Source organism: Nicotiana tabacum, chromosome 14, assembly GCF_000715075.1.
Source record: "Nicotiana tabacum cultivar K326 chromosome 14, ASM71507v2, whole genome shotgun sequence".
Classification (NCBI taxonomy): Eukaryota; Viridiplantae; Streptophyta; class Magnoliopsida; order Solanales; family Solanaceae; genus Nicotiana; species Nicotiana tabacum.
Window position 1 is genome coordinate 105,920,546 of NC_134093.1, and position 144,179 is coordinate 106,064,724.

At 37.7% G+C, this 144,179-nt stretch overlaps 2 protein-coding genes across 2 annotated transcripts; both read right to left on the bottom strand.

Moving 5' to 3' along the window:
- Positions 1-68,664: 68,664 nt before the first annotated feature.
- LOC107832379 (G-type lectin S-receptor-like serine/threonine-protein kinase RKS1) lies at positions 68,665-73,445 on the bottom strand. Its single transcript, XM_016660220.2, has 7 exons — positions 71,955-73,445; positions 71,748-71,876; positions 70,842-71,041; positions 70,521-70,731; positions 70,187-70,424; positions 69,938-70,085; positions 68,665-69,073 (listed from the first exon to the last, which is right to left on the bottom strand). The coding sequence occupies exons 1-7, from the start codon at positions 73,243-73,245 to the stop codon at positions 68,765-68,767; spliced, it is 2,526 nt and encodes an 841-aa protein (XP_016515706.2). The 5' UTR covers positions 73,246-73,445; the 3' UTR covers positions 68,665-68,764.
- An 18,726-nt stretch (positions 73,446-92,171) lies between these two features.
- Positions 92,172-101,813, bottom strand: LOC107832380 (receptor-like serine/threonine-protein kinase SD1-8). Its single transcript, XM_075229819.1, has 8 exons — positions 100,905-101,813; positions 100,028-100,562; positions 94,308-94,481; positions 94,016-94,206; positions 93,652-93,862; positions 93,282-93,519; positions 93,049-93,199; positions 92,172-92,852 (listed from the first exon to the last, which is right to left on the bottom strand). Exons 1-8 carry the CDS (start codon positions 101,688-101,690, stop codon positions 92,544-92,546), a joined length of 2,595 nt encoding a protein of 864 aa, XP_075085920.1. The 5' UTR covers positions 101,691-101,813; the 3' UTR covers positions 92,172-92,543.
- Positions 101,814-144,179: the final 42,366 nt, after the last annotated feature.

A 144,179-nucleotide genomic window follows, 5' to 3' on the forward strand; every position in this document is an offset into this window, starting at 1 on the left:
AAGCAATTTTCTTAAACAATTATTTTATGTAAAAACTAAAAAAAAAACTGAAATTATTTTTACTAAAAACTAAAAAAAAAACGAAAATATTTTTTTTCCAATTTTTACAAAAAAACTGCTTTAAAACAAACTGAAAAATATTTTCTAAAATAATATTTTTATAAAAACTGAAAAATAAACTGAAAAATAATTTTTTAAAACAATTAAAAACTGAATGTTTTTTTACTAAAAACTGAAAAAATCGAAAATATTTTTTTTTAGTTTTTAGAAAAATATTGCTTTAAAAAAACTAAAAAATAATTTCTAAAGCAATTTTTGTTGTAAAAACTAAAATAAAACTGAAAAGTAATTTTCTAAAGCAATATTTTTGTAAAAGCTGAAAAAACAAATATTTTCTTTTTTTTCAGTTTTTTTCCAGTTTTTAATTGCTTTAGAAAATTATTTTTCAGTTTTTGTTTCAGTTTTTACAAAAACATTATTTTAGAAAATATTTTTCAGTTTTTTTTAATGCAGTTTTTTTTAAAAAAACTGAGAAAACTATATTTTCATTTTTTTTAGTTTTTAGTAAAAATTTTTTTAGTTTTTTCCAATTTTTGCAAAAAAATATTGCTTTAGAAAATTGCTTTTCGGGTACCAAATAATGAGTCTTTTTAATTAATTATGAGATATTTAGATTTGGCCAACAGGACAATGACATGTGTCCCTCCGTTTAAATAAGGGGTATATTTGAACCCAAAGTATGAGTGTAGGGGTATAATTAACCCAATAATATAACGAGGGGTATTGTTAGACCATTTTCGAAAATTCATGAGTATATTTGGACCTTTGCAGTTTATACTTGGAGTTGCTCAGAAATAATCTCAAAGTTTTTCACAACTTCACATATGGAAATTCACGTGCTATTTTCTTTTTATTTTTTATTTGAAGAAATCAAGCTAGCTGTTTCTCTTTAAGCACACTAAAGAGTGACATCCACTCACAATTCAGTTCTGTAGTTTGCCAAATTTATATGGACTGGACCACCAATATACAATTGATCACTTATCAAGTTCGTTCAATATTGGATTCTGACTGTGCAATGACCTAACTATAAAGACTGTGGCAGTACGTAGCTTTTATTTTCTCCTCAATTTCTTCACTTAAGTCCTTAGTATTTTCCCTTTTTTTGGAGGTGGTGGGGAAAGGTGGTTGTATGCACAAGTCTATGGAAGAAGAGAGTTCTCGTCCATCTATTTATCCAAAAAACGGATAAAGTTGAATTTGTATGTAGTTCTAAGGATATGTGATATAGCTTAATACAAATCGTAAGGATAAATAGAAATATCAAATATGAATTGCAAAGAATGCAAAATAAACAAGGTTGGAAAGAAGATGATTTTTAGGACTAAGCAAGATGGATCAATTTATGAAACTTAAAAGAATAACTCTTGAATATAGGAAAATATAGTGCTTGAATTACAAAGTAAGCAAAGAACTGTCTTTTACAGAAATGTAGTCATCCTCTTTATAGTGGAAGATCCTACTTTTAGATATAATTAAAAATACATAGTGGGAGACCCATGATAAATCAGCTTTTCCATAATTCCTGTCAGGATTCTCTCCTCTTGTGGGATTGCAACGACTCTTGTTTATGAGCTCGATATCGACTCGAGTTTTCGGTCTTGATTCGAGCTCTCGATCTTGACTCGAGCTCAATTCTGACTCGGATCCTTGTATTGATTCGGGGTCAGTGTTGGTGTCTCTGAATCATAAGCTCGATAACTTTACTTTGCATCATAGTTTGACTTGGATTCGAGCTTGATAATAACATCGAGCTCGACAATGACCGGTCCTTCGGGCTCGAAGCTTGGTGACCCAATTTCGGACCTCAACCTGATACTATGAAGACGCTTCTCTGATCTAATATATTACCATTTAAACCAGTTCGTTCGAAGGACTAACCGTTTTTTACCGTATACAGATAGTCCCCTCGTTTCTCGGGAAGGATGTAGCGAGAAACGACATGATTTCACAACGGCTCGATCAGATATAAGCTGACGTTTGCATCGAGCCCGACCATGACGTACATGATAGCTGTTCGCCGGTTTAGCTTCCCAAGGCATTTAATACGTGTCAGAAGGAGGTCGAGCACCGCTGATATTGAACCGTGATTGCTTCAATCTATAAATAGCCCTTCCTTTCACTATTTATCACTTTTACGTCTCCAATCTTCCAAATTTTCTAAGTTCCTTTTCGTCTCTTTTGAGTTCATTCTTCTGCAAAATTCTTCTTAAAAACTACCAAATCTTTATCACCTTCTATAAATCCAAAAATGGTGAAGACATCAAAAACAGTCCCCCAAAAAGAAAAAGCTTCTTCTTCCTAATCCGCCGCCGATAAAACACCGGTGGATCCACAACCTGAGGAGTACATTCCGGCGGCGTGTGTTCTTACCTCTGATTTCAAATTCGATAAAGGTTCACCGGTTTTCGGCCGATGTGAGCCCGTATCGAGATATATTTGTTCGATAACCGGGGGAGGTATATCGAGCAGATAAAAAAAGATTGTAACTGGGGGAACAAAGAAGTGGTAGTACCGTCTCCCGAAAAGGATATTACTACTCACGTGAAAGGGTTTTTAAGTGTATACGCTTACCCTTTCACGTTAGGTCCCCTCGACCCTGTTATCATAGATTTTTGTCGTAAATACCTAATAACCCTAGGCCAGATTCATCCTTCTTTTTGGCGGATCGTTATTTTGATCTGATACTTCGTGAACAAAATCGAGGGGATGCCTTTCACCCTCGATCATCTCATCTGATTGTACCGTCCTCGCCTTTTTTGAGGAGGGTTAATAAAACTTCAGCGTCGAGCTACCAAGGCTCTGTTCTCGAGCATAGACGAGGACAGAGATCGAGGCTGGATGGGCAGGTTCATCCGAGAAAGGACTTCGGACCTGATTCCGACTGAAAATATGCTTTTTCCCGAGGAGTGAAACATGAAGCGTAAGTGTAATTCTGCTGTTATCTCCTACTATTTTGCCTTTTCATTTCTTTTCTCACCGATATTCCCTTTTTTGAAATGCATTGGTTCTGTGGATGCCCGGCGCAGTTCCCGATCTCAAAAAATGGGTACAGGATCTGGCTTCAACCTTCACATATGCCGAGCACTCATGGCGTAACTTGTCAAAGGGCCGATAGGAGGCCAAAAATCACGTTAAGCCCCTCTCTCGTATTTTTTGGTAGTTCGAACGAAATGCTTTCCATATATTTTTAATAAATTTTCCTGTATGTAGGTGTGGGCAAAGATGCGGTTTTGAGGCTCTCGTCCTTCGAGGAAGAGGAAGAGGCCTCTGTTCCAAAGCCGGTGAAGGAAAATAAGAGGAAAAGGGCCTCCGTTCTCGAAGATCCAAAATCGAAGAAGAGTACGGATCGTAAGCCGAAGAAGAATACCATTTCTTTGACTGTAGAATCAGTTTTGCGTCTAAGGGATGAAGATGACGACGAAGAAGAAAACGACGGGTCTGCACTGACGGCCCGAAAGAAGAAAAGCATTGATGCCCCAAAGGCAGCTGAATCGATGGTGATTTATAAGGCTCCGCCTCGGACCGAGGAGATATCGAAGAAAGGTTTAGGCAAGGTCCCAGAGTCATTAGAGATCGAGGATGCTTCTTACCGAAGTCAACAAATGGTTGTTACATCGGAAGGGGCCGGTTCTGAAGCTCCCCGAATTGAGGAGAACGCCCCAAGCGAGTCACCTGGGGCAATAGTAATCAGAGATTCGCCCACTCTCCCTGCCTTTTCAGAAGGGGATATTCGGGAAGCCCAAGCTTTGGGGGCCCTCGAGATAATCTGGTCTCACGAAGAGGGGGAACCCTTTCTGTGATCTGTTTACGGGGGTCGAGGACGCTGCTGGTCCTAGTAATGTGTCGGGCTTTCTCTATGACGTGCAGCTAGCTCTGAATCGGGTAAGCTCTTAACTCTCTTTATTTTTTATGTTTTGCTATTCTTTCCTAACTTCTTTTCTTCTTTCTTTGCAGGCTGTGGTGGTTCATCGAGAAGCATGCTCTCGGTCTCGAGCTGAGCTTTATCGGTTCGAGATCGATCTTCAACGGGTCACGGAGGAGAGGAACTCCCTTAAACTCCTCTTAAGGCAAAGGGGAGAGGAAATCAAAGATCTCCAAGCTGAGTTGGCCAAGGCTCACCAAGATCAGACCGATCTGTCTGAGAAGGTAATGATACTTTTAAAAGCCTATGGGCTTGATACCGAAATGATGGCTAATTTTTTGGTCTCACAACTGCAGCAGAAAATTGAGATGATCGGAAAATTTTGTGAGGAGGTCGATGTGATACAAGCGGAGTCCTTGAAGTGAAAGGATGGTATGGACCGCTTTGCTGTAGAGAAAGAGGCTGCTCGAACCCAATTATCATCGGTTGAAAACCAGCTTCAAACTATGAAGGAGAAAAGCTCGGTTCAAGTAAGAAGAATAGAGGAGCTCGAGGCTCAGTTGGCCTCTGAACTTGCTAAGGCCGAATCTGATGCTGAAAAGGCAAAGGTCGATGCTGATGCATTCGTGGACGTTTATCGGGCCAATGCTGAAGCTGCTCAGATACAAGCAAAAGAGGCAGCCAAGATTGACAACACTCGAGCGCATTGGGTTGCTGAGCTTACTAAGTGCCGATCTCGGAGGGAGACTCTCGAGGAGATCCATGCTCGATGTTTCGATCTCATTGAAGAGATAAAAAGGGATAAAAAGCTCAAAGCCGATACTGAAGCGTTGGTTTCCGATGATGACGATGATGATGATGACGATGATGGGAGCAAGAGTGGGTCCGAGAGCGGGGAGGAGCCCGATGGAGAAGAGACTGCCCCCGAGGATAACCAAGAAACTTAGTCCCTTAGTTTCTATTTCGGATATTGCAAACAATCATGTAAATAATCTTGTAAATATATACAAATATATTTTCTTTTCTCGTCTTGCCTCTGTTTTATTTTTTGTCTTGTGAAGATTTCATTTTACTCATGCCTTATGAATGTTTTCACAAGGCTTTAGGCAATTTGATCGAATTCGAACTTTGTAGCCTTTATATCCGAGTGAGCGTTTTCGAACTCAAAGTAATGTAGCCCGTAGGCTTAGTAATTTCGAACTTGAAGTAATGTAGCCTGTAGGCTTAATAGTCAAGTGAGTGATTTCGAACTCGAAGTAATGTAGCCCGTAGGCTTATCAGTCGAGTGAGTAATTTCGAACTCGAAGTAATGTAGCCAGTAGGCTTAGTAGTCGAGTGAGTGATTTCGAACTCGAAGTAATGTAGCCCATAGGCTTAATGATTGAGTGAGTGATTTCTCGAACTCAAGATAAGAGTAGCACGTAGGCTTAGTACTCGAGTGAGTGCCTTGCTCGAACTCGAAGTAATGTAGCCCGTAGGCTTAATGATTGAGTGAGTGATTTCTCGAACTCAAGATAAGGGTAGCCTGTAGGCTTAGTATTCGAGTGAGTGCCTTTCTTGACATCGAAGTAATGTAGCCCATAGGCTTAATGATTGAGTGAGTGATTTCTCGAACTCAAGATAAGAGTAGCCCGTAGGCTTAGTATTCGAGTGAGTGCCTCGCTCGAACTCTAAGTAATGTAGCCCGTAGGCTTAATGATTGAGTGAGTGATTTCTCGAACTCAAGATAAGATTAGCCCGTAGGCTTAGTATTCGAGTGAGTGCTTTGCTCGAACTCGAAGTAATGTAGCCCGTAGGCTTAATGATTTAGGGAGTGATTTCTCGGACTCAAGATAAGAGTAGCCCGTAGGCTTAGTATTCGAGTGAGTGCCTTGCTCGAACTCGAAGTAATGTAGCCCGTAGGCTTAATGATTGAGTGAGTGATTTCACGAACTCAAGATAAGAGTAGCCCGTAGGCTTAGTATTCGAGTGAGTGCCTCGCTCGAACTCGAAGTAACGTAGCCCGTAGGCTTAATGATTGAGTGGGTGATTTCTCGAACTCAAGATAAGAGTAGCTCGTAGGCTTAGTATTCGAGTGAGTGCCTTGCTGGAACTCGAAGTAATGTAGCTCGTAGGCTTAGTGGTCGAGTGAGTGATTTCTAACCTGAAGTAATGTAGCCCGTAGGCTTAATAGTCGGCAGTCCCTGATTTATGGGGTAATGGTCGGTCCTTGAACCTGTTTGCATAGTAGATCATGAAATAGAGGATGGGTTGTAAGACACGAGATATGGGAAAAGAAGTTTCTTTTCATGTTGTTATACATGTGATTATGTTTTGTACCAGGGATCGAGCAACCTAGACGAGCATGGTTCGTTTTGACCATTTGACTCTTACAATATTTCCTATCGGAACCCTGTTGTTATGAAGTAATTTTCTTGTATGAACACTTGAAATATATCCGGGTAATGCCCCGCTAGTATTCGAGGTTGATTATAAAGAGGCCTTGGATACTGTTGGATTGCTCTAAATTAGCACGATCAATTGTTGCATCATTAAAAACCTTGCCGAAAAACCCATTTGGGATAAAACCGGTCTAAGGGAAAAAGAGTGCAACGCGTGCTTTCAGACCTAGGGCTTTGTATTGAAAGATCCATCCTAGCTCCTGATCAGACTCCTGCAGGGGTTAGTTTCGAAATATAAACGAATATGGGAGGGTCGTACCTTAGCATTAGTATCATTTTAGGTACGACACATTCCAATTGCTTGATAGTTGTTTTGTCGTTTATAATACCGAGCTTGTATGATCCTTTTCCGACGTTTTCGAGAACCTGATACGGTCCTTCCCAGTTCGGTCCTAGTTTTCCTTCGTTTGGATTTCGGGTATTGAGGGTGACTTTCCTTAGCACTAAGTCCCCGAGTTTAAAATGGCGAAGCTTGGTTCTTCGATTGTAGTATCTTTCGATTCGCTGCTTTTGGGCGGCCAATTGGACGAGAGCAGCTTCTCGTTTTTCATCCGATAATTAGGCTAGTGTTCATAGCCTCATTATTTGACTCTTCTGTTGTATATCGAAACCTGGCACTGGGTTCCCCGACTTTGACTAGAATCAAGGCTTCAGAGCCATATACTAAGGAGAACGAGGTTGCCCCCGTACTAGATTTTGATGTTGTTCAATATGCCCAAAGAACTTCGGGTAGGATTTCTCTCCATTTTCCCTTAGCGTCGTTCAGCCTTTTCGTTAGGTTTTGAATGATAGTTTTGTTCGTTGATTCGGCCAGTCCGTTCCCACTGGGGTGATACGGTGTTGATAATATCCTTTTTATTTTATGGTCTTCGAGGAATTTCGTCACTTTGCTGCTGACAAACTGTTTCCCATTGTCACACACTATTTCGGCAGGTATCCCGAATAGATATACGATATGATCCCGGATAAAGTCTATAACCTCTTTTTCTCTTACTTTCACGAACGCCTGTGCTTCAACCCATTTAGAGAAATAGTCAGTCATAAATAAAATGAACTTATCTTTACCTGGGGCCGATGGCAGAGGACTGACGATATCCATTCCCCATTTCATGAATAGCAATGGGGATAGGACTGAGTGAAGCTGCTCTCCGGGCTGATGGATCATTGGTGCAAACCTTTGACATTTGTCACATTTTCGAACAAACTCCTTCGCATCTTTGTCCATATCGATCCAATAATACCCTGCCCTGATTATTTTTCGGACTAATAAATCGGCACCGGAGTGATTTCCACAAGTACCCTTGTGCACCTTACGTAGGACATAGTCGGTGTCTCCTAGACCTAAGCATACTGCCAATGGTCCATTGAATGTCCTTTGGTATAATGATCCATCTGCAGTCAATGTGAATCGAGCAGCTTTGGTTCATATGGCCCTCGAATTTTTAGGGTCCGATGGGAGCTTTCCATTCTTTAAATATTTAATATACTTATTCCTCCAATCCCAAGTTAAGCTTGTAGAATTTATCTCAGCATGACCTTCTTCGATCACGAATCTCGAGAGTTGAACGACAGTCCCCGAGCTTATCTCGCCTTCCTCGACCGATGACCCCAAATTTGCAAGTGCATCAGCCTCATTATTTTGTTCTCGTGGAATATGCTGTAAAGTCCATTCTCTGAAATGGCGCAAAGTGACTTGCAGTTTGTCCAAATATTTTTGCATTCTATCTTCTCGAACTTCGAAGGTTTTGTTTACTTGATTTACCACCAGTAAAGAGTCACATTTGGCTTCAATAACTTCCGCTCCCAAGCTTTTAGCTAGCTCGAGACCTGCAATCATGGCTTCATACTCGGCCTCGTTGTTAGTCAACCTAGTAGTTTTGATAGATTGCCTAATGGTGTTACCCGTGGGCGGCTTTAAAACGATGCCTAGCCCGGACCCTTTTACGTTCGAAGCTCATTCCGTAAAAAGGGTCCATACCCCGATGATGTACCAGATTTCAATAAGAGTTCTTTTTCAACTTCGGGTACAAGGGTCGGTGTGAAATCGGCCACGAAGTCTGCTAAAATTTTAGACTTGATGGTCATACGGGGTTTATATTCGATATCGTACCCACTGAGTTTGACGACCCATTTGGCCAATCAGCCTGATAGTTCGGCTTGTGTAAAATATTACGAAGTGGATAAGTGGTCAGTACGCATATAGGGTGACATTGAAAGTATGGTCTTAACTTTCTAGAGGCGCTTATCAGTGCAAGTGCTAATTTTTCTAAGTATGGATATCTAGTCTCTGCTTTTCCTAAGGTTCGACTTACATAATAAATAGAAAATTGCGTACCTTGCTCTTCTCGAACTAGGATACCACTTACCGCGATTTCTGATACTGCCAAGTAAAGCAAAGTTTTTCTTCTATTTTTGGAGTATGAAGCAGTGGTGGGCTCGATAGATATTGCTTTAACTCCTCTAATGCCTGTTGGCATTCCGGGGTCCAAGCGAAATCGTTCTTCTTTTTTAGTAGAGAGAAAAATTTGTAACTCCGATCTAACGACCTTGAAATGAATCGGCCTAAGGCAGTAATCTGTCCCGTTAGCCTCTGCACGGATTTTACACTGTCCACGATGGAGATGTCTTCTATGGCCTTGATTTTATCGGGGTTAATCTCGATCCCCCAATTTGATACCATAAAGCCGAGGAACTTGCCCGAACCGACCCCGAAAGCACATTTCTCGGGGTTAAGCTTCATGTTTTATTTCCTTAAAATCTCGAATATTTCCTGCAAATTAGCCAAATGGTCCTCTGTGCGCAGGGACTTAACTAGCATGTCATCAATATAAACTTTCATTGATTTACTTATTTGTTCCTCGAATATTTTATTTACTAGGCATTGGTAAGTAGCTCCTGCATATTTTAGCCCGAAGCGCATCACATTATAACAATATGTTCCATACTTGGTGACAAATGAAGTCTTTTCCTGGTCTTCCGGGTTCATTTGGATTTGATTATACCCGGAATAGGCATCGAGAAAAGTAAGGACCTTGTGGCCGGCCGTGGCATCGATCATGCGATCGATGTTAGGCAGTGGAAAAGAATCTTTGGGGCATGTCTTGTTTAAATCATTATAATCTACACACATTCTAAGTTTGTTCCCATTTTAGGGACTACAACTACATTGGCTAGCCATTCGGGATATTTTACCTCCCGAATGGACCCTATTTTGAGAAGTTTAGTTACCTCGTCCTTTATGAGTGTGTGTTTTACCTTGGACTGGGGTCTTCTCTTTTTGCTTCACCGGTTTGAACTTAGGGTCCAGGCTTAGCCGATGTGTCGTTATATCCGGCGGGATCCCTGTTATATCTAAATGGGACCAAGTAAAATAGTCTATGTTATCGATAAGAAATTGAATAAGCCTTTTCCTGAGTTCGGGGGTTAATCCCGTTCCTAGGTATACCTTTCGTTCAGGCAAATGCTCGATTAGCACGACTTGCTCCAATTCTTCAATCGTTGATTGGGTAGCGTCGGAATCATCGGGAACCACGAAGGATCAAGGGATCCTTTGATCATCATCTACCTCGATCTTCTGATTTTCTGGTTGGGTTGAAGCTGACGTCTGTGATTGCTATTTGGAATCTTGTTCCCCTTTTGAGTCCGATCCTTTTGTTGACGAGGGTGAGGATATCGGAATTGCTTCTTCGACGGCAAACATTTATCTCGCGGCCGGTTGTTCTCCGTACACTGTTTTGACTCTCTCCGATATTGGGAATTTAAGAACCTTGTGTAGGGTCGAAGGCACAACTCTCATGTTGTGGATCCATGGCCTTCCAAAAAGGGCGTTGTACCTCATGTCGCCTTCGATTATGTGGAACTTCATTTCCTAGATGGCCCCGGCCACGTTTATCGACAGAATTATCTCGCCTTTGGTGGTTTCACATGCCATATTGAATCCGTTTAGAATCAGGGTTGCGGGTACGACCTGGTCCTGTAGACCGAGCTGTTCTACAACCTTCGATCTAATGATGTTAGCCGAGCTACCTGGATCAATTAACACACGTTTAACTTTAGTTTTATTCATAAGTACGGATATTACCAGTGTATCGTTATGAGGTTGTATGACTCCTTCTGCATCATCATCATTGAAGGACAAAGTTCCTATAGGTGCATAATCCTGAGTTCGAGATCGCATTTCTCTCATAATCGATGTCTTAGTGCGTTTAAGCACCGACCCTTGAGGGGTATCGACACCGCCGATGATCATGTGAATGATGTGCTGTGGTTCTTTTTGTTCGTTTTTCTTGCCGAAATCCCTATTTTTGAAATGGTTCTTCGCCCTGTCGCTTAAACATTTTCAAAGGTGCCCTTAATTGAATAACCGGGCTACCTTATCTCTTAGTTGCCTATAATCTTCCGTTCGGTGGCTATGGGTGCCATGATATTTGCATATTTGATTGGGATTCCTCTAGGCAGGATCGGTCTGCATGGGTCGAGGCCATTTAGTGTCTTTGATGTGTCCGATAGCCGACACGATGGCGGATGCATCAATGCTGAAGTTATACTCCGATAGCCCAGGCGCTTCCTTAGATCCGGTAGGCCTGTCGAACCCACTTTTGTTCATCAGCCCCCGAGGCCCTTGACCTCGATCACTTTTTTTGTTGCTTTGTCCGGGGTTACGTCTGGATTCATTAATTTTGTGGTTTCCGTTATACGGTCGGTATCGATCCTTGATCGGACCTTGTTCTCGATTGATATCCGTTCGAGCAGCGGATTCAAACCCCAACTGATCATCTTCGAATCTAATTTTTGATTGGTACCGATTGTGCACGTCAGCCCAAGTGATAGCTGGGTACACGATCAGGTTATGCTTCAACCGCCATGAAGCCGTTGAACATCGTTCGTTCAGACCTTGAGTGAAAGCCTGAACAGCCCAATCGTCTGTGACTGGGGTAGATCCATTCGTTCCATTTGAAAACGAGACACGAACTCCCTTAGTATCTCGTTATCCTTTTATCTTGCCTTGAACACGTCCGACTTCCTGGTCTCGACTTTTATGGCCCCGACGTGTGCTTTTACGAAGGAATCCACAAGCATAGCAAAAGAATCGATAGAATTAGATGGCAAGTTATGGTACTATATCATTGCTCCCTTTGACAGTGTTTAATCGAATTTCTTCAATAATACGGATTCGATCTCATCATCCTCTAGATCGTTCCCTTTGATGACACATGTGTATGAGGTGACATGTTCGTTGGGGTTGGCAGTTTCGTTATATTTAGGAATCTCAGGCATGCGGAATTTCTTTGGGATCGGTTTAGGAGCCGCGCTTGGGGGGAAAGGCTTTTTTATGAATTTTTTGGAATCTAAGCCCTTCAATATTGGTGGTGCCCCCGGGATCTGATCAACCCTGGAGTTGTATGTCTCCACCTTTTTGTCGTTTGCTCCGACCCTCCTTTCTTCCGATTCTATTCGTTTGGTCAGTTCTTCGAACATCTTAGCAATTTCAGGATTAGTCCCCGACTCCTGCTCATTTAATTTCACTATAGTTGGTTCCGTTGTATGGGCGATTTCTCGGGGTTGACTGGGCTCCGGTCTACTTGGTATCTGGGTTTGACTCTGCAATTGAGCTATTGCTGCCTGTTGAGCTTGCAACATTTTAAAAATCATACGCAAGCTGACGCCGTTTTCCTCGACGTTATGGGTATCTCGAGCTGCAGACCGAGTGCCACCATGAATGCTATTTTTAGATTCAGAATGAAGGTTCGCCTCAATGGCCACATGCGAATTGATGTCTATCGGTACTTCGATTCGAGCTCTAACTGCGTTGACAAGTGGTCTTTCGGTACTGGGTGTCAAGTTGTTGTTCTCATCTTGAAGACCGGCTATGTTGTTGATAGGTAAGGCCATTTGATTGATAGTTAGTCGCTGCTAATCCGAAATCCAAGATACTTAAGCGCAAAACGGTGTGTTTTTGCAGATTTGTATCAAATAACCACTGTCATCGTTAACCTCACGGTGGGCGCTAAACTGTTTATCCGAAAAATGGATAGAGTTGAATTTATACGTAGTTATAAGGATATGTGATATAGCTTAATATAAATCGTAAGGATAAATAGAAATATCAAATATGGATTGCAAAGAATGCAAAATAAACAAGGTTGGAAAGAAGATGATTTTTAGAACTAAGCAAGATGAATCAATTTATGAAGCTTAAAAGAATAACTCTTGAATATAGGAGAATATGGTGCTTGAATTACAATGTAAGCAAAGAACTGTCTTTTACAGAAATGTAGTCATCCTCTTTATAGTGGAGGATCCTACTTTTAGTTATAATTAAAAATACATAGTGGGAGACCCATGATAAATCAGCTTTTCCATAATTCCTGCCAGGATTCTCTCCTCTGGTGGGATTGCAACGGTTCTTGTTTATGAGCTCGATATCGACTCGAGCTCTCGATCTTGACTCGACCTCTCGATCTTGACTCGAGCTCGATTTTGACTCGGATCCTTGTATTGATTCGGGGTCAGTGTTGGTCGGTCTCTGAATCATAAGCTCGATAACTTTACTTTGCATCATAGTTTGACTTGGATTTGAGCTTGATAATAACATCGAGCTCGACAATGATCGGTCCTTCGGGCTCGAAGCTTAGTAACCCGATTTCGGACCTCAACCTGATACTATGAAGACGCATCTCCGATCCAATGTATTACCATTTAAACCAGTTCGTACGAAGGACTAATCGGTTTTTACCGTATACACCATCCAATTCTTGTTTCACCCGATATTGGGCCCTAATCTTATATTTATCACACTCCCTATATTATCCAGTCCTCGGCGTACAAAGGGTGTTAGAGCTCCCACATTGGATAAGTTGGAGGCAATTTGTCATCTTATATAGTCTTGGCCAATCTTGATTACATGAGCTAGCTTTTGCAATTAAAAATAGCACGGGCTAACCATTTTTCGGACTGATAATTAAAAAAAAGTCAGCGTTTGCAAAGTCATTGAAAAATAGCCACTATTTTACTGCAACACGGACCGGTCCAGCATAATATACTAGAGATTGGTGCATATGTGTATGAACTTCCAGTATATTATGCTGAAAAATATGCTGGAACTCCAACACGCGGAAAGTTCCAGCATAATATACTTGAGATTGGAGCACCTGTGTATGAACTTCCAGCATATTATGCTGGACCGGTTTATTATACTGGAACTCCAGTATATTATGCTGGAGTTCCAGTATATTATGCTGGAATATTTTTCGGATTTTGAACAGTGTTTTCGTTCAGATTTATCTTTACATAAAAAGTGGCTAAATTTTGATTACTTTTAAAATTGTGGCTATTTTTTAATTAGCACTTGTAAATATGACTATTATTGAATTTCTCCCCTTTTGCTATTGTTAGGCCCAACGTAACACTTATATAGTTCGGAACCAATGCAGCAATTTGAAACTGAAGCAAAGAGTGATGTTCTTAAAGAGAATTTAAAACAAAGAAATTACACTAATACTGAAAAGTGCAGCAGGAGAGAATCAATTAGGCAGAGCCTTTGAGTTTCTTTGTGATGGTGGCAATGTATTTCCCCTGGTGAAATGATTGTTCCAATTCAAGCTCTTTACACAAATAGCCGGCCGGATTTATTATTTACTTTTTTAGCTAGTATACATAGATTATATACTAATTATACGCGGTTACACACATATTATATATATATATATATATATATATATATATATATATATATATATATATCCGAATGGCTATTTTTAGTTTAAACGGTTGGGTGGACGGCTATTTAAGTTAATTCTTCAGGCCCTTATCATTTTGTCTTTCATGAGAGGTGTGCAAGAACCTTAAAAGACATATATATGTAAAAAGAACGACCATGGAGACTCCCATGGAGACTCGGGGATCTAGAGCAGGTCTATCTTGTATATCCCTCATGTCGAAAGCAACTTCCTCGAATATCAACGCAGTGAGCCGCAAGTTCTAGGTATAATATTAATTAATCATGATTAAGTGATAGAAGGTTATGCAAGAAAAAACTTCATATATTTGTCGAGTTTGATGTAAATAGCAGCTGCAGGTAAATTTTTTTTTTCATTCATGAAGTGATAGAGAGAAAACATGGGACTAACGCGGTAGTTTCCTGGCCACCTCCTTGAGAGCCAGTACTGAGGAAAATGCCCAAGGGTGGATGCAAGGTGGCAGATACGGATTCAATTGAACCCATAACTTTTGACGCGGAATAGAAATTTATGCGTAAATCTCATTAAAATTGCAAAACTAATGAATGTGAACCCATAACTTTAAAAATATAATGAGTTCAATGTTAAAAATCTTAAAAGTTGAACTTATAGAGTTTAAATCCTGGATCCGCCTCTAAAAATGCCTACTGGTTTGCCTGCAAGCTGTTGAGTTCTCCACAAACCTCCAGTTGGATCAAGAAACGCCTTAAATTGAGCAGGCATCATTCCGAATCGAGTCGGGAATCCGAAAACGAAGTCATCGCCTTCACATCTTCTCAAAGAATTTCTGGTACCTGTTTCATTGACAAATCAATGTTCATATAAAATTGACCAAATAAACAAAGCATTTGCCTATCAAATTTTCAGCTTCAACAAACATTTCTAATGGCCATTATTTAGACATCTCTAAAAGATTCAATGCATAATTGAGTTGTCTAAGATTAATGAGAGCATCGAACCCAAAACATTTACGGCAATGGAAGCATTGTCTCAAGACATCATAAACCTATTTGGAAAACGTTATACAACTAATGAGGGGTAAGTATATTTTTTCGAAATACTCTGCTCTATCCTGATTTTTTGGATTTACATCTTCTTTATTTATCAATATTACTTTTTATCTCAATAGGAGTGGGCCTGAAGTACATGAAGACAAATTAGGTTCAATAGGCTAACGAGTGGGGCACTAAAGCTATGTCGATGGCTCGATGGGGGGGATTTGCAAAAAAGAGGACAGGAAATAGTTGTGCAAAGTGGATTAACAAAGCTTGACTCTGATACCGATGTAAAAGAATTTGAACATCTAATTCAAAACCTTAAGACAATATGAATCTAACATGACGTTGATTAAAAAAAGTTTGCGTCTACATCTTAAGAAAACTACCCGATTACTATACTATTCTAAACAGGCCGACCTAATGGCCAAGCAAGTAAAGTCGTTGCTTAGGGCCCCTTATTTGTAGGGCCACCAAAATTTTTTATTTTTAAAAATAATGTTAAATATTTGAAAAGAAAAAAAATACAAGTTTCAAGGAAAGGGGGCCGTTGGAGAACAATTGGAAAATGAATATATTTTTGGGATTCATGCCTTTACGCGTGAATATTCCACTATCTTGCCTCATTTATGTACCATTATTATTATAAATGGGGACAAGAGTGGGTTGCTCTAGTGATGAGCACTCTCCACTTCCAACCAAGAGGTTGTGAGTTCGAGTCACTCCAAAAGCAAGATGGGAAGTTCTTAGAGGGAGGGAGACCGATGATCTATCATAAACAGCCTCTCTACCCCAAGGTAAGGGTAAGGTCTGCGTACACACTAACCTCCCCAGACCCCACTAGTGGGATTATACTGGGTTGTTGTTGTTGTTGTTGTATTATTATAAATGGGCCCACATTCTTTTTATCTCTTTTTATCTTTCTCTGCAAAAGTCTATTACTTTTACTCTTTACTCTTCTATTGTTCCTTTGGCCTTCTCTACATTCCAATCTCATTGAGTCACTATTCTAAAATAAAAGAGTAGAACACAAGTACCATCTATTTTATTTGTTCTCAAGTATTTTGGCGTTACATCAAGAATTTTGAAGTAGTAAAAGCTTATCAAATTATCTATTTGTTGAATCAGGTTTGATTGTTCTATATTTTATTATTTGCATCTACTTTTTAATTTTTTTGGATATATTTTCTTTATAAGTATATATTGTCTTTTTAGTTATTTATTAGAGTTTTAATATGCCAACTAGAAAATATGAATTTGGATGTTCAAAACGTCAAAAAAGGAAAAGGATTGAAACTCTAATACAATCCCAAAAAGGAACACTTGATAAATTTGTAGCGAATAGTAAAAATTCTAAATCAGAAAATATGGAAGATTTTATGATAGCTAAACAAATCACTGATATAATTGAGATAGACAATAATAAAATTCAAGAAGAAGAGGAAGGAGGAGAAGTTGTCGAGAAACCTAACATATATCGTCAAAAAAAAAAAGTTCTAAATAAGTTGGATAATTATACTCCTAGGAACATATATGATCCTAGTCAATGGACTAGTATAGATACAAAGTTGAAAGATCTACTAGTAGAAAATGGGCCAATTAAAATTACTAACATAGATTTTTCAAAGGATAAATTCTTTAGACATTTTTCTATCACAAATTATATCCAAAATTGGCTAATGGAGAAAGACATGAAAGAAGATGGTTAGTTTACTCTAATTTGGATAAAGTATTTTATTTTTATTGTAAGTTGTTTAATACGACTTCTAGATTTTGTAGCAGTAAATTAGCTAGTGATGGTAGTAATGATTGGAGAAATATAAGTTCTAAGCTCAAAGCTCATGAAACATCAGAAGAGCATATTATTAATATGGGTGCATGTATTGATTTAGAAATGAGATTGCACAAAAGTAAAATAATTGATAAAGATGTTCAAGAACTAATCAATAGAGATAAAGAGCACCGAAAAAATGAATTATACAGAATTATTGTTGTGATAAAAACTCTTGAAAAAAATAATTTGGCATTTAAGGGAAAAATGAAAAGATCTATCAAAAAAGTAACAGAAATTTTTTGAGTCTAATTGAAATGATTACAGAATTTGATCAAATCATGCAGGAACATATTCGCCGAATTAAGCATGATGAAATCCATAATCATTACTTTGGACATAATATACAAAATGAATTGATAAATTTATTAGCTAGTGAAATTAAGAATAAAATTATTGACAAAATTATAGAAACAAAGTACTTCTCAATCATACTTGATTGCACTCTAGATGCAAGTCATCAAGAACAAATGTCTTTTATATTACGGAGTGTCGACATCACTGTAGCTCCAGTACGAATTACTGAATATTTTTAGAGTTTTTAAAAGTTGATGATACAAGTGAAAAAGATCCTTTTGAAGTTATTGTAGATGAGATAAAAAATATTGGACTTGATATTGATAATTTAAGAGGACAAGGATATGATAATGGATCCAATATGAAGGGAAAATATCAAGGAGTGCAAAAAAGACTACTCGACATAAATCTTAGATCATTTTATACACCATGTGATTGTCATAATTTAAATTCGGTACTTTGTGATATGGCTAATTCTTGTACCAAAGTTATATCATTTTTTGGAGTAGTACAACGCATATATTCACTATTTTCTTCTTCTACTAAGCGATGGAAATTTTAAAAGATAATGTACCCAACCTAACTCTTAAATCATTATCACAAAAGCGTTGGAAAAGTCATATTGAAAGTATTAAAGCAATACGATTTCAAACTCCACAAATAAGAAATGCTTTATTGAAATTTGTAGAAGTTAGTGAGGATCCAAAAACTAAAAGTGAAGCTAGTTGTTTAGCAACTTATGAGCTTGAAATTTTTGAGTTTTTACTGGTATGACTATTTGGTATGATATACTATTTGAAGTTAATTCATTTAGCAAACATTTACAATCAAAAGATATGCATATTGATGTTGCCATTGATCAACTTAGGGATTTGATTTCTTTTTTCAAAAAATATAGAGAAGAAGGATTTGCAACTGCTGTGATTTCTGCTAAGAAAATTGCATATGAGTTGAATATAGAACCTGAATTTCTTAATAAACGTGTAATACATAGAAAGGAACAATTTGACGAGAATGTTGATAATGAAATTATAAATTCTCTTGAAGAATCTTTTAGAGTTGATTACTTCTTATACATAGTAGACCAAGCTATTTTTTCACTTCAAAGTAGATTTGAACAATTTGAAGCGTATGAAAATATTTTGGGTTTCCTATGTAGTGGCAAAAAGTTGAGATCTCTAGATGATTAGAACTTAAAGAAAAATTGTCTTAACCTTGAATGTTCTTTGAAACATAATAGTCACTCTGATATTGATGAATTAGACTTATTTTCTGAATTAAAAGTTTTAAGGGAAATAATATATGTAGAAGATGATACTCTAATCGATATACTTAATCATATAAAAAGACTTGATTTTTTTCCAAATGTTTATATTGCTTATAGAATAATGTTAACAATTTCTGTAATAGTTGCCTTAGCGGAATTTTTTTTTTTCAAAATTAAAATTAATAAAATCTTACTTAAGATCAACAATGTCTCAAGATAGATTAAATGGATTAACTATATTATCAATTGAAAAAGAATTATTAGAAGAAATCGATTAGAAATAATTTATTAATAATTTCGCATCTCAAAAAGTTAGAAAAATAAATTTCAAATAAAATTATGAGTTTTCTTCTACAACAAAAATTTTAAGGCTCCTTATTGAAATTTAGATTTAGACCACAAATATCATTGAGCCACCCTGATTCTAAATTGAAACCTATTTGGAAATTTTTAAGCAACGAATAAGGGACAAGTATTATCCTTTAGCATACGGAACTGAGAAAATATCGACATGTGGCCAAAATTTATTTATAAAATGCATTTATAATATCAATGTGAAAGTGGCACGGAATTCAATTCACAACTTATTTATAAAATGCTTATTACTAAATCCTTTTTTCTCTTCTTATATCACACTGGGTTGCTCTTATGGTAAACACCCTTTACTTCCAATCAAGAGATTGTGAGTTCGAGTCACCCCAAGAGTAAGGTGGGGAGTTCTTGGAGGGAAGGATGCCGAGGGTCTATTGGAAACAACCTCTCTACCCCAGGGTAGGGATAAGATCTGCGTACACACTACCCTTCCCAGATCTCACTAATGAAATTATACTGTTGTTGTTGTTGTTGTTGTTGTTGTTGTTGTTGTTGTTGTTGTTGTTGTTGTTATATCACAGTGGGCACGTTTTTTTGCCATGATCCCTCATCTTATACGCTCAACTCCAATTTTATTGACCGCCCAAATCATAACCTTTAGGTGCTTGTTTATCACCCAATCTTAAATGGCATATTTTAGTTGATAACTTGATATTGCAAGATTTCAATTAATTTATCTCAAGAAAGTCCAATTTACCATCTTTTGCAGCACAAAGCCAGGATCATTTGAACACCAAATTAAAAAAAACGAATAGAAAGGGAAAAAAGAAGAAGATTCAAACTCACAATCCACTTTATCCTGAAACTCTTAACAACTACTCAATATTCAAGAAATGATTTTCCAAAACCAACCAACACAAATAACAAAACCCCTCTAAATACATATGCATTTGATCTATGTTACATGCAGTGACGAAAGAAGGATTTTCGCCTAGAGAATTCAAAAAAAAAAAAGTAAACACACTAAAAAGATCGGGAAATTCAACATCTAATATGTCTACATAAAAAATATTGAGCTTATACCCCTTCCGCCCACATAACTTCGCCCTTGATTACATGGATTCAGTTACAGGCAGGAAACCATTATCCTAATTGTTATTTACAATTCAATTTCAATATACGTGTACGTCTAGGCAAATAAAATTCGATAGTAATACTATAGCATTGGATTAAAATGTATAAGAGATAGAAGGAAATACATACACAATAATGTAGACTTTGGTTGCCATTGGAGGATGCTGTGCTGTTTCTTGGGGGGAAATGGTAGGTGAATTAATGAATCAGAATATAAAGAGATTATGGAGAGGAAAAGAGTGGGAAAGCCACTCTGTTTAAACCTACTAAACGATATAACGCTTTTATATTAAGAGTGTTTCCATTTTTTAGATTTGAGTTCAAGATTTTTGATTAAAGGTATAATGATTCTAATTATCCCGTCACATCACATGGTAATACTAGTATTTAGGGGTGGATATAGTTTGGGCAAATCCAATATCCAAATCGAATTCCGAATTTTTTGGATTTTTGATTTGGATTTTCAGATCACGGATTGGATTTTGGATTTAGTTTTTAAACTTTTTGGATTTTGGATTGGATATTGGATCTGGTACTTTAGATTTGTGGATATCTGAAAACTCGAAATTTTTATACTTTATAGTTTTGGTCCATTATCCATGTACCAATAGTAATAAGTCCAACCCCTGCCCATTAGACATTATCTCATATATTCAATACTAATTACTAAGTTACTGTTATAATACTTTTTATTTGGACATAGTTTTAGTATTGCTACTTCGTATTAACCTTATTAATGTCTTTATTATATTTTCTTGATAATGATTTCATTATTATTTTGAAAGAAGAAGAAACATCTAAATTTATTGGCTCAAAACCGAAAATCCAAAATATCCAAATTGATTAATTCAAAACCGAACTTAAAAAATCTGATCCAATCTGAGCTTATTTGGATTGTCATTTATTTAATTCGAAAATCGAATATCCAAATCGAAATTTTCATATTCAATCTGAACTGCCCAACTCTACCTTCATAAAGTAGGGGTAAGGTTTGCGTACACACTAACCTTCACAAACTCAACGATATGAGATAATACTGGGTATGTTGTTGTTGTTGTTGTTGGAATGTTGTAATCTGAACTGCCCGACCGCACCCCTACTAGTATTAATTTTCGGTTTCTTAAGGACAGTTAGATGTGGCTTGATTAATTAGGGTTAATTGTGTCATTTGTAGCATCATTCTTTTAATTAATTAGTTTTCTATTAGTGTTTATGTCACGCTCATCATCATTATCATAATAATTATACTTCATTTTTTCCCTTTTTGTTCTTTGCTTTCCTGGAACTCCTTATTCATTTGTTTACCTCGTCAATTGAACTGTCTTGCTTTTGAGATGGAAAAATAAAAGAAGAGTTAAAGGTAATAACTTCAAAAAATATGCATAAGGCTGTTGCTAATGCATTATTTTTAGATATTTTATGAGGAAAAATGACTAATTAAATCGCATACACCAAGGAGGTAAGTAATTATAAATGCTATCAATTATTGGATTACTTTCCATTTTAGTGATGGTATAATCCTATTTAATATTTAGAAAATTCCAATAGGAAACGGAAAATGCTTAAAGGGCAGAGTATAGGATTTATGATATACTCTATCTGGTCCGTTTAACATGACAATGTTTGCAGAAAAAAAGGAAAAATATTAATTTGACTTGTATAATATTAGAAAAAATAAAGTAATGGTTCAAAAGGGAGTAATTAAGTCTGAAAGAGAAAACATATATCAGTTAAAATATTTCTTTTATTTGAGAATGTCCTATAATGTAAATAGTGCCATATTAAATTGGAACAAAGGGTTTGTATAAAATTAAATGCTAGCATATATTTATCAATTTTGAGGGCATTTAGGAAATTTTCAATTGTGACATTATATAGTATATTTGGTATGGTGTAAAATATTCTTTCAGAAAATACTTTCTTAATGAAACTATTTTGGATTTTATCGCCACTTTTTCTTGATGAAAATGTGTTTCATAGAAAAATTTAAATTAGGGTGGTTAAAAGTCATTTTCTTCAATCAACAAGTAAAAGTTATTGTCAATTTTAATGCACAAATTTATCACAAAACACCATCTCCATTCCCTATCCCTTGTTTGATTTGCATCAATTCCCTCCTTCACTCCTACTAGGCTACAACGACTTTGTAGTGGTAAAAATTCACTCACACTCATATTTATAACAAACAAATAAATGTAAGATATATAATTTTCATGCAAATATTTTTTAAGTTAATTATGGTTACGTAATACGATATCACTTTAATTTTTAACTGTTAAAGTTGAATTGTTTAGTTTAATTTAAACATTGGATGCGAATAAGTATTTATTTTCCTAATAGCAATAGGGTGAGGGAATATAATACCAACAACAATAATAGAAGTCAAAAAAAGATAATTTTCATTTAATTTTTGAAGTCATAAAAGAATATGTAGCTTTCTTTAATAATTCAAACTTGAACGTGATTAGAGGAGTACATTGACTGAGTACACAGGCTAGGTAGCAACGAAAGAATTAAAAAAAAAGAAAAAATAATTTGTTTTAAAAATAATTGTCCAAAATATAAGGAAAAAATTGGCCACGGGACCAACAGTCGAATAAACAAAGAAATGATTAATAAGCATCGACTGGCATGCCTAAAAGTGGTTTCTAAAGAAAATTGAAGAAGTTGTAAAAGACTTCTAATTTTGTAAGAAATGTAAGTTGACGTTCAAACAACAAACATAATAAAAAATTAAAATAAATAAAATAAAACAGCTAGGTGATAATTGCATATCGGCCTCCACATCCATTTTTCTTCGTTATTTGGGATAAATGAATAAATAAAAACTATTGACTAAATCTTATAATAGCATAATAACAACTAGAAATAAAAACTACGTGCTCATTATTGGTAGTTTCTCATTTTCTTTATAAATGGTCATTTTTCGTTTTTGGGTTTTCTTCAATTTTAAGGTCGATTCTACAAAACTACGGAAAACATATAAATTTTTCATATTAATTTTGTTAAATCGAATATGAAAAAGGTTTTACCAATATAATTAAATATTAACTTTCAATTAAGCTTTTAAAATAACAAGCAAGATTTATATTTCGTTTGTTTCACTTTACATGAATTTATTATTATTTGAAGAGTCAAATAACTTTTTCTTGGACCGACAACTGTTGAATCTTTTAAATATTTGTAATCATTAAAACTTGTAGTTTTTAATACTTAAAATGTAATTTTTAATTCTTAAAATCTTGGTATATACTTGTAGGCTACACCAGGGGCGGCCCGACGAGTTCTGTGGCCTAAAGCCAAACTTTACGAGAGGCCTTAACTTTAAAAAAAAAAAATTATTTATTTATTTGAAGTGTATATTTCTAGCGTTTCTTAGATACAAAATTATTAATAATTTTCTTATAATCAATAACTCCTAATAAGTCTTTTTTAATTGACAATATAGCTAATCCATTTAACCTTTCTTGAGACATTATTGATCTTAGGTAAAATTTTATCAATTTTAATTTTGAAAATTTCTTTCCGTTGAAGCGACGGTAACAAGAGTTATTAACATTATTTCATAAGTAATATAGGCATTGGAAAAAGAATCAAATCTTTTTAGTTGATAGAGTGTATCAATTAAACGGTTATCTCTAATTGTATTATTTTTTTTAATATTTTTAATTCCGGAAATAAATCTAAACCATCAATATCGAATTGATTATTATTCTTTAAGGAACATTCAAGATTAAGGCAATATTTTTTTTTAATTTCCATCATCTAGTCATCTTAGTTTTTACCGCTAAACAGAAAATCAAAAATATTTTCATATGCTTCGAATTGTTCAAATCTATTTTGAAGTGAAATAAATAGCCTTGTCTATTATGTATAAAGTAATCACCTCCAAAGGACTCTTCGAAAGATCTTGAGATTTTATTATCAACATTCTCATCAAATTGTTACTTCCTATATATCATACGTTTCTTACGAAATTGGGGTTCGATATTCATTTCAAGTGCAATTTTCGTGGCAGAAATTATAGCAGTTGCAAATCCTTCTTCTCTATATTTGTTAAAGAAAGAAATCAAACTTGTTCACTTCACAGAACCTATTTTTAAACTTATACATAACACATTAGGTGTAATAAAAAATGGGGTTCCCACAAATGTGGGGCCTAAAGCAGTTGCTTTACTTGCTTTATGGAAGGGCCGCCCCAGACTACACCACATAAAACTATTGTTAGGTTTACAATATACATTATTTAACTTCACTTGTAGTTCCAGAAGGAACCAACCTAGTAAAGGCTTCAGAATTCCTACCATTAGTGTGGCTGCAGAATGTTAGTAAAACAAGGCAAAAGGGCCAAATATACTCATCTACTTTGATATATCATTCATATTTACCCTCTGTTATACTATCGGGTCAAATCTACCTCACTGTTAGTAAAGTTTTCAAATTTACCCTCTAACCTAACGGAAAGTCCCAAATCCCTTATATTTACTGCAATTCTTCCTCACAAATCAGTCATCTCCTTCGTGTGATCCACCAGAGAAGAAAAAAAGTACATATTATAGAAATAAGAGTGTGAAGTTATAGCATAATTATTTCCCTTGTCTTTGGTTATGCTCAAACCATAAATAAAATGCAGAATTCATAATTTATGGGTATGTCTTCAACGGAATGAGGATGAATAAAATACCGTAGATAATTTGGAAGAGATTTATTTGATTCTTCAGGTGGTCGAAATGCATTTGCTTATGAAGTTGTTACTAATATTTACTATTTTTATGGACTACAAGCATAACAAGGCCGTAGGTATCCATATAAATACATTTCCTTTCGGATTTGGATTTAGCATGTCATTTGTTGCAAATTTTGCTTGAGCAAGCACTTCTGCATGAAATTTGTGACATATGATTCTTTAGTATTGTTTGAGAAATTCTAAATTAAATAATTTATTTAAATTTATGTCCAGCTTCAGAACATTCTTTCAAAGGAATATTTACTAGTGTTCTCATGCCTGGAGGTGGCGAGTTTGTTAAGTCTTCCTGCTCTAAATAATCAAGTGGAATAAGAAATTAACTTGTCGAGGATATTTTTTTATATGGTAGAGCATACGTAGGGATAAGTAATTTGTGAGAAAGAATTATAGTAAATAGAAGAAATTTGGGATTTGAGGGCTTTCCGTTAGATTAGAGGGCAAATTTGAAAACTTTGTTAACGGTGAGGGTAGATTTGACCCGATTGTATAATGGAGAGTAAATGTGAATAATATATCAAAATAGAGGGGTATATTTGGCCCCTTTCCCTAAAAATAAATATTCATTGAATTTGTTTATTTATATAATGAAAGTCTAAAGCAAACAAAATATGGCTTGAACTAAACTAAAATAAAATAAAATAATTTGTCTAAAATAATAATATGTTATGAACTGGGAAAGAGTGGTGAAATGGGAAAGTGATCGGAGGTAGGTAAGAGTAAAAGATTAATAAAACGACACGTTAGAGTGGACCGGGCATTGTAGAGGGAAAGGAGAAATGGGCCAAAGCGGAAGGCCCAATATTATCAACTACTTATATATATTCAGTCCAATCTTAATGTGCATAAATACTAGGAGTTAGGTAGTGAAATGCAGGTAATTTTCTGTTAATTTTGTTACGTCCCTAACCACTTCTCTATCTCCTCTTTTTCTTCTAGAATATTCTTTCCCAGTTCTTCTAGTTCTCATTTTTTTTATCTCCGTTACTACATGTAATAATAGTGTATACCTTCCATTGATACTGAATAAGAGCCAAGTTTCCATTTCTAATTCTTCTAATTGTTTAGTTAGTTGAATAATTGATCCAAGCCATAACAATTTTGTATCAGAGCATCCTCATGGAACCATGACGATTACAGAAACTCGAGCTAAAACCACTGAAGAAAATGTCGAAAAATTGGAAAATCAGTTACAGAACTACATGACTGAAACAAACAAAAAATTAGAGTCCAATGACCCGTATTCCTTAAGTTATGCTGTGGAGAAGGCTAGACACAAAGAGAACTTGATTGATACCATGACTAAGAAGAGTAGATTCAATAGAGTTAGAAGTAAATGGCAGTACCAGGGGTCTAATCTATTAGCAGGGAACAGATTCTTGGAAAACTTACAAAAAGAAGGTGCTTCTAATATAGCTATGTGAGGGACTAAACTGTTTGAAACTAGTAAGGAATGAGTGAATATTACAAGTTTGGAAAAAAAATACTTCCCAAGTCATGCGTGCAAGAATAGACAGTTAAACACATTATCCGGAAGTATTGAACAGGAGGAAGAAATAATAGAGTTGAATGTAAAAGGAGAGGCTATGCCTAGTGGAAGTGTAGTGGAGATACTGGATGAGGCCATTAGTCTCAATGCACTGGCTGGCACCATAACTTCTACTACTATAAAGCTTAGAGGGATGTATGGGAAGAAGATGTTGACTATCTTAGCAGACAGTGGGAGTACTAACAGTTTCATAGCTAGTGAGACTATCAAACACTTAGGGTGCATAGTTAAAGATGATGCTCCTATGAGAGTAGCTATGGTTAATGGAGGCTATCTAATGAGTTACCAGTCTTGTCCTCAATTCAGTTGGAAAACTCAAGGGATAGAATTTGAGCATAAACTAAGATTACTGGATATTGGGGGTGTGTGATATGGTCTTAGGAGTGTATTAGATGAGGAAGCATAATCCCATTCTATTTGATTTCATTGAATATAGGATGCAGGTGAGTGTGAAAAGGAAAAGTGTGGACCTTAAGTCTGAGGAAGATAAGCTCCATAGCATGATAACTAGTGGAGTGAAACAGCTTCTCAGAAAGGATAAGGTGCTGTGGGCTCACTTATTTATAATTACTGATAGGACTACTGAAGTACAAGTGACCATACCTGATGAAATCAGTGAGGTACTTGAAGGGTTCCCAGAGGTGTTTGAAGAGCCAAAGTCCTTGCCACTACAGAGGAGCCATGATCATTCTATTCCCCTCAAACCTGATGCAACAACAGTGAGTATCAGACCTTACAAGTACAATCATTATGAAATAGAGAAACAAGTCAATGAAATGTTAAGTAGTGGAATTATTCAACCCAGTCATTCTCTTTTTTCCTCACCTGTGTTGTTAGTAAAAAAGAAGGACGGGAGTTGGAGGTTTTGCATTGATTATAGGGAACTAAATAAGATGACCATCAAGGATAAATTCCTATTCCTTTGATAGATGATTTGATGGATGAACTTAATGGATCTTACATATATTCCAAGATTGATATAAGGGCTGGGTATCACCAAATTAGAATAGAGAGGTCTGACATTTAAAAAACTTCATTTACGACCCATTTGGGCCATTATGAGTTTAGAGTCATGCCCTTTGACTTGACCAATGCTCCTGCAACCATTCAGATCCTAATGAACCATATTTTCAGACCTTTCCTAAGAAAATTTGTACTAGTATTCTTTGATGATATACTAGTCTATAGTCCAACAGTGGACAGTCATGTAGATCAACTCAGACAAGTCTTACAGGTCTTATAGAAGGAGAAACTGTATGCTTAATCGTCCAAGTGTGCCTTTGGACAAGACAAAATAGAGTATTTTGGCCATATTACTTCTGGTCAAGGGGTAGCAACTGATCCTACCAAGATAGACTCTATGGTAAATTGGCCTGCCCCCAAGTCAATCAAGTCACTCATGGGATTTCTAGGCCTTACATGCTACTATAGAAGATTTGTGAAGTCTTATGGCCTCATTAGTAGACCACTGACCAACCTACTTAAAAGGAATTCCTTCTAATGGAGTGGGAATGCAGAAGAGGCCTTTCAGAAGCTGAAGGAAGCCATGTCCACATCACCTCTATTAGCCTTGCCAGACTTTACCAAACCCTTTATTGTAGAGACTGATGCATGCTCTACAGGAATGTGAGTTGTTTTAATGCAGGAGGGCATACCCATAGCTTACTTAAGTAAAGCCTTTACCATCAAGAATAGAGGGATATCCACCTATGAAAGGAGTATATAGTAGTCCTAACTGCAGTGGATAAATGGAGACACTACTTACAATGTGATCATTTCATTGTGAGAATAGATTACTAAAGCCTAAAATACCTATTAGAGCAGAATGTCACCACATTACTACAACAGAAGGGTCTCACTAAGATCTTGGGGCTTGACAATGAAATTCAGTAGAAAAAGGGTTCTGAAATAGAGCAGTTGATGCTCTATCCAGGAGACAAGAATAAACTGCTAATTCTACCTTATTGGGTATCTCCACTACACAGCCTGCTTGGCTAGAAGAAGTTAGCCAATTCTATGAAGATGATCTTGTGGCTACTCAGCTATTAGCTGAATTAATAATAACACCTCATGGTAATTCTAACTACACACTACATCAGGGGATAATCAAATACAAACAGAAGATTTATATAGGAAAAGAACATTGAGAAGAAATGTGTGGGAAACATTGCATCAATAACCACTGGGAGGTCACTCAGGGCAACATGATACTTACAAGAGGTTACAGATGGTCTTTTACTGGCCAAAAATGAAGTAAGACAGTTGTAAATGGGCCAGTGAGTGTGACATATGTCAAAGGGTGAAATCAGAGAATGTTCACTACCCTAGGTTGCTACAACCTCTTCCTATTCCTGAACAAGCCTGTCAGAATATTTTCATGTATTTTGTAGAAGGATTACCTAGTTCAAATCGGAAGAATGCAGTTTTAGTGGTGGTTGACAGGTTCACAAAGTATGGTCATTTCTTGCCTCTTAAATATCCCTTTACAGTACAAGATGTAGCAAAATTATTTCTTAAGGTAATATATAGACTGCATGGTATTCCTAGGTCCATAGTGTCTGACAGGGATCCAGTCTTCACTAGCCACTTTTGGCAACATCTTTTTAGATCCATAGGAACCAAGCTCAATTTGAGCTCAACTTATCACCCTTAGAGTGATGGAGAAACGTAGAGACTCAACAGTTGTATGGAAACTTATCTCAGGGCTATGGGTTTTGATAATTCTAAGCATTGAGTTAATTGGCTTCACATGGCAAAGTGGTGGTACAACATCAACTACCACAATGCTTTAAAGGTCACACCTTTTGAAGCCTTATATGGGTATGCCCCACCCCAGTTACCAATGGGTTCATTACCATGTTCTGGACAGGCTATGGCAGGTGTAAGTTTAGCCCAATGACAATACATGGTGCAGACACTTAAGTACAACCTAACTCAAGCACAATCACACATGAAATTCTTTATGGACAGATCTAGTTCGGAAAGAACCCTAGAGGTCGGGGATCAGGTCTATCTTAAGCTATAGCCGTATAGATAATCATCTATCAAGGTTCGCAAAAGTGTTAAGTTGTGTGCTCATTATTATGGCCCTTACAAGATCTTGAAGAAGGTGGGAACAATAGCTTACCTCTTAGAGCTTCCTGAAGGCAAGGTGCTGATTCAACTAGTGGCCATGTTATAGCAAAAAATGGTGAAGATTGATAATGGCATGGGAGTTAAAGTGCTGGTTCAGTGGGCAAATCTTAGGGAGAAGGATGCTACATGGGAAGATTGGGGGGTATATCAAGCATCACATCCCCGATTTTGTGGCTCAACATCGACCTTGAGGACAACGTCATTATTGAAGGGATGGGGAATATTATGAATTGGGAAAGTGTGGTGAAATGGGAGAGTGATCGGAGGTGGGTGTCGTGCCCCGTTTTCTCGCGAGAGCGGGTTTCGACGTGTGATAACTCTTTTAAAGGGTATTAAGAGATAAGAGTCGCCATCTAATAATTTTTAAGGTGCGTTAGGGCACCTATTTACAAATAACTCTGTTTGACCAGTCAACGCCACCAAATATCGGGTAAGGGCTTAAATTACCTCAAAGAGAAGGTGTTAGGCACTCTTCGAGTTCCACAACTGTGGGTCCCGGCCGAACTTTAGACTATGTGGATTATATAATTAAGCTAGGTGATCAAATAAATAGAAAAGAAATTCAGAAATTGTAGAGTCTTATTAAAACATATGACAATCAGTACAAGTCTTAATAACTACAAAGGTACAAACTGTATTGATCTATGTTAAATAACTAAGTGTGAATAACACGCACATAATAGGAGGGGAGTCCTAAGTTTTTTAGCCTAAAGGATCATCCCGTTCAATATAAATAATACTTCGCAACTCTCTTAAGGTAGAGGTTGCTCGTATTATTCAGCGGGCACAGACTATCATATTCTGCTACCCGATTACTATGTTGAAGTTGTTTACTTAAAGGCGTTCTAATTCAATTCTAAGTCGTACCCTATATGTGCACTACCCATCCTATACCTATGGTTCAGGAGGCTTTGGACCTACTATCGGGTGATTCTAGACTTTACTTAGGTTGCTCAAAAATGATAAAACTATGCGACATTCAAAACAGATAGGACGACATACAATATCAATAAAAGGCTCAAGTTAACCTCCACACATAAGTATGAAAGCACACAAACAGATTTCTGGTTAGGCAGTAGACAAAATTAAGATGTATTAGAATCATTAAGTCCTACATGTATGATTTCTATATAATTAGAACCACTCGGCAATTAGTGGGAATTCTTTTAGGCAGGATTTCTAGGTGACCAGTTTTGTCGAAGAAGCTATTTAATATATAGTTCTTATTAAAGAATCCTATAGTTTTATGTGTGTAGTAGCATCCTATAGACATGATCTCTAAATGATTCGCATCTGGGCAGTGAAGTAGTTGAGAATGCAGAATTATTCAATTGCCTCTATAGGCATATGTTCTAGACGGGTTGTATGACAAAAAAAGGATAGCAGCGATGACAACTTGGGTAATCTATATTGGAATTATATGGACATAGTGTCTAGATGAATCACATATTTGAAAGAAATACCAAAGCATACAGTTTCAGTTGTTTGTATTGATCTCCTATAGGCATAATATCTAGGTGCAAGAAGTCATTTAGATCCTATAGGTATGCTATCTAACCATTCAAGTCATCATATAGACCCTAAGTCATGTTTTCTAACGGGATAACATTGTGTGCATATAATTCTAGAGAATGAGGCACAATGAGCAAACAAAAAATTAAGATCCTATAGGCATGATATCTACCCATTCATATAAAAGATAAAGTATCTAGTTCTCCCTTTTCACTAATTTTTCCATCATTCAGTTTTACAAGATATTACAGACCATACTTAACAAGCATAGACCCAATTAAAAATATAGAATAACCTAGTAACACCTCTGGGCCTTCCAATATGCTTAGAACTTTGCATGGACAGGAGGTCCAAACTCCAGACGCAAATATTGCATTTCAAACCTCCAATATCGAAGCAGACCCAACATACATGCCCAATATACCAGGCCCAAATGAATAACTTGCTTACCCAAAAGGATGCCAAATTCAACCTTACAGGTGACAAAATACTCATGGGATTGATTAGCAACTTTACCACTTAACTCCTAAGGCTATAAATAATCAACAATTCTAGCCGAAACACATGGACAAAAATACACGAAATACTTATAATTTCAGAAGGCAGACTCATGATTTCATTTTCGGAAATAACGTTAAAGTAACAGAATTGCCCATCATAAGATAGTGAACTATTTCAAAAGAGTTTCAAAAGTAAAATGAGTTAGAATTATCCTAAAAGAACCTTAGACACTAGATTTAAACATGAAAATCTAACAGAGTCATAGACAAGAACAAGTAGAGCATAACCTTGACATGAAAATTTTAACATGAAAGCTTAGTGAAGACAACATAATATTACAGATTCATGATCGAGCAATCACTTAGTTGAGAATGAGAAAACTTTAACATGCTAAGTATCAATTACAATACTAGAAAAAAAACTTATAATAGGCAAAAACATTTCAACTTCACATCAATCGAACATGCAAACATCAAACCCGATACTAGTTGGTCACATATAGGAGAAAATGTTGGTTATGATATTTACTCTAAAGTTTTCAATTGATACTGAGGAACACAAGATTGAGCAAGTCAGGAACACAATAGAGTTACAAATAGCATGGAAAAAGATCATAACTGACAGTAGAATTCCATAAAGACAACAGGTTATGCATAAATGTTTCAACATGAATTAGAACACATTTTGGGTATAAATTGGTTATTCATAATAGTACAGGACAAGGCAAGAAAACAAATTCAGAATAAGCAACAGTAATAAGCATTCGAGTACATAAATTAGCAGGCAGGCTTAAGAAGGCATAATCAAGATAACAAATAGGCAAGTTGAACCACTTGTAAGGACCCGTAAAACTTTAAAGCAAAAACTCGGGGTTTCGTGGTGCCATGATAGATTCCTGCGTTATTATAGTAGAAATTCTTCGCGACGAGCTTGCAGAAGAAAATGTTTGGATTAAACAGTACCCTACGGACTGAGAGGAAAATGTTTCGTGGAAGAACGCATTTCTGCGGCCCATTATGCGGCCGCATAATCACTATGCGGACCGCATAATGGCCGCAGAGTGAAGCAGTAAGTTGGCCAATTTGAGGTCAGCTTTGCGGTCGATTATGCGATCGCATAACCACTATGCGGACCGCATATCGGTCGCATAATCCCTCTTGGATTTTTGCGGAGGGAGTTCTGCGGTGCATTATGCGACCGTAGAACAAGTATGCGGATCGCATACTGGTCGCATACCTGGACCAAAAGTTCAGGCCCCTGAGGGCCATTTCTACGGTCACTTTTCGGACCGCATAACCATTATGCGGTCGCATATGCGACCGCAGACCTGTGTCAGGACACCCATTTTTTAAATTTAAAATCCGACCCCCATTCCATTAAAATACCCCTTTAGTCTATTTTGAAGCTAATTTATGATATTTCTAGTGTGAGAGAGAGATGGTTCTAGAGGGAGGGCCTAATTCCCATCAATTAATCTTCAACCATCACTCAAAACTTGAAAATATTCAAGTAGAGCACCAAAGTCCTCATCCAAAAAGGTAAGACTTCATCACCCCAGCTCTTAATTTCAAACATAGCTATAATAGGGTATTAGTGTGATACTTCATGGGTATGAGGGTGGTTCATCTTGCATGCATATAATAAAGAGTGTGGGAAAACTAAAAAGTGAACTAGAACCATGAACGTTTTCCTAATTTTGGGTTTAATTTGTATATTGCTAAAATAGATTGAGGTTGCTAAGGGTTCCAGATAATTGTAGAGTCTAAAGAAGCGCAATTGAGGTATGTATGGCTAACTCTTTTCTTCCTAGAATCGAACTCCTGGTGTCCGAATAATTGGTCTAAGTTCCGACTTGATCTTACTAGAATTGTTTGCCTTAGTGTGTTGGGTTGAAAGATTCATGTTCCCTAATTATTTCATCATGCTATTTGAGAACGTAACTATAATTTTCCAAGCTCCTTCCCTTATGTGTGCAATGCCTTATGTTATGGTACTTATCGACATTAATGATGACGTTATTTGAACGAATAGAAAGGGAAAGACTTGAATTGTAAAATGTGCCCAAGTGCCAAGAACTACTTAATAAATGAGGCTGTTTGTGCCATGTAACGAAATATGGGAAAGAGATGTGAATTAAGTGAGCAATTGAAAGAGGTTATGTCTCAAGTGAGATGGCTTAGCCGATCGGGCCGAGATCGGACGTCATGCTGTACACATGGTGGCATTTATGTTGGAATTATTGATTTACATTGTGGATATGGATATGTCTCACTTGAGATGGCTTAGCCGGTCGGTCCGAGACCGGACTCCGTGTAAAAATATGGTGGCATTGTGAGTTATGGCTTTGGCACTAAAGATTATTAACCTAAAAAGATGGAAAGATTGAATTGGAAATTATGTGATCCTTACTCAGTGTTTCTTTGTATTTCTGTGACGTACTTATTGATTATTATGACTGCCTTCTCTTTATTTTCACTGTTCATTCTACTAAGATTGGTGTTTGCCTTACATACTAGTACTATTCGACAGTACTAACGTCCCTTTTGCCGGGGGCGGTACATCTTTGAATGGATGTAGGTGGTTCCATCGCAGATAGTGCCGATCGTAGATAGTGGTGCTCTCTTTGTCTCCTCAAAGCAGTCTTGGTGAGCCCCATTTCTCCCAGGGGTCATGTAGTCCTTCTTTTGTATAGGTTTTTATTTTTGAGGTATAGCTGGGCCCTTGTTGCCGGCATTGTCATGTTGCTCTTTTGTACCCTTAGAGGCTCCGTAGACGTTTATGTGGGTCATGTATGTATGTTGGGGTTCTTCGTTGGATCGAGTTGTATTTTGAAAACTCAACTATGGCATAATGTACGTATATAAGAAAAAATGAACTAGCAATGTTTATATATTTATATGACTGATCTCTCCCCTATTTTACAAATGGTTTTACGTTCCCTTTTTGGATTATGAATGAGTCGGGTAGGAAAGGTTCAATAGGCTTGCTCGACCGGGTTCACTCGGTTGCGCACCGGTTGCGCTCCTCGAGGTTGGGGCGTGACAAACTTGGTATCAGAGCCTAAGGTTTTAAAGTGTCTTAGGATGTCTCGGAGCCGTGTCTAGTAGAGCCCTTCTTATCGGTGTGTTGTCGACCACATCTATAATTAAGGGGCTACTTGGACATTTAAGAATGATACCCTTCATTGTTGTTCTATATCATGCAATAGAGCGGAATGTGAGGTTGTTTTCCCCTAACTCGTGCATTGTTCTAACTTTCAGTAAATGGCACCTAAGAAGAGAGCGAGAATTGGCCTAGAAGCCAATACCACCCCAGGAGTGGTTGTTGATCCCTTACTTGATAATGCGGGTGAGGATAATCCCCCTACTATCACACTGCCTGATTCGTCTACTCTAGAACATACTACCTCAGCACCCGCGGAGGATGCCACAATCCCTCCCGCCGATATACCTATTCCACCTCCAGCCCCAGCTCCCGGTATTTCTGATGGAGATCTTAGAGGAGCTATTCGGATGCTGACTCAGTTAGTAGCTTCCCAGGCTCAGAGGTCAAATATTGCACCCACCTCATTTATCTTGCAAGGAGATTCTTCCGGTTCCAGGGTAAACAGGTTCCTTCAGTTAGACCCTCCAGTGTTCACAGGTACTGATCCCGGGGCAGACCCTCAGGATTACATTGATGAGATGCATAAGACTCTCTGAGTTATGCGTGCTACAGATACAGAGGGAGTAGAGTTGGCCTCCTATCGTCTGAAAGGGGTGGCATATTCCTGGTTTGAGATGTGGGAGGATTCCCGTGAGGAGGGGAGCCCTCCGGCAAGATGGAATGAGTTCGCGGATGACTTCATATACCATTTCCTGCCTGCTGAGACTAAGGCAGCCCGTGCTGTGGAGTTTGAGATGCTTAAACATGGTAGTAAGAGTGTGTGGGAATATCACATGGAGTTCGTGCGCCTGTCAAAGTATGCTGCTCGTATGATGCCAACTATAGAGACTAGGGTGCGTCGATGGAATTCCTCCAAAATGGGAGATTGATTTTGGGATTGATGTGATGCCGGGCACGCAGCCTATATCCATTCCACCCTATAGAATGGCGCCGGCAGAATTAAAAGAGCTAAAGGAACAACTAGGGGATTTTCTAGAGAAAGGTTTCATCCGACCGAGTGTGTCACCTTGGGGCGCACCAGTTCTCTTTGTCAGAAAGAAAGATGGATCACTGCAGATGTGTATTGATTACCGACAACTCAACAAAGTCACAATAAAAAACAAATACCCATTGCCTAGAATAGATGATTTGTTTGATCAATTACAAAGTGCTAAGTTCTTCTCCAAAATTGGTTTGCGGTCCGGGTACCATCAATTGAAGGTAAGGGAGTAGTATATTCCGAAAACATCTTTCAGAACCCGGTATGGGCACTTTGAATTTTTGGTAATGTCTTTCGGGCTAACAAATGCCCCAGCAGCTTTCATGGATCTTATGAATCGAGTCTTCCAGCCCTTTCTTAACTCCTTTGTGATAGTATTCATTGACGACATCCTTGTGTATTCACGAAGTCGAGAGGATCACGCCGACCACCTCAGGGCAGTTCTATAAACTCTTCATCAACACCAATTGTATGCAAAGTTCTCGAAATGTGACTTTTGTCTTGAATCTGTTACATTCCTGGGTCATGTCGTCTCCTGAGAAGGAATTAAGGTTGATCCTTAAAAGATTGCAGCGGTGAAGGATTAACCTAGACCTACTACTCCAATAGAGATTCGCAGTTTCTTGGATTTGGCCGGGTATTATAGGAGGTTCGTGGAGGGGTTCTCCACTCTTGCCTCTCTATTGACTAAATTGACGCAGAATGCGGTTAAGTTCTAGTGGTCCGATACTTGTGAAAGGAGCTTCCAGGAATTGAAATCAAGATTGACTTCGGCGCCGGTATTACCCTGCCAGAGGGTACCGAGGGGTTTGTGGTGTATTGCGATGCTTCAAGGATCGGTATTGGGTGTGTATTAATGCAACATGGTAAGGTTATAGCATATGCTTCATGGCAACTTAAGAATCATGAAAAAAACTATCCAACTCATGACTTAGAGCTTGCGACTGTGGTTTTTGCATTAATAATCTAGCGTCATTATTTGTATGGAGTCTATGTAGATGTATTCATGGACCACAATAGTCTTCAGTACATTTTTAAGCAAATAAATTGAACTTAAGGCAGAGAAGGTGGCTTGAATTGCTCAAAGATTATGACATCGACATTTTGTATCATCGGGGGAAAGCTAATGTGGTGGTGGATGCTCTTAGTCGGAAATCTATGGGTAGTTTGGCTCACTTGGAGGCATGTCAAAGGCCCTTGGCCCGGGAGGTTCACCAGTTGGCTAGTTTGGGAGTTCGTCTTGCGGACTCTAATGAAGGGGGAGTGATTGTGTGGGATAGGGCGGAATCATCGCTTGTGACGGAGTTCAAGGAGAAGCAATACAATGATCCAATGTTGGTGCAGTTGAAGGAAGGGATTCATAAACATAAGACTATGGCTTTTTCTCTTGGCATGGATGACGGTACATTACGGTACCAAGGACGACTATGTGTTCCAAACGTAGATGGTCTTCAGGAAAGAATCATGGCAGAAGCTCATACTTCTAGATATTCCGTGCACCCAGGTTCTATGAAAATGTATCATGACCTCAAGGAAGTTTACTGGTGGAATGACATGAAGAGGGGTATGGTGGACTTTGTGGCAAACTGTTTAAACTGTCAACAGGTGAAGGCCGAGCATCAAAGTCTCGATGGGTTAGCACAGAGTATAGAAATTCCAATGTAGAAATGGGAAATGATCAATATGGACTTTGTGGTAGAGTTACCGCGTACTTCGCGGAAGTTTGACTCAATTTGGGTGATCGTGGATCGACTCACGAAATCAGCTCATTTCCTGCCGGTTAAATCCACCGACACTGCGGAATAGTATGATCAATTGTATATCAAGGAAATAGTCAGGCTTCATGGCACTCCAGTTTCCATCATTTCCGATCGAGGGGCCCAGTTCCCAGCTAATTTCTGGAAGAGATTTCAGCAAGGTTTGGGTACGCAGGTAAATCTTAGCACGACCTTCCATCCACAAACTGACAGGCAAGCAGAGCGGACTATTCAGACGCTTGAGGACATGTTGCCTGCTTATGTGCTTGACTTGAAGGGTAGCTGGGATGATCATTTTCCGCTCATAGAATTTGCTTATAACAACAGCTTCCATGCCAGTATTCAGATGGTGCCGTTTGAGGCCTTGTATGGTAGAAGATGTAGATCGCCGATTGAGTGGTTCGAGGTTGGAGAAGACTGCTCAAATTTGTCAAAAATCCTACTCGGATGTTCGTCGCAGAGACTTAGAATTCAAGGAAGATGATTGGGTATTCTTGAAGGTATCTCCCATGAAGGGGATCATGCGGTTTGGAAAGAAAGGGAAATTAAGTCCGAGGTATGTCGGGCCGTATAGAATCACTCAAAAGATAGGTCAGGTGGCGTACAAGCTTGATCTACCACCTGAGATATCATTAGTGCACCCGTTGTTCCATGTGTCTATGTTGAAGAAGGTAATTGGAAATCCGTCCGTTATCGTGCCGGTTGAGACCATCGAGATTAGCGAAGAACTGTCATATGAAGAGATTCCGGTTGCTATTCTTGATAGACAGGTTCGAAAGTTTAGAAACAAAGAAATTGCATCCGTAAAGGTATTATAGCGAAACCAGCAAGTCGAAGAAGCTACTTGGGAAGACGAGAATAAAATGAAAAAGAAGTACCCTCATTTTTTTGAATAACTATGTAATAGCTCTATAAAGTTCCCCCCCCCCCAAATTTTGTATCACCTGTTCGGCTAATATAAAGACACTCCTTTCTAGTTATATGTCCCCTATGAGGCTTCGGTTGGTATTATTTTGTATTATGTTGTGTCATTTAATTATATATATGTTGCTAAGGTGTGTTTCGGGGGCTCTCTGATAGGTGGATAGGCCTAAATACAAAAGAAACTCTGGCAAAATTTTCAGAAAGTTAGGAAGTTAGGCAAATTTAGGGGCTGATGGTATGTGGCATAACTGAAACTGTGTTAAGTGAACCTTGATCCTCATTCGAGGACGAATGATCTTAAGTGGGGGAGGATGTAAGGACCCGTAAAAATTTTAACCAAAAACTCGGGGTTTCGTGGTGCCAAGTTAGATTCCTGCGTTATTTTAGTATAAATTCTTCACGGTGAGCTTGCAGAAGAAAATGTTTGGATTAAACAGTACCCTACGGACTGAGAGAAAAATGTTTCGCAGAAGAACGCATTTCTGTGGCCCATTGTGCGGCCGCATAATCACTCTGCGGACCGCATAATGGCCGCAGAGTGAAGCAGTAAGTTGGCCAATTTGAGGTTAGCTTTGTGGTCGATTATGCGACCGCATAACCACTATGCGGACCGCATAATCCCTCTTGGGTTTTTGCAGAGGGAGTTCTGCGATGCATTATGCGACCGCAGAACAAGTATGCGGACCGCATACTGGTCGCATACATGGGCCGAAAGTTCATGCCCATGAGGGCCATTTCTGCGGTCACTTTGCGGACCGCATAACCATTATGCGGTCGCATATGCGACCGCAGACCTGTATTGGGGAACCTATTTTCTTAATTTAAAACCCAACCCCCATTCCGTTAAAATACCCCTTTAGTCTATTTTGAAGCTCATTTCTGATATTTCTAGTGTGAGAGAGAGAGGGTTCTAGAGGGAGGGCCTAATTCCCATCAATTAATCTTCAACCATCACTCAAAACTTGAAAATATTCAAGTAGAGCACCAAATTCCCTATCCAAAAAGGTAAGACTTCATCACCCCAACTCTTAATTTCAAACATAGCTATAATAGGGTATTAGTGTGATACTTCATGGGTATGAGGGTGGTTCATCTTGCATGCATCTAATAAAGAGTGTGGGAAAAATAAAAATTGAACTAGAACCATGAACGTTTTCCTAATTTTGGGTTTAATTTGTATATTGCTAAAATAGATTGAGGTTGCTAAGGGTTCCAGATAATTGTAGAGTCTAAAGAAGCGCAATTGAGGTATGTATGGCTAACTCTTTTCTTCCTAGAATTGAACTCCTGGTGTCCGAATAATTGGTGTAGGTTCCGACTTGATCTTACTAGAATTGTTTGCCTTAGTGTGTTGGGTTGAAAGATTCATGTTCCCTAATTGTTTTAGATATTTACCATGTCATCATGCTATTTGAGAATGTAACTATGATTTTCCAAGCTCCTTCCCTTATGTGTGCAATACCTTATGTGATGGTACTTATCGACATGAATGATGGCGTTATTTGAACGAATAGAAAGGGAAAGACTTGAATTGTAAAATGTGCCCAAGTGCCAAGAACTACTTAATAAATGAGGCTGTTTGTGCCATGTAACGAAAGATGGGAAAGAGATGTGAATTGAGTGAGCAATTGAAAGAGGTTATGTCTCAAGTGAGATGGCTTAGCCGATCGGGCCGAGATCGGATGCCATGCTGTACACATGGTGGCATTTATGTTGGAATTATTGATTTACATTGTGGATATGGATATGTCTCACTTGAGATGGCTTAGCCGATCGGTCCGAAACCGGACTCCGTGTAAAAACACGGTGGCATTGTGAGTTATGGCTTTGGCACTAAAGATTATTAACCTAAAAAGATAGAAAGATTGAATTGGAAATTATGTGATCCTTACTCGGTGTTTCTTTGTATTTCTGTGACGTACTTATTGATTATTATGACTACCTTCTCTTTGTTTTCACTGTTCATTCTACTAAGATTGGTGTTTGCCTTACATACTAGTACTATTCGACAGTACTAACGTCCCTTTTGCCGGGGGCGGTATATCTTTGAATGGATGTAGGTGGTTCCATCGTAGATAGTGCCGATCGCAGATAGTGGTGCTCTCTTTCTCTCCTCAGAGCAGTCTTAGTGAGACCCATTTCTCCCAGGGGTCATGTAGTCCTTCTTTTGTATAAGTTTTCATATTTTGAGGTATAGCCGGGGCCTTGTTGTCGGCATTGTCATGTTGCTCTTTTGTACCCTTAGAGGCTCCATAGACGTTTATGTGGGTCATGTATGTATGTTGGGGTGGTCGTTGGATCGATTTGTATTTTGGAAACTCAACTATGGCATAATGTACGTATATAAGGAAAAATGAACTAGCAACGTTTATATATTTATATGACTGATCTCTCCCCTATTTTACAAATGGTTTTGCATTCTCTTTTTGAATTATGAATGAGTTGGGTAGGAAAGGTTCAATAGGCTTGCTCGACCGGGTTCAATCGGTTGAGCGCCGGTCGCGCTCCCCGAGGTTGGGGCGTGACACAACTAGAAGGCATAGAGCCTTAAGAAGATCTTCAAAACATATAATGGCATGTGATTCATACAAATTCTTAGAGGCATAGATATGCAGAACAGGAATACAAATAGAAAGAAAATGAAATTGCACGAGTCATAGATACATTACCAGTAACAGAAGAACAAGTAAACAAGAGGAGTAATTTCAGCAACACTTCAGTGTTAATAGCAAACGAACAGTAGAACCCAGGAATCTTAGTGTGTCAAAGTTCCCAAGGGTTTCGACTGAACCCCGGACAATGCTCACACTGAGAAACGTTCGACAATTGAATTCCGGTGGCCTTGGCTTTCAGCTGGCCAAAAACCAAAGTTCAAAATAATAAAATGAGAGCATAAGAGAGTAATAGTAGTTAATTTCAGTGAATCAGCCCTCCTCAAAGGGAATTAGGGGAGGGGTTTATATAGTGGTAGAATCAGGCAAATGAACAAGGAAAGAAATCAAGTAAACACGAACAAGAAGAGTAAAATCTCGCATGCAAGTTAGTAAAGTAACCGGAAAGGAAAAAAATCAAACTCCAAACCCTAGTTAGGGTTTAATACTTTCAAATCGACCAACTGGTATGGAGAATCAGGCTTTTCTTCGTGTATATGGACGAGATATTGTCCAAATCTCCAAGATTGAGGTTGATTCCCGTCTGATATAGAGGTGGTATTTGCCAAAATTAGGCAAATATACGATAACTGTGTGACTAGTAGAAAAGAAACCCAGATATGGTAAGCAAATAATGGTAAAATCCCATTATCAACAGGATTAGGAGAGGGAGTTAAGGGGAGGCGACTAGGGTTCTTCAAAAGAGATAAAGGGAGGGTTGAGACCGTTTAGGGGCAGCGACTTAGGGAAAATGGGTTAGGATTTCAGAGTTGGTTAATTAAAAAGGGTGGAGTGATTGTAGACCGTTTATCTTGAAAGATCAACGGTCAGGATTAAGGAATAGGCGGGGCGTCCAACGGGTTGCGACCGAGTCATTTTAAAGAGGGTCATTTGGTTTGGGCTTCTAAGTCTTAATGGAGATGGGCCAACTTGTTTGGGCCTTGATTTGGTCCGAAATTAGCTTAAAATTTGGGCTACAAATTAAATACATGAAATTCATCAAAAATAAGTTATAAAAATGATTAGTAGGCAATAAAAAGTATTATTTATGCAGTAAAATACTTAAATATAATAGCTTAATATTATAAAAATATAAGAAATACTTTTTAGCATGAATAATATAATAAATACAATCATGTATAGAATATAGGTTGTTATTGCAAAATTATGTAAAATATCTTTAAAAAACTAAATATAATTATATAAAAATAAGTAAAATATTATGAAGCATATATATGGATGCAAATAATAAATTTGTATGATTGAATCATCACAAAATAATTTAAAGAGGTAATTAATAAATATTCAAGTGACTTAAATGCAAGAAAATCAATTTTAAAGCTTTAAAAATTATGAAACATTATAGAAAATACTTGTGTAACTCTTGTAAATTAAGTAATGATGCAAAATGATATTTTGAAAGTATATATACTATTTGAAAATATATGAGGGCAAAATTGGGTATCAACAACTGCCCCTCTTTACCCGGGAATGATGAAAGAGTTGTCGGGTAAAGAAAATTATGACCAATTTTGGCCGAAGTGAGTGAGTACTGATGTACTTTGAAATAAAATGGGGGCCGAACCCTGGTTCTTCAGTTGCCTACATATTCCTGGTATTACGGGAATCAGGCCGTGTGTAGTTTTGGATCCAGCGACTAACGAAACCAATAGAGTTGTTATAAGAGTGGTCATATGTTTCGAAAAAGATCGTTTGGGTATGATAGTGTCATAGGTAACGGATAATTTTAGGTGGAGCTATGAATGTAAATTTGAACGTTGCAAATATTTGAGGTAAATGTTTGGGCGGTTACGAGACAAAGAGTAAACAATTGCTAATTGTCGGCTACGTTTGAGATAGTCAAAGGATGTGAACATTGTGGACGGAAACCGGAGCGAGAATTGCTCCTGTTTGTAGAACGGTTACCTCCCGAGTTACCTGCAAAACTTAAAACACGATGCATGTCGTGTACTTTAAACATGATACAAATTCCCTTTGGACCATAAGGGTTTGAAATTCGCATGTTATTAAATAATAGTATCTGTGAAATTGTACAAAAACTAGCTTCTCTTCTTCTTTTATTTGTCTTTTAATTTTTTATCACGATAATTTATTAGAGCATGACCACCTAGAAATGCCAGCTAAATAGCAAGCTGATGATTAGTAATATTCTTATCTAATAAAATCTCGAATCTTAATGTTGTTTAGTGGCCTGCTATCATGATTGATCATATTAAATGGATATTAAGAAGTTTCTTCCGCTTCTTATTTGGCCAACCAGAAAACTTACACGAGAAAATGACACAGTATAGCCGCTCTCAAATTAATAACTAGGAAACTTACCGGAGAAAATGACCTTTGAGAGCGGCTATACATATATGTTTATGTATATTTTATATAAAGAATATACAAATTATATACACTTTTACAGCTTTCGATCGCGAACTAAAAGTTTGCCCAATTTACACTTTACAGTAACGAAGTCAATAGGTTAATATTTAAAGAAATGTATTGTTTGAGACATATAACTTTGATAATTGAAAGCAAGCCCAAAGAAAGTCTTCTATTTTGGATAATTAACATGTCTAAAGCAAGTCATCGGAGTAAATGAATTTTGAGCGCACTCTATATAATTTAACTTTGCTCTACTTCTGAGCTTTCACTTCCTATGCACTAATCCTGTAAGCTAATTTGGTTTTAGTTTCCACCAGTAAAAAGTACTCCCTTTATCCTAATTTATGTAGATGTGTTTGGATTTCGAGAGTCAAATGAGTTGTTCTTTGGCCGTAATTTTTTTTATATGCCTTTAAAATATTTTGAATTATTAATTATTGTGACTTATAGTACTTTTTAACTTAAACATTCTATGTTCCTTTTCCTTTTGAGGTTCAGTGACGGTGTGATTCTTTGTAACACTATCCTTTCCTTTTGTATTTGACTGTACCTCAGCTATTGCAATAGCGTTTTTGACATTAGCATTCTTCAATATGTCGGGACACCTTCATACTCAAACCTTTGTTCATGTCCCTTCAGCCCTAACCCCAAACCTTCTTGACCAACAAAAACTTGTGAATTTGCCTAAGGTAATCCCAATTAAATATTTGTTCTGGTAATAAGACCCATACCCGCAGTAACGAGGTCTCCTCATTCGGGTTGAAGTCGACCATTTGAAAACTCGCATTAAGGAATCCTTGATACTTAAGAATCTTCTGAAATAGACTTCATTGAAGTCCGATTCAACAGTGAATTTAATGAATACATGTCTGTAATCGTAAGCTCCGATTCTTACCTTTCCTTTAAGCGGGATTAGTTCCAAAACTTTGGCCCGAATTATTTCAATTTTCGGTCTTCCATATGTGAATTTCTCAACCAGTGTAAGCTTGCACTCATCGGCCATTATTCCATAGTAGTCTTCAGCTTTGAAAATCACTGTCGGTATCCCATTGTGGGTGGTGTGTCTGGCAATTACCTTGGAGCTAGGTTTGACAATTTCTGGAATTGGGGGGTCCTTTCACAGCTTCTATATACTTCGATTTGGTTGGTTCTGGAGCATTGGAGGTCGATGGGATATCTGGTGGTTTCTTTTATAGTTCAATACGCGCCGAAGGCATTTTTGCCGGCGTCATAGTGTTAGAGCGTGAGTTTTAGAGAAGAGATGTTGAACGGTTATATTGTTAGAGCGGCCAAACGCAATAGTTAAAAAGCTAAGCATTGTCCTAGAAGCAATCCCCTCTCTAAAGTTATCAGCTCCAAAGACTCCAATGCATGAAAGAATCTTCTAGTCATCAGAGACAAAATGGATAATATCATTAGTTGAAGGATCAATAATGGTAACTCACTTTTTTGGTGGGATGATTGGACTGGCCATGGGTCGCTAAATTCTCTTATTTCTCCTGCCATTGAACCTATGAATGAGAAAGTCAAGGATTACATTAATGATCATGTTTGGGACCTTGACAAAGTGAGAAATATTATCCCTGATAACTTCACTAATATTATTAATGAGGTAAACATTGGGAATGGACTTCTCAAACACCAAGCTACTTGGAAAATTACCCCCAATGGAATCTTCTCTTGTGCCTCGGCATATGAAGAACTAAGATTGAAGAACAACAAAATTCCAATCTTCTCTAGAGTCTGGATCAAAGAACTTCCCTTTAAAATTTCTTTTTTCATGTGAGGACTAGTGAAGGGAAGACTTTCATTGGATGATAATATAAGTAAGTTTGGTATCAATTTATCAGCAAGTTGCTCATATTGTAGGGTTCCAAAAGATGAAACTGCAAATCATGTTTTTGCCAACAGTGTCATAGCAAAGAAGGTCTGGAATCAGATAGCTGCCCCTTGGGAATTCACATCAATGGAACCAGCCTTACAAATTATCTTTGGCATTGCTGGAACTCTATACCAAAATACAAAGCTCACCATATTTTTTTTTTCAAATCACTCCTAGTATATTATGTTGGGAGATATAGAAGGCTAGGTATACTAAGAAGTATGATCAAAAAATCGCTTCAGTTTCTAGAATTTGCCACCAAATACTTTTTCAGGGTAAAGTGGCAATGGGCAAGAAATTCAGTATAATGGAGGATAGCTGAAATTGGAGTCGAGTTTGCTATATTACAGAAAATTACAAGCTTAATGTATATTAGTTGAGACCACATGTTAACAACTGAAAACTCAATACAGATGGCAGCTTCATGACCAATCAAAGAAAAGCTGGAGTAGGTAGAATTGTTAGAAATAAAAGTGACAACATGATTATGGCCTCTGCCTAACCTACTCAGTTCTACACTAACAAATTTAGTGAAGCTCAGGCTGCGCTTATTGGTATCACTTGGTGTTGCGATCAACATTTTGATAGTTTGCAACTTGAAATGAACTCAATGATTGTTCAAATGATTCAGGGATCCATTAAACATCCCTGGTCACTGCACAACTTGATTGAGAATATTCAAAAAAAAATAAACCAAAGAAGTATTCAGGTGAACCACTGCTTCAGAGAAAGCAATGAGGTAGCGGATACTCTTGCCAGATATGCAATAACCATCTCAGATGAAAGAATTTTCTACATGGAGAATGATCTCCCGGGTGAAGCTAGAGGTCCCTTGAGAATGAACAAGCTTCACCTCCCCAACTTCAGAAGGAAAACAAAGAAGCACTCCACATGGTTCTATGACCCTCAATGAACTGTATATCATACTTCATAGAGGAAGTGCAACATTATCCTTTTTCCTATATTCAAAGAACTACCCACAGTAACATCTCCAAAGGCCAAGTCCATCAAATTTAATAGGAAGTATTTTCCTAATTTCCTAATATTTTGTATAAGGTTCCAGGGAAAAGCCTCACCTTTTCTTCCCTTACTATCCCTTGTAACTTTTGAGGTGAGGTTATATGTCCCCCTCGTTGTAATCTTTTCTTTCAAATAATTTAAAAGGTAGGGGTCCAGGCCAAACCCCCCGTCACCACGGGAGGTAAAAGCCTCGGTGGATAGACTATATTAAAAAATACTATGTTTAAACACGGTGAATATCAAGAAGTTTGAATCTCGAAAAGAGAGAAAATGTCACATAAATTAAGACAGAGGTTTCCCGCACATTTGAAGAGCAATGAATTAGAATGAGAGTGTTGACCTAAGCGATTTTGATTTTGATGATTGACAAACTCGGACGATAAAGATGATGTCCTTAGACCATGACGTCCTGGGCCATGAAGTATATGATAAGGGATTATCAGGCCATGTAATGGTGTCCTCGGGTCATCAGGATGGTGCCTTCGGACTATGACGCCTTTGAATAACGATATGCAATTTTTATAGATCCTCAGGCCATGGCATGGTGTGATCAGGCTATGAGGATGGTGCCTTTGGACTATGGCGCTTTCAGACATTATAGTGATGTTTCAGCCCATGAAATGCAAGTATGCGGTAATATCGATCATTTGATAGAAAGGACAAGCGATGCTTAGTCATATACAAGAACGAGACAAGACAAGGCTTAGTCTTGTATGAGATGAGGGCAGTGCTTAGCACGATGGAAAGAGTGGAGGTAATGCTTAGTCATATGCAAGGAAAGGCAGTGGAGGCAATGCTTAGTCTCATGCGAAGAATGAAGACAGTGTTTAGTCTCATGAAATGAAAAGGAGTGCTTGGCCTTATACAGTGTGGAGGCAGTGCTTAGCCTCACGCAAAGAATGGAGACAATGCTTGGTCTCATGCAAGGAAGGTAGTGCTTTAGCCTTATGCAGTGTGGAGGCAGTGCTTAGCCTCACGCAGAGAATGGAGACAGTGCTTAGTCTCATGCAAGGAAGGCAGTGCTTAGCCTTATGCAATGTGGAGGCAGTACTTAGCCTCATACAAAGAATGGGGACAGTGCTTAGTCTCATGCAAGGAAAGGCAATGCTTGGCCTTATGCAGTGTGAAGGCAGTGCTTAGCCTCACGCAAAGAATAAAGACATTGCTTAGTCTCATGCAAGGAAGGCATTGCTTATCCTTATGCAATGTGGAGGCAGTGCTTAGCCTTAGGCAAAGAATGGAGACAGTACTTAGTCTCATGCAAAGAAAGGCAATGCTTGGCCTGATGCAGTGTGGAGACAGTGCTTAGCCTCATGCAACGAATAGAGACAATGCTTAGTCTTATACAAGGAAGGTAATGCTTAGCCTTATGCAATGTGAAGGCAGTGCTTAGCCTCATGCAAAGAATGGAGACAGTGCTTAGCCTCACGCAAAGAATGGAGACAGTGCTTAGTCTCATTCAAGGAAGGCAGTGCTTAGCCTTATGCAATGTGGAGGCAGTGCTTAGCCTCATACAAAGAATGGGGACAGTGTTTAGTCTCATGCAAGGAAAGGCAATGCTTGGCCTTATGCAGTGTGAAGGTAGTACTTAGCCTCACGCAAAGAATAAAGACATTGCTTAGTCTCATGCAAGGAAGGCATTGCTTATCCTTATGCAATGTGGAGGCAGTGCTTAGCCTTAGGCAAAGAATGGAGACAGTACTTAGTCTCATGCAAAGGAAGGCAATGCTTAGCCTGATGCAGTGTGGAGACAGTGCTTAGCCTCATGCAACGAATGGAGACAGTGCTTAATCTCATACAAGGAAGGCAATGCTTAGCCTTATGCAATGTGAAGGCAGTGCTTAGCCTCATGCAAAGAATGGAGACAGTGCTTAGCCTCACGCAAAGAATGGAGACAGTGCTTAGTCTCATGCAAGGAAGGCATTGCTTAGCCTTATGCAATGTGAAGGCAGTGCTTAGCCTCATACAAAGAATGGGGACAGTGCTTAGTCTCATGCAAGGAAAGGCAATGCTTGGCCTTATGCAGTGTGAAGGTAGTGCTTAGCCTCATGCAAAGAATGGATACATTGCTTAGTCTCATGCAAGGAAGGCATTGCTTATCCTTATGCAATGTGGAGGCAGTGCTTAGCCTTATGTAAATAATGGAGACAGTACTTAGTCTCATGCAAAGAAAGGCAATGCTTGGCCTTATGCAGTGTGGAGACAGTGCTTAGCCTCATGCAACGAATGGAGACAATGCTTAGTCTCATACAAGGAAGGCAATGCTTAGCCTTATGCAATGTGAAGGCAGTGCTTAGCCTCATGCAAATAATGGAGACAGTGCTTAGTCTCATATAAGGAAAGGCAGTGCTTGGCCTTATGTAGTATGGAGGCAGTGCTTAGCCTTATGCAACGAATGGAGATGGTTCTTAGTCTCATGAAAGGAAGGCAGTGCTTAGCCTTGTGCAGTGTGGAGGCAGTGCTTAGCCTCATGCAACGCGAGGACAGTGTTTAGCCTTATGCAAGGAGTAGAGACAATGTTTAGTCTCATGCAAAGGAAGGCAATGCTTAAACTTATGTAATGTGGAGGTAGTGCTTAGCCTCATGCAAGGTGAGGGAAGTGTTTAGACCTATGCAATGATAAGGGCAGTGTTTATCACCATCCAAGAAAAGCAATGACTAAGTGCGAGAGGATAAAGCATTTCTTAGCTTAACGTGTTTGCGTTTGGTGACTTTTGTCGTCATAAAGATAGTGATCTTGCTGTGTGTATGTATTTGTGGCCGTTCCTGTTATGTTCATTGTGCCTGCGTCCAAAGGAAAATCATGAGTTTTGTGGGGAAAGGTTGGTTCGTGCTCTCGATTCCTTGCTTTGCTTTTGCTCTTGTCTGGAGGTCCTGCTTGAGTCACCCCGGGTAAAGTCTGGCTACTATATATAAAGATAAAGTTTTCGAAAACATGAATTTGCGATAAACTTCTTGTATAAAAATGTAGTTGTTTTCAAATATGTGATAATGCATGAGAGTAGATAGTTTGTTGAATTGATGACTATGACATGCTTTTGAAACATTGTGACTTCCTTAACTCGGAATTTTGAGGATCCTCCTCAAAATTCTGCCCCGGTTTAAATGCGTACTTCTGGCGATACATTCCTTGGCGGTTCCAAACATGATGAGATATGGCAAACTCGAGTTCTTGCCCCAATTTCTGACCATAGGGGAAATGGAGATTTTATTATGATGTGACCGAACCCACAGGGCTGCCTACGTATCCCCTCTTAAATGGGAATCAGGTCAAGCGTAGTTCCGTTAAATACAAAGTGCAAACATAATCTTAAACATAGTAACTCTTGACTGTGTCCAAATTGATGGGCTTTGGTCAGATCTCTCCGTCCATTTCTGCGAGTATAAGTGCTCCTCCTGTTAATACTTGGCGAACCATGTAAGGGCCTTGCTAGTTGGGTGAGAATTTCCTCTTTGCTTCATCCTGATGTGGGAAGATCCGTTTCAGTACCAATTTCCCCGGTGTGAATTGCCTTGACCTAACCTTTTTGTTGAAAGTTCTTGCCTTTCTATTCTAGTAGAGTTGACCGTGACATAATGCGTTCATTCTTTTTCCATCAATGAGAGCTAGTTGTTCGTGCCGGCTCCGTACCCATTCTGCATCGCTGAGCTCGTCATCTTGTATGATTCTTAAGGAAGGGATTTCCACTTCGACGGGAATAACGGCTTCAGTACCGTAGACTAGTAGGTAGGGAGTTTCCCCAGTTGAGGTACTAACTATGGTGCGATACCCGAGCAAAGCAAACGGTAGTTTCTCATGCCATTATTTGTAATTATCTACCAATTTCCTCAATATCTTCTTGATGTTCTTCTTGGCAGCTTCTACAGATCTGTTCATTTGTGGCCTGTATGTTGTAGAGTTTCGATGCTTGATCTTGAATGCTTCGCACATGGCTTTCATCAAGTCGTTGTTGAGATTGGAGGCATTGTCAGTAATGATTGACTCAGATACTCCAAATCAACAAACGATGCGATCCCGAGAAAAATCTACTACTACCCTATTAGTTACAGCCTTATAGGATGCGGCTTCAACCCATTTCATGAAGTAGTCTATAGCCACCAGAATGAACCTATGTCCGTTTGAAGAAGCAGGTTCAATTGGTCCAATGATATCCATACCCCAAGCAGAGAAGGGCCAGGGCGAACTTGTTGCATTGAGTTCGTTGGGCGGCACTCGTATCATATCAGCATGTATCTGGCATTTGTGATGATTTTGAACATATTTGATGCAATATGTTTCCATAGTCATCCAGAAATACCCTGCTCTTAATATCTTCTTGGCTAGAACGAAACCGTTCATATGGGATCCGTAAGTTCCGGCATGTATTTCCTTGATCAGACTAGACACTTCCTTGGCATCGATGCATCGCAACAATCCCAAGTTAGGAGTCTTTCCATACAAAATTCCTCCGCTTTGAAAGAAATGGTTGGCCAATCTTCGATGTGTGCACTTCTGAGTGTGTGTAGCGTGCTCTGGATATTCTCCCTTTTCCAAGTATTCATTTATGTCATGGAACCACGGATTTTCGTCAATCTCTTCCTCAACATGAGCACAATAAGTTGGCTGCTTATGAATTCCTATTGGGATAGGATCGATGAAATTCTTGTCTGGGTATTGTATCATGGAGGCTAAATTGGCTAATGCATCTGCAAACTCATTCTGAATCCTTGGAACATGCTTGAACTCTATCATTGTGAATCTCTTGATCAGCTCTTGTACACAGTGCAAGTATAGAAATATTTTGGTGTTCTTCATATCCCATTCTCCTAGAACCTGGTGCATCAATAGATCTGAATCTCCTGATTACCAGCAACTCCTGAACGTTCATGTCAATGGCCAACCTGAGTCCCAGGATGCACGCCTCATATTCCGCTATATTGTTGGTGCATGGAAACCTGAGTTTTGCAGATACCGGATAGTGTTTACCGGTTTCTCACACTAAGACAGCTCTGATACCTACTCCTTTGATGTTTGCTTCTCCATCAAAGAACATCCTCCAACCATCGTATGCCTCAGTAATTTCTACTCCCACAAACGATACCTCATCGTCGGAAAAATACGTTTTCAATGCTTCGTATCCTCCGTCTATGGGATGTTCTACCAAGTGATTCACCAATGCTTGCCTTTGACTGCCTTCTGGGTTACATAGATGATATCGAACTCACTCCGCAATATCTGCCACTTTGCTAGTTTTTCCGTAGGCATGGTTTCTGAAAGATATATTTTAGCGGATCCATCCTCGATATGAGATATATAGTGTACGCATAGAAATAATACCTCAACTTCTGGGCTATCCATGCCAGAGCACAGCAGGTGCATTCCAATAAAGAATACCGGGCTTCATAAGGCTTGAACTTCTTGCTCAGATAATATATCGCCTACTCCTTCTTTCCACTTTCATCATGTTGTCATAGAACACAACCAAAGGCCCCATCCAACACAGATAAAATAAAGCAGCAAGGGTCTTCCTGGTTTTGGTGGGACCAACATAGGCGGTTTGGATAAATACACTTTGATTTTGTCGAAGGCTTTCTTGCATTCTTCTATCCAACTTGTTGCAGCATCTTTCCTCAGCATTTTGAAGATTAGCTCACATATCACCATCGATTGTGCTATGAAATAGTTGATATAATTGAGGCGCACTAGAAAACTCATCACATTGTTTTTTCTTTGGCGGTGACGAGTCCTGTGTAGCTTTGATTTTTGACGGATCTAACTCGATACCTCGGCGGCTGACGATGAAACCTCATAATTTTCTAGCAGGGACTCCGAAGGCACATTTTGTAGGGTTCAACTTCAAGTTTTATTTTCGAAGCCGATTGAAAAATTTCTTCAGATCTGCTATGTGATCCGAACTCCATTTAGATTTGATGATAACATCGTCCACGTACACCTCTATTTCCTTATGTATCATGTATGAAAGATAGTCGTCATGGCCCTCATGTAGTGGCCCCAACATTCTTCAACCCAAACGACATCATTTTATAGCAATATATTCCCCATGGTGTGATAAAGACGGTCTTTTCGGCATTCTCTTCATCCATCCAAATCTAGTGGTATCCTGTGAAGCAATCTACAAAGTATTGGAGTTCATACTTAGTGCATTTTTCAATCTATATGTGTATGTTAGGCAACGGAAAATCATCCGTAGGACTTGCTCTGTTCAGATCTCGGCAATCGATGCATACTCTAACCCTCCAATATTTCTTTGGAATGGCACAATGTTGGCCAACCAGGTTGGGTATTCGACCACTCGGAGAACCTTGGCATTGATTTGCTTGGTGACCTCCTCTTTTATCTTCAAACTAATATCTGGCTTGAGCTTTCTGAATTTCTGCTTCACCGGTGGACACATGGGATTGATGGGTAGCTTGTGAGCTACTATGGATGTACTTAAACTAGTTATATCATCGTAGGAACATGCAAAGATGTCCTCATACTCCTTTAGGAATCTGATATACTCTTCTTTCTCAGATGGTGGTAGATGAATGCTTATACGAGTTTCCTTGATTATTTCGGAATCCCCTAAGTTAATATCCTCAGTTTCCTCCAAATTAGACTTTGGTTTGTTTTCAAAATTCTCTACTTCTTTGATGATTCCCTTAGGTATTATATCTTCTTCCAGATCTTCCGAATCACTGTCCTTATGTTGCGTTGTCTCATTACATGTCACAATTGGAGATTCATCAAATGTAGTAAAATAATGATAAATATGAAAAGCAATAATGCATAAAAAGAACTTTTAAAATGTCAACAAGTACGACTCGATGGCTCGAGTAATTATTTCAAACGAAATACTGAAAATGTCTTAAATGCTCAAAACTATTTGAAAATAATTCATGATAATATTCCAGGCTACCCAGGAACTCGGCAAGCCCGGGATGGTGCAGTGGTTCAGTTCTTGAGAACAACTCCTTCTTCCATGATTTGAATAGTAAGGTCTTCCTCCTCCTCCTCAACAATTGCACTACAATCCATGTCTTCTTCATCTTGAAACAGCTTTCTCATCCCGGCCAAAACCTCATCTTCCTCAGACCCCCACATCATGTCAGCCTGATGGAATGTCTGGTGCAAAGGTGCCAAAACCATCTCTAGATTGAAATTGATTTCTCCTATAGTGGCTCTCTGAGATCCATCGATCGCCTTCACATTCATGCTTCCCACTCGTATCTCGTACAGGCCTTTACCCAATCTTTTTAGAGTGGTCAGTGGACATATATTCAGACTCGAACCTACATCTATCCAGACCCTAGCGATGAGCTTATCTTCGAATTTCACTGTGATGTGCAATGCCCTGTTGTGACTCAATCCTTCTGATGGTATGTCACGACCCGGAATTCCCACCGTCAGGACCGTGATGGCGCTTTACATTTTACTTGCTAGGCAAGCCAACGTTAGAGAATCATTAAACCAAATCCTTATTTCCATTTAGTAAATAACAATAATTAGCTAAGATAAAATATAATAAGTGCGGAATAATATAAAGACTGTATCAATTACTACCACCCGGATCTGGAGTCACAATTCACGAGCATTCTAGAATTTACTACAAGTAATAGTTTGAAAGAAATACAACTGTATGAATGAAAGAAACAGTAGAACAGAAAAGATAGACGGGGACTTCAAGGTATATGAACGCCGACAGATCTACCTTGAGTCTTCGGATAGCGGTCCAATAGCAAAATCTCTATCAACCCGAGCCGGTACCAAAATCTGCATAAAAAGTGCTGAGTGCAGTATCAGTACAACCGACCCCATGTACTGGTAAGTGTCGAGCCTAACCTCGACGAAGTAGTGACGAGGCTAAGGCAAGGCACTTACAAATCAACCTGTACAGTTTAACAATGTATATACAAGTAACAGTAATGAAGAATTAGATAGGAGATATAGAGAGGGGGAAACATGCTGGGGGAAATGCGAGATAAAGAACTACAGCAGAATGATAACTGGAACAACCAACATATTATGAATCAACAGGAACACGAATACAGTAAAGGAAAAATGCACGGCATCACCCTTCGTGCTTTTACTCTCAATCTCACCATAAAATCAATAGAAACAGCACGGCATCACCCTTCGTGCATTAACTATCATAATATAGCACGACATCACCCTTCGTGCATTAACACTCACAATATGGCATGGCATCAACCTTCGTGCATTAACACTCTCTTTTATCATAATGCAATGCATAAATAACAACAGGGAGATAGAATAACAAGTACTAGCCTTACTTCAACATTTGGTTCCACAATATCAATCTCAACTTTGAAATAAATTCTCAATTATCACCAGAAAATCTGTAAACATGATAAGAACGATCAATTTAACAACACCAGTATAAACACTTAGCAATTAGGCATAGGAAAGAGAAGATATAAGAAAAACGGAAGAAACATGGAAAATAGGTAAATTGGCGTCGAATAAGTACTCGTCACCTTACATATACGCCACTCACATGAATTTCACATAGCAAATAGTCTAAGGTTCCTAATTCCCTAAAGTCAGGGTTAGACACAATACTTCTCACTCCGAAAGCCACTTAATTCTCAATCACAACTTTTCCTCTAAAATTCGCCTCCAAACCACTCGTATCTATTCAAAAATGACTCAATAATATCAAATATTGCTAAAGGAATCAATTATATTGGATAAATAAAATTCCCCAAATTTTTCTCCAAAAAGTCGAAAAAAATCGACCCCGAGCCCGCTTGGTCAAAACTCGAGGTTCGGATCAAAATCCATTTACCCATTCACCCCCGAGCACGAATATGTAATTGGTTTTGGAATCCGACCTCAAATTGAGGTCTAAATCCCCAAATTAAATCCCTAGTTTCTACCCTAGCCCCTAATTCTACCATGAAAACTCTAGATTTTAGGTTGATAATTCATAAAATGTAATGGGTAATTGAAAGAAAATGGTTTAGAATCACTTACCAACACTTGGGGGAAGAAAATAAATCTTGAAAATCGCCTCTAGACCGTTTGTTTTGTGAAAAATGGAAAAAATGGCTTAATCCCGTGTTGGATTCTGTTTTAAGTGCTGGGCGATAGTGTGCATCACGTTCGCGAGGCCACTGTCACGTTCGCGAAGAGCATTGGCTGCCAAGCCTTCACGTTTGCGAGACAGTGTTCGCATTCGTGTAGGCTACCCCCCGGCCTTCGCGTTCGCGAGACATTGCTCGCATTCGCGATGGAGGAAAGGCTGACCCCCCCCAGTGCCTAACACTACACGTTCGCGATGAGCTTGTCGAGTTCGCAAAAGGTAATGGCCCATCGCTTCGCTTTTGTGACTAAGTCTTCGCGTTCGCGAAGAAGAAAATTCCAGCCTCATCAGTTTATTCTTCGCATTCGCGAGAGGACCTTCGCGAACACGAAGAAGGACATGCCAGAACAACAGAATCTGCAGAAAACCAAATTTTCCAAAGTCCAAAACATCCCGTGGCTTATCCGCTCACCCGAGCCCTCGGGGTACCAAACCAAACATGCACATAAGTCTAAAAACATTATACGAACTTGGTCGCGCGATCAAATCGCCAAAATAACACCTAGAACTATGAATTTAGCACCAAATCAAATGAAATTCTCAAGAACACTTTAAAATTTCTAACTTCTCAACTGGATGTCCCAATCACGTCAAATCAACTCTGTTTCTCACCAAATTTCACATACAAGTCTTAAATATTATATTTGACCTATACCGGGCTTCAGAACTAAAATACGAACCCGGTATCAACAAGGCCAAACATCAACCAATTCTTAAAAATAATTAATTTTCATCAAAAATTCATAACTCGAGCTAGGGACCTCCGAATTCGATTCCGGGAATATGCCCAGGTCCCATAATTCAATACGGACCCACTAGGACCGTCAAAATATAGATCTGGCTCCGTTTACCAAAACTATTGACTGAAGTCAACTAAAATCAAGTTTTAAGATAAATATTCTTATTTTCATCAATTTTTAACATAAAGGTTTTCCGGAAACACGCCCGGACTGCGCACACAAATCAAGGAGGGTAAAAATGAGATTTTTAAGACTTAAGAGCGTAGATTCGAGTTCTAAAATATAAGATGACCTTTTGATTCATCACATGGTAACTCATCTTCGTGAAAAGTGATTTTATGGCTCTCCAATACATGTCCGACCATGTTAGCCATCTCTCCACTAGTGATGCCGACGGGTACATAAGCTTCACTCAACACCTTCATCAAAGTATTCATGTGCGCGTCTGAGTTTTGCAACAGTGATAAGATGGATATCTGAGCGGGAGTTTTGTTCAAGTGGTCAACAACAGACTACTCCCTTGCTTGTATCTTCCTCCAGAGATCGTTAGTGCCAGTCTCAACAACAGGCGGCTTAGGTGCAACTTCTTTGCTCGTTCCTCTCAGATTCTCAAGTGTGTAAACTCTTTCAGTCCCAGTCATACCTTGCACGACACCTGTTTCTTCCATTTGGCTTTTCCCTTTCTCCTTTCTTCCACAACATAATCCCACGGGATGATATTAGAATTGTAAGATGGTGTGGGAGCTACCATTACAGTGAAGGGTATAGCTACCTCAACTTTAAATGGCGCTTGGGTTTGAACCACAACTAGCGTGAGGGTGACCGAAGATGTTTTAGCAGCGTCTCCCTCTCGAATGAGTCCAATGGACCCTTCCTGATCCCATGCCTCATCAGTTTCTATCACCTTCACTCCCTCACCCATGTGTTCTGGGAGAGGGTTGGTGCAAACATATGGTGAAGCTTCCTTTGCTTGTATAACCTTAGTGTTGATTAGCGTCTGAATTTTGTCTTTCAACATGCGACACTCCTCAATAGTATGACCCTCCATACCTGAATGATAAGCACATATTTTGTTGGGGTTGATCCATTGGGAGGGATTTTCCACAATAATATTAGGAATAGGGATGCCGTAACTAGTAGCCTTCAGTCTCTCATACAGTTGGGCTATGGGTTCAGTAATTGGGGTGTACTGTCTGGGCGTCTGCGATCGAAATTAGGACATGGTTTTGGGTAGTTTTGGCGGGCGGGTGGAGGTGAATGGTAATATGCAGGTTGAGTGTTGTAGGTATGATAGGTGGTGGAAGGGTATTGGTATTTTAGGGGTGAGGGTTGATATGTGGATGTAGGTGTTTGGTATGTGAGGGGAGACTTAGGGCCCTGGCTACCATCACGGCACCCACTTCTTTCTTCTTTGAAATACCTCGTGATTGCAAAGCTTTATTCGTGGCCTGTAGCACCTCGAAATTGGTTACCATCCCATTCTTAATTCCTTCTTCTATTCTTTCTCCTAGCTTGATGGTATCGGAGAACTTGTGATTTTTGATGACCATCAACCTTTCGTAATACTGCGAATCTTGAGCTCTAACAAAGAACTTATTCATTTGTTCTTCTTCAAGTGCTGGCCTTACCTTTGCGGCCTCTGATCTCCAACAAGTAGCATATTCGCATAAGGTTTCTATCGGCTTCTTCTTGAGGTTTTGAATGTAGAAAATGTCTGGCGCATTTTCCGTGTTGAACCTGAATCTATCCATGAAATCTGATGCCATACTCACCTAATTAACCCACTTCTTTGGGTTTTGACTGATGTACCAAGAAAAATCGTCCCCTGTAAGTCTTCACATGAATAGTTTCATGCGGATTTGTTCATTCTTACCCACTCCTACAAACTTGTCGCAATATGTTCTCAGATGCACCTTCGGATCACTAGTACCATCAAACATTTCAAACTTGAGAGGTTTGTAACCCTTTGGCAGTTCCACATCCAGCTGAATGCACAAGTCACCTTCAACATTCTGGACTCTCCCTGTGAGCTTCTTGAGTTCCTCTGTCATGTTTCTAATGAGAAGGTCATTTTCAGTTAGTTCGGGTATGTATATGGTTTGCTGTGGGATATGGTGTAAGGTTTTCACATATATCGGATTGCTTTGATGAGTTCCTGGAACAAGGGTATACGGGTGGTCGTTGGTCGAGTTTTGGGGATCGGGAGTAGGTTGTGGTGAATTTGTTTTGGGGGGGAGGGGGTGATAAATAGTGGTTTGCGGGTATTGAGCTGGATGATGGTGGTGTTGTTGAGGGGTTGGCACTGGTGACGGGTTAAGGTTCTGGGGAGGTGCGGGATTATGATACTGGTGTGGTGCAGGAGGATTTGGTGGTGGATTATGGTTTTGTGTGTTTTGTGGTAGTGCTTGGTTTTGGGTAGTCGAGTTTTGCTGGTTGATGTCAGGAACATTGAGAGTAAGGGAGAGATTCGCCAGATTTCGGACCTTCTCGAGCTTGCCCTGTAGTTCTAGGATTTTTTGCTCCAAACGTAAGACCAGCCCATTCTGCCCTGGAGTACTTCTGCCATCGGAAGTTTCAACGTTTTCTGCCACAGTAGCACTGTCTTTCATGATACTTAAATCATCCATCTTCTATTTTTCCTTACTTTTGCCTTTCGGGTCGCTAGGTGGAGGAGGATGTGGAGGACCTCTGAATCTAGTGTGGTATGCCGGTGATTCTAGTATGCACGAACCAACCTTTGGGAATGGGAATAATCAAAAAGAATAAAAAATAAAAGGAAACCAAGTTAGTAAGGTGAAATAAAAAAGTGTTCACAATATTTAAACATGTTTCACAAAGTCATGCAATAATTCACGTCCTAATTTTGGGGACCTCATTGTGCCCGAGGTAGGCCTAAGCAACACATAGACTTGGAGAAAATCGGTCCCAATATTTGCTTCATTTCATTAATGCGAAAATGAGCCAAAACCAAACTTTTACTAAATCGACAATAATATAATAAAGTTACTAATGGCCTTTAGCCTTATTACATTGAAATCTAATCTAAGCTAGAAATCAGTAAAGAATATTATCTCCTTATCTACTGGGTCCCTGAAGGACCTTCCCCATGCTTGGCTCTCTTGACCACATCAATCATATTTCCTAGATTGCGCATATCCAGTAATAAGTAAGCTTTTGCCAGCTTTCCTCCTTCATCGTCGTCCATGTCTTGACAATCCGAAAGTATCTTTATCATCTTCCCTTCTAGCTCCATCAGTCCTTGTTCCAGGTATTCCAATCTTTCCGTTGACTTAGTGGCAATCTCTTTCCATTCCCTTATCGCCTCCATGTTCATTTTGTGCTGCTCCAGATGTTTAGCTTCGAACTCGAACACCCTTTTTGCATAGCCTCTTATACTCCACCTGTGCCTCAGCCACTTCATCTATGATCCTATCCTTCAGGTTGACTCCTGGTTTAACGTCCCCAGCTACGTCATCTTCCGTCCATGATAGATAGTAGTATATATGACCGCCGTGATACCTATCTGGCTCAATAGTTTCTCCTTCCACAATGATCTTTTGGTTCCACATATGTTGCGCTTTGAACTTGAACGAGATGACATCTTCTTAAAAGCTGCCTTGTACTGGACCATGTTAGAAACCCGAGGTATGACTTGTTTTCTTCCTGCTTGTCTCGTTACCCTTATAAGAGCGTAAGGGTAGATACCTCGCAGCCCGATCAGTACCAAATGAGTAGTCCCCCTTAACATGATGATGAACTCACTACTAGGAAACCATTCAACATCCAATGCACTTGCTTATCTGTCAGATTACTGAAGAAACACATCCAACTTACAGCATTTCCAGGTTTTGCAAACTTGTCTGGAATAAACGTCATTTTCTTTGGGTGATGGTTGTCTATGTAGTCATTTAGTGGCCTTTGCTGAAGCTATTGATGATACTCACCCCTCTGAAAGTGTTCCAGTAGCCAGATTTGTAGTAATAGATTGCCACCCTCAAAGTGGTCGAACCCACGCTTACACTGATCTAGAGCACGGTACATCTCAGCTAAGATCATTGGGATGATAGTATAAGTTTGTCCTTCGATACCATCCATTAAGGTCCTAGCGACCATGGCTAAGCGAGTATGAATTCTTCCCCCTTTCATTAGAAAGATCAACAACCCTAGGAAGAAGACAATGAAAACATAAACCCAGCGATGCACCCATCCCAAAGAAATAATGGCTTGTTCATCATAATGAAGACGATATGACTTTCTATGCCCATAACGCTCGTAAAGAAACTCAAAAGAGATATATGATTTCTTCAGACATAGCAGTTCATCATTCTTCTTGAAACCCAAAATTTTCAGAAAATCGCGTGGAGTGCGATTCTCTAGTACTAGCAGTCTCGGACTATCCCATGGTAACTTGGTGAAACCCCCTATTTCTTATAGGAGAGGAATCATTTCTATATCACCGAACAGAAAAATAGCTTGTTTCTCATCCCAGAATATGGTAGCGGCCTCGTTCAATTCCCTATTTGGTTGAATGTTCAGTAAAGATGGTAGGTCACCAAGTACTCTCCTCACATGATTCTTGTCACAAGGCGCAAGGTCTTTCCACCAGTCAAGTAGCAGAGGCGGGATATTCTGGACCATACCAAAATTGGAGATTTCGTGCTTCATTTTCTGCAAACAAACAAAGGTTAGCCCTTTTCCCCTCCAAATTTGACTACTTATGCAATAATGATCAACACGTTGGCACATTTTCTCCAAGTGATGCACATAATATGATAGTGTCTATTGGGACTGTAGAAATCCTGTCAAACTTTGGACAAGGCTCATCTTAGCGGGTTGTTACGTTAACATCGCTTCAACCCGTACTAGCTTTAGCATGATGCGTGTACATTTTAAATTAGAGTAGGGTTTCTAGAAGGGTCTAAACTGGTACTCCCAAGTGGACAACTTGAGAGGGAAAGGCACGGGACCGTCGACTGCACTGCTGATCCACTAGTCTACAACAGATAAGCCTTTCCGATATAAAAAAAAGGTGATTTCAGGAAAGCGCGGACACTCATCAAGTGCCGCTATATTGATAATTGGCATGAGTGGAGTATGATGCAGAGCATGCTTTATGTAAAAATAATTGCCAAGTATTTTCATGATAAAAGTACATAAAATCATAAAATAGCAAAAGTGAGCGTGAAGAGAAAAGATAAGAAAGACAAAAAAGAGAAGTCAGTTTAGCTCATAGAAAAAAAATGTGCGAGAACGTAATGAAGCAGGTAGGTAAATAGGGATGGGAGAGTCATAATATAGCGATCTTAGAAGAGATGAAGGGGATGGAGAGAGGTCGTACATGTCATAGCAAATAAAGAAAACTAAGGGAATGGATGTGCATGTAATAGCAGTTTTAAGACAGAGAAAGTAATCCACATAAGTCAAGTTCATTATGGTAAAAGTCTAAGTATCCCAACAGAGTTGCCATGCTGTCGCACCCCATTTTCTCGCGAGAGCTGGCTTTTGAAAGTACGGGGGAGGGGGGGAGGGGGGATGAATTTTAGCCTGTTAAAAATTTAGTCGACTACGGTATGCACTTAGTCGACCGATGCGGAGACAGCCTGTACAATAATGTTAGTACTTTGATTCAATCAAATAATAATCTCAACAAGCAGTAATTGCTTATAATAACATATAAAAGCAGTAAGGTAAATGACACAAGGAATTTTATACTGGTTCGAAATCAATATGGTATCCAACTCCACTCTCATTGGGTTGCAAGGATATTATCACTTGATCTCTTTGTAATATGAGTTATATACAGCTTGTGTGATTTTCAACGTTCACCACCAACATTTACAAGGTTTGTTTTCACTCGCTCACCAAGAACGAACAATGTTTGATTTTAACACGCTCACCAATAACACAAAAGGTTGGTTTTTACTTGCTCACCAACAACGACTCTTTGGTTTTCACTCGCTCACCAAAGTAACGAATAATGACACAACCTATAAGGACACACTGCCTCTACAATAATTTTCAGTCTCTCTTCACTCTTTTGTGTACACATTAAATCTACTAAAAGTGAATTACAATGCTTGTTAAGAGTAGAATAAAGAACTTGTAGTTGGATAGAAAATTGTATAGAAGGCTAGGTAATTAATTCTTGAGTTTGCCAATCTTCTTATAGGAGAGTTTTGAGAGCTTTTGTAGATTGATCTTTGATTGAGGCCCATAATATTCTAATGATATTTGACCCAAGAGATGCCTCCGATTCTTTCATGAGAGATGAGCTAGATTCATTTAAGTGCTTTCTTTCCATACCCGAAATCCAGGGAGTGATTTGTGGTTATTGCACTTGATTTGTTTCCCTTTCTTTTTTTTGATGGCTTTAAGAAAAAAGGAAATCACTCAAATTGTCTTCCATTATGTTGTGTTTTCCTTCCTTTTTGAATCTCCTAACTTACTGCAATCATGTCTTTCATTATATCATTTCACTTTGTTTTGGATCTCCTGAATTACTTTTCCAACGGTTCATTCTTGACAACTTGCACTTCCTTGACTTTGTTCATTTGCCTTTTAAATCTAAAGATGATTAGATTAGACCAAAAAGATATTTTCATAAATAAGCTCTTAACATGCTTTTAAATACTATAAGGAATTGCTTTTGGATCTTTCTCCATGTGCTATTTAAAAAGCCATAATTGCCTTTCCATAATTATTGTCCAGAGATATGATAATCTTTACATAATCAAAGAGCACTCTTCAATCTTCCTTTCGTACCATGCCTTCCTTTTATGGTCAAGACATAATTTATGGGGTCTTCAAATATGTAAAATCTAGTAGTGGAATTCATTCTCACCCTTCACTATTCCAGCATAATTTGTGGAAGTGATCATTGATAGATCTCTTTCCATAATTAATTCCTTGGTCAATGCAACATATCCTTATTGAAATATTCTATGCTATCTCCTTCAATCATCTGATTTCTTTCCTTTTATTTTTCTTGTACCAATCTTCTATAATACTTTTTCATATATTCTTTGATGCATTTTGAATCTTTCTTCCAGCAAGGTAAATCATCCAAATAAATCTCAATAATAATATCTATGAAAGTAATGTGCATTGTAGATATTTTGTTCCACAACTTTGTAGTAAATCAACCATCATTCTTTTATCTGCTTTCCATAATAAACCTATAAAAATAAATTTACCACAAGTAAATGTTCTTTGATTAAACCCTTATGTTGGTTTGGTATCATCAAAATTAGTCAATGAAACCCTGGGGCTAACAGCTTCGACGTGTGACCACTCTTTTAAAGGCTATTAAGAGAGAAGAGTTGCCACCTAACGATTTTTAAGGTGCGTTAGGGAACTTATTTGCAAATAACTCTGTTTGACTAGTCAACGCCACCAAAGATCGGGTAAGGGCTTAAATTACCTCAATGAGAAGGTGTTAGGCACTCTTCAAGGTCCATAACTGTGGGTCCCGATCGAACTTTAGACTATGTGGATTATGTAATTAATCTAGGTGATCAAATAAATAGAAGAAAAATTCAGAAATTGTAGAGTTTTATTAAAACATATAAGAATCGGTACAAGTCTTAATAACTACAAAGGTACGAACTGTATTGATCTTTGTTAAATGACTAAGTTTGAATAACACGCACATAAAAAGAGGGAGGGGGTCCTAAGTATTTTAGTCTAAAGGATCACCCCGTACAACATAAATAATACTTCGCAACTCTCTTAAGGTAGAGGTTGCTCGTATTATTCAGCGGGCACAGACTATCATCTCCTGCTACCCAATTACTATGTTGAAGTTGTTTACTTAAAGGCGTTCTAATTCAATTCTACGTCGTACCCTATGCGTGCACTACCATCCCATGCCTATGGTCCAGGAGGCTTTGGACCTACTATCGGGTGGTTCTAGACTTTACTTAGGTTGCTCTAAAATGATAACACTAGGCGATATTCAAAACAGATAGGACGGCATACAATAGCAAAAAAAGACTCAAGTTAACCTCCACACATAAGCATGAAAGCACGCAAACATATTTTTGGTTAGGCAGTAGATAGAATTAAGACGTATTAGAATCATTAAGTCCTACATGCATGATTTCTATATAATTAGAACTACTCCGCAATTAGTGGGAATTCCTATAAGCAGGATTTCTAGGTGACCAGTTTTGACGAAGAAGTTATTTAATACATAGTTCTTATTAAAGAATCCTATAGTCATGCTTTCTATGTGTGTAATACCATCCTATAGACATGATCTTTAAACGATTCACATATAGGAAGTGAAGTAGTTGAGAATGTAGAATTATTCAATTGCCTCTATAGGCATGCATTATAGACGGGCTGTATGACAAAAGGAGAATAGCAGCGATGATAACTTGGGTAATCTATATTGGAATTATATGGACATAGTGTCTAGACGAATCACATATTTGAAAGAAATACTAAATCATACAGTTTCAGTTATTTGTATTGATCTCCTATAGGCATAATATCTAGGTGCAAGAAGCCCAATTTAGATCCTATAGGCATGCTATCTAACCATTCAAGTCATCATATAGACCCTAAGTCATGTTTTCTAAGGGGATAACATTGTGTGCATATAATTCCAGAGAATGAGGCATGATGAGCAAACAAACAATTAAGATCCTATAGGCATGATCTCTACCCATTCATATAAAAGATAAAGTATCCCAGTTCTTCCTTTTCACTAATTTTCCCATCATTCAATTTTACAAGTTAGTACAGACCATATTGAACAAGCATAGACCCAATTACAAATATAGAATAACCTAGTAACACCTATAGGCCTTCCAATATGCTTAGAACTATGCACGGACAACAAGCCCAAACTCCAGATGTGAACATTGTATTTCAAACCTCCGGTACCGAAGCAGGCCCAACATACCAGGCCCAAATGAATAACTTACTTACCTAACTTTTCCACTTAACTCCTAAGGCTGGAACTAATCAGCAATTCTAGCCGAAACATATGGACAAAAATACACGAAATACAGAAAAGTTTACAAGGTAGACTCATGCTTGCATTTTCGGAAACAACGCTAAAGTAACATAATTGCCCATCATAGGATAGTGAACTATTTCAAAAGAGTTTCAAAAGTAAAGTGATTTAGAATTATCCTAAAAGAACCTTAGACACGAGATTTAAACATGAAAATCTAATAGAGTCATAGACAAGAACAAGTAGAGCATAACATTCATATGAAAAGTTTAACATGAAAGCTTAGTGAAGACAACATAACAAAACAGATTCATGATCGAGCAATCACTTAGTTGAGAATCAGAAAACTTAACATGCTGAGTATTAATTACAATACCAGAAAAAAAAACTTATATTAAGCAAAAACATGTCAACTTCACATCAATCGAACAGACAAGCATCAAACCTTATACTAGTTGGTCACATAAAGGAGAAAATGCTAGTTATGATATTAACTTTAAAGTTCTCAATTGATACTGAGGAACACAAGATTGAGCAAGTCAGGAACACAATAGAGTTACAAATAGCATGAGAAAAGATCATAGCTGACAGTAGAATTCCATAAAGACAACAGGTTAGGCATGAATGTCTCAACAGGAATTAGAACACATTCTGGGTATGAATTGGTTATTCATAATAGTACAGGACAAGGCAAGAAAACAAGCTCATAATAAGCAACAGTAATAAGCATCTGAGCACATAAATTAGCAGGCAGGCTTAAGAAGGAAGAATCAAGGTAACAAATAGGTAAGTTGAACCACTATAAGGCATAGAGCCTTAAGAAGAGCTTCAAAACATATAATGGCATGTGATTCATACAAATTCTTAGAGATATAGATATGCAGAACAAGAGTACAAACAGAAAATAAAAATAAAATTGCACTAGTCATAGATACATTACCAGTTATAGAAGAACAAGTCAACAAGAAGAGTAATTTTAGCAACACTTCAGTGTTAATAGCAAACGAATAGTAGAACCCAGGAATCTCACTGTGTCAGAGTTCCCATGGGTTTCAAATGAACCCCGGGCAGTGCTCACACTGAGAAAGGTTTGAGAATTAAATTTCGGTGGCCTTGGCTTTCAGCCAGCCAAGAGCAAAAATTCAGAACAATAGAATGAGAGAATAAGAGAGTAATAGTAGCAGATTTCAGTGAATCAACCCTCCTCAAAGGGAATTAGGGGAGGGGTTTATATAGTGATAGAATCAGGCAAATAAACAAGGAAAGAAATCAAGTAAACACGAACAAAAAAAGTAAAATCTCGCACCGGAAAGAAAAGAAAACAAACTCCAAACCCTAGTTAGGGTTTAGTACTAAGAAATCGACAACTGGTATGAAGAATCAGGCTTTTCTTTGTGTATACGGACGAGATATTGTCCAAATCTCCAAGGTTGAGGTTTATTCACGTCCGATATAGAGGTGGTATTTGTCAAAATTGGGCAAATACCTAAGTAATACCATAACAGTGTGACCAGTAGCAAAGAAACCCATATATGGTAAGCAAATAATGGTAAATTCTCATTATCAATGGGATTAGGAGAGGGAGTTAAGGGGAGGCGGCTAGGGTTCTTCGTAAGAGAGAAAGGGAGGATTGAGAGCCTTTAGGGGCGGCGACTTAGGGAAAATGCGTTAGGGTTTCAGGGGTTGGTTAATTAAAAAGGGTGGAGTGATTGTAAACCGTTGATCTTGAAAGATCAACGGTTAGGATTAAGGAGTAGGCGGGGCGGGTTGTCCAACGGGTTGCGACCGGGTCATTTTAAAGTGGGTCGTTTGGTTTGGATTTCTGAGGCTTAATGGAGATGGGCCAGCTTGTTTGGGTCTTGATTTGGTTCGAAATAATAAATAATTTAAGTGACTTAATTTAATAACAAAATAATTTAAATGGGTAATTAATAAATATTCAAGTGACTTAAATGTAAGAAAATCGATTTTAAAGCTTTACAAATTATAGAAAATACTTGTGTAACTCTTGTAAATTAAGTAATGACGCAAAATGATATTTTGAAAGTATATATACTATTTGAAAAAATATGAGGGCAAAATTGAGTATCAAAAGTAGATAAGAGTAGAAGATTAATAAAAAGACATGTTAGAGTGGACTGGGCCACAGGAGACGGAAAGGAAAAATGGGCCAAAGCGGAAGGCCCAATATTATCAGCCACTTATATATGTTCAGTCCAATCTTAATGTGCATAAATACTAGGAGTTAGGTAGTGAAATGCAGGCAATTTTTTGTTAATTCTATTACGTCCCTAACCACTTCTCTCTCTCCTCTCTTTCTTCTAGAATCTTCTTCCCCAATTCTTCTAGTTCTCATTCTTCATCTTCGTTACTATATGTAATAATGGTGTATACCTTCCATTGATATTGAATAAGAGCCATAGTTTCCATTTCTAATTCTTTTAATTATTTAGTTAGTTGCTTAATTGATCCAAGCCATAACATAGTATCTGTGGCAACTAAAGTCGGCATAAAATTAAGGTTACTGTGTCAAAGAGAGTTACCTTTAAAAGGATAAATTGGTTTTCTTGGCGACAACGTCGCCACTAAAAGTAAAATCGCTGCCACTGAAGGTATAAATATCGCCACCAAAAAGTTGGCATGGTTCACCTCTTCTACTCGCGACCTACTGAGCCGACTTTTAAAGGCAACAATTCGACCTTAGTGGCGACTTTATCGCCGCTAAAACAAATTTATCCTTGCAAAAGCAACTATAGGGGCCACAATAGTCTTAACTTTATGCCAACTTTAGCCGCATATGTGCTAACTTTTGGTAGCAACTATAGTCGTCACAAAAGTCGAATAGGTTGTCGTTAAAGTAATTATTCATTGGCGATCTACCTAAGATCTATTTTTTCCATCTTTTTTGTCTTCTTCTTCTTCTTCTTCTTATTATTATTATTATTATTATTATTATTATTATTATTATTATTATTATTATTATTAAAAGGGAGAAGTGAAAGGACAGAAATGGCAATAGGAAGGCTGAATGGTAAACAAGGAAGCAAATCTAGTCAATAATGTTACTATGTTCAATTCACAAGAATTAGGAAAAAAAAGTAGGAGAAGAATAAGATCCCACATTTTAGTGGAACTGCAAAATAAATTTTAAGAATTAATCTATAACTCTAATCTCTCACCTTTTTATACACTTAAATCATAGTGCATTACACATCATTTTTTGTAAAGAGCTTATTCTCATCATCTGTTGAGTGCAAAACTGGCCAGTAGACTTATTTGTTCTTTCATTAAATAGCTTAAGATGAATTAGTATGTAACATATAAGGAGTAATCCTTTTGTAACTGAGCTGAAATATCATAGGCTATTTACCCTATTGTTAGACTAACTGGCCAAGAAGGAAAACGAGGAGCTTGCGATGGTAAAGTGAAAGATCTTTATGCATGACGGGAAGAAGACAGTTGGGAGCGAGCATAGCAGGAGCAAATCAAGCTCTAGTGGTGGATTGTCTTCGCGGTCCTATTTTATAGACATTGTCAGAGAAACAATGGATATTGTAACTTGTAAACGTTTAAGTGACACACGCCGTGAATCGTCCCCTACCTTGGTTGTGCCAATTGACAAGCGCCTTGCAAAGAGTTACATTCACTTCTATATACACAATGTAAAAGAATTGTTACACTATTAGGTCTAAAATATAGCGGAAAGTAATTGTTCATAATAAGTTAAACTAGTTACCTTGAAATTAAGACAAGTAACCAGATATAACAAGTTAAATTACACCGACAGTATAAAAATCCAGTATAGATAACCTAAAGGAAGCGTTAACGGGCATGGTGTGTAGTAATGGAAGTATCATTTACAGATGTTCCAACACTAGCTGATGATGAGTAAGGAAGTGAAGAAGAATTTCTTGATCTGAATACAAAACCAGGTTGTCCAGGGTTAGCTAGTTTTATTTCATTGCAGAGCATAAACACCACTTCAGACATAATTGGCCTGTCATTTGCATATGATTGAACACACAAAAGTCCAATTTGGATGCATCTTAAAACTTCACCAGTTTCATACCACTCCCCTAATAAGGGATCAACTACTTCTATAGCTTTGTCATCATTCCAGAAATCCCAAACCTGAAAAAAGGAAGTACAAAATCAACATTTGTTGCCAACGACCGAATTATACGAAGAAATTAAGGGGATTCAATAGCTTTTATATATATATATATACTTTTAACCTTATATACATAATGTAATTTTTGGCGAAAGAGTTCGGACCCCTTCCACCACCCTGTCTCCGTCCATATTTCCTGCAACTATCCCTTCTCAAGAGCAATGACAAAGGGCGAAAGCAAAACAAGATACGCTCTCCGTTGTATTATTATATGACAGTATTTGGCCAGATACATAATTTAAGAAAGACTTTTGGCACATACTAAAGGTATCTTGAACTTGTAATATTAAACATATCATGACATTCTTTTTTAGCTATAAGTACATCTCATTAAGGATAAAATAAAAAGTTTAAATTAATGAATTTTCAATTATTGAAAGGTGTCATTCTAAGAGTGTCATATAAAACAGTATAGAAAGGGTATTTCTTTTGATTTTAACTTTTATACACTGACAATACATGAGATTTTTCACGCAATAGATCATACAAAACACAACTTCAACTATGTTAGACTCTCCAACATGTTGCTGCACCTGTGTCAAATTCTCCAAAAATGCACTACTTTTGGAGGATCCAACACGTACTCAACGACATTTCTAGAGAGTCCGAGCAACATAGACTACAAATAACTATCCATGAAAAGCGAGATTAGTTACATAGAAAATAACAAAAGTTACCTGCTAAGAACATGCTCAAATGCATAGTTTGTGTAAACATATTTCGCTCTTGTTAGCGTATAGAAGTTAAATCTATTTCTTTTTAAGTTAGTGTAATAGGCAATGATAAAGGACTAAAGGTGAATACTTGCAGCAGAGATGTCTTACATTTCCAACTAAATTTAAAGAATGATCTTGATAATGAGTAGTGTTCTTCCTTCCTGTGATGATCTCCAACAACAGAACTCCAAAACTGAAAACATCAGACTTCACTGAAAAATGCCCTTCCATTGCATATTCCGGCGACATATAACCACTGAAACAAACCAATAGCAATGTCACATTCCACCATTTCTAAATCTCATATGCTTATACTTAGCAAAATTCACACATGTGCATACATAAAAGTGATCTTACTATGTTCCAACAACTCGATTCGTGTTTGCTTCAATTTGATCACCTCCAAAAATTCTAGCAGTTCCGAAATCTGATATTTTTGGCTGCATAGAGGCATCTAGTAAAACGTTGCTCGCTTTAAGATCCCTATGTATGATTCTTACTCGAGAATCGTAGTGAAGATATGACAATCCTCGTGCAATTCCAACAATGATTTCAAATCGTTTTCTCCAATCTAACTGAGACCCTTTAGTTTTATCTGTAACAGAATTTGAAAGTACACACATTAGCATTCCATTTGTAACATGCTTAAATTTTAACCAAATACTTATTTAAGAAAGCTTCATGTCATTACCAAAGATAAAATTGTCCAAGCCTTTGTTTGGCAAGTATTCATATACCAACATCTTCTCTCCTTTTTGTATGCAACATCCTAAAAGCTTCACAAGATTTCTGTGCTGTACTTTCGCGATTAACGTTACTTCATTCTTGAATTCCTCAACTCCTTGCCCTGAAGTTTTTGAAAGTCTTTTGACAGCTATTTCTTGTCCATTATTTAGCTGACCCTGAAGTCAAGATTCAAGGTTGTTCTCAAGTAATATTGGCTTAACAAACAAATAATCAAAACATGACCAAATGGAGCCTACAAATTAACTTAATAGAATCTCAGAGGTACCTTGTAAACACTGCCAAAGCCTCCTTCACCGAGTTTATTAGCATCGGAGAAATCATCAGTGGCTGAAATAATAGTGTTTAGATCAAAGATTAACACATCAACATGTTCACTTCCATCTATCTCATTGCCTCTTGAAGAGTTCTCATATGATGCTAAATTCCTTTTCAAAGTAATCAAACTGGTGAACTGGTCCTCTTTATCTGTACATGAATCATTAACACAAATTAGGTTCACCGAAATTGATGTCATACTCTAAGATTTGGACTAAGAATTGTAAAGAATGATATACAACAACAACATGCCCGACCAGTATATTCCCACATGTTAGGTCACGGGAGGGTAGTGTGTACGGAGACCTTACCCCTACCTTATGCAGGTAGAGAGGCTGTTTCTAGAGACCCTCAGCCCAGGCAAGCACACTTGTAAAGAATGATATACGACAACAACAACATGCCTAGTATATTTCCACATGTGGGGTCTTGTAAGGGTAGTGTCTAAGCAGACCTTACCCCTACCTTGTGCACGTAGAAAGACTTTTTCCATAGACCCTCGGCCAAGGCAAGCACAGTTGTAAAGAATGATATACGACAACAACAATAAGCCTAGTATATTCCCACATGTGGGGTCTTGTGAGGCTAGTTTGTACGCAGACCTTACCCCTACCTTGTGCACGTAGAGAGACTATTTCCAGAGACCCTCAGCCCAGGCAAGCACACTTGTAAAGAATGATATACGACAACAACAATAAGCCTAGTATATTCCCACATGTGGGGTCTTGTGAGGCTAGTTTGTACGCAGACCTTACCCCTACCTTGTGCACGTAGAGAGACTATTTCCAGAGACCCTCGACCAAGGCAAGCACACTTGTAAAGAATGATATACTTTTTAAAAAAATGACATACTTACCTTTTCTCTTTTTCCATATTACCAAACAACAAGCAATCGAGAGTGCTACGAGTATTGCAATAATGCACACTGTTACAATCACTATAGTTCTTTTCCTGTGATAGCCATTTGATTTCTCCAAGAATTGAGCTGAAAGAAAAGTGTTATAACCACTTGTTCACATAAATAATTCAAATTGCAAATATAGCCACACAACATAGATCCTACCCAAAGTAGATGCAGATACTCGGATATAGAAATCTTGGCCACCATCTGTAAACTCCCTTGTATCTATTAAGTCACCATACCAAGTAATGCATCCAATTCCTCCTACACTAACATTAGCACTCGCGTAAGCAGTGCAAGAACAATTATTCAGACATAATTGCTCACATTCTTGCAATCCCATACTCTTGTTTAAAATAGCAGTGTATGTATCCGGGATTTTCACATTGGTCAATTTTGCAAACCCCTTGCCATTTTTGCAAACGTTTTCGTCTTTCTTTCTCAAACACCCATGGGAACCGTCTCTCAGGTACCATGACCGATTATCCCTTGGCTCGTACCCAAGAAGACAACTACATTCAAATTCAGCCAAATTGTACAAGTTGCAATTACTATTTTTGCCACAATGTACATAGTTATCACACGGGTCCTTAGGTGCGTACCAAAATTGAACCCATTTCTGAGCACTTTCTTGCCAGTTCAATATATTCATCATCCCTGATTCATTTAATACTAATCTTGAGATTGCAGAGTCGCGCATACTGAATGTTACACTGACCTCACTATCATTATCAACATAGTTGATACTGAAAATATATCCAGGTTTCATTTCTGGTACACCACTCCAGCCAAGACCAGTCCAGGGTCCGGTTCGCCATATCCTGTTAGAATTCTTGTACAGGAAAACTTGTGGTACTGTACCATTTATCTCAATCTTGTACACATACTCACCTGAACCGGGGTCTTCCATCGACTTCCAAGATGTTAGAGACCGGTTCAAACCGGTTTTCTTGTCATTCCCAAATTTCATGTTAGGAAGTATAGTATTTGTAGGATAATCAAAACTTTGCCATACAATAACTTCCTTTTTTAAGTCTTGAAACAACACAAAATTACCTGTATCCAAAAGCTGAGCAGAGTAGGATTTTTCGCTTATACTGGCTGAAGAAATATTGGTTTTCCAGACAAAATTCTTGGTTTTTTTGTCAAGTATTTCAAGATTTCCTGTGGGGTTAATACTGAGAATCCCAGATGTGCTATTGATGGGATTGTCTCTGTTTGCAACCCAAACAACAGTTTGTTCAGGGACATTATTGTACCAAATTCCAATATATCTTTTGTTGGAATTTCCAGGGCTGAAGAAACCAAGAGCAAAAGATTTCTTAGAAGAGATTAACAAATCTCCATCTTTTAAAGACTGGTTGAAGGAAATAGAATCAGTGGAAGTACAGAATGGGACAAGAACTAAGATAAATACTATTAGTATTATCAAGAACTCTTTCTTTTGGGACATGGCTTTTCTACAGTTACTTGCCCTAGCTCTTTGGTTCAATACATGAATTTAAATGAAACAGAATACATTGAATATCCTTGCTCTCTTATACCATAAGATAGCAGCAAGTTAGCTGGATAGGGACCCATATTATCACCAAAGGTAGTGGCGGAAGCGGATTAAAGATTTGAACTTTATGTGTTCACACTCGGAATTCTATCATATCCCACTAATTTTCTGTGTTTATTTATGCTTATTTAGTTTGATTTTTAACACATATACATGATTTCAACTAAAGTTATTGTTGAGGCGTAAGCAGAAAATTTTGTAAGTAGTGTCACCATTTGAATAACTGAATAAATTACTATAACGATAAGTGGTATCATTTTTATATTTTTACCCCGTATTTTCATTTTTCTTATTATCTAACATATATATATATATTTAGTAAAAAAATAAACAAAGTGGTGTCACATGACACCGCTTGGACAAGGCACCTACGCCCCTGAGCTATTGGATTTCAACTAAAGCTATTGTTGTAGCGTAAGCAGAAAAATTTGTAAGCTGTGTCACCATTTGAATAACTGAATAAATTACTATAACGATAAGTGGTATCATTTTTATTTTTTTACCCCGTATTTTTATTTTTCTTATTATCTAACACATATATATATTTAGTAAAAAAAAAAACAAAACGGTGTGACACCGCTTGGGACAAGGTGTCTACGCCCCTGAGCTATTGGATTTGGGTGAACCGGTAGCTCCTTTGCTAGATCCGCCCTTGGTTACAGGTAACTCTATCAGCCAAGGTCTAAATATATGGGAAGAAATCACCTACTCTCGCTATTCCATTTTATGCTCTTTTCCTTTTAATTTATTCCAAAAAAGACTAGTCATCTTTCTATATTTAAAAATAGTTTAACTCTAAACTTTTATTTTAGCATTAATGACATGTTTTTGCTGCTAAGAAGTGTGAGAGGAGATTTAAGACGACAAGTTTAAAAAATCTTCATTTCTTTCTTCAGTTCTAAATTTTTCATCAATACATTAAAGAAAGGGAGGGAGAAACATTTTTTTTCGTCTATTAAAATTTAAACCGTAGTCTAGTCTTTCTTGATTTTCATACTACGTACGTCATTGATCATTAGGCCATACCTTCGCAACCAAATTTGTTATTTGTTTTTGGTCAAATTTGAAAAAAATATTTGAAAATAAAGAAAAGTGGAGATCTATTTTATGTGAAATCCATGATTATTACCTTTCGAGCTAACTAGTTGACATACTAGTGCCACTGTAAAAGCTTGTTGTAAATAAAGCACATCTACCCAACCTAATGAATATTAAATGCTTTTGTACTGTTTCTAGATGGAGGACGTACGTACATTATTTGCAGTTTTTCCAATTTACTGTTGTCTGTTTCTCTCTGTATAATTAATTGTTAACGTAGGAGACCCGTGGGTCCTAAGGCTTTGAATGTGTGTTGGTTGAGAACATGTTTAGGACCTCATACTTCATCGGGTAATGATCTCGTTTGAGATTTAAGATTTCTATCAAGAAAATATAAATGGAAATTGCCATTAAATAGTCGCCTACAAAATTTTATATATTTTTACGGCTACCGATATAAATAGTTTCAGCCTGCGTGATCTTTGCCTAATATAAATTATGTTTGTGCAAAAAAAAAAAAAGATTGCGATACTTAGGCAAAGTTGAGTTATTTCTTTGTTATAAATAATGTTTAGTGACTTGATATTTAAGTAAAATTGTTTGATTTCTTATGAGTTTAAGTTATATACATTGCTAGTGTAAACTATTTTTAGCACATCAAATCACCAAAAGGATAGAAATAGGTAAGCCTCCTCAAAAAGTGAAATTTGTGATCTCACTATTTAAAGTTTGTTGATGACTTTTAGTTATGCTACTTCTTGCTATGAATGCTACGGAAATTATTATTTTTTGTAGCTAAAGTATTTAGCCACGAATATTTTCATATTTAGCTACGATGTATATTATAGCTATAGATGCATAATGTTGTAGTCTTGAAAGTAAGATAGATTACCTACTACAGAAGATTAGTGTGACCTAGTGGTGTAAAAATTATTCATACGAAAGGTGTATATCACATAAACATTTTTTTATTGTAAAAATAATATAGCAACTTTGGTGCAATAAGGTGCAATAAAGTAAAAAGTTTAATAATCATCCGTGAAATTAACATCTCTGTTATTTTATTTAACTTTTTCTTGGAGTTAAATTTGTACTGATTCTTTCTTTCTTTCTTTTGACTTCATCCATTTAATAATCATTGCTTATAAACCAACACTAATATTAAACTTAATGTGGTCTTTGTTTCTAAAATCATTTTTTCTAAACAAACAAAATTGTCACATGATCCATGAATGGGACCTATCTCATGAATGTATTTAGGAAACATGTGAGTGGAAAATTCAGTTTTGTCTGGCCAAATTTTGTCCAAGCAGTCGAATGTGGATGAAAACGGTCGTGTTACCAAAGGGAGAGGCAAGTTTGAAGTATCACTATCAATATTGTAATATGGCCATTATTTTGGTTAATGGAGTCCATATCACATAAGCATAAATATCTTTGCAAAGTGTAGACTTTATTGGTAATATTCTTTGGGATCCAAAAATATTGCATTGTGCGTTGGACATCATTTGCACAAGTTGTATCTCTTCTTTTACACCTAAGAGGCCAAGACTTTTTTGTCTATAAAAGGGAAGGCTATTAGTTCATTTTAGACACACCAACAAGTCTTGCCTTCAATTCTTGTTTCTTCCTTTATTAAGAGTGTTTTGTATGAGAGTTAGTGTTGGGAAGCACTTGTGTGAACCGTTTCTTTGGAGTGATCTTGTGAGGTTATTCTCTTAGGGTATTTGGGATTAATTAGAGTGTTTACTCTAATTTTGTGCTCTCTTTTGCACTCTTATTATTATAGTAAATTGCTCCTCTCCGCTTGTGGACATAGGTCACTTTGATCGAACCACGTTAAATTTGTGTTTTCTTTATCTAATTTAATTGTCGTTGTTATCAACTTCCATTGTCTTTGTTATTGCCAGTATACCGTTATTTGGCTATATTTTGCACTACCCGGGTTTTCGATCCTAACAAATTGATATCAGAGCGGATCTAACCGGGTTAGTTTCAATAGCCAAAATGACTCTAACAAAAATCTATGTTGAGAAATTTGACCGAAGTGCAAACTTCGGAATGTGGTAATTAAAGATGGAAGCTATCCTAATTCAGGATGGCTTAGACTTGGCGTTGCAAGGAAAGGAGAAGAAATCGGATAAAATGACGGACAAGGAGTTTGCCATCATAGACAAAAAACAAAAGCAGGTTTCATTTAAATCTCTCAAATGAGGTTTTACGTGAAGTTTCTGTAGAAACCACAGCTAAAGGTATGTGGGAAAAATTAAAAACCTTATATATGAAGAGGACGGTGGAAAATAGACTTTACCTGAAACAGAAACTTTATACAATTCGTATGGATGAAGGTACCTCTATTCTCTCTCATCTTGACACCTTTGATTCCATTCTTATGGATTTGAGTAATATAGATGCTGAAATTAAAGATGAGGATCAAGCTGTGTTACTGCTTTGTTCTCTACCCTCATCTTTTAAGCATATAAGAGATACTATGTTTTATGCAAAGGATAATATCTTTTATAAGGATATTAAATCTATCTTAAAATCAAAAGAACAGATAGATAGTGATATTACTGGGGAAGTTAGTGGAACTCAAGCGGAAGTTGGCTTGTTTGTTAGGGGCAAATCCGACTTCATATCCAGATATAATAATTTAGAGTGTCGCTATTGTCATAAGAAAGGTCACAATATCTCCGAATGTTATAAGCCGAAAAGTAAAGAAAAGCATAGGAAAAGGAAAAATGAGCACAAAAATACTGACATTGCCGAAGCAAGTGTAGCTGCTGATGAGACTGAGAGAACTATTTTTTAGCAACTAATAATAGTTTCAAATCTAACAATGAGTGAATTTTATATTCGGGTTGTTCTTATTATATGTGTCACAATCGGTATTTATTTACCATATATGAATCTATTGGAGGTGGAGTTATCTTGATGGGCAACAATGCTGCCTGCAAAGTTTTTGGAAAAGGTACAGTTCGAATCAAAATGCACGATGGTGTGGTGAGAATTCTCACTGATATTAGACATGTTCCTGATTTGAAGAAAAATCTCATCTCTTTGGGCACTCTAGAATCTCTTGGGTGCAAGTACACAGGTGAAGGTGGAGTTCTGAAAGTTTCTCATGGTGCTCTTGTGATCATGAAAGCACACAGATCTGGTTCGTTGTATACTTTATTAGGATCCACTGTTATAGGCCTTACTACAGTTTCGCTATCAGACAACTTGTCTGATTTTGATGGCATTAAATTTTGACATATGCCCATTGGGGCTTTTGCGGAGAAGGTGGAGAAAATTTACTATATCATTCAAAATTAGGCCAAGGTAGAGATTTGTAATATGGCCATTATTTTGGCTAATGGAGTCCATATCACATAAGCATAAATATCTTTGCAAAGTGTAGACTTTGTTGGCAATATTCTTTGGGATCCAAAAATATTGCATTGTGCGTTGGACATCATTTGCACAAGTTGTATCTCTTCTTTTACACCTAAGAGGCCAAGACTTTTTTGTCTATAAAAGGGAAGGCTATTAGTTCATTTTAGACACACCAACAAGACTTGCCTTCAATTCTTGTTTCTTCCTTTATTAAGAGTGTTTTGTATGAGAGTTAGTGTTGGGAAGCACTTGTGTGAACCCTTTCTTTGGAGTGATCTTGTGAGGTTATTCTCTTAGGGTATTTGGGATTAATTAGAGTGTTTACTCTAATTTTGTGCTCTCTTTTGCACTCTTATTGTTATAGTAAATTGCTCCTCTCCGCTTGTGGACATAGGTCACTTTGACCGAACCACGTTAAATTTGTGTCTTCTTTATCTAATTTAATTGTCGTTGTTATCAACTTTCATTGTCTTTGTTATTGCCAGTATACCGTTATTTGGCTATATTCCGCACTACCCGAGTTCCCGATCCTAATAAATTGGTATCAGAGCCGGATCTAACCGGGTTAGTTTCAATAGCCAAAATGACTCTAACAAAAATCTATGTTGAGAAATTTGACCGAAGTGCAAACTTCGGAATGTGGTAATTAAAGATGGAAGCTATCCTAATTCAGGATGGCTTAGACTTGGCGTTGCAAGGAAAGGAGAAGAAATCGGATAAAATGACGGACAAGGAGTTTGCCATCATAGACAAAAAACAAAAGCAGGTTTCATTTAAATCTCTCAAATGAGGTTTTACGTGAAGTTTCTGTAGAAACCACAGCTAAAGGTATGTGGGAAAAATTGAAAACCTTATATATGAAGAGGACGGTGGAAAATAGACTTTACCTGAAACAGAAACTTTATACAATTCGTATGGATGAAGGTACCTCTATTCTCTCTCATCTTGACACCTTTGATTCCATTCTTATGGATTTGAGTAATATAGATGCTGAAATTAAAGATGAGGATCAAGCTGTATTACTGCTTTGTTCTCTACCCTCATCTTTTAAGCATAAAAGAGATACTATGCTTTATGCAAAGGATAATATCTTTTATAAGGATATTAAATCTATCTTAAAATTAAAAGAACAGATAGATAGTGATATTACTGGGGAAGTTAGTGGAACTCAAGCGGAAGTTGGCTTATTTGTTAGGGGCAAATCCGACTTCATATCCAGATATAATAATTTAGAGTGTCGCTATTGTCATAAGAAAGGTCACAATATCTCCGAATGTTATAAGCCGAAAAGTAAAGAAAAGCATAGGGAAAGGAAAAATGAGCACAAAAATACTGACATTGCCGAAGCAAGTGTAGCTGCTGATGAGACTGAGAGAACTATTTTTTTAGCAACTAATAATAGTTTCAAATCTAACAATGAGTGAATTTTATATTCGGGTTTTTCTTATTATATGTGTCACAATCGGTATTTATTTACCATATATGAATCTATTGGAGGTGAAGTTGTCTTGATGGGCAACAATGCTGCCTGCAAAGTTTTTGGAAAAGGTACAGTCCGAATCAAAATGCACGATGGTGTGGTGAGAATTCTCACTGATGTTAGACATGTTCCTGATTTGAAGAAAAATCTCATCTCTTTGGGCACTCTAGAATCTCTTGGGTGTAAGTACACAGGTGAAGGTGGAGTTCTGAAAGTTTCTCATGGTGCTCTTGTGATCATGAAAGCACACAGATCTGATCGTTGTATACTTTATTGGGATCCACTATTATAGGCCTTACTACAGTTTCGGTATCAGACAACTTGTCTGATTTTGATGGCATTAAATTTTGACATATGCCCATTGGGGCTTTTGCGGAGAAGGTGGAGAAAATTTACTATATCATTCAAAATTAGGCCAAGGTAGAGATTTGTAATATGACCATTATTTTGGCTAATGGAGTCCATATCACATAAGCATAAATATCTTTGCAAAGTGTAGACTTTGTTGGCAATATTCTTTGGGATCCAAAAATATTGCATTGTGTGTTGGATATCATTTGCACAAGTTGTATCTCTTCTTTTACACCTAAGAGGCCAAGAATTTTTTGTCTATAAAAGGGAAGGCTATTAGTTCATTTTAGACACACCAACAAGACTTGTCTTCAATTCTTGTTTCTTCCTTTATTAAGAGTGTTTTGTATGAGAGTTAGTATTGGGAAGCACTTGTGTGAACCCTTTCTTTGGAGTGATCTTGTGAGGTTATTCTCTTAGGGTATTTGGGATTAATTAGAGTGTTTACTCTAATTTTGTGCTCTCTTTTGCACTCTTATTGTTATAGTAAATTGCTCCTCTACGCTTGTGGACGTAGGTCACTTTGACCGAACCACGTTAAATTTGTGTCTTCTTTATCTACTTTAATTGTCGTTATTATCAACTTTCATTGTCTTTGTTATTGCCAGTATACCGTTGTTTGGCTATATTCTGCACTACCCGGGTTCCCGATCCTAACAAATATTAAATTGGTTTCCTCGTCAATTTTCCCATCGGCCTGTAATAAAATTCTCCATTTCTTTTGGAGATGTCCATAATGTGTTTCTATATTTGTTTTGGTATGAATTTGTATATCTATTTGACTTTCTTAAACAAGCTAAAATAATGCAATATCTCTGTATTTTTAAACCAAGGAAATTCCAGAATTTCGAACAGCAAACAGATTAAGTCACCAATGCATATTTTTAGTGGACCAAAATCTTTAGGGTACAAAAGCACTTCCCAGGGAAGTTGTTATAAATTTAACCTGAGAGAGACATCTAGAGGTCTCAAAAAGTGTGAAAAAGTTTGAATAAAAACTTAGCAGTAATGCATTAGATATTTTATCCGTTTTTGCCTAACCTGATTTCGACCCGCCCACGTTCGATATGATTCGCCCATTTGTCACATTTAATCATACCTTACATATTACTTGTTAAAGGTGTTTGTGAGACTCAGGCAAGGATATAAGGTGAGGCAGACAATATAATGGTATTCTAATATAACAACAATAATAACAACAACCAAGTAAAATCCCACAAATGAGTCTGGGGAGGTTAGAGTGTACACAGACCTTACCCCTACCCGGAGGGGTAGAGAGGTTATTTCCGAAAGATTCTCAGCTCAAGAAGACTAAAATAAACGATAGACAATAGATCAGTGATGACAACAGAAGCCAGAAAAATAATATCAGCATCGTAAGAGACAGAAAATAGATGGGAAAACGATAACAATAACCAGTAGTAATGCCATAGAAAATAGTGTGAAAACTACATAAACCACTAACAACCCAAGGCGACACATTATCATCCTAGCCCCGTGCCCGGTACAAAGTAGAAAAACGCTCAACTCCCTCCTAACCTACAACCCTAATGCTCGACCTCCACACCTTCCTATCAAGAGCCATGTTATCGAAGATCTGAAGTCGTGCCATGTCCTGCCTAATCACCTCACCCCAATACTTCTTAGGCCTCCCTCCACCTCTCCTCGTAACTGCCAATGTCAACCGCTCTGACCTCCTAACCGAGGCATCTAGGCTTCTCTTCCGTATGTGTCCAAATCATCTAAGCCTTGCTTTCCTCATCTTGTCGTCCATGGGAGCCATGCCCACCTTCTCCTGAATATCTTCATTCCTAATCTTATCCAGCCTAGAGTGCCCGCACATCCATCTCAACATCCTCATTTTTGCCACTTTCATCTTCTGGGTATGAGAATTCTTGGCTGCCCAACTGATAAGTTATGTGTCTTGTTATGTTTTGATGATTTAACAAACTTTGTTGAGAACCAGATGGGGAACCTGTTCCACATCCCCTGAGTTCTCAAAGATCAACAAGTCTCAAGTCTGGGACATGTTCTAACATTCAGATCGATATCAGTTCCCTTGCTGACAGTACCGGTCAACTCCCCACAACTGTAAAGTGACTACAACTGTTCCTCTGCACACACGCAATAGTGGAGCAGTTACTTTTTGGGGAATGCCTTTGTACCAAACATGTTTGCATCATTCAAGTGATATCACTTATGTAATATTAACATGAAGCAAAGTAAAAACAACACACTTTCACACTCCAGAATTGAAAAAATCTCTCTCTCAAGTGTATTGCCAACCTGCAATTTACATTCAAGGTGTCAAGAACAAAGAGCAACATAACGAAGGACCAGTTTCATGTATTGAGTTATCATATATACTTAGTTGTGTAGCATTTTTGTCAAAGTAATTTACTTGTAATTCCTACTTAGCTTAGTTTGAAGCATTGTGTAGGAAACCTTTGTAAAATCATAAACCATGTGTTTGTGTCGTGGCTAGAGTTAGTTCAGTTATAAACTTTATAATAGAGTTATTATAAATGGGCTTGTAATAGAGTTATTATAAGTTAGTGAGGGATTAAGAGGTTAATTCCTAGGTTACAATAGTTTGTAATCTGAAGTTTGTGCAGTAGTGAAGTTGAAATCCTACAGTTGTGTGAGTGTGTTCTGTGGGAACTAATAGAGAACCTGGTTCTCTATATAAGTTTGGTGGAGCCTTAGTTTCTATAAATTGATATCAGAGCAGGTTCTTTTTATCAGGCTAACACCTAGAAATGATACTCATGGCTGCTTCACCAAACTTCGAAGAAGGTCAATCTACCTATAGACCACCAAGATTCAATGGCCAATACTATGGATGGTGGAAGACAAGGATGCATGATTTTATCATGGCTGAAGATTCAGAGCTCTGGGATGTTATCTGCGATGGTCCTTTCGTTCCTACGAAAATCATTGGGGAACTAGTAGTGACAGTTCCCAAGTCTAGGAAGGAATAGAGTGATGCTGACCGCAAGGCTATAGAGAAGAACTTTCGAGCAAAGAAAATCCTCTTCTGTGGCATTGGGCCATATGAATACAACAGGATTTCGGCTTGTCAATCTGCCAAGAAAATCTAGGAAGCTCTCCAAACAACACATAAATGGACAACTCAAGTTAAGTAGTCGAAGATTGATATGCTAGGCTAACCATTGAGTATGAACTCTTCATAATGAAGGACGATGAGTCCATTCAGGACATGCACACTTGCTTCACCTCTATCATCAATAAGCTCCATTCCCTGGGAGAAATCATTCCAAGGAACAAACTTGTCAGAAAAATACTTAGTGTATTACCTGGTTCCTGGGAAAGCAAAGTAAATGCTATCATGGAGGCAAAGGATCTACAAAAGCTAACCATTGATGAACTCATTGGTAATTTGAAAACTTATAAAATGAAGAAGAAAAAGGATCATGAGAGAAGAGAGCCCAAAAAGGAGAAGAACCTGGTCCTCAAGACAAACAACAATGAATCAAGCGGTGAGGATGCTGATATGGCTTACTTGACAAAGATATTTCAGAAGATGGTCCACATAAATGTAGGTATTCCAAAGAAGGGCAGCTCCTGCAAGCCAAGAGGATATGACTTATATCTTAAGTACGGGAAGCCAGGACATTTCATCAAGGATTGTCCCCTCCTCAAACAAGAACAATACAAGCACAACATAGACAAAACAGCCAAGAGGAACCCGGTTCCCGACAAAAGATTTTTAAGAAAAGAAGTCGCCGACAATGTTGTGAAACAAGCTCTTACTGCATGGGAAAACTCGTCCAGCGAATCTAGAGAAGATGATGCATAAGGTGACACATCTATGATGGCAGTCAAAAGTGAAGTGGCCGATTATGATTCCATCTTTTCCCTGATGGCAAAATCTGACGATTATGAAGATAATGATGATGATGATGAGTTAAATTTTCTAGGCGTTTAGAGAAATCTGAAGTCTTACTCTCAGAAAAAGCTCATATCCTTGGGAAATATTTTAATTGACGCTTATCACAATCTTATAAATGATAAAAATGTCTTCACTATAGAGGTAGGAGAGGTAGAAAATGATAGAGATGATTTGGTAGTTGTAGTGGCCGACCTAAAAGAAACCATCGAGAATCTAGTGAAATAAAAAAGTGTTCTGATTAAAAAGGCTGAAAATATAGAGAATGAGAGAGATGACTTGTTAGTAGTCACCATGGACCTAAAAGAAACAATAGAGGAATTAAAAAAGGGAAACAGTTCTGAGACTATCCAAAAGGGGGAGGAAGTTACAAGCGAGGCATATATTAAGCTTGAAAATGAAATACAATCTGTGAAATCTAGTCTTTGTGCTGAACTTGAAATAAACAGACAGCTTCAAGAAGATCTAGGCAGAGTTAAAAGTGACCTCAAAAAATCTCTAAAGTGGACCTGGTCCTCTGATACAATTGTTAACATATATAAAAGCAATAATGGGAACAGGCAGGACGTCGGGTTCCAAAGGGAAAATACTCCATACAATCCACATATCAAGTATGTTACTGTCCCTAATAACTGGCTTTGAACTCACTGTGGCAACACTGGTCACTTTAAAGAAAACTGTAAGGTTAGAATTCAGTCCCAACTTCTAAGGAACTACTGCTAAGTAACCTAGTCCCATAGCAGTACTGCTAAGGAACCTAGTCTGTCCATTAAAAAGGCAACTACTGCTAAGGAACCTAGTCCATCCGTTAAAAACGTATATTGCCTTCCTGGAAAAAAAGAAGTTTAATTCGACCATTTCCTCACTACAAGTGACCCAAAATTATTTGGGTTCCTAAGTCTAATCCTTGATTCTCTTGTGCAGGGAGAAGTGAAAGGAAGCAGCCAAAATGGGGTATGGATGGTGGTTGTTCTATGCACATGACTGAAAGCATCGATGATTTCCTTTCACTCAAAGCCTTGCAAAGAGGGAGTGTGTCCTTTGGTAATGGCAAAATGGATACATTCTGGGAGTAGGAAGAATTGGGAAGTCACTCACCCACTCAATTGAAAATGTGTACTATGCGAGCGGCTTGAAATATAGCCTACTGAGTGTTTCAAAAATCTGCGACAAAGGAAACAAAGTGGAATTTGTGTCAAAAGTCTACACAATTACAAACCTTGTGACTGGTGAAGAGGTCCCGATGGCAAAAAGATACAAGAACATTTGTGTTGATGATTTTGAGTCCCTGCAAAATGGGGATCTCACTTGCCTGAATGTTGAACTATGGCACAAAATATTGGGTCATGCAAGCTTTACGTTGCTGAACAAACTGGTCAGGAAGGACCTGGTTAGTGGCCTGACGATGTCAAGTTTCAAAGACCACAAGGTGTATGATGCATGTGTAAAAGGAAAGCAAGTCAGGTCTTCTTTCAAGCCCAAAAAGAATGTTAGCACCTCAAGGCCACTCGATCTCCTCCATATGGATTTGTGTGGACCTATGAGGGTGCCAAGTAGAGGAGGAAAGAAGTACATTTCTTTTATAGTGGATGACTATTCTAGATTAACCTGGACCTTGTTCTTCAAAACCAAGGATGAAACTTTTTCAGTGTTTGTTGCTTTCGTGAAGAAGATCCAAGTAAAGGTGAGCCACAATGTTGCGTGCATAAGATCTAATCACGGCACAGAGTTCGAGAATGCAAAATTCGACAAATTCTGTGTTGAAAATGACATAAGTCATAATTTCTCAGCTCCAAGAACACCTAAACAAAACGGTGTTGTGTAGAGAAAAAATAGGACTCTTGAAGATATGGCGAGGACAATGCTGATTGACAGTGGCATTGCTAAAAACTTTTGGGCAGAAGCAGTTAATACTGCATGCTATTTGATGAACAGGTGCATGATCAGGTCCCTCATGAACAAAACTCTATATGAACTACTGAACGGAAGGAAACCCAAGCTAACATATTTGAGAACATTTGGCTGCAAATATTTTGTCCTCAACAATGGTAAGGAAAATCTTGGAAATTTTGATGCCAAAAGTGATGAAGGAATCTTTATGGGCTATTCATCACGAAGAAAAACATACAAAGTCTACAACAAAAGAACTCAATGTGTTGAGAAAAGCATATATGTGATCTTTGATGAATGACACCACCTATGTGGGAAAGATTCACATGATAAGATTGATCAAGACGGAGAGCAGCCAACAGTCCCTGGTAAAGTCAATGATATGGCAAATGGAAAGGCTGGCATGGTGAGCTACATCAAGGAATCAAATGATGATGATGTATCGGTCTCTCCAGAGGATGTAGAGGAACCTGGTTCCTCGATCATAACAACTGAAGCTGAGAACAAAGTTGTTGATGTTGTGCAAGGAACCCCAGATGCTGAGCTGAGAAGTGGGACTCACATCAACCATGGGTCACATTCAGAAGTACCTGGACCCTCTCACAATGAGATTCAGGTGTCTAACTGGAAGCACAAAAGCTCACACCGTCTTCAAAATTTGATCACGCATCTCGACTCAGGGATTCAAACTAGATCGAAGTCGAGAAACTCACTTGCCTTCTCAACCTTTCTCTCTCAAGCTAAGCCCAAAAATATCAAGGAAGCATTGAAAGATGCTGACTGGATTACTGTTATGCAAGATGAACTCTATCAATTTGAGAGGAACAACGTATGGTACCTGGTTCCTCGACCTGCTGACAAAACTGTTATAGGAACCAGATGGGTATTCAGAAATAAACTTGATGCGTTTGGGAACACAATAAGGAACAAGGAAAGGCTGGTAGTTCAAGGGTATAATCAAGAAGAAGGGATTGACTATGATGAAACTTTTCCCCAGTTTCTCGAATGGAGGCCATCAGAATCCTTATTGTATTTGCATCCCATATGGATTTCAAATTGTTCCAACTGGATGTCAAAAGTGCATTTCTGAATGGCTTTCTAAAAGAAGAAGTCTTCGACAAACAACCTCCTGGCTTCGAATGTCATGAGTATCCTGAGCATGTTTTCAAACTCGACAAGGCCTTATATGGGCTGAAGTAGGCTCCTCGTGCATGGTATGAAAGGTTGTCCAAATTTCTCCTAGAAATTGATTTTACAAGAGGAAAGATTCACAACACCTTATTTCGGAAGAAACAGGGGAGGAACCTGCTCATTGTGCAAGTTTATGTTAACGACATCATCTATGGTGCAATAAATGATTCTCTGTGTGAGGAGTTTGCAAAGATCATGGGAAGTGAGTTTGAAATAAGCATGATGGGGGAATTAAATTTCTTCTTAGGCCTGCAAGTCAAGCAAACTCCTAAGGGCATAATGATAAGTCAACACAAGTACATCAAAGAGCTTCTGAAGAGATTTGAAATGGAAAGCTCAAAAGTCATTGACACTCCTATTGCCACTGCTACTCGATTGGACATGGATGAACCCGGTTCTCCTATAAACGAGACCATGTACATATGTATCATTGGGTCACTCTTGTATCTCACAGCAAGAAGACCAGATATCGTTTTCAGTGTGGGGCTATGAGCTAGGTTTCAATCAAATCCAAAGGAATCTCATCTAAAGGCTGCCAAGAGAATCCTGAGATATCTAAAGGGAATGCAGGACCTGGTTCTCTACTACCCCTAAGGAGACAACTGCGACTTGATCGGGTATGCTGATTATCTGGTGGACAGGAAAAGCACTTATGGCATGGTACACTTTCTGGGTTCGTGTCTAATTTCATGGGGTACAAGAAAACAAAATTCAGTGGCTCTTTCAACTGCAGAAGCTGAATATGTGGCGGCTACCTCTTGTTGTGCTCAACTGTTGTGGATCAAGAAGCAACTAGAAGATTTTTGTTTGTTTTCTGATTGTATGTTGTTATTACTATGTGACAACACCAATGCTCTCAACATGGCAAAGAACCCAATTCAGCATAAGAGAACAAAGCATATTGGTGTGCGATATCATTTTCTTAGAGTCAATGTTGAAAAGGGACTTATCTGCATGAAATTCTGCAGTGTGGAAGATCAAATTGTAGACATCTTCACCAAAGCACTGAGTAGAGAGCACTTTGAAAAGAATCGTCTTGCACTAGGGTTGATAAAATCAAGTTGACATGCATGACGATTACAAAGCAAATAAGGAGCTAATGTATTGCATCTTCACAAAAGGATGAGGATCACATTTACAAAATCTGTCAGAGAACCTGGTTCCTGCGACACTGGTTAGTAATTCCTTTTGTACTCTCATGCACAACTTTTTAAACGGCTAAAAAAGGTGCCACGTCATTAAATTGTCAGCTTCTTTTCTTTGGAACCCAAGGGCCCTACCTGTTACAAAATAACCCGTCTACCGAGAAAATCAATACACGTTCCCAATCGGTCCCTCACCCCTTTTTAATAAACCCAAACTCTGTCACTCTCACAGCTGTCCACATCAAAAGCCAAAATTTCCCTTTTTCTCTCAACAACCAAATACTCTCTTCTTTCGAAAACTCTCATTACACTCTATAATGTCTGAGAATCTTGAAGCCTCAAATATCCCCAGTGTCGTCCCCACTGTATATTCATCTCTTGAAGCACCAATGATAGAGTTTAAGTACCTTACGCCACCTAGTCCAAACCCTAAGCAAGATTCCCAACCACCCACTGCCTCTTCTCTACCCCAATCAAGTTTTGGTTTTCATCAGAGTCGCAAAAATTCGAATCCCAAGAGGTTTATGGCTACGACCTCTCCCTCTGCCTCGCCAGAAAAAATGGCTGAGGGAGAAACAGTAGAGGGAGAAGAAAATTAGGAAGTTTCCAGTCTGTATTTAGAAGAGGGTTCTGAGGCACAACAAAGTGTGGTTAACACAATGACTACCCCAAGTCTCGATTTGAATATTGCAGATCGCATAGGTAATATTCCTTCTGTGCTTTCTGAGTTTCCTTTGGGGTTAAAAGAACAAGAGGCCATAGAAAATATGTTGTCAATAGCTATTGAGAGATATTTGGTTGGTGGTTATGAAAGTGTGTCTGAAACCAATGGGTCTCAGGGGAAAGGTGATAGTCTACAAGAAGAGGGTAGGGAACTGGTGCCTGTCGAAAATCTTGCACCTGAAAGTACTACTAGGGAACCACATGAGGGACCTGATCCCTCCGCCCAAGGAGAGCCCTCTGCTCCTACTTGGGATGAAACCCCCTGTTCTTCAAAAGAACCCCAGGTCAGTACTGATCCCGCTCTCTCTCATCATTTCTATGCTAAGCCATTGGCCATTGTTGCTCCTGAGATGAGATATCTGTCTGAGGGGGAGAATGACGATAGTGAAGAAGACTATGATAATGTGGATCTTGCAAGCTTTATTAGTGCTAGGAATAGAAGGGCAACTCCCAATACACCCACTCCTAAAAGACCTACTACTAGGCTGCAACAGAAGGAGGCTCTTGAGTCAGCTCTGAAGAAAAGTACATGAAAAGGTGGTGCCTACAGCTCTTGTTGTGGACATTGATGACGAGGTGGATGAGGAACCCAGTCCCTTAATTCGTAAGTGCTCTAAGAAACCTGCAGTTCAAAATTCTAGAAAAGAGTTATATGTGAAAGTGATGGAAGTTAGTAATGTTAAAGTGGGTGAGTCTGGAGAAAACGTGGTTGATGGGTCTGGTAAGAACGTGTCTAAGAAATCTGTGTATGAGAAGGTGTCTGAGAAACCTACAGAGAAAGCTAAAAGTGTAAGAAAATCAGTGAAATGGAAGGCTGGTGCAAATGAGGAACCCGGTTTCTCAAAAAGGACCAAGGTGGGGTGGCCAAAAATAAAGGAAGGGAAAATATGAGAAATCAGAAAGTGTTGTGGGGCAGAATATTTGCCCCTGATATTCTTGACATGCTAGGAATGCGCCAACTGGTTGATATCTGTGACTTTCAACAGTGGACACCTTTGTTCACAAATGAGAGTCCTAAAGTATATGAGGCCGAAGTGCGCAGCTTTTATGTTGATTGTTTCACAGTCGAGGATGACAACATCTGCATGAAGGTAAATGAGGTTGATTTTGTATTGGATGAAGTTGTGTTGGGAACCATCTTGGGTGTGCCTACTGACGGAATATCCTCCATTAAGGGGACTTGTTCGTCAAACTTCAGAAATGTCATTCTGAAGGATGATGCAGTGCAACAGAGGGAACGAGTACACAAGAAGGCCCTCCTTCCAGTGTATCAATTGTTATTTGAGATGGTGAACAAGGTGTTGCTCTCTCGTGCAGAAAGACGTTCTATTAAGTGTCGAGTAGACTTGTTCCTCATGGAACCATTGGATGTTTATTCCACTATTAATCTGTCGGGTATCATGATTGAGCACATGAAGAAAGTAGCAGATTTCAAAGATGGTAATCATGGGCTGCCCTACGGATTTCTACTCACCAAAGTTTTTGAGTTCTTCAAAGTCCCTTTGGTAAAGGCTACAGTGGGTACTCGCAAGCAGAGCTTCTCCAAAACCACCTTAGAAGAGTGTGAGTGCATCGATAAGAAAGGAGCGGTTGGCAGCAATTCTACTATCTCTTAACTAATTGAAGCTCAGAATACTGCCAATGAAGAGATAAGGAAGTTGAAGGCAAAGAATGTTATCCTTGAGGGACAGCTTAATCAGGCCCAGGAGGCACCAGGTTCCAGAAGCTCACAAAGCGCCGAGGTTGCCCATCTGACAAATGAGAATGATGATCTCAGGAAATAGGTCGAGGACTTGAAGGAGAGTTTACTCACTGATCTCGAATGGATATCCTCCTTAGAACTCTTGCCTCTTCATCGTTGCCTCCCCTTTCTAGTGCTCCTTAAAACCATTTCCTTCCTAGTGTCAAGTTCTAGTGTCTTTCTGATTTGGTATTCTGAAGTTGGATATGTTTAGTGGTTGGTACTCTTTTTTTTACTGTTTTTATTTGTGGAATGATTATGTAACAAATGGAACTGCTCCCTGTTTATTTCCAAACTTAATGAATATCCCGTCCTTTTGCTATGTTTATCTTGTCTTCTTTCTTGCTCTGTTTTTAATCGGGCTAGACTTCTTTTTGCTTATTGTCCGTCACTAATATTTTTATGATGCCAAAAGGGGGAAAATTAATTTAGGGGGAACAAGAGGGGGAAGAAGCATAGTCTCACGCGGAATTTCAATTACAAGTTTTCCATCATCAAAAAGGGAAAAATTGATAAGTTATGTGTCTTGCTATGTTTTGATGATTTAACAAACTTTGTTGAGAACCAGATGGGGAACCTGTTCCACATCCTCTGAGTGCTCAAAGATCAACAAGTCTCAAGTCTGGAACATATTCCAACATTCAGATCGACATCAGTTCCCTTGCTGACAACACCAGTCAACTCCCCACAGCGGTAAAGTGACTGCAATTGTTCCTCTGCACAAATGCAACAGTGCAAACAGTGGAGCACTCACTTTATGGGGATGCCTTTGTACCAAACATGCTTGCATCATTCAAGTGATGTCACTTACGTAATATTAACATGAAGCAAAGTAAAAACAACACACTTGCACACCCCCGAATTGAAAAAAGCTCTCTCTCAAGTGTATTGCCAACCTACAAGTGACATTCAAGGCGTCAAGAACAAAGAGCAACATAACGAAGGACCAGTTTCCTGCATTGAGTCATCATATGTCCTTAGTTGTGTAGCATCTTTATCAAAGTGATTTACTTGTAACTCCTACTTAGCTTAGTTAGAAGCATTGTGTAGGAAACTTTTGTAAAACCATAAACCTTGTGTTTGTGTCTTGCCTAGAGTTATTCGAGTTGTAAGCTTTGTAATAGAGTTATTACAAAGGGGCTTGTAATAGAGTTATTACAAGTTAGTGAGGGATTAAGAGGTTAATTCCTAGGTTGCAATAGTTTGTAATCTGAAGTTTGCTCAGTAGTGAAGTTGAAATCCTATAAGGGTAGGTCGTAATTTTTAATCCCGTGAGCTGAGAGTTTTCCACGTAAAACTCTATTGTATTATTTATTTACAGCTGTGTGAGTGTGTTCTGTGGGAACTAATAGAGAACCTGGTTCTCTATATAAGTTTGGTGGACCCTTAGTTTTTATCACCAACACTTACCCCATACAGCATGGCAGGTCTAACCATCGCTCTGTAGAACTTGCCTTTAAGTTTCGGTGACACTTTCTTGTCACACAGGACTCCAGATGCTAACCTCCATTTCATCCATCCCACTCTTATATGGTACGTGACATCCTCTTCTATCTCTCCATCCCCTGAATAATTGACCCAAAGTACTTGAAATGGCATTCTAATAATGTAGTAAATATATAATGCTCAGTAACTAATTTAAGGAACTTTTTGTAGCTCCGTTTTTTTGTTGCAGAGGCCAATAGTGTGATCACCAGGCCTTTTGCGTTAGTTTCTTGTTGAAGTCTTTTTCTTATCAAGGGAGGATTAGATTTTATGAAAAGAAATTATCTTAGTATTATTTGCAGCTAATTTTCTTTAGGACATGCTGCTGTTAACATAAACTATGAGAGAAGGGAAAATTGCAGAACCTCAAATAGGTACTACTTCTAAAATCTATGATCAAGAAATATTAGCAAAAGGAGACATTGCAATCTTTTTATATAATCAAGGTTATGTACATTATAATAAATGCAATAGCAAGAAAATCCATTGAAAGAAGAAGAAGGCACAAATTAATCTCATTGAACCACATCAATGAATAATACAACTAATTTACAATGAACTTCAGCTATATGGAAAATTAACTATGAAATTGTTACATTAGTACTAAAAAAAACACATCTATATCACAACATCACCATTTCATGAAATGAGAAAAAAACCTATTTCTGTTAGATCCCAAAAAAGGAAAACATTCTTTAAAAGAAGAAAGAAGGTAAGCATACAAGAGAAAATTGTAAACCTCTTATAGTATTTATGTACTATACAATTTTGCTTATGTTCGCTCCCATCAGGGGAATTTGCCTTGATTTCTATTCTATTACGTAAAAGTTGGCCATCTCAGTCTGTCCGTACCTTTAACTACCGCGCATCAAGCATGGTAACTGTAACTTGATTCACAGTGCAAGTTTCTTCGTAAATAGTTTCCGAATGTTCATCAACTGGTCTTCTCCCCAGGCAAAATCCAGGGTGCTTAGGCTGAGGTAATGTTGCACTTTCACTGCCTAACATCAATACAACGGTTGCCATATTCGGTCTATCTTCCGCTTGCTCCTGAACACACAATAGCCCGACTTGTATACATCTCATTACTTCGCACGGAGAAAATGATTCTCCAACCGCTGAATCAAGTAGTTCTGAGGCCGTTCCTTCTCTCCATAATCTCCATGCCTGCGGTCAGAGAGACGGATTCAGGAGTTAAATTTACGGTTCAGATTTTAAGATTTTTAGCATTAAACTCATTGTGTTGTTACAATTATAGATTCAGATTTAATGTTTATTGAGATTTTAGTAGTTTTTTACATATGTATCAAGACTCAGTGTGGAAAGTTATGGATTCGAATGAACCCGTAGCTGGCATACTTACATGGCCAAGAAGGTTTCTTTGGTTGTTTTGATAATAAAATCCCCTGTTCTTCTTCCCTGTTACAATTTCTAACGCTAAAACGCCAAAGCTGAAGACATCCGATTTAACAGAGAAGAGACCGTCCATCGCATATTCAGGAGACATGTAACCACTGCATTAAAAGAAAATTGGATTTAGAGAAATTTTCAAGTGTTCTATGAATGATTTGAAGGAATTATTGTGATGTTGCTTACTAGGTTCCGACTACTCTCTTTGTATTTCCTTCAGTCTCGTCGCCTCCAAAAATTCTTGCCATACCAAAATCTGATATTTTGGGGTTCATTTCCTTGTCAAGAAGAATGTTGCTTGCTTTAAGGTCTCTGTGGATAATCCGAAATCTTGAATCTTGATGAAGATATAGAAGCCCCCGCGCTATGCCACAAATAATGTTGAAACGCCTTTGCCAATCAAGCAACAAGCTTTTTTGCTTATCTGAGATACATATATTAGGTTTAAGTCCAAGAACACATAAACAAACTCATAACAACAGCAACTACGTCTAAGTCCCAAGTAAGTTGGGGTCGGCAAATTCATAAGGAAGTATAAAACCAAAAAAGGACTTACTGAATAAGATTGAATCCAAGCTTTTATTTTCCATATATTCGTATATCAACATCTTCTCTTCCATCTCAACACAGCAGCCAAGAAGCCGGACTAGATTTCTATGTTGAAGTCTAGCGATCAATCGTAGCTCGTTCTTAAATTCTTCAACTCCTTGGCCAGAATTCTTTGAGAGCCTTTTCACTGCTATTTCTTGACCTTCATCTATTATTCCCTGATCAAAAAGTTCTTTTATTGAGTACCTTTACATTTTACCATAAATGGACTAGTTTTTATCCTATATTGCTCGGATCCTCTAAAAATGCTACTGCACTCGTGTCAGAGGATCCGAGCAACATAGGTTTTTTGACATCTGGCTAAGCTTTACCTTGTAAACGCAACCAAAACCGCCCTGGCCTAACTTATTTGCATCAGAAAAATCTTCTGTAGCCACAGCTAAAGTGCTGAGATCAAATAAAGGCAATTCACACTCATCCGCGGAAGTTTCACTAGAAATTTCTCTTTTATTTGGAATAATTGCTGTATTCACTAGAAGATCTTGACTTCTTTGATTAGAGCCTGGTTTAAATAGCAAGAAATATGCATTAGAGAATAAAACCTTTCACAAAAAAGACAATCTCTGGTTAATTATGAAGTAGTTTAATTTCCTCTTGTAGTACCTCGTTCTGTCTTCTTTCTTAATATTGGACCTTGTAATTTCCTTCTTTTTGATAAGAAGCGAATGCTTACTACTCCAACTAGCAAAAGAACAACACCAGCTGTGATTCCAGTAGCCATAGCGATTCGTTTCGTCTTGCCAGAACCATCTCCAGATCCCACACTTCCACTTTGTGCTGAAATTCAATAATTACAAAATGAGTGTTTTTATTTTATTTTATATACAGGTTTAAAAAAATGGCGTCCGTTGCATGAAGCATCACACATTCACGTAGGGTTTGGGGAAGGGTTGCACCCTAAGGGGTGTGATGTAGGCGGCCTACACTGATGCAAGCATCAGTGGCTGATTTCACGGCTCGAAAACGTAACTATAAGTAACATCATATATATATATAATTATTTTGGTTTTATTTGAACAACTATAATTTCATGCAAGTTCCTCTGAATCATGAAGTTTCACTATAGTACTATAGTTATTTGATCAGTTCTACCAAACTCTAAAGCTGAATGCAAAGTTTTGAAGGAATAAAAATTGAAGATTCAAGCCAGTTGAGAGAAAATGCTCCAATACAAGTGTGTTTTCATTTCAAATAAAGTTTTATGTTTCCAATTTGCTTTCATAATTTTCAGAAGGGACGTAATTTACTTGAATTTTTTTTTTTAAAATTCAAAACATTTTATTTTTCAGTTAACACCAAAAATGGCCAGCTATGTTAGTATTACTATGATTGCAAGAAGTGAGTCTTCCATGTACATGTGATGCTATGACTTTTGAGCTTACAAAAAATGTACAAACACAACATATATATAATCTAACTATCATCCTACTCCATCTAGCTGCAGGTTCTTCATTTTTTATCTTCTGAATCTAAATGAAGGCATTTTCCTCCTATCCATTTGATATACCCCTACAGTCTACCTAGGCAGATCTTGAAAATTGAGGAAGATGGTAGCAATAAGTAGAATAACCAATGTAGCACCATATTTTGAAAGTGTGTCTGCCACTGAATTTCTTTTTCTATAGCAGTGTTGGACTTCAATTCGATGACTCTGAATAATCTTTTTCATCTTTAGAATATCATCATGAATCTCCCCACAAGGTGAAGAAGATCCATTAAGCATATTAAAAATTCAATAAAGAGTCCATTTCTAGAATTACATTGTGAATCCTATTGAAGGCAATCCACTTAAACATTTTCTTTAGAAGTGATTTATATGCCAGTAGAAAATATATACTAGTATTAGAGAAACTAATTTTTTATTATATCATTGGACTGAGACAGGTTTAAACAGAGCGACATGGTTAGTAAATGTTCACATATATAGTCGACCTCTAACTTATTTGGAATTGATGTATATATACACACACTTCGTTGTACTACTTTAACTATATATAGCTTGTTTTAGTATATGTTAGTGTATTCACTATTTATATTTCAAAATAAAGTGTTAACGGATTACATTTATATTATTTAAATAGTAAATATTAATGTGATTCAAAAGTTTGACCATGTTTGACCTATGAACCGACCGAAGTTGGTCGGTATTTTTCAAAAAATTATATTTACCGACCAACGTTGGTCGGTAAAATCTTCCCATGCAATAACCGACCAACTTTGGTCGGTAAATTTAACTATAAATTTTATAAAATATTTTAAATAATAATATAATTATTAATATTTTAAAAATTGGGTCCACATTACCGACCAATGTTGGTCGGTAATCAAAAAGGTGCTTTGACTAAGCAAGTCTGACCATTGCAGTCAAATATTTGACCAATATACCCACCAATTTCGGTCGATATGTAATTTAAAAAAATATATAAAATATTTTTTTGATAGTTTCCGTCCATGTTGGACGATTTTTTGGTCGCTTTTGTTGATCACTTGGTCGGTTTTTTCCCGGAATTTCTAGTAGTGGGCCTGTGTAAAATATCAATTAATATGCCTTTTCAACAGGAAAATACAAAAGGGAACTGAAAATGTAATGTCACAATCTCGCAAAATCTTCAATCGTTTTACAGGAGGTAAGAATAGTCAAGGAAGGAAACTCTGATCAAAGGGTATGGTTTTATTTTTTCTTTTTAAACTATAGCTTATCACTTATACCTGTCCATCTTGTTGCTATTACTTTTTTTGGGGCACGGGAGTAACAAGGTCCAAAATAAATAGTATAAAATGACTTTTAGTGTACTTTAAACGACGTGATATAGGCCTTAAAAAGGGTTTCACGAAGGATTGGCCTCTTGGCCACTGAGTGCATCTTAATTCTTTTTTTTTCCCTTCCATATTATATATATAGGGGAAAGGGGAAGGGGAAGGGGAAATTGATTTTTTTTGGGGGGGAGGGGTTGGAATTATAATGTGGAAAACCGAAACCAACTGAACTGCTAAGATTTTATATAAATAGTTGATTATTTATTATTATTTACTTTTTTTAGTTATATACATATATTATACATTGATTATATACATATAATACATAAAATATATATATATATTATACTTTAACTAGCTATTTTTAATTTAGCGATTGAGTGAACGACTATTTGGGTTAAAGGACTTGGCTTGTCCCAACAAAAGTAGTTATCCGTATTTGCATTTATATAAAACATAAACGTTAATTATGAAAATTTAAAAGTAGTACTCGTACTATGTATTTGGAATTAATCGAAGTCAAAATAATCGGCCATATGACTTTTTTTGGAATGTAGAGGGTGTAGGTATACAATACAGTCCAGTAAATTGCTTCTTATCCGTCTTGAGAAGAATCTTTTTTGTGAACCTTACCTAATTTTTAGGACCGAGTTGGCACTATTTTAGAAACTCAAATACCCACTAATTTTAGCTAGCGTTTAGTCATAGATTCCCAAATTTATTTTAAAAAATTTAATTTGGGTGAAGTTTGGTTTGAAGATTAAAATGTGTTTGAACATGATTTTTCAAAACATATTTCACTTTTTATTTGAAAAAATATGAAACATGACTTATACCCACAAGTTCTAAAAACTATCATAAATACCCAATAGTACCAAACAAACAAACTTGCTATCTTGTATATACAGAACCTTCATCAATACCATTCATTATCATTATCACAAATCATAGTCCTGAACATAAATAAGTTTAATGAGAGGCAAGTGAGTAGATATGGTTTAGTTGGTCGTAATAAATGTGGGCTCTTTTACAAATTATAAAGGTTTGGGGTAATATTTAAAAATTTTAAAAAATGACTGTGTCATGTTTTGGCCCAAAATCAACAATTGAGTTGATTTTGGGATTTGGGATTTTGCCAAAATACGGGTAAATTCTATGGCCAAATATGTATTTGCCAAATAAATTCCAAATTTATTTTGACAAAACTCGTGGCCAAACGGATCCTTAGTTTCTCCATCATTGTCAAATTTGGAAAAAAAAAAAAGAAGACAAAGACATATGATATCCTCAAGGAAATATAGCAGCAAAAGAACAAAAACGAATGAAATATTCATTGTGTTACGCAACCATTCGCGTTGACAGTCCAAAATAAAAGAAGCTAAAACACACTTTTCTTTTTAGTTTTATGATCTTATCTTTTTTTTTTATAATATATGTGAAATTTACTTTTACACATAAAAAATATAAAAATAACACTCTTAATTTTAACATTATAAATGGTCATGAATCCAATGGCTATACGGTGTAGTTTTCCGTTTTATTTATAATTATTACAATTTAAAATCCAACCACATTCTATGAAACATTTGAGAGTTACAAGACAATAAAAACGTAATAACCTAATGTCATGTAAATATTTTTTTCTTCTTACACCTTTAAGAATATCTTGATCTATGATGTGTCTATTATTATTGTTATGAATTCTCTTTGTCTTCTATGCAAAATAACAAGGGAAATAATCAAAAATAAAAAATTATCCCAAAAGGCGAGCGTTCACATAATGATTTTAGCCGAAAGAGTTATAGATTTTATGTAGGTGCATGGATTTTATATTATCAGGTTTAGTTGAAATTACAACAGCAGTTTTAATTCTTCATATATAGTATATCTGATACAATAACATAGAAAATAAAATAACAAATTATTATAATCGATTTAAATTGCACTAATAATGTAATAGTTATTTACATTATTGGTGCACATAATGGCTAAGAACAGAAAACTTGGATTTGGTAGATTTTTCTTTTCGCTGAAAACGAGTGGCGAATTATTCTAGAGTCTTGAAATGGGTGCATTATTTTCTACGTAACAATTCCAATCTAATCAAAGGAGAAAAACAAACTCTAACAGTCGTAAACCATATAAGTCACCTTTCTAATTAATTTGGAGATGGGGACTTTAGGGCATAATTTCAATTAATTTCATATGTTTAGGTTAAGATTCGTTTCTTATTCAATGCACAACGCATACTGAATAAGAAAAAGGAAATTTAAGTGAAAAACGTCCCTACCACAAAGAATATGTCTCTCTTTTGCTCAAAATATATATATATATATATATATATATATATATATATATATATATATATATATAGCAAGAAAATAACTTTGAAAAGTTAATGTTTTCAAGTCTTTGTCAGGAGTTAATGCACTCAATCAATAATTTATTTGTATAATTCTAGTTTCTTGGTTTTCCAAGTGTAGTACATACCAACTAGGCAACAACTTTTTTATTAATTAAGTATAACTGTCATTGATAAGATAAAACAAAGAATTAAGTTAAACGAGGTGTCTTTTTTCAAAGAACAAAATTGTTACAACCCCAAAGTTAAAATAAGAGAAAAATAAAAGAGGTTACGTGGGTCAGCAAAAAACTATTCTGATTTCTCTGTCGTGTTTCTCTTTTATATCTCTTAAAAAATATTAATTAAAATAAATTTTGACTATTTTATTCTTATTTATGTCTTAAAATACAATTTTTTTTATTTAATATTACTTTATTTTTGTGTTATCTTCATCTTCAAAAATCATTACTATTAAGGGGCGGTACGTAAATGAGAGAAAGGCAATTAATTTTGTCATGAACTTGAAATAATTATTTTTAGAAATCACCACATATAATTTGAAGAGAGTATACCTTTCTCTTTAAGGGAATTATACTCTCTTCAATAATTCGGCAAGTAGTTAGAGTGGAATAATACGCCAAGACCTAATTGTATAAAATTGTAATTCTGTTATCCCATCATATTTATAATTATTATTATTTTGCTTATAATATAAGTCCAACCAAAAAAATAAATAAAAAATCTATATCTCTACTAACACCCAACCACTTCGGCAAATTGAGTCGACTCAACTCGCTCCTACTGTGCCAATAATTGAAGATAGTGGATCTTAACTAGGAACTACTCCAAAAATTATGCAACACAAATAAATTAATGCACATACGAAAAAATATCCAAATATAGTTGATTCCGACTTATCTCCACTAAAATATAATACTCCGTTCACTTTTATTTGTCCACTATATTAAAAATATATTTTTATTTTTACTTGTGCACTATATTAAATCAAAAGAAAAGACAATTTTTTTTTCTTATTTACCCTTATCATTAATTACTCATTTTCAAACTTATTTTCCAAAACCTTTTGAAAGGCTATTATTATTAGGGATTAGTATGGTAAAATAAATACTATATTTATTAGTATTTATTAAGTGACGTGAAAAGTCTATTAAGGGGAGCGAAAAGTCCAAAATAAACAAGTAAAAAGTGAACGGGAACATACCTGCGTCAGAAGAAGCAACTCTAACGTAGAGAACTTGGCCACCTTCCGCCGCTGAATATTGCCTCATGTCAACAAGTTCAGTTGTCCAAATGACACAACCAGAACCAGCCCCAGTAATATTCGACCTAGTGTACGCCGTGCAAGAACAGTTGTACCTACACTTTTTTTCACATTCATCCAAATTCATCTTCGTATCCACAAACGAACTTGAAGTTTCTGGCAATTTCATGTTCTTTAATGTGTTGAAAACATCAGTTTCGCAGTCTAAATCATGATATCTAACACATCCATCTGATCCATCTCTTAAATCCCATGCCACTTGATTTTTAGGCTTGTATCCCACTAGACATTTGCATACTGGCGAAAGATTCGCGTTACAAATTCCTGATACCCCACACTCTTCGTAAAAATCACATTGGTCTTTTGGTGCGTACCAGAACCTGTTCCAAATATTACTAGTCGAAATCCAAGTATACCTCTCTAAAACACCATTATGCTTCACCAACAATCTTGAACATATTTCTTTATCAAGTATCTGTCGAAAATATAATTAAATAAATAAAAATATGTTTTCTCAATCAACTTAAATTTTATGCTCATACAATTCAACATGGTATCTGAGCAGACCAGGGGCGAAGTTACGTTCCTCCAAGGGTGGTCAACTGACCACCTTTCGTCGGAAAATTATATTACGTATAAGATAAAATATTACTTATTATTGATTAAAAATAGACTTTGAACACCCTTACATAACCCACTGACAAAGTTTTGAACACCCTTGTTGAATTTCCTGGCTTCGCCGCCGGAGCGAACTCATAAGTTCGAATCTTATCACCGAGTATTATTAAAAAAGAATTTTTACGTGCGCTTGACGTACCTGAAATGTGTAGTAAACTTGATCTTTGCTCATTTGAAACTCGAATGCCATAATCTCAGTTGGTTTCATTTCAGGAACACCACTAAATCCAACTCCATTCCAAGGTCCACTCCTATAGAAAATATCATCTTTATTTGTCAAAAAAGCTTCTGGCAATCCATTTATATCAAGTTTAAATGTATAATCTCCAGGAGCTGGATCAAATGGAGATTTCCATGATGTTATATTCCTATTTAGCCCACTTTTCAAATCCCATCCAAGTTTCATCCCAGGTAATAAAGTATCCGTAGGATAATCAAAACTTTGCCATAAATAGTTCTCTTCATTTTCATCATTTTCATATCGAACAACAAGGTTTCCAGAATCAAGAAGCTGAGCAATTACTGTGTTTTTCGCCGTAGACTGAGATTCTTGATTTGCTGACCAAATAGAATTTCCAGCTCCATCAACTAGAACAATATTTCCATTTTGGCTAATTTTTAAAACATGAGATGATGAATTTGTTACAGGGTTGTTTCTATTACCAACCCAAACAATAGTTGAATCTTGAATTTCATTGTACCATATTCCAACATACGATTTGCCTGAATTTGAACCACCTGGAGTAAAGAAACCTAATTTGAACTTTTTTTCTTTAGATACTAAGGTTTGGTTTATGGTAAGGGGATTTGTAATGGTAATTGTATCAGTTGGTAATGCAAGATTTGGTAGAAGAATTTGTGAAATTAGAAGTGAGAAGAAGCAATATTGGTAACAATGGTGTTTTTTGCAGTTAATGCTTCTCATTGTTGACTTCAAGAATTGGCTATTTCTTAGCTTTTGTACTTCTCTATAGATATTTGGACATTGATGGGAAGTTTGGTAGTTTTCATCTTTTTTGAGATATTTGTGTAGTAATTGTTTGATAGGAAAAGGAAAAGGGAAATATGGTATTTTAAGATAACCACACCACCACTTCTAGTTCGTCTTCCCACTCACAAAGCCTCCGCGTTTTGATTCTTTCTGGGTTTTATATTGTCATTTTCTTCAAAATTCACTTTTAGCTCCGGTTTGACCATTATTGATTTTGAGAGTAAATTTTATTGTTTAACTTTGTGTTCATTACGCAAAATTTATTATTATTTTTTTCTATTACGTAAAAATCATTCAACTTTGTGTCATTACGTAAAAGTCACTTTTTTTTCTTTTGTTATACAAAAATTATTTTACCTTGCCATATTTATCACAAAAGTCACCTTAACCATATTTTATAATACTTTTACTTAAAAAGTCTATTATGTCCTTGACATTATAAATTCTCCCATTTATGTATAATACCTCTTATATTATATACTATATAATATATTTTTACCTAGGTATTTTATTTATAATTAAAATAACTTTAATTTATTTATTATTTTTATAATATATCTATACATTTAATTTTTCCATGGCACTCAATTTGTTTAATCATATTCAAACATGAACATGTTTTAAATATAAAAATAATAAAAAACTATTTATTTTTTAATATTTATTTAAAATAATAAAAACAGATTTGTTTAACAAATGATTATTTTTTTATAGTCTATAAAAATTTTAAAAGAAGTTTCAAAGATATTTGTATTTAGTATTAAGTTTTTTAAAGCTTTATCTGTTAATATTATTTATTTGAAAGTATTAATTTGATGTGTTATTTTGCTAAATGTGGGTAATTTATTTATTAAATTAATGGGTATGGCTTGGCTGATAAATCAACGAGCTTTATTTTTTTAATTTTTATTAAATATATTTCATTAAGCATGATTAAGAACGTGAACTTGAGATTTGTTCACGGTAATGTTGCTGACAAATTTAATAATGCTACTTATATATCTTGAAAATTAATTTTAAGAAAAAAATTAAATGTACGAATATATTATAAAAATAATAAATAAAATAATATTAAGTTATTTTAATTATAAATAAAATGTCTGGGTAAAATATAATATGTAGAATATAATATAGAAGGTATGATATAAATAGAAGGATTTATAATGTCAAGGGCATAATAGACATTTTAGGTAAAATATTTGTAAAATTTGGTCAAAGTGATTATTATTATAACTGGAGCATAGTAAAATAATTTTTGTGTAACAAAAGAAAGAAAAGTGACTTTTAGGTAATGAACACAAAGTTGAATAACTTTTATGTAACAAAAGAAAGAAAATTGACTTTTGAGTAATGAACATAGAGTTGAATGACCACCCATAAAATTTACTCTAGATTTTGGCTTTATTTATTCAAAAAAAAAAAATTAAAAACATTGTTTGTTTTATGAAATATGATATGTTTTGGGGAAAACAAATTCAAAAATTTTCAAGTTCCCAAAAACTGATTTATGATAGTTTTTGGGTGGATTTTGTTTTTCACTTGCAAAACTTTAACTTTTCTTCAAATAAAATGCATGTTCAAACACAGCTTAAATTTTCGGAATTTTTTTTTTCAACACAACTCCAAAAACTCTTCTTTCAAGTTTTAATCAAATCTATGTCCAAACGCTAAGTATTGTCCCCATTCAACAAAAAATGATATATCCCCTTTGTTTCATTTAGGTGCCACTATTTTCCTATTAATTACTAAAAAATATTAAACTTCTTAATATTTGAAAATATTTTAATCATTAATTATATTTACTACTTTCTCCGGTATTTTCAACCATTCACCTTAGCCATTAAATATAATCCATGATATATAATCCCTCGTTCACTTTTACTTGTCCAGTATGAATTTTGCACACCCCTTAGAAAATAATAAATGAAATACATAATTTATCATGATACCCATATTAATTGATACATATTTTTAATGGATTTGATAAAATGATTTGAAATGAGTAATTAATACTGTGGGTATAACAGAAAAAAGAAATTGTCTTCTTTTGATATGCTAAAAAGTGACAAGTAAAAGTAAAAATCTATTTTTAGAATACTGGACAAGTAAAAGTGAGCGGAGGGAGTAGTAACTTAGTAAACCACGAAGCTATTAGTTATTATTTTTAATTATATATTCTTACCACTCTCATAAGGCATATAACCATTAATTACTCATCTAAGAAAACAAAATAAGGATAATTTAGTCAACGCCATTTATAATTAATGTTCTTAAATGATTTCCTAATGGCCTAATGGTTATCTAAAAGGATCTACCAGAGGCAATAATTTGCGCGGGGTGTTCACCTATGGGTTTGGTAGTTAACATTTGTTCCCATTAAATCTTCTCTTTTACAGTGTTATTAACTGTCCGAATTTGTTTAAATATTTAACGAATATAAAAAGTGTTCATTTTTAGTAAACTTAAAGGACCAAAACTACCTTGCAAATATATTTAGGCCCCGTTTGTCCATAAACGTTTTTTAAAAACAAATTCAAAAATGTGTTTGTCCATGAAATATTATAAGTTTTTTAGAATTTTTTCGAAAATGAGCTTTTCAAAATTTTCAGAGAAACTTTTTTCCCCATTAACAAAACTGCAATATTTTTTCAAGTGAAATGCATGTCCAAACATAATTTCAAATTCAAAATACTATTTTTCAATTTAACTCCAAATATTACTTTTTTCCAAAAATTATAATTTTTATGTCCAAACGCCTACTTAAAGGACCTCTATAAACCCAAACATCAAGGATATTTTTGTCATTTTTTCTCCAAAAGCATTGACGATTAATTGAGAATTTATACTTCCCAAGATTGTATTTTTCCAATTTATATTTTCTCTAGAATCATTCTAAGGTAATAGGATCAACCTAATAATCTCTTGTTGAAGGGAGGGGTTTAACTAATTAGACCCCACTTTTCAAAGTCAAATTGGCTCATAGCGTTTTATAGTGGGTAGGTTAAGTTTGGTCAAGTCAATTAAGAAGAGTTGATATTGAACAAGACTAAAATACAATTTTTACGAATTTGAATAATATTGCTACCTTTAGGACTTTTGTCTAGCATGTGGACTAAATAAAGTGTATGCTATATTTAGTCTACCCATATTTGTTAAATTGTTTTTCAAATTTATCACGCTGGTATGATTTTGCTCTTAAGGGATATCTCTTGGACTTTTTCCGGTAAATTTAAAATTTAAATATTAAAGAACTATAATATTTACATAAAAAAGAATATATTTTGCTAAGAACTTAATAAATTGGGGGACATTCCGTAAAGACCAATCTCGTTGGAGGACATGTCGTGCAACTTTTTGAAAATATTTTAGCTCCGATAGGTAAAAGTGTAAATTGTTTCCGGTCGCATTTGTTTGGTGTATATATATATAGTGTGTGAATTCTTACTTTCTTTTAACACTTAATGGCCTACATAACCTATTTTTTTAAGATATTAATACAAAAATAAATGTATATGTTGGCCACTTTAATTTTTATCTTTATTTCTTTTGTTTTGAGAATTTCCTTTATTACTTTAAGTTTTATTGTTATGTTCTATTACGTATTAGTAATGAACGATACTCAACCAAGAAAAGTCCCTAACAACCAAACAACTTTTCTAATTGAAAGCATTGTTTTAAAACACTATTCGCATGTACTTTGTGATTATATATGATAACTTTTAGTTAATTAGTATAGATGAAACTATCTATAGTGTCGATATTTTATTGATAAGAGGTTAAAATTTAAATTATATTGCTGCGAGTTCAAATTTTAGTGACATTGTTCCACTACTTATAAGTTGATGAGCCTTTTCGATTAATTTGTTAATTATGTGGAAAAAATTTCTTGAAGAAAAAGATGAAAGCAATGACGTGTAGGGGATGAAATGCATGCAAATAAAGAAAAACCAAAATCCTTATAATAACTTAAGAATAAAACAATGGAAATTCAAAAGTCAACGAGGGCAAGTATTAGTAAAAGAATCTGCACGTCCTTCACGGACATTTGTTTTTCCCTTTGAGTTTGTTTTTTGGTTTCCCATTTCGTATTATATTAGAGCTCAATTAAATTTGAATATATTTTGAAAAGTCTTACATTAAAATTAAAATAATCCCTGATAAAACGATTTTATATTCAATGCTCCAATGAAATTTCTGATTAAAGATAAAAATATACTTAACATCCATTACTAAACAGAAAAAATCTATCGTCAATCATATTTAGTGATGGATTAACGATATATTATCAAAAAATTATGTTAGCTATAAGCGATTTAACAACAAATTAATAATGAAGTTAACAGCTAGCTTCAATATTTTTTGGTAGCGACCCATCACAGTCCTTGTTGGTTTTCTTTTATGTTATATTACCTTGAGAACTAGAAACCCCTCCACCCCCACCCCCACTCCCCACCCCCAGTTTGTCACCACTCACCGCCATTTGTACACAAAAGTGGTTTGGCCTCTATGATGGGAAATTGGGAATTCGCCAGACTAAGTCTAAGAGAATGCGGGTCATGATCCGAATCATATTATTTCTTTATTTAATAAGCATACAATCTAAGAAAAGAGTAAATTTTAGATAATTTTATCCATGAACCTTTTTTGTTTTATTTTTATGTGAAGGTATTTCATTGAGCACGAAATTTAAAAAAGACAGAAATCTTTTGATTAAAAAACACGACATAGACATCTCCGTTGAAATAAAATTATGTCATTAAGTGTAAAATAAAAAAATTAAAGTTAAATTATATGTAATTATAAAAATAATGCATTCTTTTGAGAAAAATTAAAAAAAATTATGACACATAAAATGGAAGAAATGAAATAATTAACTTTGTACATTAGAATATGTAGAACCGTGTACATGGATCGGGTTGGTTCGATTTTTATCAAAACTAAACCAAACCAACTATATCGGTTTGGGTTGGTTCGGTTTTGTCGGATTTTTCGTTACTTAAATATTATTTTAATCTTACTTTGTTAAATTTTTGATAAGTAAATATATATTTAGTAAAAATATAAAAAATTGACAAACATATTATCTATTAAAATATTCTTATGAGAGAATTTTCTTAGTAATATATAATAGTTATTTTTTTAGTCGTCTGACAATAATGTTTTGTTGATGTACACTTTCAAGGTTAACCAAATTTAGTAATTAAACATAAAAATCAATATGATACCTAAATAATAATAATCACTTCACATTCGAAAACGATATAAGAATTTAATAGATCTTAACATATGATACGAATATAGAAAAACAAAGAGGTTGACGCATTTAAGTAACACTTGATAAGAAAGTGATCATACAACCCATTATTTAGGGTTAATAAATATGGAGCACTTCATATACTATTAAATATTATATCCCGCAAGAGAATCTCAAATATTTCTAGATATTTTTTAAATTTTTTTTATATAAAATCTTAAAAGTATATATAAAAATTATATATTTATATGTCGGTTTGGTTCGTTTTTTTTTTACTTAATACCAAACCAAACCTAGTCCGGTTTTTTAATCGGTTTGGTTTATCTTTTCGATTTGGTGCGGTTTTCCGGTTGTAGAAGTCTTTAGTTCGAGTTATGCAGTTATTCATTAAAGTATATCCGTGTGATTGATTCAAGGAAAATAATCAGGTTCTCACGTTACGGGACATGTTAAAAGACCTAAAATAATACTATAAAAATGTTTCTTCTGGTAATTTAAAATTTATTACTGTACAAAGTGATTTTTTATTATTATAGGATTTGTGTTAATTCATTCTTAGTTTATCAACCATGTAGATTTAGCTTCCTTTAGCATCAATTACACAGTTTTGTCCAACCCAAGAAGGCTTTTTTGGGAGATTTTTAGTTATATACCTCATTGTAAGAATTTTCAGACCATCAGGTCTCATTTTACCTATCGTTGTAAAGAATTTTTTATATCCCACATTTTAAGAAGACCTTATGCAAATATTAATAATTTTTGAGTCATTTAAAATTAAATAGTGTAAAAACTTCTTTGTATATATAACTTAAACTCCACGCTGTGTCAGTATCCAATTTCACATTCCCCTCTTCTCTCATTTGAAATTATTGGTTATATTTGGTCCAAATCCATGACATGCAGGCTTGAAAATGACTTTTTATTTGGTACTAAATAAAATATTTTAGTAGACTAAATGGTAAAATCTACACAATATAAAGATGGTAATGTTTTATACTTTAATACCATACAAGAGGGGTGATTTGTGTGGTGTCCAATTTTTCGCGTACACAGATAATAGAAGGACCTGGTTCTTCTATGTGTTCCTTATACTACTGTTGCAGAAATAGTAAATGCGGAAAGAAAATAACACAAGTATTTTTATGTGAAAAATACCCGACTCAAAACCACGACCTACTACTCAGTAAGATTTTCCCCAACACTTCAATGAATCACTGAGCCAAAACAGCATTTACAAAACTCTTTGTAAACCTAAGGATTACCTCTAATCCTGTTGTGGCAACCAGAATCCCGTTGTGGCAACCAACCTCTAACTGTTGCGATAATTTCAAGTTAACTCTAACTTGAATACAATACTCAGAGTACCTAATATAATTGCTTCTAGATAAAGCTGAAAGGTACAACTTGAAACACCTACTACAATGAACCTAAAATAAAAGATAGACACTTGGAACTGGTTCTTCTATCTGGTTCATGTAGCTTCAGGTTCGCACACTTGAATCACGCAAGAATTGCTTGCAAAATGCCTTGCTATTTTGCTCTCAACTCACGTTTAACTTCAACGTTTGTGCGTACCTACGAAATGAGAACATCCTGCAATTTATAGAGTTAGTAGAATAGGAAATAACTAGAAGTCTAATGCTTTACTCTTCCTTGGTGGAATAGTTATAGTTATCTTCAGCTTCTAACTCCTCCCTTATCTAGGATAGAGTTCTCTTTGAGTAAGGAATCCTTCTCCTTATCACTTATTCAACCTTTTTGTTTAGGAGATATCAGATATATCCACTTAAGCTTATCTCCTTCACATGCATGCCTTGTGCTCGAATTCTGTCCATGTCTGTGTTCATTTTGTATGGACCCAGTTCATGCTTGAGTTCCTTTGTCAATCATCAAAACAAACTTCACTTGGGCCAATAAATTCCACATTTTTATGATGACCTTTTCATAAACATAGGCCCTGTGTCAACTCAGCTCAACATCAACACAATGTTAGAACACTTTCTATTTTAAAGTCACAAATCATCAAGGACCAGGTTCATTAGGTTATAAACACCACAGTCCAAAGTAAAAAGCACAACCTATCTTTCCCCCTTTTGGCATGATCGAAAAGTTGCATAATTATGTTAGATAACCAGATTTTAACAGAAATCACTCATGGCCACTGGGGCTACTTCAAATGCAATCATGGAGTCAAATATCATTTATCAATCTAATAATATTAGCCATCTAAGAAGCATTAACAAATAGTTAGAGTAGAAAAACAATTGATTCTCACTGATACTAGTCATCCACAAAGCATTAAGAGAAATAAAAATACTGGATCATGAGGAAAAAAAACAAAAAGAAATCCCATTCGGGTCACTAGTTTGTCATACTACGCTAGAAAGGTTTCAAGGCTGGGAAGGACCAGGTTCTTGGTTTTTGACCTGAAGTAGCTTTAACATATCATGAAGAATGCCTTCATTCTTCTCCTTTGCAAGCTCAGCCATGAGATCATCCCTCTCAGTTTCTACTTCAGCCAGCCTCTTCTTTAACCTCTCAATCTCAACATCCTTAGCCCCACTCTCTTGCACCAAAGCTCGCACTTTGTTGTTCATAGGTACCTTCTTGGATGAACCAGGTTCTTTGGGAGTGGTGTGGACTTCATAGTCACATGCAGTCAAAGTGTTTGCCCCAAAGTGATCCTTGCTTGTACCAACTTCCCATTTCTTGATGGGATACCTTGAAGTGTGCAAGTACAGCCGTGAGAATAAAACCATAGGGTATATTATGAGTTTTGGTGCCCGTCAGAACCCTATCAAGAAGCTGGATGATAAACCCAGGCCAATTGATTTGCCATCTACTGTCCAAACATTCCATAAATACCAGGTCCATGAATGTGTCAATGTGCCTTCTCTCCTGCTGTAATGACCAGACCGGTCATTTTGAGATCTAGTGTATCGTTTGGCGGTTTGAGGCCTTGAGTAGCTTCACTTCGGGTATTATGACTTGTACGTGTGGTCAGAATTGAACTTCGGAAAGTTCAGAGTTGATTTGGAAAGCAAATTCTAATTTCAAAAGCTTTAAGTTGGAAGAACTGGCTAAGGTTTGACTTTTTGAGTAAACGGCCTTGGAATCAGGATTTAAAAGTTCTAATAGGTTCGTATGATGAATTCAGACTTGAGCGTATGTTTGGTGGAGTATGGGATCACCCGGGAGTATTTTGGCGTTTATTATAAAAAGTTAACATTTTAAAAGTTTTAGAATTTCATAAGTTTGGTTTGAAGTGGATTTTTATGTTATCGATGTCCGTTTGGGGTTTCGAGCCTTGGAGTAGCTTCGTTATGTCAATTATGACTTGTGTGCAAAAATTTGAGGTCAATCGGACTTGATTTGATAGGCTTCGACGTCGAATGTAGAAGTTTGAAGTTTTAAAGTTCATTAAACTTGAATTGGGGTGCGATTCGTGGTTTTAGCGTTACTTGATATGATTTGAAGGTTCGACTAAGATCGTATTGTATACTGGGACATGTTTGTATATTTGGTTAATGTCTCCAGGGTCTCAGGTGGATTCCCGATGGTTAACGAATGAATTTTTGAACTTAAGAAATGCTGAAGCTGGGCAGCAACTGGTGTGATCGCTTCTGCGATGTCTTGGTCGCAGAAGCGAGGTCGAGTTAGCAGAAGCGAAATGGGAAGGGACTAGCAGTGGACACAAGTGCGAAGGTTATCCCACATGTGCATGACCGCAGAAGCGGCCCAGTGGTTGCAGAAGCGGTAGGGAGTGAGGCAGGCTAGAGGCGCATGTGCAAGGTTTTTGCCGCACCTAAGAGACCGCATTAGCGGATCCTTGGTCGCAGGTGCGACTCCGCAGAAGCGGAGTCTTGTCCGCAAATGCAAAGGAAGGGGGCTGAAGGGTGACCACAGAAGCAGTATTTTGGCCGCACCTGCGGAACCGCAGACGCGGTCAAGTGGCCGCAAGTGCGAGAGGTCGCTAGGCAGTGTATTCTTTTAAGAACGAGATTTTTGCCCATTTTCTTTCATTTTTCACTTGGTTGGGACGATTTTGGAGAGCTTCAAGGGGAGATTTTTATCAAGCAACACAATGTAAGTGATTCCCACTTATTACAAGTTAAATCCATGGTTTGTATATGAATTTAAACAAGGAAATTAGTAGAAATTTGGGATTTTGGTAGAAAACCTAGAATTTGGTATTTTTGGATTTTGACCACGAAATTGGATATGAAATTTGGAATAAGTTATATATTTTAGTTCGTGGTGCTATGGGTAAAGTTTATCATCGAACATTTTCGAAATCCGGGCATGTGGGCTAGAGGTTTGATTTTATCGACTTTTTGAGCGGAGACGGGAATTATTTAAATTGATTAATTATGGGTATTAGAATATGTTTTGATTGGTTTGCACATTGTTTGAATAGTTTTGGATCGACGGGAATTGGTTTGAAGTGTTAGAGAAGCTTTGGAGCCGGTTATGGAACTTCGGAGAGAGGTAAGCCTCATGTCTAACTCTGTGAGGGGGAAACTACCCTTAGGTGATGTATTTGATATGTGCTACTTGTTGCGGGGGCTATGTATGCAAGAGATGACGAGAGTCCGTACGTAGTTAAATCCATATTATTGTCCGGGTAGACTTAGGTTCCCGCCATGCTATGGCTGTACTATCTGAGTTGTCTCTTGCCAATTAAATTCCTTTATTTTACGTTGCAACTTGAGACTAGACATGTGTAAAGTGATAGGTTTGCTATTGTAGAGATTTGATGGGCTTCATGATCAGCCGCGAAATAAATGTACCTCTCTTACAAATTTCTCTCACGCTATGCGTTCTCACCAAGAGGTTTCCCAAAAATTTATAACTCACACGTCTATTCGTGAGTGGGGGTCAAGGAACCATCAAAGCTTCTTATTCTAGTGGGATCGGGCCGTTCGCCTCGGCATGATAAATACATCTATGGTTCGTGTCGTTCGGCCCTCAGTAGTGCACACATTATGATGGATCGGGCCGAACGCCTCGATAGGATTATGTACCACTCTCATGGGAGCGAGCCGTTTTCCTCGGCAATAAAATATATGTATCTATGGTTTGACAATGTTATGATGGATCGGGCCATACGCCTCGGCATTTCTATAAAATACTCTTATGAAATCGTGCGTAATAATAGATAAGAAGGCAGTATATCTGTGAGTTTTCCTGATTTGAATTGTGGCGGCCTATCTAGTGGGGGTCCATTATCTATACTCCGATTGAGGAGGTAAATACTAGCTGAGAGTTTGAGCTATTGCTGAGAGGAGAATTTTACCACGTATTTATACTTGTTATTTCGTTTAATTTCTCTGACTCACATCTGTTTACTTCTACTGTATCTGTCTTATTGGACTACTAGTAAGTGTTGATGTCGACCCCTCGTCAGTACTTCTCTGGGGTTAGGCTAGATACTTACTGGGTACGCATTGATTTACGTACTCATACTACACTTGCTACACTTTTTGCGCAGGTACATATATGTCTGGTGGTCTTTTGGGCGCAAAGGCGCGACTATTGCAGGGACTTTACCGTGAGCTGTATTTTATGTTATGATCCACAGCCTGTAGAGTCTCCATCAAAGTTATTTATATTCTCATGTCTAATTTGTATTCCAAACAGATGTTGTATTTTATTATATTTTCTAGTTGATGCTCATGCACTTGTGACACCGGGTTTTGGAGATTCCTACGGGTTGTTCGTTATTGAAATTCGTGTAATTCTATTTCATACTATTTAATTAATGAAAATTATGATTTCAAAATACTAAAATAAGTAATTAAGTGATCAATTACTGTTAGCTTGCCTGACGGCAGTGTTAGGCACTATCACGACCTTTAATGGATTTTGGGTCGTAACAGCTTGGTATCAGAGCCTTAGGTTCACTTAGGTCTCACAAGTCATGAGCAAATCTAGTAGAGTCTCACGGATCGGTACAGAAACGTCTGTACTTATCTTCGCCAGGCTACAGGGTTGTTAGGAGCACTTCCCTTCTTGATTTACTCATCGTGCAGTTTGATTCCATTGAGGCTTGTGCCTTTATTTACTTCCTACTCAATCTTATGCGACGCAAAGCGCTTGTTATCAATTGGGCGTCGAGGAGTTGTAGTGGTACTGCAGACATGGTGCAGGATGTTTTCCCTGCATGTTCGGGTAGGCTATTATCATCGCCTTGCGGAAGGGTGTTCTGTCGTTTCAGTTCAGTATCTGTACTTCCTATGGTTTTGAGGCTATGCACATGTTGCTATGAAGTTCATGAGTTGTTACCGCACCGTGTTAGTGTAATGATAGAGTGCTTATTTATGTATCGTGATAGTGAATGACTCAAAATGAGGATTTCTCAATACATGATGTAGAGGTTCAACATTTAATTCCAGCAAAGGAAAGGCAATCAGACGATGGTTCTTCAGGTTTTGGTTTATGGAGTAACGAGACTTGGTATTTTCGAGCGTGGTGTAATTTTCATTGTGATACGTTATCGTCATCCTTGTTTGAATGCATTACGGTTCGCCAGTGTTATGGTCTCCTTTGATTTTTGCCTTCGAGGCAGGGTGTTGTGAAATTGTGCCTGAGGAGCGGTTGTCAGAGATAGCGGTGTGCAGCGGTTCAGAATCGAATTGGTATTTCTAATGTCGATGGCTCGAGAAAGATGATCTTCGAAGAGGCTTAGAGTTGGTAACAATTTATTGGTTCAGGTGCTATAGAGATGGATTTTTGATTTGATGCAACATTTGGGCAGCGAAGTATGAGGAAGGACATGGCGGGAAGTGTTTCGCGGTGGTTGAAGTACTAGCAGGTCAAGTATGAAAAGCAAAGGTAGAGAAGTTGCTTAAAGGAGTTTGCTTGGAATGAAGAGGGGTGTGAAAACTTGATTATCGTTAGGATGCAACATGACTTCGAGTTTGGAATGTGTTGTCGCATATTTAGTTGATGTCAATGGGGAATGGACGGACTTTTATAATTGGTAGGGCGAGCATGGGATCGGGAGAGTTTACTGATTTCCTGGTAGTTATAACCAGTGCAACGTCGTTGGAAGGTGTCGATAAGGAATTCCACAGGTGGGTTATCTCCTGTGAGCATGGTAGCGATTGCGTGATATTGATGAAGCTTCTGTGAAGAATACTACTTACTACCTAGTAAGTGGTCTAATGTGTGATTGTGACTGATGATTCAGAATTTTCATGAACAACTTAACAAAAGACTTCGAGAAATATGGCGGGTTAATGGTACGGGATCATGGTAAATGAGAATGAGGAATCGTTGTGGGCTCTACATTATGTGATGGTAGCTTAAAGCTAAGTGGGGGAGCCCCACCATTTACGATTGGATCGCGTAGTTTTCTTCTTATGCGGTTTCTGGTTATCGAAGCATTGGTAAATTAATTATGTCAGGAGTAATTCGAACAAGGAACTCGATGAACGCGTGCTATACTTCACCTTATCGATTGAGGTGCAGGATTTGGGAAGGCTCAGAGTTTGTGGTTCTTGTGGATATAACGTACAAGGAGAAGAAATCAGTCAGTTGCTTCTTTGAGAGGGTGTTCATGTGCTTGCAGAGCGTTGAAGTTGGTTAGATTTGGGATCAGGTCAGAGTGGGTGACTCTCAAAAACGATTCTAGTGGGTTCAAGAACTAAGGTGCAGTGCCTAAGGATTTCTGGTCCGTTGTGTAGTTAATGATCAAGATTTTGCAGTAGATTATGAACATGGCTTGGAATTTTCTATGTTATCATCGGGTATGTGGTGCAGTATTGGAGTAAAGGAAGAAATAGCTTCAGATTCATAGAAGGTCTTGCAAAATGGATGTACCAATTGGAGATGCTATTGTGCATTTGAAAAGGGTATGAGATGATTCATGGACATTAAGACGATGTGGTCTCGCGATTCGGGTCACTCAGGATGAGTGCATATTGAGTTCGTTATGTTATGAATGGAGCTATTATTATTTGTAAGACAGGTCAAGGGTATATTGAAAGAAGTTGGGTCGGTTAGTAATGGTTGAATTGGCATGGTTATGGAAATGATCAGTTCCTTCGGTGTGTGAAGTTATACATGTGGTTTGTGGTCGTACGTACGGGCTTGACCGCCACCATGACCTGATTGATTTGGGAGGTATTTGATTCAAATAGCTTTGTTGTGTAAATGGATTCTGGAAGAGTTATGACGGTTTAGATCACGACTTGAGGTTGTATTTTTTCTGCAGTTTGGGAATTCAGTTGCGTGTTGGATGGGCTCTTCGGAAATGAGCTAAGTGAAATGTTTCTAGCCAATGAAATGTTATTCTACTAGTAGTTTAGGAGTTATGATGAATTCGTGTATTCTCGTATAGCGACATGATAGGTGCAGTGAGCGGCACGGGAATTTGAAAGTGGAGGATTAAGGTTGCAGATCGGCGTTGATAAGAATGTCACGAGCTCGGATGATCAGGGAAGAATTAAGATGTTTAGAGTAAGCTGGCGTTATCTTAGTGTCGCCTGAGAATGGTGTTCTGTGGAGGAGGTTTTGTGTATCGATTTGCGGATTGTGATTTGCCTTACAGAATTAATGTGGTTGGTGGTATGGATGTGCGAACTTTTCTACCTGGTGCGTAAGGTCGTGGGATTGTACCCCACAGAGAGATTTGTATAAGTGTATAATGTTAGTCACTTGATTGTTAAAGATTAAAACCAAGTATGGAGGTTATTGTACTATCGCAAATACGATAGTTTATGCCTGAAAGGCATTTTATTCCTTGGGCTGTGGACCATGTGAGTTTATTTTGGATGTGATGACTATTCTTATGTGTCATAAATAGGGCCGTTGTGGATCCTTGGAAGGTTATTGGCCCAGTGTGGTATGATCGGAATCGGTTTGAGGTCCGTTGGTGGGCCTATTGTGAATGTGTGCCCTACGTCAGGTCGGATGTGTTCATTCGTCATAACATTACTTACGGAGGAGTCATCGGGCATTGGATGTTATTCTTGTCGTCAGCTTTTCCATGTAAATCTCTATTGTTCCATGTGGGTTGTGAGGCGACTTGATTATTCGCACACGTGTTGAGGTCCCGTGTAGCTTGTGGTGTTATGTGAGCAGGTGGCTCTCGAGATGCAGTTCATCATTGCACCTTAGTTGTGATTGGGTTTCGTAGAGTATGGCGCTATCAGTCTCCCTGAGATTTGTATTATGCACTTGGCATGCTTGTGGTCGATATTCGGATCGTAAATATAAGAGTTATGGCTTAATGTGTGTGTTTTCTTCTTAATTGTTATGTGCGGATCGGGTGGCACGCCGCCACGAGTATATTGTCGGATCGGGTTGCACGCCACAACATTGTTATGTCGGGTCGGGTTGCACGCCGCAACATTGTCATGTCAGATCGGGTTGCACGTCGCTACAGCGAGATGTTGAGCATAACTCCTTACACTTATATTGTGTGTCTTGTTTTTCATCCCCGGGGTAGGTTCGCAACATCTATTTGGCCGTTTTATTCATTACGTGGGCTGAGTAGTCCTTCTCCAGAGTTCGTTCTTCCTTATGTATGACATTCGAGTTGTAACTTGTGGGCGCGTTGTGGGCGTCATATAAGATTTTTGGCAGTGTCTGAGATGGTTTATTGCCTGAGCAGCTTGTACTGGGTGAGACGAGATTATTGGACCTGAAATTTGTGCAATCAGGTTTATATAAGGTACATTAAAGAGAAAATATCATTATTCAGTTGAGAATGTGGTAATGGTTCTTGTCAGGAGGAAAGACTCCATGAATTATTGATTCGGCAGGTGGTTATGAGTTTCTACATGTCTCTTTCGTCGTGGCAGTATTGCGAGAATGGGAACAGATTTGTCATTAGATATGTTGCATGCATCGAATTCGTGAAATTACAGCTATTGTGGTCGGAGGATGTTATTATGGGCAACCGACTTATGTGGTGCATGGTGTGATTTCAGCATAGGTGCATGATCATGTTTTGGTACAGTGCGTGGTAATTGGTACGATGTTCGTATGTTAGAATCAGGACCTGTAAAGAAATTCGGAGGTTGAAATTTGGTCCTAAGGTTTATTGACTAAATAAAAGGGAGGATCCTCAGTCTGACTCGAGCTAATATGTTCAACTAGATTGTGGTGGCACGAGTAGGTGCAGGAGGTGTTAAACAGTGATTTTGGACAACTCCGGAGCAGTCCCTAGCACGTTCGAGGACGAACCTATGTTTAAGTGGGGGAGAATGTAACGATCCGACCGGTTATTTTGATCTCTAGTGCGTCATTCGGCGGTTTGAGGCCTTGAATAGAGGTAATATGACTTGTACGTATGGTCGGAATTGAACTTCGGGAAGTTCGGAGTTGGTTTGGAGAGAAAATTCTAATTTCGGAAACTTTGAGTTGGAAGAATTGGCTAAGGTTTGAATTTTTGAGTAAACGACCTCGGAATCAGGATTTGAAGGTTCCGATAGGTTCGTATGATGAATTCAAACTTGGGCATATGTTCGGGTGGAGTATCGGATCACCCGGGAGCATTTCGGCGTTTATTATAGAAAGTTAACATTTTGAAAGTTTGAGAATTTCATAGGTTTGGTTTGAAGTGGATTTTTATGTTATCAATGCCTGTTTGGGGTTCCGAGCCTTGGAGTAGTTCCGTTATGTCAATTATGACTTTTTTGCAAACATTTGAGGTCAATCGGACTTGATTTGATAGGATTCGGCGTCAAATGTAGAAGTTTGAAGTTCTAAAGTTCATTAAGCTTTATTTGGGGTGCGATTAGTGGTTTTAGCATTGCTTGATGTGATTTGAAGGCTCGACTAAATTCGTATTGTATTTTGGGATGTGTTGGTCTATTTGGTTAAGGTCCCGAGGGACTCGGGTGGATTCCGGATACTTAACGGATGGATTTTTGAACTTAAGAAATGCTGAAGCTAGGCAGCAGTTGGTGTGGTCGCTTCTGCGTTGTCTTGGTCGCAGAAGCGAAATGGGAAGTGACAGGCGGGCCGCAGGTGCGAAGCTTATCCCGCATCTGCACGACCGCAGAAGAGGCCCAGTGGTTGCAGAAGCGGTAGGGAGTGAGGCAGGCTGGAGGCACAGGTGGGAGGTTTGTGCCGCACCTGCGGGACTGCAAAAGCGAATCCTTGGTCGCAAGTGCGACTTCGCAGAACCTGAGTCTTGTCCGCATATGCGAAGGGAGGGGGGATGAAGGGTGACTGTAGAAGCGATATTTTTCCGCACCTGCGGAACAATAGAAGCGGTCAAGTGGCCGCAGGTGCAAGAGGTCGCTGGGCAGTATGTTCTTTTAAGAACATGATTTTTGCCCATTTTCTTTCATTTTTCAATTAGTTGGGGCAATTTTAGAGAGCTTCAAGGGGAGATTTTAATCAAGCAACACAAGGTAAGTGATTCCCATCTATTACAAGTTAAATATATGGGTTGTATATGGATTTAAAAATGGAAATTAGTAGAAATTTGGGATTTTGGTAGAAAACCTAGACTTTGGTATTTTTGGATTTTGACCTCGAAATTGGACATGGAATTTGGCATAAGTTATATATTTTAGTTCGTGGTGTTATGGGTAAAGTTTATCTTCGAAAATTTTTGGAATCCGGGCACGTGGGCCTGAGGGTTGATTTTATCGACTTTTCGAGCGGAGTCGGAAATTATTTAAATTGATTAATTATGGGTATTAGATTATGTTTTGATTGGTTTGCACATTGTTTGAATAGTTCGGGATCGAGGGGCATTGGTTTGAGATGTTAGAGAAGCTTTGGAGTCGTTTATGAAACTTCAGAGCGAGGTAATTCTCTTGTCTAACTCTGTGTTACACCCCATGTTTTTGTACATAAAAGTACGTCGTAAGTCAATTGATGTAAGCTTGAAAATGAGATCCTCTTTGAAAGTATATAAAGTGATTTAATGATGTTACGTTCCATTTTCGCAAGCCTTTAAGAGTTATCATTCGGGGACAAATGTTTATAAGGGGACATGCTGTTACACCCCGTACTTTAGACGTTACTGTCATTGTAGGATTATCTAATGTAAGCTAAAAAAGGACGAAATCCTTCTACAAGGATAATAAAGGTTTACCGAAGTCTTAAGTAAGTTAAGATGAATATAAGACTTGTTAATCATGATTTAAATGAGTTTAAAGTCATTATATGACTATATATGATGTTTGGATACGAAATATAAAGTTTGAAAAAAATCGGATTTAAATTTGCAGAAAAATCGAGCTAAGATTTGCCTTGTAACGAGACATTTTGAGAAATTAATTCGTAAGCTTTATGATGTCATTTTTGGACATATATCATACCAAAATGAAGGTATATGAACCTAGTTTCCAACGGTCTAAACCATTTATTCATACGATATCGGGGTAGAGAAATATGGATTTTTAAAGTAGGGTCGTCAAGACACATCGCCGCACTACGGAGAAACTGGCAAGTTTATAGGCCAGGTTGCGAGGCAGTATTTTCCCAATGTATTGAGAGTTATAGAGAGATTTTTATATGGAATTATAGGCCCACGTATCTAGTTTCTAATGCCGTAAACCGTTCGTCAATACGACATAGGTGTAGAGAGATATTTACGTTTTCGCGAGACTGCGTAGGAAGCCCCTATGGGACCCACTTGGTCGGGACCCGACCTTCACTTATTCATATTAACTTTTTGGGATGAGCTTTGCTTATTTTTCGTCCTCCTTCCAGCCTCACACTCTCTAAACCCTCCCAAACAATTCTCTAAAGGCTCCAAATAAATTCCAAAGAAATACACCATAATCAAACATCAAAGTTAGCCTAAGAGTAAAAGAGAGTCTCTATAGTGTTGTGGTGTGATTGAGGGTTGCTGTGAGCTACACTAGCTGGGGATTTCAAGTTGTATCTACTTCCTAAGGTATATAAATCATATTCTTGGTTGTTCTTAAGGTTAATCATGTGTTGTTTCAGTTAAAATCTTCAAGATAGTAATTGATATGGCATAAAGAATCGTTATCGTTTTTTTATGGGCTATATTGAGACTATATATATGGTTTGTTGTGGCTGGAAATTGTTATAAATAGTTTGATTATGTTGTAACTGCTGTTGTTAAGCTTATTTATGTGCTAATTCAGTGGATTGAAGAAGATAACATGAAAAACAAGAGGTTGGCGATAAAGGTTAAGGTGCTAGGAGTGTGGATTATTTTTGAAGATTATTCGTATGATGTTTTGGGATAAAAATGATATAGTAAGCATAAGTATGATATTATATAAGTTGTAGGCAGATTCATGGAAAAGGAATTGGATTAAATTATATTTTGTTAATTGTAAATCGAGCTTGCCGCTCAAAATGGTTGTTGAAGTAATCAGAGAGCTTATTGTGAATTATATTGTTGTTGTTTGGGCTGTTTGGTGACTTTTAGTAATTTATGGGATATAATAAAAATATGGGAGGTGCTGTCCATTTTCTTGTAGAATATTGGTTTTGAAATATGAGAGTTACAATGCTTATATGATGACGACAAAGTCCGGTTACTCATTGTAGACGTAAGAAGATCATATTGAGTTTGGTTGACGATTGGAGAGAAGATTACAAAGGTATGTTAAGGCTATCCCTTCTTTCCTTTTGGCATGATCCATATGATGCAACGAAATGAGCAAGCACACAACTTTCACAAATGATTCTATTCTTAGAAGTACTAGGGGTGCCTATGTTCTTGATTCCCCAAGTGTCCTATTATTGTATTGTCTGTTTATGGGTCTCAGAAAGTACGTAAGTTGATAAAGTTTATTTCATGATATTAACCGAAGGCATATTGATCTTATGACATTCCGAGAGATCTTACTGACTTACTTCATTATGCATTGCATTCATTTATACATGTACATTGATCCATGACCAAATGGTGTTATATACGCGTATATTATATGTATATGGGATTTGGGAAAAGGTTATGGAGTCATATACGCACCACCAACTGATCAGCTGGTTGATGATTTCGCCCACAGTGGCTGAGATAATATGATGGGATGCCCTCAGAGACTTGATGATGTTATGTATGCATATACCTATGCATGGTATGACATTTATACGCACATGCATGACATTATAATTTTTTCATGATTCACAGAGCTATTCAGAATTACAGGTTGAGTTCTTTACTCCATGTTTCTTTCATGTCTTTTATAAACTATTGTTATACCTTACATACTCGGTACTTTATTTGTACTGACATCCCTTTTGCCTGGGGACGTTGCATTTCATGCCTGCAGGTCCCGATAGACAGGTTGAGAGTCCTCCTAGTAGGCTATCAGCTCAGCGAAAGATGTTGGTGCACTCCACTTGATCCGGGGTTGCCTATCTGGTCAGTATGATTTGGACATGTATTTATTGGTATGGCGGGGCCATATCTCGAACTTTATGACATTTATGTACTCATACAGGCTTGTAGACTGATGTCATATATATGGATACTTGTATGGCCTTGTCGGCCTATGTTTTGAGTAAACAAATGATCATGTCGGCCTTATCGGCCCGTATGCTACATGCATAAGCCTCTATATCATGTTGAGTCATCCCATGTCGAGTATTCTCTTATGTTTAATTCTAGTTATCTCATGACAGCCTTTCCGGTTCACTTACCTATGATAGTATGATAAGAAGGATACGTTACCTTGGTACTCGATTGAGTTAGGCACCGAGTGCCTGTCGCGGCCCTACAATTTGGGCCGTGACACTCTGTGAGGGGGAAACTACCCCTAGGTGATGTATTTGATATGTGTTACTTGTTGCGGGGGCTACGTGCGCACGAGGTAACGAGAGTCCGTACATAGCTAAATCCATGTTATTGTCCGGGTAGACTTAGGTTCCCACCATGTTATAACTATACTATTTGAGTTGTCTATTGCCTATTAAATTCCTTTATTTTACATTGCGACTTGAGACTAGACATGTGTATAGTGATAAACTTGCTATTGTAGAGGTTCGACGGGCTTCATGATCAGCCGTGAAATAATTGTACCTATCTTACAAATTTCTCCCGCGCTATGCGTTCTCACCAAAAGGTTTCCCAAAACTTTATAACTCACACGTCTGTTCGTGAGTGGGGGTCAAGGACCGATCAAATTTCTTATTCTAATATGATCGGGTCATTCGCCTCGACATGTGTCACGCCCCAATCTCAGGGAGCGCGACCGGCGCTCAACCGAGTGAAACCGGTCGAGCAAGCCTAGTAAACCTTTCCTACCCGACTCATTCATGATCCAAAAAGGGAATGCGTCACCATTTGTAAAACATGGGAGAGATCAGTTATATAAATATATAGATGTTGCTAGTTCATTTTTTTTCATTATATACATTATGCCATAGTTAAGTTTCCAAAATACAACTCGGTCCAACGACCACCCCAACATATATACATGACCCACATAAACGTCTACGGAGCCTCTAAGGGTACAAAAGAGCAACATGACAATGCCGGCAACAAGGCCCTGGCTATACCTCAAAATATGAAAACTTATACAAAAGAAGGACTACATGACCCCAAGAAGAAATGAGGCTCACCAAGACTGCTGTGATGAGTGAGAGGGAGAACACCACTATCTGCGATCAACGCTATCTGTGATGGAACCACCTACATCCATTCAAAGATGTAGCGTCCCCGGTAAAAGGGACGTTAGTACTGTCGAATAGTACTATTTTGTAAGGCAAACACCAATATCAGTAGAATGAACAGTGAAACAAAGAGAAGGAAGTCATTACAATCAATAAGTACTTCACAGAAATACAAAGAAACACCAAGTAAGGATTACATAATTTCCAATTCAATCTTTCTATCTTTTAGGTTAATATTCTTTAGTGCCAAAGCCACAACTCATAATGCCACCGTATTTTTACACGGAGTCCGGCCTCGGCCCGACCGGCTAAGCCATCCCAAGTGAGACATATCCATATCCACAATGAAAATCAATAATTCCAACACAAATGCCACCATGTGTACAACATGGCATCCGATCTTGGCCCGATCGGCTAAGCCATCTCACTTGAGACATAACCTCTTTCAATTATTCACTAAATTCACATTTCTTTCCCATCTTTCGTTACATGGCACAAACAGCCTCATTTATTAAGTAGTTCTTGGCACTTGGGAACATTTTACAATTCAAGTCTTTTCCCTTTTTATCCGTTCAAATAACATCATCACATAAGGCATTGCATACATAAGGGAAGGAGCTTGGAAACAACATAATTACGTTCTCATATAGCATGATGATATGGTAACCATGTAAAATAATTAGGGAACATGAATCTTTCAATCCAACACACTAAGGCAAACAATTCTAGTATGATCAAGTTAGAACTTACACCCATCATTCGGACACCAGGAGTTCGATTCTAGGAAGAAGAGAGTTAGCCATACATACCTCAATTGCGCTTCTTTAGACTCTACAATTATCCGGAACCCTTAGCAACCTCAATCTATTTTAGCAATTGTTGCGACCAAACACACTCACACAAGTATACGTGGTCGTCAAGTAATATAGTAGTGAGTAGAGTATCATTCCCACGAAGACTTATGATTAACTTTTGACTAACTCAAACTCAAATAACTTATCGATTCAAGTGATTTCTCACAAAATAGATAATTTTCTAATTTACCACCTAAAAACTATCAAGTAATGAAATACTAGAGATAAACCACAACACTTAAATAATTTCGAATAACAATCAATAGGAGATAATATTCCAGGGTCACGGGTTATCTAACAATCATGTTGCATTCTTAGCCTAAAATAACTAATTGATTTATCTGGATTGTTGATTGACAGGGTTGATATTACTCATAAGAATCTGTCGAGTTCTTACTCGCTTATTCAAGCTAACTTAATGCCTATATGTCTATGGAATTAAGATTAACAAGAATGCATTTACACTTCCTGTATTTCAATCGAGCAAGACAATTAGGTATATTTCTATCCTAATCGCGAATCCGTTCCCCGATGCCCGAGTTCAAGAACTTGCTTTATTTAATTCTATATGCAATCTAGAATTACCACTTTCGAGTTCAACTCTAGATTCGTAGATAGTAATTCACTGTTAGCTACTCAATAAATTAATTAAAAATAGAATTAAATAAATAACCCAATATGATAAAATCAACTTTGTCAAATTAAACTTCAAACTTCAATATTCATGTATACCCATGACCCTAGAATAATAGGGTTCTTAGCCACTCATGTTCATACAATCATCAAAATATTCACAAGAAGGAAAAATAAGAACTCAAGATGAATTCCGTGGTTCCCAAGCTTTGTCGTGGCTTTTTCCCCCCTTCCCAATATGTTAGATGACTCAAAAGAGGCATTTTTGGCTTATATATTGCGTACAAAAGTCGTTGGCCAAAGTTCTCCTATTCCTAATCCAAATCACGTCCAGGGATTGATGCTGGGGTGGATGCGTCGCATCCACCTCGTCCTCCACTTCTCAGCTTCGCATGCTAGGGTGGATGCTTTGCATCCATCCTTTCTTCCTCCATCTCAGCTTTGCCCAGGTGCGGATGCTATGGGCCGACTTTACTGCTAAGGGTGCATGAAATCTGATTTTTTTCTAGATTGGATGCGACGCATCCAACCCCTCTTCCTCTAGCTAGAGCACCTTTTCTACATATTATTGCACTCCAAACACCCTAAATCATCACACACAACTCAATTACTCATAAAACCAATAATTAAACTATGTTGGGCATTTTAAATATCAAATAGCATCAAAAAGCGGTTAAAACATGAGTAAAGTAATATCAACACATATCGAAATATGCCCAACATCACCACCCCACACTTAAACCTTTGTTCATCCTCGAACAAACCATCACTATAGTAGACGAAACAAAATTAAGCTCTTATCATTCAAAGCACACTACACCTATGACCATGGTTATTTGCAACAATTAGGCTCTAGAATATTCATCACATACACTTCCCTTTACTTATGTCATTCTTTAAAAATATTCAAACAAAGACAGCATGCTCACAACAATCCTAACCTCAAAAACCGACTCAATGTCACAATGCACTCATGGATTAAACACCCAACATCATAGAGAAGTCTAATAACGTTACCTATCCCTCGTAAAACCATGTGCCCTCACAACAAGAACAAGAGAGCGAGTTCAATCCACACATTCGAATCTCATGATCAAATATATTTTAATGACTCACATATATCAAAGAAAATCACTCACTCTCACAAAGAAGTCACATGCATGCAATTGGTACCATAGGCTTGCCCTTAATGTAAATCTCTACTAATGTAAGCTCGCTCGATCTAAAATCAATTAGGACTTTTTCATTGTTGTAATGTGGGCTAAGGGACGGGTAGGATATATTTAAGGAATAGTGACTCACCCTCCTAAACACTTTAATACATCACAAAATTACTTTAAGCGTATTTTCTTCAACACCACTTCAATTCCACAAACAATATCACCCCCAAAAACAGTCTCTTCTTCTTTAAGCACTACTTTAGTTCATACCTACTAGCAAGAACAAGACAAAAATTTATTCATTTCTATTTTTTCTTCTTTTTTTTTTAGATTTTACTCTCTCTTTACCCAACTATTTTTTTTTTCAATTTCCGCTAGTGGTGTAGTATTTTACAAAATAAGTGAACCTTTCTTCCTTTCATTGGTTCCACTCAAAAGTCACCCCACACTTAGTCCCTTCTTACTTCTTTTAGCGCTCATCTAACAATTAAAGTGCTTTAAGAGGTAAAAGGATCAAAACAATGTCAATTAAAAATAAAAAGGGTATAGGCTTGTAATGTGGGTACCAAATAAAAGTCAATAGGCTCAAAATGGTTAACTAGGGATAAATTTTATTTATGATAAGCAATAAGCTCAAAAAGATCAAAGAAAGCCTAAAATCATTTTTCAAACCGAGCATCACCTCAAATTTCGCTTCAACTCACATACTGGGCAAGTTCTAGACACAAGTACAATATATGGACTACACAAAAACCTCACCACACATGGCACATGACTCATTAAGGACGGTCACATTCCGGCTCTCAAACAATGTAAGTATTCACGGAGCAACAAGATATTAAGCATTAAGCACAAAGTGAACATAAGTCATGTAAACGATACATAGGCGCCACATAACATGCTATCTAATTTAACAAGGCATCATCAATAATTTCAAATCATACAGAAGATACTACACATGCCAAAGCATAAATATGCTGCTATCAAACAAGTCAAGGGCGCCTAGGTTCATCATTTTTGCTCCTTTTATTCCCTAAATTCCTAATCTACTCTAAAAATAAAAAATTACTACCCGGTTCAAATTACATCCCATGGAAAAGAACCGAGGCACAAAGAAAAACCACAGGGGATTATTACTACCTAAAGAAAATTTACTAACTACTCAAGGTTACTACTCTATTTTTGTGCTTTTCTTTAGTTTTCTGTCAATATCCTAATACTAACACTAATTTCAAGAATCAAATGAAAATCTAAGGACCTTAATCCCTCGAGAGAACTGTCCAGGTAGTCCGTCGTCGTGAAAAGTCCTCCATTTTTTTTTGATAAAACTACTTACTACGACTACACACAACAGAATTTACTAACTATTACAGGCCATTAATCCAGTGAATATTATAGCCCCCAACAGTATCAAAATCAACAAAAAAATGTAACAGTTGAGTACATCCGTCCACAAAAATATCAATAACCCCCACCCCACACTTAGAACCGTGCTTTGTCCCTAATGCACACAAATAAAGTAAAGTAGGGTGAGAAGAAACTCCATCAAGTCAAGGTGGAAGGCTCCTCCGCAGTCTGTGGAAGAGCATCAGCATCCATGGCATTCATCATGTCCCCCTCTAGCCTTGCAATGGCATTCTCACGAAGGAGATCGGTCACAGTCCTATCACCACCAACTGGAGCTGAGTATGTAGCAGGTGGTACAGCGGCCTCAGTAGGCATGATGTGCGGAGCCTCAGGGACTATAGGAGGAGCAGAGGTGGATGATCCAGCAGTGGATGATGCAAGCAGTTGTGAGATGTCTATATCTGCACGTTGAAGCAGAGCACGGAGGAGTAATGATACCTCCCTCATCATCATGGCCTGCTCAGCCTGGACTCAGCTTAGATCCGCACGAGTCTGACTCAACTCATCTCTGGTGGAACTCAACTCTGCATGAGTCGCTATCAACTCAGCCTTGTTTTCTTGCATATCAGTTTGCATCTGCTCAAACAACTGTTGAATGGTGAGCTTAGAAGACCTTCACTTGTTCGGCTCTAGTACATGAGTAACATCATATGGTCCTGGAGCTTTAGCCTCAATGTCGTCATTCTCCTTGTCCCATATTACTCCCATCTCTGTCAAGTAAGCCGATAGGGTATTTGCAAAGAACAACCTCCACTTGTAGTTCATCCTGGTGCACTGCATTTGGTCATGCATGATGGCTCCCAAGTTGAGCGGTATCCCCTCTAATAAAGCATACAATACTAGTGCTCTGTGTCGAGGGACATCAGTTTTGTGTTGGCATGGCATCAGGCAGTTGCATATTAAATTTAGAACCACACGTGCTAATGCGCTCATGAATTCCTTGGCCAGAGAATGGTATTCCATACTCCCATGCTTCCAATTTGCATCCTTCCTGGTAGGGCATAGGACATACCTGTGCATAATCTGGTGCTTTGCATATGGAGTCAAACCTATCCGTTAGTGTATGTGGCACCCCTAAGAAAATATTCAGAGCTTCAGCTGAGACATTAATATACACCCCTCGTACTCTCACAATGCTTCCCCTGGAGTGACGCCAATTGGCGTAAAGCTCTCTAACAATAGTGAGGTTGGCCTTGCCGTGGCCCTTCAAGATAGATCCCCATTGTTGCACCTCTCGAATTGATTTCAGAAAATCTGGGTAATTTTTCTTAAGTGCTCCAATGTTGATTGGCTTTTTCGGAATGTACTTCTTTGAACCCAGTATCTTATTATAACTCGGAATGCCTTTTCACTAACAAAGTTCTTCTCCCAAGCAGCTCGGTCTATTGGTTCACCCTCATCTTCATGACTCATGTCGACATGTGGAAGCTCATTATTCGATTCAGACTCGGACTCAAATTCTGCAATAATCTTCTTCTTCCCTTTATCATTCGGGTCACTCTGCTTGGAGGATTTGCTCTGGTTCGGCACAGGTTCTCTGACCTCTATCCCTTTGCTTGGCGGATTTAATGATGTTGTTGTAATACCCCTGTTCATAGTCTTCCTTACTAATGGTTCCTCCTCTTCTTGCTCTGATTCATCAATTATCTGCCTAGTCGGCAGTTCCTTCTCTTTCTCAGTCCGCTTCCTTTTGTTCTGTGGATTTGGAGCACCTGTTGCCTTTCCGGTAGGCATTTTGGGCGGTTGCTTGTTATTATCTCTGTCTTGTTGCTTGGACAGTTTTCTCATTACTGCCATTTATGAACCTAAGTAACTGCAATGCAAAGAAGTCAACAATTAGCGTATAGAACAATGAAGTTCAGCTATAAAGCAGTTGTTCAACAGCTTGCACTTCCAATCATTTGCATAGTCATGCCATTCAGTACTTCATGAAATTATAGCCCATGGCTTTCAGCAAGGATCTGATAACTCTCTTCAAGTTTACAAATAAGCATTGCGCTTTATAGATATCATTATGCACAACATGAGGTTTATCCGAGCGACGCTTACTAACCATGTTCAATTACACATAGCAGCTCACTCGACCCCAAACTTATTCTCACGACATATCATTACATATGGAACTCACACAATTCAAATCGAGTAACACTTTACAATTCAAGACGTCTAGCATGTGCCGGATGTTCAATTTATTTAGACAATCTATCATAGGCTCAAAACATTCCAACAATGTTGTACATAATCAAGACAAACGACCCCACACTTATTCACTAGCATATACTAGTGTTGCTCGGTTACTCAGACTTTGCCGGCGCCTAAATTTACCTCACAGGCAAATCGTCGAACATGTAGTATGCAACAGCTTTGCCTAGCTTTTTCTATCAGTCGGGTAATTCAACTATCCTACTAAAATTAACGAGATGAAGGGAATTATAGTTTATCAATTGGTAAGACCTAACCTAGGAGAATTTTTTTTGGGCGGGGATGTTGTTGCTACCAACGAGAGAGATAAGAGAGGAGAAATAGGAGAGAGAATAAAAAGAAATAACGAGGAAGAAGATACATACCTGTCGCATTTGGGGTGAGATAGTGGTGGTGCGAGGGAGAGGAGTTGCGGTGGTTTCAAGTGATATAAGAGGGAGGGTCTGGGAATAGGAATTTTTGGGATGTTTAGGCTTGTGCTGTGTTAAAATATAACACTTACCTGTGCGTGCGAGCTTGGACGCGATGCGTCCCAACTGCTTTCTCTGAAATTGTTTTGGACGCGGCTGTGGACGCTATGGGCAGACTTCACTGCCTTGTGCAGTTAGTCCGTCAATTTTTCCTACTGAGGGGGATGCGACGCATCCACCCTATTTTCCCATCCTTGGAGTTTTTTTTTTTACATACATACAAGAACTAATTCCTAAAAAAAAAACGAACTAACTATGAAAACAAAAGACAGGTCTTGGGTTGCCTCCCAAGAAGCGCCTGATTTAACGTCGCGGCACAACGGAACACGTTCTTCATGCCTCCACCAAATCCATCGAGGTCTTATGACGTGCAATGTCACTACCCCAATAGTGTTTTACTCTCTGGCCATTTACCAAGAATGTCGCATTGGAACTCATATCACGCAATTCCACCGCCCCATGAGGTTTCACACTAACCACTTCAAACGGACCAGACCATCGAGATTTAAGCTTTTCGGGAAAAATCTTTAGCCTCGAATTAAACAAGAGAACTTCTTGACCTGGCTCAAACTCACGATGTTGGATGTGTTTATCATGCCACCTCTTTGTCTTTTCTTTATACAATTTGGCATTTTCATACGCATGCAATCGAAATTCATCAAGCTCGTTGAGTTGTAGCAATCTCTTCTCACCGGCCAAGTCCATCTCCATATTTAGCTTTTTAATCGCCCAATAGGCTTTGTGTTCAAGCTCAACGGGCAAGTGGCATGCCTTCCCATAAACCAACCTGTACGGAGAAGTACCTATGTGGGTCTTGTATGCAGTGTTATATGCCCATAATGTGTCATCTAGCTTCCCAGCCCAGTCCTTTCTATTCCCACTTACTGTTTTCTCCAAAATCTGCTTTACCTCTCTGTTGGAAACTTCTACTTGACCACTCGTTTGGGGATGATAGGTAGTAGAAACCTTGTGCTTAACTCCATACTTTGCAAGAACATTATTCAGCAATTTGTTACAAAATTGAGTTCCCCCGTAGCTTATCAACACTCTTGGAGTCCCAAAACGTGTGAAGATGTGTTTCTTTACAAAGCTTACCACTACCTTTGCGTCATTAGTAGGAAGAGCAATGGCCTCCACCCACTTATAAACATAGTCGACCGCCACCAAGATGTATCTGTGCCCATTAGAATATGGGAACGGTCCCATGAAATCAATCCCCCAAACATCAAAAAGCTCTACTGCCAGAATATTTTGTAAGGGCATCTCGTGCTTCCTAGTGATAGTTCCGGTTCTTTGGCATCTGTCACAATTTTTAACAAAGGCATGTGCATCCTTAAACAATTTTGGCCAATAGAAACCTGATTGTAGCACTTTTTGGGCAGTTCTATCCCCACCATGATGACCTCCATATAGCGAAGCATGGCAGTCATGCAGTATAGCATTCATCTCTTCCTCAGGAACACACCTTCGCACCAACTGATATGCGCACTGCCTATATAAGAATGGCTCATCCCACATGTAGAGCCTCACATCATGTAAGAATCTTCTTCTATTATCAGGTGTCAATTCTAGTGGCGTCACCCCACTTGCAATAAAATTCACATAATCCGCATACCATAGGGCTTCACCTGAGGTGACTGCTAATAACTGCTCATCAGCAAATATTTCTTTGATTGACCCTCCTTCAGCTACATAGTTCCGACTTTCTAATCTGGACAAGTGATCAGCCACTTGATTTTCTGTCCCTTTTCGATCTCGGATCTCTAAGTTAAATTCTTGCAAGAGGAGGACCCAACGAATCAGCCTCAGCTTGGTGTCTTTCTTTTCAAACAAGTATCTGATAGCTGAATGATTTGTGTAGACGATGACTTTGGTTCCCACTAGATAGGATCTGAACTTGTCAAATGCCCACACCACTGCAAGCAACTCTTTTTCAGTAACTGTATAATTCATCTGAGCTGGATTCATAGTTTTGCTCGCATAATAAATGGAGTGAAATATTTTATCCCTCATTTGCCCCAAAACAGCTTAGATTGCTATGTCACTTGCATCGCACATCAACTCAAATGGATGCGCCCAATCTGGGGCGATGATAATTGGTGTAGTCACCAACCTTCCTTTCAACTCCTTAAATGATTTCAGACAGGCAGTATCAAACTTGAATGGGACATCTTTCTCAAGAAGCCTCCACAAAGGAGAAGAAATTTTCGAAAACTCTTTAATGAAACGACGATAAAAACCTGCATGGCCCAAGAAACTGCGAATGCCTTTGACGGATGTCAGTGGGGGAAATTTTTCAATCGCCTCCACCTTCGCTTTGTCTACCTGCAAACCACTTTTGGACATCTTGTGCCCCAGGACTATACCTTCACGTACCATGAAATGGCACTTTTCCCAGTTTAGCACCAAGGTCGTCTCTTCACACCTAGCAAGCACTTTATCAACGTTCATTAAACAATTATCAAAAGAACATCCAAACACAGAAAAATCATCCATGAACACTTCTACAAATCTTTCAACCGTGTCAGTAAAAATAGCCATCATACACCTTTGAAAAGTCGCAGGTGCATTACAAAGACCAAAGGGCATTATCTTGAATGCATACGTGCTATAAGGACACGTAAATGTAGTTTTCTCTTGGTCCTATGGGGCTATAGAAATCTGATTATACCCCGATTAACCGTCCAGGAAATAGTAGTGTTCCTGGCCAGCTAACCTATCAAGCATTTGGTCAATAAAGGGGACGGGAAAGTGGTCTTTTTGGGTGGCATTGTTCAATTTTCTATAATCTATGCAAATTCTCCATCCATTGACAGTTCTTGTAGGAATTAAGTCATTATTTTCATTAACTACTACAGTCATCCCCCCTTTCTTCGGCACACATTGAACGGGGCTTACCCATTTGCTATCAGAGATTGGAAATACAATACCTGCATCAAGCCACTTAATCACTTCTTTTCTTACCACCTCTTTCATGATTGGATTTAGTCGGCGTTGTTGCTCTACACTTGGCTTGTGTCCGTCCTCCATGAGGATTTTATGCATGCAGAAAGCTGGACTAATGCCTTTAATGTCAGACATTGTCCACCCAATTGCTCGCTTATGCTCATGTAGCACCCTCAATAGCTTTTCTTCCTGCAATTTAGACAAGTGAGAAGAAACAATAATAGGTAAAGTGTCAGAACTACCCAAATAAGCATATTGAAGGTGAGGGGTTAGGGATTTAAGCTCCAATTTTGGAGCTTCTTCAATTGACGGCTTTGGAGGGGGCCACTTGGCCTATTCAGGGGCTCAAACGGGTGTATTCCCTGCATGTAAGCACATGATGCATCTAGGATATGCATCATCTCCTCAACATCATCATCAATCATCAAGCTATCAAACAACATGATTGCTTTTTCTAGAGAGTCGTCTAGATATACACTCGTGTCAAGAAGTTGCTCATCCACCTCCACAACAGATATCATAGAGAGCTCCTCAGAGTGGCGGAGAAGTTGGATTGCTTTGTAGACATTGAAGACTTCTTCCTCGTTGTCCACCCTCATAATCATTTTCCCTTCTCTCACTTTAATTATTGCATCACCAGTAGCCAAGAGAGGTCGTCCCAATATGATTGGAACTTGTTCATCAGCCTCAAAATCTAGAATAATGAAGTCAGTTGGGAAGATAAATTTCCCAATTTGCAGCAGCACATCTTCAATCACTCCTTCAGGGTAGGCTATGGACCTATCAGCTAATTGCAACATCACAGTGGTTGGTCTTGGATCTCCCAGACCCAATTGCTTAAACAAGGACAATGGCATCAGATTTGTGCTCGCACCCAAATCACAAAGAGCACGACCCACATCAATATTACCGATTCGCACTAGAATGGTGAAGCTGCCAGGATCCTTAAGCTTTTGAGGAAGCTTGTTTTGGACCCTTGAAGTGCACTCCTCAGTAAGTGCAACTGTCTCGAACTCAGTCAATTTCCTCTTGTGAGCCACTATATCTTTTATGTACTTAGCATACTTTGGAATTTCACGAAGTACATCCACTAATGGAATATTTAATTGAACCTGACTCAACATAGAGAGAAATTTGTTGAACATGCGATCGTCATTCTTTTTCTGCAATCTCTGGGAGAAAGGTGGTGGTGGCCTTGCAGCCTCCATTCGCTTTGAACTTGTATCATTTTTCTTTGACTCGTGTATTGCCTTAGGGGTCAGCTCCCCCTCAGTTATAGGTTTGTCCTTTCTCTTCTTTGGCACTTCCTCTAGTTCCCTCCTATTTCTGAGTGTAACTGTATTAACTTGAGGGTTCTTCTCTGTATCACTAGGAAGAGAGCCTGTAGGTCTAGTATTTTGATTTGCTGCTAACTATCCCATTTGCCTCTCAAGATTTCTGAAATCGGTCCTGAGCTGTTGATTGTCAAGAAACAACTTTTTTAGCAAGTCATTTGTACTCTCTTCTGTTTGTTGGGGAGGTTTCTGAGGCTGATTGAAATTTCCTTGAGGCCTATACTGATTCTGATTCTATTGATTTCCACCCCATGAGAAGTTAGAATGATTCCTCCAATTTGGATTGTAAGTGATCCCATATTATGCATGCTAATTCATCGGACCTCTGTTTTGTTGCCCCACATAGTATATAAATTCAGGATTCGTGGGGCACATGTCACTCATATGACTATCACCACATAGTTCGCAGCAAATAGACATCTGCTGTACATGTTGCATCTGTTGTGTTTGTTGCATTGTCATTATGTTCATCTGATTTGCCAGCTTTGCAATATCTGCTCTCATGGCTGAGAAGTCATCAAGCTCAATCACCCCGGCTTCCTTCTATTTAATTGCTCTTCTTGCATCCCCATCTCCTTGCCAATTATGATCATTAGCTGTGAAGTTGTTTAGCAAGAGTTGAATTTCACTGTACGGCCTCGCCATGCAACTACCCCCACAAGCTGAATCCAGATTCATCTTTGATGCCTCGTCTAGCCCATCAACAAAAGTGTGACCCAATACCTCATCAGTCTGACAATGATGCGGGCAGTCTCTGAGTAGCTTCTTGTATCTTTCCCAAGCTTGACGAAGTGTCTCGCCATCCCGTTGTTGGAACCCAAGAATTTGGCTCCTCAGCGATTTTGTCTTCTTAGTAGGGAAAAACTTGATTAGGAATTTCCTTGCTAAATCATCCCAAGTGTGGATTGAGTTCGCGAGCTCCTTTTGCAACCATTCCTTAGCTTCCCCCAACAGTGAAAAGGGAAATAGTGTCAGCCTGACATAGTCCTTGGAAACGTTTGGATAATTGTAAGTGTCCATAATTTCCAAGAAGTTCTGAATGTGCCTCTGCGGGTCTTCATGAGATAGACCCACATATTGCCCTGTGGACTGAATCAGCTGTACCATGTACTGTTTGAGATCAAAATGCCCCGTGATATCAGGCTTCACGATAGCTTGAGTCATATTAGCAAGATTGGGCCTTGCGGCTTCTATCACCGGATGGTCTTCATTACCTACCATCTCTATTGGCTGTGGTTGAACTATGATGTCCAACTCTCTTCCTATTCTCGTTCTAGCTTCGACTTCCTTTCTCACTCTATGAAGTGTTCGTTCAATTTCTGGATCAAAAGGAATGAGGTTGTTTGCACTTCTACTCCTCCGCATTCAAGAGAAGAGCCTGCGTTAACACAAACAAGGTAAAATGAAAATTAAAACTTGAACAAATAAGTAATAAAAGCTTAACTCAGTCAAGTAGCTAATTTCTAGGTCCCCGGCAACTGCGCCAAAAACTTGTGGCGACCAAACACACTCACGCAAGTATACATGGTCGTTAAGTAATATAGTAGTGAGTAGAGTATCGTTCCCACGAAGACTTATGATTAACTTTTGACTAACTCAAACTCAAATAACTTATCGATTCAAGCGATTTCTCACAAAATAGATAATTTTCTAATTTACTACCTAAAAACTATCAAGTAATGAAATACTAGAGATCAACCACAACACTTAAATAATATCGAATAACAATCAATAGGAGATAATATTCCAGGGTCATGGGTTATCTAACAATCATGTTGCATTCTTAGCTTAAAATAACTAATTGATTTATCTGGATTGTTGGTTGACAAGGTTGATAAACTCATAAGAATCTGTCGAGTTCTTGGTCGCAGAAGCGAAATGGGAAGTGACTGGCAGTGGCCGCAGGTGCGAAGCTTATCCCGCATCTGCATGACCGCAAAAGCGGCCCAGTGGTTGCATAAGCGGTAGGGAGTGAGGCAGGCTGGATGCGCAGGTGGGAGGTTTGTGCCGCACCTGCGGGACCGCAGAAGCGAATCCTTGGTCGCAAGTGCGACTTCGCAGAACCTGAGTCTTGTCCGCATATGCAAAGGAAGGGGGCCGAAGGGTGACCGTAGAAGCGATATTTGGCCGCACCTGCGGAACAGCAGAAGCGGTCAAGTTGGCGCAGGTGCGGGAGGTCGCTGGGCAGTGTGTTCTTTTAAGAACAGGATGTTTTCCCATTTTCTTTCATTTTTCACTTAGTTGGGGAAATTTTGGAGAGCTTCAAGGAGAGATTTTAATCAAGCAACACATGGTAAGTGATTCCCATCTATTACAAGTTAAATACATGGGTTGTATATGGATTTAAAAATGGAAATTAGTAGAAATTTGGGATTTTGGTAGAAAACCTAGACTTTGGTATTTTTGGATTTTGACCATGAAATTGGACATGGAAGTTGGCATAAGTTATATATTTTAGTTCGTGGTGTTATGGGTAAAGTTTATCTTCGAAAATATTTGGAATCCAGGCACGTGGGCCTGAGGGTTGATTTTATCGACTTTTCGAACGGAGTCGGAAATTAAGTAAATTGATTAATTATGGGTATTAGATTATGTTTTGATTGGTTTACACATTATTTGAATAGTTCTGGATCAAAGGGCATTGGTTTGAGGTGTTAGAGAAGTTTTGCGAGGTAAGTCTCTTGTCTAACTTTGTGTTACACCCCATATTTTTGTACGTAAAAGTACGTCGTAAGTCAATTGATGTAAGCTTGAAAATGAGATCCTCTTTGCAAGTATATAAAGTGATTTAATGATGTTACGTCCCATTTTCGCAAGCCTTTAAGAGTTATCATTCGGGAAAAAATGTTTCTAAGGGGACATGCTGTTACACCCCGTACTTCAGACGTTACTGTCATTGTGGGATTATCTAATGTAAGCTAAAAAAGGATGAAATCCTTCTACAAGGATAATAAAGGTTTACCAAAGTCTTAAGTAAGTTAAGATGAATATGAGACTTCTTAATCATGATTTAAATGAGTTTAAAGTCATTATATAACTATATATGATGTTTGGATATGAAATATAAAGTTTTGAAAAAATCGGATTTAAATTTGCGGAAAAATCGAGCTAAGATTTGCCTTGTAACGAGACGTTTTGAGAAATTAATTCGTAAGCTTTATGATATCATTCTAGGACATATATCATACCAAAATAAAGGTATTTAAACCTAGTTTCCAACGGTCCAAACCATTTATTCATACGATATCGGGGTAGAGAAATATGAATTTTTAAATTAGGGTCGTCAAGACACATCACCGCACTACGGAGAAACTGGCAAGTTTATAGGCCAGGTTGTGAGGTAGTTTTTTCCCAATATATTGAGAGTTATAGAGAGATTTTTATATGGAATTATAGACCCATGTATCTAGTTTCTAACGCCGCAAACCGTTCGTCAATACGACATAGGTGTAGAGAGATATTTACGTTTTCGCGAGACTGCGTAGGAAACCCCTATGGGACCCACTTGGTCGGGACCCGACCTTCACTTATTCATATTAACTTTTTGGGATGAGCTTTGCTCATTTTTTGTCCTCTTTCCAGCCTCACACTCTCCAAACCCTCCCAAACAGTTCCCTAAAGGCTCCAAATAAATTCCAAAGAAATACAACATAATCAAACATCAAAGTCAGCCTAAGTAAAAAAGAAAGTCTCTATAGTGTTGTAGTGTGATTGAGGGTTGCTGTGAGCTACACCAGCTGGGGATTTCAAGTTGTATCTACTGTCTAAGGTATGTAAATCATGTTCTTGGTTGTTCTTAAGGTTAATCATGTGTTGTTTCAGTTAAAATCTTCAAGATAGTAATTGATATGGTATAAGGAATCGTTATCTTTTTTTTGTGGGCTATATTGAGGCTATATATATGGTTTGTTGTGGCTGAAAATTGTTATAAATAGTTTGATTATGTTGTAACTACTGTTGTTAAGCTTATTTATGTGCAGATAACATGAAAAACAAGAGGTTGGCGATAAAGGTTAAGGTGCTAGGCGTGCGGACTATTTTTGAAGATTATTCTTATGATGTTTTGGGATGAAAATGATATGGTAAGCATAAGTATGATATTATATAAGTTGTAGGCAGATTCATGGAAAAGGAATTGGATTAAATTATATTTTGTTAATTGTAAATCGAGCTTGCTGCTCAAAATGGTTGTTAAAGTAATCAGAGAGCTTATTGTGAATTATATTGTTGTTGTTTGGGCTGTTTGGTGACTTTTAGTATCTTATGGAATATAGTAAAAACATGAGAGGTGCTGTCCATTTTCTTGTAGAATATTGGTTTTGAAATATGAGAGTTACAATGCTTATATGATGACGACGAAGTCCGGTTACTCATTGTAGACGTAAGAAGATCATATTGAGCATGATTGACGATTGGAGAGAAGATTACAAAGGTATGTTAAGGCTATCCCTTCTTTCCTTTTGGCATGATCCATATGATGCAACAAAATGAGCAAGCACACAACTTTCACAAATGATTCTATTCTTAGAAGTACTAGGGGTGCCTATGTTCTTGATTCCCCAAGTGTCCTATTGTTTTATTGTCTGTTTATGAGTCTCAGAAAGTACGTAAGTTGATAAAGTTTATTTCATGATATTAACCAAAGGCATATTGATCTTATAACATTCCGAGAGATCTTACTGACTTACTTCATTATGCATTGTATTTATTTATACATGTACATTGACCCATGACCAGATGGTGTTATATACGCATATATTATATGTATATGAGATTTGGGAAAAGGTTATGGCGTCATATACGCACCACCAACTGATCAGCTGGTTGATGATTTCGCCCACAATGGCTGAGATGATCTGATGGGATGCCCTCAAAGACTTGATGATGTTATGTACACATATACCTATGCATGGTATGGCATTTATACGCACATGAATGACATTATAAATTTTTTATGATTCACAGAGCTATTCAGAATTACAGGTTGAGTTCTTTACTCCATGTTTCTTTCATGTCTTTTATAAACTACTGTCATGCCTTACATACTCGCGGTACATTATTTGTACTGACGTCCCTTTTTCCTGGGGACGTTGAGTTTCATGCCCGCAGGTCCCGATAGACAGGTTGAGAATCCTCCTAGTAGGCTATCAGCTCAGCGGAAGGTGTTGGTGCACTCCACTTGATCCGGGGTTGCCTATCTGGTCAGTATGATTTGGACATGTATTGATGGGTATGGCGGGGCCATATCTCTAACTTTATGACATTTATGTACTCGTAGAGGCTTGTAGACAGATGTCATATTCATGGATACTTGTATGGCCTTGTCGGCCTATGTTTTGAGTAAACAAATGAACATGTCGGCCTTATCGGCCCGTATGCTACATGCATAACCCTCTATATCATGTTGAGTCATCTTATGTCGAGTTTTCTCTTATGTTTAATTCTGGTTATCTCATGACGGCCTTTCTGGTTCATTTACCCATGATAGTATGATAAGAAGGATACGTTACCTTGGTACTCGATTGAGTTAGGCACCGAGTGCCTGTCGCGGCCCTACAATTTGGGCCGTGACACTCTGTGAGGGGGAAACTACCCCTAGGTGATGTATTTGATATGTGCTACTTGTTGCGGGGGCTACGTACGCACGAGGTGACGAGAGTCCGTACGTAGCTAAATCCATGTTATTGTCCGGGTAGACTTAGGTTCCCGTCATGCTATAACTGTACTATTTGAGTTGTCTCTTGCCTATTAAATTTCTTTATTTTACGTTGCGACTTGAGACTAGACATGTGTAGAGTGATAGACTTGCTATTGTAGAGGTTCGACGGGCTTCATGATCAACTGCGAAATAATTGTACCTATCTTACAAATTTCTCCCGCGCTATGCGTTCTCACCAAAAGGTTTCCCAAAACTTTATAACTCACACGTCTGTTCGTGATTGGGGGTCAAGGACCGGTCAAATTTCTTATTCTAATATGATTGGGTCATTCGCCTTGGCAGGTGTCATGCCCCAATCTCAGGGAGCGCGACCGACGCTCAACTGAGTGAACCCGGTCGAGCAAGCCTAGTAAACCTTTCCTACCCGACTCATTCATGATCCAAAAAGGGAATGCGCCACCATTTGTAAAACAGGGGAGAGATCAGTTATATAAATATATAAATGTTGCTAGTTCATTTTTTTTCATTATATACATTATGCCATAGTTAAATTCCTAAAATACAACTCGATCCAACGACCACCCCAACATATATACATGACCCACATAAACGTCTACGGAGCCTCTAAGGGTACAAAAGAGCAACATGACAATGCCGGCAACAAGGCCCCGGCTATAACTCAAAATATGAAAACTTATACAAAAGAAGGACTACATGACCCCAGGAAGAAATAAGGCTCACCAAGACTGCTGTGATGAGTGAGAGGGAGAACACCACTATCTGCAATCAACATGATCTGCGATAGAACCACCTACATCCATTCAAAGATGTAGCGTCCTCGGTAAAAGGGACGTTAGTACTGTCGAAGAGTACTAGTATGTAAGGCAAACACCAATCTCAGTAGAATGAACAGTGAAACAAAGAGAAGGAAGTCATAACAATCAAACAGTACTTCACAGAAATACAAAGAAACACCAAGTAAGGATCACATAATTTCCAATTCAATCTTTCTATCTTTTGGGTTAATAATCTTTAGTGCCAAAGCCACAACTCATAATGCCACCGTGTATTTACATGGAGTCCGGTCTCGGCCCGACTGGCTAAGCCATCCCAAGTGAGACATATCCATATCCACAATTTAAATCAATAATTCCAACACAAATGCCACCATGTATACAACATGGCGTCCGATCTCGGCCCGATCGGCTAAGATATCTCACTTGAGATATAACATCTTTCAATTGTTCACTAAATTCACATTTCTTTCCCATCTTTCGTTACATGGCACAAATAGCCTCATTTATTAAGTAGTTCTTGGCACTTGGGAACATTTTACAATTCAAGTATTTTCCCTTTTTATCCGTTCAAATAAGATCATCATATAAGGCATTGCACACATACGGAAAGGAGCTTGGAAACAACATAATTACGTTCTCAAATAGCATGATGACATGGTAACCATGTAAAATAATTAGGGAACATGAATCTTTCAATCCAACACACTAAGGCAAACAATTCTAGTATGATCAAGTTAGAACTTACACCCATCATTCGGATACCAGGAGTTCGATTCTAGGAAGAAGAGAGTTAGCCATACATACCTCAATTGCGCTTCTTTAGACTCTACAATTATCCGGAACCCTTAGCAACCTCAATCTATTTCAGCAATTGTTGCGACCAAACACACTCACGCAAGTATACGTGGTCGTCAAGTAATATAATAGTGAATAGAGTATCGTTCCCACGAAGACTTATGATTAACTTTTGACTAAATCAAACTCAAATAACTTATCGATTCAAGTGATTTCTCACAAAATAGATAATTTTCTAATTTACTACCTAAAAACTATCAAGTAATGAAATACTAGAGATAACCACAACACTTAAATAATTTCGAATAACAATCAATAGGAGATAATATTCCAGGGTCACGGGTTATCTAACAATCATGTTGCATTCTTAGCCTAAAATAACTAATTGATTTATCTGGATTGTTGATTGACAGGGTTGATATTACTCATAAGAATCTGTCGAGTTCTTACTCGCCTATTCAAGCTAACTTAATGCCTATATGTCTATGGAATTAAGATTAACAAGAATGCATTTACACTTCCTGTATTTCAACCGAGCAAGACAATTAGGTATATTTCTATCCTAATTGCGAATCCGTTCCCCGATGCCCGGGTTCAAGAACTTGCTTTATTTAATTCTATATGCAATCTAGAATTCCCACTTTCGAGTTTAACTCTAGATTCGTAGATAGTAATTCACTGTTAGCTACTCAACAAATTAATTAAAAATAGAATTAAATAAACAACCTAATATGATAAAATCAACTTTGTCAAATTAAACTTCAAACCTCAATATTCATGTATACCCATGAACCTAAAATAATAGGGTTCTTAGCCACTCATGTTCATGCAATCATCAAAATATTCACAAGAGTGCATAAAAAATCAATAAAAGAAGGAAAAATAAGAACTCAAGATGAATTTCGTGGTTCCCAAGCTTTGTCGTGGCTTTTTCCCCTTCCCAATATGTTAGATGACCTAAAAGAGGTGTTTTTGTCTTATATATTACGTAAAAAAGTCTTGGGACAAAGTTCTCCTATTCCTAATCCAAATCACGTCCAGGGATTGATGCTGGGGTAGATGCGTCGCATCCACCTCGTCCTCCACTTCTCAGCTTCGCATGCTAGGGTGGATGCTTCGCATCCACCCTTTGTTCCTCCATCTCAGCTTTGCCCAGGTGCAGATGTTAAGACGGATGCTATGGGCTGACTTCACTGCTAAGGGTGCATGAAATTTGATTTTTTTCTAGATTGGATGCGACGCATCTAACCCCTCTTCCTCTAGCTAGAGCACCTTTTCTTCTTATTGTTTCACTCCAAACACCCTAAATCATCACACACAACTCAATTAGTCATAAAACCAATAATTAAACCATGTTGGGCATTTTAAAGATCAAATAGCATCAAAAAGTGGTTAAAACATGGGTAAAGTAACATCAACACATATCGAAATATGCCCAACATCAGCAATATACAAATTGAACCCAAGATTAGGAAAACATTCATGGTTCTAGTTCACTTTTTATTTTTCCCACACTCTTTATCAGATGCAAGCAAGATGAACCACTCTCATACCCATGAAGTATTACCCTAGCACCCCATTATAGCTATATTTGAAATTAAGAGCTGGGGTGATGAAATCTTACCTTTTTGGATGAAGCAATTGGGTGCTCTACTTGAGTATTTCCAAGCTTTGAGTGATGGTTGAAGATTACTTGATGAAAATTAGGCCCTCCCTCTAGAACCCTCTCTCTCTCACACTAGAAATATGAGAAATGAGCTTCAAAATAGACTAAATGGGTATTTTAACGGAATGGGGGTCGGGTTTTAAATTAAGAAAAATGGTGCCCCGACACAGGTCTGCGGTCGCATATGCGACCGCATAACGGTTATGCGGTCCGCAAAATGAACGTAGAAATGGTTCTCAGGGGCCTGAACTTACGGCCCAGGTATGCGACCAGTATGCGGTCCGCATACTCGTTCTGCAGTCGCATAATGCACCGCAGAACTCCCTCCGCAAAAACCCAAGAGGGGTTATGCGATCGATATGCGGTCCGCATATCGATTATACGGTCGCATAATCGACCGCAAAACTGACCTCAAGTTGGCCAAACTTACTGCTTCACTCAGCGGCCATTATGCGGTCTGCAGAGTGATTACGCGGCCGCATAATAGGCCGCAGAAATGCATTCTTCTGCGAAATATTTTCTCTAACTTTGCACCATGAAACCCTGAGTTTTTGGTTTAATTTTTTTTTACGGGTCCTTACAACAGGATAGATACATCTATGGTTCGTGTCATTCGGCCCTCGGCAATGCGCACGTTATGATGGATCGGGCCGTAAGCCTCGGCAGGATTATGTACCACACTCTCATGGGAGCGGGCCATTCGCCGCGGCAATAAAATAGATATATCTATGGTTCGACAATGTTATGATGGATCGGGCCATATGCCTCAGCATTTCTATAAAATACTCTTATGAAATCGTGCGTAATAATTGATAATAAGGCAGTATATCTGTGTGTTTTCCTGATTTGAATTGTGGCGACCTATCTGGGGGGGGGGGGTCCATTATATATACTCCGATTGAGGAGGTAATTATTAACTGAGAGTTTGAGCTATTGCTGAGAGGTGAATTTTACCACGTATTTATACTTGTTATTTCGTTTAATTTCTCTGACTCGCATCTGTTTACTTCTATTGTATCTATCTTATTGGACCACTAGTAAGTGTTGATGTCGACCCCTCGTCACTACTTCTCTAGGGTTAGGCTAGATACTTACTGGGTACGCGTTGATTTTCGTACTCATACTACACTTGTTGCACTTTTTGTGCAGGTACATATATGTTTTGGTGGTTTTTTGGGCGTAAAGGCGCAACTATTGCAGGGACTTTACCATGAGCTGCTCTTCATGTTACGATCCGCAGTCTGCAGAGTCTCCATCAGAGTTATTTATATTCTCCTGTCTAATTTGTATTCTAGACAGATGTTGTGTTTTATTATATTTCCTAGTTGATGCCCATGCACTTGTGACACCGAGTTTTGGGGGTTCCTATAGGTTGTTCATTATTGAAATTCGTGTAATTCTATTTCATACTATTTAATTAATGAAAATTATGAATTCAAAATACTAAAATAAGTAATTAAGTGATCAATTACCATTGGCTTGCCTGACAGTGGTGTTAGGCGCCATGACGACCTTTAGTAGATTTTGGGTCGTGACACCTGCCTAGGCAGCATAACCTTGTTAACAAATTCAAACAACACTTTTTGGGGAGGCTTCATCTCACTTTTGTATATAGCCTTGGGCTGAAGCTCTTCTTCATTGTCACCAAACTTCCTTGTAATGGCAAGTGATGTGGGGAA

Bases quoted from the DNA above. Each gene is read 5' to 3' on its own strand.
- LOC107832379 (XM_016660220.2), bottom strand. From the start codon at position 73,245: ATGTCCCAAAAGAAAGAGTTCTTGATAATACTAATAGTATTTATCTTA. The intron at 71,042-71,747 runs GTAAGTATGTCA...ATTCATGTACAG, and splicing joins AATATGGAAAAAGAGAAAAG to ATAAAGAGGACCAGTTCACC. The intron at 70,732-70,841 runs GTACCTCTGAGA...TCTTGACTTCAG, and splicing joins GCTTTGGCAGTGTTTACAAG to GGTCAGCTAAATAATGGACA.
- LOC107832380 (XM_075229819.1), bottom strand. From the start codon at position 101,690: ATGAGAAGCATTAACTGCAAAAAACACCATTGTTACCAATATTGCTTC. The intron at 100,563-100,904 runs GTACGTCAAGCG...TATTTTCGACAG, and splicing joins AAGTTTACTACACATTTCAG to ATACTTGATAAAGAAATATG. The intron at 94,207-94,307 runs GTACTACAAGAG...TATTTAAACCAG, and splicing joins AAGAAAGAAGACAGAACGAG to GCTCTAATCAAAGAAGTCAA.